The sequence below is a fragment of the Macaca fascicularis genome, chromosome 8 (assembly GCF_037993035.2).
Source record: "Macaca fascicularis isolate 582-1 chromosome 8, T2T-MFA8v1.1".
NCBI lineage: Eukaryota > Metazoa > Chordata > Mammalia > Primates > Cercopithecidae > Macaca > Macaca fascicularis.
This window is the reverse complement of record NC_088382.1, coordinates 24,758,914-24,899,692: the sequence shown is the minus strand read 5'-3', so window position 1 is coordinate 24,899,692 and position 140,779 is coordinate 24,758,914. Positions and strand designations below refer to the sequence as shown.

Genomic DNA, 140,779 nt, shown 5'->3' with positions numbered 1-140,779 from the left:
CTATAGGCACCCGCCACCATGCTCGTCTTAAGTTTTATATTTTTAGTAGAGATGGGGTTTCACTAAGTTGGCCAGACTTGTCTCAATCTCCTGACCTCAGGTGATCCGCCCACCTCGGCCTCCCAAAGTGCTGGGATTACAGGAATGAGCCACCACACCCAGCCCTTTTTTTGTTTGTTTGTTTTTGAGACAGAGCAACACCCTGTCTCGAAAGAGAGAGAGAGAGAGAGAGAAAGGAAGAAAGAAAGAAATATGAGGAGGAGGAGCGAGGGAGGGAAGATAGGAAGGAAGGGAGGAAGGAAGAAAGGAAGGAAGGAAGGAAGGAAGGAGAGAAAGAAAGGGAGATGTTTACTGCTTCTCTATATTCCCCATCCTCTTTGCAGTTAGGTGGGGGCTATGAGGCCAGGCCTGGCCAGTAGCTGGGGGTAAAAGGGACACAGGTCACCATGGGCAGTCCCTGGCTCTCTCTTTCCCTGCCACAGTTATCCATGCATTGATCCAGCAGGCAGGGTGACGTGGTGCAAGCAGCCTAGATTTCTGAGCTACTACCTAGGGGACAGCTACCCTGGAGAGCTGCCAGACCTAGAGTGGACTTGCATAAGTGAGAAATCAACCATGTTAAGCTGTGGAAACTTTTTTTTTTTTTTTTTGAGATGGGAGTCTCCCTTTGTTGCCCAGGCTGGGCTTGAACTCAAGATCCTCCCACCTCAGCCTCCTGAGTGGGTGGGACTACAGGAGTGTGCCACCATGCATTGCTGTTTTTTATTTCTTTTCTTTTTTCTTTTTTTTTTTTTTTAAATTTGAGATGGAGTCTTACTCTGTCGCTGAGGCTGGAGTGCAGTGGCACGGTCTCTGCTCACTGCAAGCTCTGCCTCCTGGGTTCATGCTGTTCTCCTGCCTCAGCCTCCCAAGTGGCTGAGACTACAGGCGCCCACCACCACGCCTGGCTGATTTTTTGTATTTTTAGTAGAGATGGGGTTTCACCATAGCCAGGATGGTCTCGATCCTCTGACCTCGTGATCCGCCCCCTTGGCCTCCCAAAGTGCTGGGATTATAGGTGTGAGCCACCGCGCCGAGCTTTTTTTTTTTTTGAGACGGAGTCCTGCTCTGTCGCCAGGCTGGAGTGCAGTGGTGTGATCTTGGCTCACTGCAACCTCTGCCTCCCAGGTTCAAGCGATTCTCCTGCCTCAGCCTCCCGAGTAGCTGGGACTACAGGTGCACGCCACCATGCCCAGCTAATTTTTGTATTTTTAGTAGAGATGGGGTTTCACCATGTTGGCCAGGATGGTCTCGCTCTCTTGACCTCGTGATCCACCTGCCTTGGCCGCCCAAAGTGCTAGGATTACAGGCGTGAGCCACTGTGCCTGGCCTTGATTTCTTTTGTTACCACGGAGTAATCTAGCCTAACGGGTGCTACCCATTCATTGACACTTACTTTTGAGCTCCAGGTGCCGGGGGAGAGGTAAGTAGAGAAACCTAGTTCCTGTCCTCATATACTTTACTCTCCCTGGTCAGAGTGGCTCCAGCCTGGCTGACCCCCTCACTCTCCTCTGTTCTCCCCTACTTCACTCCTGGTGTCTTTGGAGAAGTTAGGCAGATTTTAGGTGCTTGGTACTATTTAGGATGGAAGGCATGAATATCCAATGTTTTTCAATAGGTTTTGACTGCAACAAGCAGTAAGGAACGTTTTTTACATCACATCAGTATGCAACACATATATATGTTCATATGCATGCTGTGATCAATTTGTATCACAGACGGTATCTCCTGATATTTTGAATTCTGTTTTGTTAAAGAATGCTCATTGCAATGCACTGAATTGATGTCTATGACCTGCTAATGATACACCACCTGCAGTTCAATAAAACCCTTCCAGGAGCTGGAACATGGAGGTAAACACTGTGGCCTGGGGGTGATCTAGGAGGGCTTCCAGGAGGAAAAGATGCTTGACCAGCCTTGTGGAGGATGGGTAGGGGCTGGATTGGTAAAAGTAAGTCATTCTAGGACAGAAGATTCTAGGAGGAATGGTGGCCAGACTCTCTGTAGGGGAATAGGTATCTGGGGAGTAATGGGAAAAAGGGAAGCAGGCGGAGATGATGTTCAAAGTAGCTAGCACCTTGAACAGCGTGGGCTCTGATCAGTCAGAACATGCACCCGCGGTGAACTCCCCCCACCTCGCCCCACTCCGGCAATGGTGCTAGTGTGAGGCGAACCCTCATGCTGGAAAGGGGCTAGGCAAGGAGAGGGGTTAAAACCTGAACAGCGGTCGAGGAGGGCTGGGTACCAGAAGTTCTGTAAAATGGCAAAACAGCTCTGCAGTATGCTTTCTAAAAAAGAGCAGTCGATCCTCTTTGCGTGCTCTTCCAAACTCCTCAGGGTTGTGAACCTCTCATCCCTGGGTGAGGGTCATGTCGGGCTGAAGCCTGGCAGAGATGCAGGACTCCACCAACGGTAGGGGCGGGTCACACGTAGGACCCACTGCGAGTGCCAGGGCACAGACACGCAGATCACCTGCCAAGTTACCTGTGCTCCATGTTGCTGGACTGGATGCTGAGAGAGGCACTGGGACCTGGCTATAGGTCCAGCCCCACACACGTCCTGTAGCTTGAGTTTCAGTATCTAATAAAGGAAGTATGGCAAGATCTATTCTGTAGACCTCAGAATTACATGGTGAGCTTATGATGAGGAGCAGTGAGAAATTGCCTTGAAAGGGAAAAGTGTTTTGGAAGCAGAAGCACCGCCTCGGGGTGGTATAGGGAGTATTTTCCTTGCAACTTTGCCGAGAAGGAAAATTTTGTTTAAATAACACAAATGTAATAATAGAACTGTCCAAGGTACATGATTTCAGCAATGAAATTTGTGGAACCTAACTCATGGTTCTCTTAGGTTTATAACAGTGTAAAAATAATACGCTTTTCATCGAGATAGAAACAAAAACAACAATAAAAATCTAACATTTATTGTGTGCTGATTATATGCCAGGAACTCTACTAGGTGCTTTGCATCTCATTTAATTCTCACAAACATCCTGTGCGCTGCATACTATTATTGTCCTCATTTTGCAAAGAAAAATGATGAGAAAGTTGGTGTAACTCACCTGACAATGACGCACTAGTTATTTCGTGTTGTGGCGAGAGCTAATGTTATGGTGTTGTAGCACACATTGCTTCTCCTCCTGCCAATGTTTGAGTCCTGTGTCCACAAAGCCAAGGCGTTATAGGACGGGTCAGCCCTCTAACCTGTTCCTGAGCTGTGTAGGACTGGGTCTTCCCTACAAAGTCACTTTCTTCCCCCTTGCCCCCCCCCAACCCCACTCTTCTCTGATTTGTCTCTGCTAAAGCCTCTTGCCTTTTCAAGACCTTGGGTAGGAGTGAGGAGTATAGAATTTGGGCTCTGGGAGCACAAGAATCCCATCATTTTCTGTGAGGTCTGATCAGTCCTCCTGTTAATTTAGGAGTGGGGTTAAAGTATGTCGGGGGTGGTGAATGGGGTAGACAGATATCTGGAAACGAAATCAGGAGTTTGGGTTTCTTCTGACTCCCATCAGCCTAGCCACAAAAACCCAAGGGAGACCTGTGGGTTTTACTAGGTTCTCCTTGACCTTCTGTCAGTTTCAGTGTCCTCCCAGCTTTCATCTGCCTTTCTACATCCTCCCTGTTGAAGATCAACCTCCAGGCACTCGTACTCAGGGCTTTTTTCCTTTTTGGTATAGTGTTTGTTAACAACTGGCCCTATGTGGGCCTTACTGTCGGTGAGTTGAATGTAATCCGTGGAAGCCTGTAGCTGAGATATTCCAGCAGGTAGCTTTCCGGGCTTCTTCATTTGGGACACCCTCACACATTCCCAAACCCACTCAGACTCGCCTCTCTCTGCCCCTGATGGATATTTATGAGAAAGAATGGGATAATGGACTTGAATTCCTCGCCTGCCACTTTCTATCTGTGCGACCTTGGGCAAATCACTCCATTACCTCAATCCTGAAATGGGGATAATGATACCTCGAAAAGTTGCTGTGGAAATTAGAAATAATTTATGTAAAGCGCTTACCACAGCGGCTGGCTTCAACAAATGGCCCCGGGGTAGTGGAATAAACCTGGCATCAGGAGAATCGAGTCCTCGTTCTGACTCTGAGACTCTCTGGCTGAACTTTAGCACGTTACTTCTTTCTTTGGAGCCTCTGTTTCTTCGTTTGTGGAATTAGCAGACAGGTCTGGATGGTAGTTGAGTCTCTTCCAGTTCTCGTTATTGTCTCTGACCCAATCCCCAACCCCTAAAGGGCGTGGATGAAATGTTTTCCTGCTGGGAACCAAGCCAGTAAGACTCATCTTGAAATCCCAAGCACTGGAGTTCGAAGGTGCCTGCTTTGCCCCTGGATCTGGTTGGCTGCCTTTTGTAATGGGGAAAGGTTGGGTCCTTGGCTCTTTCAGGCCTGGTGTGGAGAGGAGCGAGGGGGCAGGAAGGAAAGAGGGAGGAGGACAGAGTGACCTTGAGGTTGGAGCCCCGTCATCAGCCCCGAAGTGACAGGTAAAGGAGGAGTTCTGGCTTGTTGCTCTTCTCAGCTTCAATTACTGTAATTCAGAGAAGACTTGCGGGGAAGCCTTAGAATTCCTCCATGGAAAACCGTGTCTTCGCAGCGTCCGCAGACAAGGACGTTAGCAAACTGGCAGTCATCGCTCCATCAACTCCCCACGCAGGGAGGGCCGTCGCTGACAGATGGAGGTGTGTTGGCAGCATGGGTCAGAGCCTGCCCGAGCCCCTCCCGCCTGCCTGGCTCCCCTTTCTCTGCGATCACATGGCAGCTTAGCCACAGTCACAATTACAGAGCTATGAAGACGTCTTTTACCTCTGGGTGGAGGGATGGGGTGGTGGAGAGAGGGGAAGGAGCAATTCTAGAGAGGTGAAAAGAAGACAGGATGGGAAGAATCATGGATGTTGGCTTTGGACGTCTTTATGCTTGGCGGCACGTCCGTGTCAGTGGAGCGTAGTCTCTGGTGGGTGCCTTCCTGTGTGTGCATGTGTGTGTGTGTGCGCACGTGCGTGTGCGTGTGTGTGATTCTCATGGTGAGTGAGGGGGAAGGAACAGCCGGCTTCCACACTTAAGGAAGTGCATCAGGCCCAGAAAGCCTGGACCTTCCCTGATTTTGGAAATGATTATTCAGTAATTTCAATGTTGACTCTTGGTAAAATTCCAAAACTGATGACCGAAACTAATGATTTGTGAGTTATTGGAAAAGAAAGGTGATTGCTGGAAGCCAGCGTGAGTTCACTTAGGACAAAGAGGGTCACTCCAGCTTTTTCCTCCTTGTGATCGCTGTTTGATTAGAAAGTCAGTGTAACAGGGCTCTTCAGCTTGGCAGGGGCGGTAGAGGGTGCCGGGTCAGAGGTTGTTCCTCTCCGCATCCATGTGCATATGGGACTTAAGTGTCACAGAGTGGCCTTGTGGGCTGTGCCTCTCTTATGTGTCTATTTTTATTCTGAACCTATACAGGGTCAGATGGGTCCCCACAGAGACTAGGGAATGGGACCCCTATCCTCACATGGCTGGAGAGCATGGTTGCAGTGAGATGAGCAGGCAGGAAAGAACAGCATGTTCCCCGAGAGCATGCTCACCACAAGAGAAAGGGAAGCAGGACCGGGGCCAGGCCGTCAGGACCATCAGCAGGGGCAGCTGGCATGGATACCTGGCTGCTGCCAGAACCCAGGGCCAGTGTAGAACTCTGGGTGGGCCTTGGGAGAAAGCTGTATCTATCTATCTATCTATCTATCTATCTATCTATCTATCTATCTATCTATCTATCTATCTATCTGTCTGTCTGTCTGTCTGTCTGTCTGTCTGTCTGTCTGTCTGTCTGTCTGTCTGTCTGTCTATCTATCCTATTATCTATCTCTATTATCTGTCTACTATCTTTCTATTATCTATCTATATCTATCTATTATTCATCTGTCTGTCATCTATCTATCTATATTTAGACAGGGTCTCACTCTGTTGCCCAGGCTGGAGTGCAGTGACACAATCATGGCTCACTGCAGCCTCTACTTCCTGGGCTCTCAAGCCACCCTCTTACCTGAACCTCCTGGGTAGCTAGGACTACAGGTGCAGGCCTGGCTAATTAACAAAATTTTTTTTTGTAGAGATGGGGTCTTGCTCTGTTGCCCAGGCTGGTCTTGAACAACTGGTCTCAAGCAATCCTCCTGCCTCGGCCTCCCAAAATGCTGGAATTACCAGCATGAGCCACCACACCCAACCTAAAGCTGCATACTTCTGATTAAAGGTGCAATACTTAGGTCCCAGACAGATGAAATGTCCTTCTTCCCCGCCTCACAGAGCCATCACGCCCACCCCCCGCTGCCCAAATCAAGCAGACATCCATGGCTAGACCAGACAGCAGAGTGAGCCTTTCTGAGTTTCTGCTTTCTTTGCAGGTAGCAGCCATATAGCCTCAAAAGGCCTGAGTTTTAGACAAGTGTATACACACCTAGGTGTTCTTGGGAACATCCGGGAATTAGACCCTTGGCTGAGCGGGTGGGGACTCATGTGGGTTGGTCCGTCTGTGAGCAGGCAGTGCAAAATCATTCCTGGCAGCCTCGTGAAAAAATGAAAAAAATAAAGTCTGGTTGGTAGCTCACTTGGGTGGATTTAGAGCTTCTGAACAATGGTTTGTAAAGGGGTTGATGGGATCCCAAATCTCAGTCTTTCTCCTCTAGAAGGGGCACCTGGTATTGTACCAGAACACTCTGTTCTAAACCCTGCTTAATTCGACCATTTCATCTATGACGTGGACGAAGATGCAGACAGCAGGATGATTAAATTTCTAGATGACAGAAGGGATAATTGAAGTTCAGAGAGATAGCTGAGGATTTGAAAGCATCCTGAGAAGCTGAAAGGATGCCTGAAACAAACAAGATGAAATTTAACAGGACCAAATATTAAGCCCTATATTTAGGTAATAAAAGTGAATTATGTAGGTACAGTATGGGAGAAGGATGACTTGGGAGAATTTCGAATTAAAATCCTGCGGCCGGGATGCTCTGAGCGCAGGCTGCCTGATGGGGGCAGCAGAGAGCAGGGTGCGGGAGGGGCCCGCAGGAGGGGAATGGAGCCAGCAGCTGAGGCCCCGGCAAGGGCAGCCATGGGTCTGGAGTTGGAATGGGACAATGCGCCATCAGGCCGGCAGAAGCTGGCAGATGAGGGCCGAGTTGTGGCACACAGGTGCCAGGTATGTGAGTTGTCTGCATCCAAGTGAGACTGGGTTCCCTTTGTCCTGGGCCACTTGTGTCCCAGGACTGCCTGCTCTGGTCAGTTGGGATCTACCCCTTCTCCAAGGTGGTTTCCAGTGGCCACACGCTTCAGTAGGGGCAGAGAATGGAAATGACAAAATGACAGAGAACACAGATGGGTGATAGCCAGGGGCTGGGGGAGTGTAGAATGACGGGATCTATGTGGAGAGGGAAGAGTTGCCCATCTCGATTTCCAGTGTTGGTGAAGTAATCAAAGGGCACAGAACTATAGACACACATTGTAACCAAGTCAGTTTCCTGGTGTAGCATAGTTATGTAAATTGTAACTGTTCAGGGGAAATGGGCAAGGGTCTGTGAGATTGCTCTGTACTATTTTTACAACTTCCTGTGAGTCCAGAAGTGTTGTTTTAAATTAAAAGAAAACAAGAGCCAAGCTTTTCTCTGCAATGAGAGGGCTGGAGGTTGGGGGGTGGGGGGTGCGGGGGCAGATCATCATTCACTTGCAGGGGAAGCTATCTGTTAGGATAGCCTGTGGGGAAGGTGGGGGAGGGCTTGTATGCAGAAGGCCACGGTCCCTGGCCTTTGAAGAGCTTGTGACAAAGGGCCCAGGACATTAGGAATGTAAAACTTAAGCCAAGGCTGTTCCTCTGACCCAAGTGCCCTAGGTGGGTGGAGGACCCAGGAGGCACCAGAGTCTTGGGTTCCTGCCTACAAGTTTGGTTACTTGTTGCCAGGGAGAAATGCTTGGGCATTTAATTCTAGGAAGGGCACTGAAAAGGCCTCTGATCCAGCCTGGGAAAACCCATCCCGAGTTCTCTAAGAGCTGGTAAAGTCACATGTTAAGATCTTCTGCTTGGGAACTTAGGAGGGGTTAGAGTCCCACGGGAGACACTGCCTCTCAATCTCAGTCCAGCACTGGCCGATGCAAGGACCCGCTGTGAGGATGCCTCACCGGGAGGCCGATTCCTGCTTCTGTTCCAGGGGAGGCCCGAGGCAGAAAGTACAGAGGGATGCTGCTGGCTGGGCCTCCACAGGGGCCCTCAAGGCCTCTGAGGAGGTGGCTGCCCATGCCGGCTATGTCCTGGCCCCTATTCTCTGCAGGCTGCTTCCCTTCTTGCCTGGGGCCCAGGAGGGGCCAGCCACAGGCCTGCTTTTGAGATCAGTGTGATTTAAAAATGGGTTTTCTGGAGAAGACAGAGTGTCAAGCAATTCTGCGAGGCTGTCAAGAGGCAGCTCCTTCCCCTGATGGGAGGCCAGGTGGCTCCTCAGGTGCTTCCTCTCCCAGAGTTGCTGGGAAATATGACTTCCTTTATACCCATAGGCTGGTGGCCTGGTTGCTGAGGGTTGCTTGGGTGCTGGGGGCTCCTCTGCAGCCCACCAAGTCTGGTTCCCAGGACAGGGGCCTCACTTATGCCTCAGTGCCCACCTCACTTCATTCCAGAGGCCCCCTTCCCAGAAGCCTGCACCAACTCCTTGTTTTCCCATAGAGTCCTAGAGAATTCAGGCTCTGTGCCTGACATCCCTACTGTTACCATTGGCTCCACTGAGTGCCTGCAGCCCCCTCCCATGATGGCTAATCCCAGCCCCTTGCTGCCATCACAGCCACTGAGAAGGGGTCTTTGAGTGACAGCTCCTTTGGTGCCTCCATTACCCCCAGTGCCAGCCAGGACCTGCCATTTCTCTGCTTCCCTGGGGCCCCGTTCTTTTGTATTCTGAGCATGCCAAGGAGCTGGCACCAAGTGGTCATAGATTTTGATCTCTATTGGCAGCAAAAGCCCAGGAAGGACTCTGTCCAGGAGGGAGGACTTGACGGGATTCTGGGGCTACGGCTCCAGGTCAGTGAGGGGGGTGGGCAGAGGGAGGAGGCTGACCTCCCGCAAGCTGGAGGGGATGCTAAGGAGGGAGTGGAGAAGGATCGCATGTTGTGGGTCACTTCCACCCCCATAGTCCACTGTTGTGGATGGTATCTGGGGGCAAGTTTGGGTTTGGTGCTCCTGTGTTCATCAGAGAAGAAAGCCGGAAGTGACGCGCTGGTGGCTCAGGTGTAGGATGGGTTGGATCCCATCTGTCATGTGCTTTTGCATTTGGCTTTTTATGGAGCCTGTGAGGCTCACAAGTTCTCCTCCTTGAGCCGAGCTGGTCAGAGACCAAGGCTTGTTTATTCTGCAGCCTATTTCAGATCATGCGTTGGGGGATGATCAAGGAGGGTAAAATATGTGTTGCAGTTCTGCCCAGGACTGTAGGAGAAGCAGCATCTGGTGGCTTAAGGTACTGGATCCCATCAGCTGCTGCAAATTTATGTTGCTGTGTGAGGGTGTGGGTGATGTTGCCTTTGCTGTTCTCCTATTTCCCTTCCTGGGCCATGTTCTATAGCTAAAGACCTCTCCCACCCCTGGTGCCATTGGGCTTCCCAAGGAAGTTACTGCAAAGCTGTTTTTCAAAGACAAAACAGAGGTTGCAAACTCAAGAGCCATTAGTGGCCAGACAGCAACACAAAAGTGGGGGCAACACAGTACGATGATGCAGGGGCCAGGTAGGGAACTGGGGGGCAGAGGCATCAACTGAAATCATTCACATACAGATTGTTCAAAAACTCTGCCAAAGGAGATACATCCACAGGGGACATGCATTCCTTCCTCTCCTGCCCTTAGAAGGACTCTCTCCTGGTCCGGTTCCTCGGGGTTCCTCCCACATCAGCCAGTGACAAACGGGAAAAAGCATGGAGTGCGGGTCTAGGCCCAGCTCATTCACTTACTCCTTGCATGATGTTGGGCTAACACTTGACCTCTCTCTGCCTTGCTTTATCTGTCTGCTAAATGGGCATACTACCCTCGTTATCCACTCTGAAACATGGCCCCAAGGAGGAAATGAGACAGTGTATTTTTAAAATTCATACCCTGCTTCATTCCACAATGCATTTGAGGCAGCTTCTAAAAATACCCGTGATAAAAAGAGATAGAAATAAATAATATGTGAAATCACTTTGCAATTGTACCGTAAACTCATTTTCCTTATTGTCACTCGTAGCAGTGTGGAAGTGATAATAGATATATTTCCAGACTCATTTTCGATTCAACCTTGGCTTCAGGGCCTTCACTGAAATGCAGCTGGGGTGTGGGAAGCTCAGACCCTGAAGTAGGCCATCCACATGGCCCTAGGGCCCAAGGGCTGGTTTTGCTGGAGGGGGTTTGGGTGGCTGGGTGGTGGTCAGTACTGAGACTTCAGATCCTCTGCATAGAGACTCCTCCAGCAGCTTTGTTATTATTAATGCCAAATCTCCCTGAGCGTTGTACCCTTTGTGCCTGGACCTGCCCTGGAGGCTCAGCTGCAGAGAAGAAAATGACGGAGTCCCGTCCTACAGGGGTTCACAAGGAGGGATAACGGAAGTGAAAGGCACGTATTAGGCTTACTCTGACTTGGGAAAATTGACTAATTCCTTTTTATTTCAATTCCTTGTCCACAAGATGGACATCATAACACCTCTTCCTCCATCATAGCAATGCTGGAAGGATAAAATGAGACTGTGCTCTGATAAGAAAAATTGCTATGCAAATGCAAGAAATCACCATCTCTATTCAGTGCTGCTCTAAAGTGATTTCAAAAATAACAGAGCCATTAGGATTTGGGAGCCGACATGACGAGAGGGTTTGCCTTAAATACTCCACCATGGAGTTTTTCCGGGGTCTGTGCAGGACTAGGAACTCAGGCCACAAAGATGAGCCCTTTCCCCAGAGAAAATGGAATGCCTACCAATTTTGGAAGATGTGTTAAATATTTAATATGTGCCCAGCCCTGAAGTTGGCACTGTGGAGTGAAAAGGTGTTATGAGCTGAACTAGTTCCCCTCAAAATTCATATTTGGAAGACTTGACACACACTACCTCATGTGAGTGTATTTGTAGGAAGGGTCTTTAAAGAAATGATTACATTAGGCCGGGCGCGGTGGCTCACACCTGTAATCCTAGCACTTTGTGGGGGCCGAGGCGGGCAGATCATGAGGTCAGGAGATCAAGACCATCCTGGCTGACACGGTGAAACCCCATCTCTACTAAACAAAATACAAAAAATTAGACGGGCGTGGTGGTGGTGCCTGTAGTCCCAGCTCCTTGGGAGGCTGAAACAGGAGAATGGTGTGAACGCGGGAGGCGGAGCTTGCAGTGAGCCGAGATCGCACTACTGCACTCCAGCCTGGGCAACAGAGCGAGAATCTGTCTCAAAAAAAAAAAAAAAAAAAGAGATGATTACATTAAAATGAGGTCATTAGGGTGGGCCCTAATCCAATCTACATGTACATAGTAATTTTTCTTATCAGAGCACAGTCTCATTTTATGTTCCTAGCATTGGCATGATGGAGAAAGAGGTGTTATGATGTTCATCTTACAGACAGGGAATTGAAGGAATTAGTCAACTTTCCCAAGTCGGTATGTGGTTTTCACTCCCAGTATCCTTTCTTGTAAGCCCCTGTAGGATGGGACTTGGTCATTTTCTTCTATGTTTTCTCTGGAGTTCTTATAAGAAGAGGAAATTTGGACACATGAAGAGACACGAGGGGTGTGCAAGTGCAGAGGAAAGGTGATGTGAGGACACAGCAAGAAGGTGGCCATCTGCAAGCCAAGGAGAAAGGCCTCAGAGAAGCCTTGATCTCAGAATTCCAACCTCCAGAACTGTGAGAATATATATAAATTTCTGTCATTTAAGTCACCCAGATTAGAGTACTTTGTCACGGCAGCTGTCTTGGTTTGTTTTCTGCTGCTATAACAGAATACCACAGACTAGGTAATTTACAAAGAATAGAAGTTTATTTGGCTTATGGTTCTGGAGGCTGCAATCCAAGAGCACGGTGCTGGCATCTGGTGAGGGCCTTCATGCTGTATCATCCCATGGAGGAAAGTGGAAGGCAAGAGAGGGTGAGAGTGAGCAAGACAGCAAGAGATGGCTGAACTCACTTCTGTAACAAACCCACTCTTGCAATCATGAGCCCACTCTCTCAGTAATGACATTAATCCATTCATGTGGGCTCTCAATGATCTCAGTGCTGAATACTACCATAATGGCAATTACATTTCATTATGAGTTTTGGAGAGGACATTCAAACCATAGTAGCAACCTGAGCAAACCAATACAGATTTGTGCAGAAAAGTATGAGTAATTTGCTCCTTTAATAAATACTTATAAGGGACTATGGGATTATGTTAGGTACAAGAGATACAAGGATGAATGAGAAAGATGTGGTTTCTGTTTTTAGGAAGCTTGAAGTGACCAATAGGAATGTTGTAGCCGCCTTTGAGATAGGAAGATAGGACCAATGCCCTGAGAAAATATGATGACGTATCATTATGTGTGGATACAAAAAGTTTACATTGAGAACAGATGCCCCTCTATTTACAGTGGAGTTATTTCCCAATAAATCCGTTGTGAATTGAAAATATCATAAGCCAAAAATACATTTAGGCCAGGAATGGTGGCTTGTACCTGTAATCCTAGTGCTTTGGGAGGCAGAGGTGGGAGCATCACTTGAACCCAAGGGTTCAAAAGCAGCCTAGGCGACACAGCAAGACCCCATCTCTACAAAAGTCAAAAAAAAAATTAGCTAGGTGTGGTGGCTTATGCCTGTAGTCCCAGCTACTCAAGAGGCTGAAGCAGGAGGATTGCTTGAGTCCAGGATCCTTGACTGCAGTGAACTGTGATTGTGCCTCTGCACTCCAGCCTGGGTGACAGAGCAAGACACTATCTCAAAAAAATGCACTTAATATACCTAACCTACCAAAAATCATAGCTTAGCCTAGCCGACCTTAAATGTGCTGAGAACACTTACATTAGCCTACAATTGGGCAAAGTTATCTAACATAAAGCCTATTGTATAAGAAAGTGTTGAATATTTAATGTAATTTATTGAGTACTCTTCTGGAAGTGAAAAACAGAATGGTTGCATGCATATTGGAAGTAGTTTCTACTGAAAATGTATCTCTTTTCCACCATTGTAAAGTTGAAAAATCGAAAGTTGAACCATCAGAAGTTGGAGACCCTCCGTAGCTCTGACGTCAAGTGATAGAAACTCAGAGAAGATAAAAAGAAAAGAAAGCAAAAAGGGGCAGTTTTGTGGAGAGGAGTCTTGAATAATTAGGGTAGATGAAGATCTGGGTTGCCTCGACCCTTTGCAGGGCAGTTATAGGACCAGCAAGAGGTGGTTTACCAGAGGCGCCCATCCCTGGGGACTCAGCTCCAGGTGACTGGCCAAGACAGGCTTCTCCCCGAGGGAACTGCCACCCTCTGGGGCCCAAAGTTTCTGCCTTGCAGCCGCTGGGGCTTGGCCAGCCCTTCTGTGGTTATTTGCTGTTGTTTCTCCAGGCAGATGGGAACTGCTGGCTGTTCATCAAGTTAGCAATTAACAAGTAATTCATTAGGTGCCTAATGAACAAATTATTAACCTGGCAAACCATGTCCAGCCACTGACTGGGGAGAGAAATGGCTATTAATAAGGTCTTGGAGTGGCAGCTGCAGTTTAGTGGTTAAGGCACTGGACAGGACCACAGGAGATGTGGGCTCTGGAAGCTTGGGCCAAATTGCTTTATGTCTCCCGGCCCTAGTTTGACTGCTCATGTAGTGGGGGTAAGCAGACCCTATTAATGGGGGCAAATGAAATGTCAGAAACTGTATGAATGCAGAGCATCAGACTGTATAAACTCCAAGGCCCCTTAGTTCTTAGTCTGCATGACTCTACCTCCCCAAGCCATTGTAACATACACTGAGGCCATCCCATAACCCCATAATTGGTAAGTACTCACTCGCTGCTTCAGCTCTTCCTGAAACTGTGCAGAGGGCTGTGCAGCATAGGGAAAATATGTGTAATATGTCCCCTGCCCTCATGGAGCTTACCATTTGGTTGGGGCTACCAGATGTTCATGCCCAGCAAACTAACTAGAGTGTAAAGAAATTTATGATAGGGCCGAGAACTATAGAATTTCACAGAAGAAACAGAATTGTAAACTAGGGTGAAGGGGAGGGGCTCACAGGAAGGTAGGAACTTAAAACATGATTTCGTTGTGCTTTTTTTTTGATGAGAAAAATATTATGTGCTCATTCCCCCAGATCTCCAAATAGAGGAAATTGGAAAGAAAAAGATAAAGATAATCTGTAATTTCATCACCCGGAGGCAACTGCTGTTGACATTGCCTTGTGCATCTGAGAAGGACTTTGACAGGCGAGGTGGTGGGAGGATATTCTAGGTAGGAGGCATGCTTTGAGTGAAGGCTCTGGGTTTGGGGAGAATGTTTGGTGGACACTTCCGGGGATGGATGTGTGGACCAAGCATGCTGGAATAGTGGTCCTGATGCAGAATGGAATCGGAGGCTGGAGCAGGGGAGAAAGGGCTGGAAAGGGCAGTAGGGGCCATTTACCAATGAGGCCAGGGTGAAAGAGGGTCGGGGGAGCTTATGAGCCCAGAAGCCCCAGCCAGCAGGCCAGACACTCTGCTCTTCAATAACACTCATGACACAATGGAACTTATTGATGTTGCTGCCCCACTTAGCAGAAATCCTGCAAAAACCTCTGCAGGAAAAAGACAAATCTGAGGCTGTGCTCGAGCTGCCAAACAGAGCATGGGGACAAAGGAAGAGGCAGGGTGGGCCCACTTCTGGTTGTTGTTAGGGGCTGTTTCAGGGGTGCCAGCAAGACTCCTCAGAGTAAGGCATCTGTCCTATTTTGTTCCCCACCCAGGAGGTGTGACCTCGCTTCATCCCTAGGGCATATCTAATGCACCAGTTTTTTTTTTTTTTTTTTAGCAGAGAAGTTTATAGTTGAAAAAACTCTTTTCTATAAGATAATTAAATAGATAATAGATATTTCTATTATTCCTGTTTTGCAGATGAGGAAATGGAAGTTCAGAGAGGTGAAGGGACTTACTTAAGGTTATGTAACTAGTGACAGAACCAGGCTGAGAATCCAGATCTTAGAACTGCAAATTGTGTGTATGCATGTGTGTGTGTGTGTGTGTGTGTGTGTGTGTGTGTATGTAAAATTAGTGACTCCATTTTACTATAGGGAGTAGTATAGGTTTGTGGTAAAGTGGAGACAGGGGACTGACTTCTGCGTTCAATTTCCTGCTCTAATACGTTATGAATTAAAAAATATGAAGAACCTTTGACTTGTTCTTTATTATCTTCATATATCAAATGGGACTATTAGTACTATTTATCTTCCTGGGTTGTGAGGCTTAAATAATATAATACAGGTGATGTGGACTTAGCACACAGTAAGTGTTTACTTAATGTTAGCTATGGGCCGTGCACAGTGGCTCACTCCTGTAATCCCAGTGCTTTGGGTCGCTGGGAGTTTGAGACTAGCCAGGGCAACATAGCAAGACCCTGTCTCTAAAAAAATAAAATAAATTAACCAGTTACGGTGGTTTGTGCCTGTAGTCCCAGCTACTTGGGAGGCTGAAGTGGGAGGATCACTTGCACTTAGGAGTTGGAGATTACAGTGAACTATGATTGTGCCACTGTACTCCAGCCTGGGTGACAGAGTGAGATCCTGTCTCTTCAAAAGAAAAAGTTAGCTATGATCATTATTGTGTTAACTCTGTGCTCATCTGAGTCATAGAAATAACTTGAGTCTTGTTCCTCAGTTCTCTGCCATTGCCAGTCACTTTGTAGTTAGGAAGAATACATTTCCAGTTCTGCAGGGATCGCTTGGCTCTGAGGGGACCAGACTTAGAGTTCCCTAAAGGACTCTGATTAGCCAAACACCCCAGTTCTGCGAAATGCAGACAGTTCTTTGTTGTCTGTGACAGAGGTCTTGATGCTCACCAGACATTCCATTTCCTCATATCTTCTAGTCCCACTGTTGTTAGACAGGAGCATGTAATTGATTCTGGCCAATGGGCTATGGGTGAAAGTGACATGTATTCTGGCCAGCTCTCTGCACTTCAGTTGTCTCTCCTCTTGCCTCAATGACTGAAGAGGCCTTGTGTTCTAGGTGTAGCACTTTCAAGATGATAATGCATAAGTCAGCCTGGATCTCTGAGTGACTGTGTGGAGCAGAGTCCCCTGCCAAACTACACTGAACATGTTGCATGAGGAATAAATAAACCCTGGTGGTGTTAACCCTCTGAGACTTTGCAGTAGTTTGTTGCTGCAGCAATAAACTTAGCTTAACCTAGCTTAACTAATACAACCCATTTTTTGTTGACTGAAGTCTGATATTTTACATGAATGCTTTGCATTGTGCAACTCCCCACAGCCTATTATAGAGTGGGTTCACACTCATCATCTTTTTTGATATCTAGAACAATTATGTATATGGAAGTACCTCCTGGGAAGAGCTTAGCAAGTATTATTTCCTTATGAAATGATTTCTCTAAAACCTCCATTTCTATGTGTATGCATTATCCAGTCAGTCCTTCTCCCCACTATACCATAATGCTACCACCATAGCTTCCAAACATTATTGCACTTACTCGTTTGTACATCTGCCTCCTGCTACTAGGCTGTATGCTTTTCGATCCTGTCTTATTGAAGACAGAAGGCGAGGCATGGGGGCTCACACCTGTAATCCCAGCACTTTGGAAAGCCAAGGCGGGAGGATCGCTTGAGCCCAGGAGTTCTAGACTACCCTGAGCAACATAAAGAGACCTCATTTCTATAAAAAAATTTAAAAATTAGCTGGACATGGTGGTGCATGTCTGTAGTCCTAGCTACTTGGGAAACTGAGGTGGGAGGAACACTTGAGCCTGGAAGGTCAAGGCTATAGTGACCCGTGATTTAGCCACTGCACTCTAGCCTGGACAACAGAGTGAGACCCTTTCTCAAAAAAAAAAAAAAATAAGAAGAAGAAGAAGAAGAAGACAGAGGCAATGTGTCTATGTCAGTGCCTGGAACATAGTAGGTGCTTTAAGGCTGGTGGAATGAGTCACCAATGATGTGAAATAGGCTGGTGGAATGAATCACCAATCATGTGAAATAGGCAGGGCAGGTGTTATTGTCCCTGTTTTACCAAGGCACAGCCAGATTTAGGGACTTTACCAAAGCCAGGCAGCTAGAAAGTGGCAGAAGCGGGATTGAGCTCCATCTCCTGACTAAAGGGCCTCAAGTAACAATCACCAGCCGTTCACTGAGCAGGTAGTTTTGAGCATCAGCTGAGACGGGATGTGTGAGGGCACTTTGTACAGGGTGAGGAGTGAGAAGGGTGAGACATTCTGGTTCCTTTTGCATTTCCAGTCTGCAGACCGCCAGTCAGGAGTCCCGCGTGGTGGTGTCAGAAACGGAAGGACCTAACTAGAGCAAGGCAGCGTGCTGAGGAGCGGACGGGATGGAAGTTCCCTGGGGTAGGAGGCCTTGCCTGCCACACCCTTATCTGCAGGACAGAAAGGATGCCTTTCTCATTCTCCAGCACCCGAGTCCCATTCATGCTTCTGGGTCCTATCCAAGGGGCGTGCTGGATGGAGCACTGGGCGTGGGAAGTTTGGCGAGGGCTGCGGGCAGCACCTTGTGAGGGGATGCCGCCTTCCTCAGGGCTGATGAGGTGTGGGGCCCTTCTGTAGCAGGGATTTGTTTTTATGGGTTGTCAGATTCCCACAGGTGCTGATGGTTTTTCTTGACAGGATAAGTCTCTAAAAACCCACTTCCTTTACCCACTCTGCCTGGAGCACAGTAGGTATCTAATGCCTTGGTTCCACTGAATCAAGGGGAAGCAGGAAAGAAGGCTCTCACTTGATCTCAAAAGGGCCAGGCCTGTGAAGGGTGGGTGTGGTGAGGAACCTGCTGGGCTCCCTTCCTGCTCTCCCTCTGGCTGCATGAATTTCCTGGGCCCATAACGGTGTCTGTCTCTGGCCCCTTGCTAACAGCAGCAGGGCTGTGTTGACTGCTGAGCAGATGACATTGCGTGTGGCTGGCTATTGGTTGCACCTGTGCAGCCCATTTCGACGCTCCCAGAAGGCTCATTAGCAAGCACAACGTTAGCCCTGCCCTCCTGCCTCCCAGTCCTGCAGCCGCTGTGTTGGGAGGCCTGAGGTGACTCTCATTGAGAAATGAGACCACGAGTCCCATTCATACTCCTGGGTCCGATCCAAGGGGTGCAATGGATGGAGTATCAGGTGTGGGCAGTTTGGCGAGGGCCGTGGGCAGCACCTTGGGATGTCCCCCTTTCTCAGGGCCGATGGGACGTGGAAGCCCTTCGGTAGCAAGGATTTGTTTTAATCAGTTGTCAGATTCCAGCAGGGGCTGAGTGTTTTTCTTGGCACAATAGGTCTCCTCCACAAATCTCCTTCTCTGTTCTCCTTAGGAAAGTGGGATGGTCTCTGTCTTCTGAAAAGTCTTGTGGATGCCCTCACTGGACTTTTTTTTTTTTGACACCAGGTCTCATTCTGTCACCCAGGTTGGAGTGCAGGAGTGCAATCATAGCTCACTGTGGCCTGGAATTTTTGGGCTGAAGCCATCCTCCTGCTTCAACTTCCCAAGTAGCTGGGACTACAGGTGTACAACACCATACCTGGCTAATTATTTTTTATTTCTGTAGAGATGGGGTCTCACTGTGTTGCTCGGGCTGGCCTCCAACTCCTGGGCTCAAGCCATCCTCCTGCCTTGGCCTCCCAAAATGTTGGGATTACAGGCGTGAGCCACCATGCCTGGCCCCCTATTGAACTCTTATGGTATGGCTGGGCATAACACAAGTCATCCATGGTGTGAAGGATAGAGGGCTTCTCAGTCACCTCATAGAAGCCCAGATTCTACAACTGGAGGGGACTCAGAATTCATGGAACTAGGACTTGCAGATGGGTTAGATAAACTTGTGTGCCACTCCAAGTGACTGGTTGTGTGCCTAGAGCATTGCATCCAGAAGCCTTACAATATCTGCCATGATTAGGAGAGGGAGTGGCATGTGAATGCTGTAGATTCACCTTCTGGGGTCTCATTCGAATCCCTTTTTCATGGTATGGGACTTCTAAAGTTAGAGATCTATTATTTTGCATTAGGGCCTTGTCTCTCTGTTAACATTTCTTTAAAATGCATATGCCTCAGAGAGGAGTAACAAGAAGGTATTGAAGAATTCAGTGATTGAGATTGATTGCAAAAAAGGGCCATTATCAGTTTTGCTGGTTCTGGAAAAAGAGTTTACTGCACCAGTATCTCTTAAAATAAATAGATGATCGCTTCCCTTAGGATCTGTTTACAAGACTGTCTTCCAAAGTGGCAGTTGGCTGAAAGGAAATGGGAGAACAGATCCGTTTGGTGGAAGGTGAGGTTGGAAGCTGAGGTTGGAAGCTGGAGGTGTCCCCTAGCCAAAGTGCTCCCTGCAATGGGAACACCAGGGGGCCAGAGGTACGGAGGCACTGACTACCTGTGGGAGGGCACAAGGCCAGCTCTACCTTTTCTTCTATTTAGAAGCCACCAGCTCTTGATCTCCCATCCAGAGAGCCTTGCTTGGTTTGTCTGCACAGGACACAGGCTTCTTGTTGGGGGAGCCCTGTGTTCCCAGGACTGTTGCTAGCTCTTTGTGGGCCATGCCTCCATTGCCCACTTCAGGGGGATTGGCTTGGGGACTGCAACCCCTTTGTTTCTTCAGACTGACAAGTGACTTGGTTCACTGGGCGGGAGGGTGGTGGGCAGGGGATCACACTGCTAATAGGTAAGAATGAGGCAGTGTATTGTGTGGATTGGAAATTCTAACGAGTCTGTCTCCCATGAATGCACTGAGTCTTTATAGAATTAGACTTTAAAGTCAAGAGCATAAGTCAATCTAGCTTGAATTAAAATAACTTAAATGGCTAAAAAATCCTCTGGTCAGGGCTGGGTGCAGTGGCTCATGCCTGTAATCCCAGTACTTTGGGAGGCCGAGGCAGGTGGATCATGAGGTCAGGAGATTGAGACCATCCTGGCTAACGTGGTGAAACCCTGTCTCTACTAAAAATACAAAAAATTTAGCTAGACGTGGTGGCGGGCGCTTGTAGTCCCAGCTACTCAGGAGGCTGAGGCAGGAGAATGGTGTGAACCCAGGAGGTGGAGCTTGCAGTGAGCCGCGATCGTGCCACTGCACTCCCGCCTGGGTGACAGCATGAGACTCTGTCTCAAAGAAAAAAAAAAAAATCCTCTGGTCAGATTTATCAATTTTCCCTAAAGAGAACGAAAGGGGAGGAAAGAGAAACATTTATTATGTGGCTCAGTTAGACCCCAGTGAGTCGCAAACAAGTAGCTAAGTGGTTTGAAACAGGCTAGTGATCCTGGGCCTCAGCCCCTGTGCTAAGGTTATATTGGGTTAGAGGCATCATTTGCCCGTTCATTCATTCTACACTCATTTGGCAGTTATCACAGGCCAGCCCCTAAGGCTATGGTGATGAAGAGGATATAGGTCGTGTTCGAACAGAGCTCCGAGTTGAATGAAGAGTACAGATAAGAATGGGAGATTTCAACAGGATGCAAGAAGAGCTAAGAGAAGCATACACAGCAGGACCTGGAGGCCTCAGTATTCTTACTTGTGAAAAGGGAAAGATCCTTTTTACAAAGAAGTCCCAAGTCACTGGAGTAGCAAAAGCTGTCCCAAGTAGTGCAGTGGCCAGGGAGTACTTATGCTGAAACAGATAGCAAAGGGTGGTCCCCAGAACTCACCATGGGATGTGGGCTGCCTGGAAAAGTCAACAGGTTCTTACATCTGCAGGGCATCGCTTACATTTCAAAGCATAGTCATATTCAGTGTCTCATTTGATCATCCTTGTCCCTTGTGACAAAGGCAGGGTAGAGGACTGTTATCCTAAAGGAACTAAAATCACATGGTCAACTGGTGGCAGAGCTGGTAGCTGAATCCAAGTGTACCTTGCTGGCTCATTCCATGAGGTGAACTGGATGGAAGATGAATTTGGGGAGTTAGGTTGGAGCAGAGATGAGGAAAGCACTGAGATTCAATGGTACACACATCCCTCCCTCCCTCTCTCCCTCCATCCCTTGCTTCCCTTTTCTTCCTTTCCACTAGGAAATCCTTCCTGAGGGCAGATCATGGGCACTGTGCTACCCCAGACTGTGCTGAACTCTTTTCTGGGCTGGCAGCAAGTCTGGGTCAAAGCTAGAACTCAAATCCTTGTCCAAGCCTCTTTCCAGAATACCAGGTGGGATGTTCTCCCAGGAGTCAGGTAGGAAGAATAGGAAAGGCCGGGCCCATCCCAGGGCAAGGGAAGATGGCAGAATCCTGGGCTTCATTGCCGGGAGGAGGGCAGAACGCCTAGCCCAGCCTGCCCCTCCCCTCCCAGGGAGGAGGGACTCACCTATTTTGTAGTGGGGAGGCAGCAGTTGCCTGTACCCCTGGGAATATCCCATCCTGGAGCCCACTGTGTGGACTGGACGTGATGGTGACTATGTGACTTATGCTGGGGAGTAGGAGGGGGAATTGTAGCTGCTCGCTATGGCAAGGAGCAGGCTGCTGTTGTTGAAAGCAAACAGGATGCACAACAGCCAGCACTTCAGGGGCAGACAAGCTGCTTTCTGCCCAAAGGCCACTGCAGTCTGAGTGACTTCCGGGATCCTCCCCATATACTGGATCCTTGCGGACATGGGAGTTATGGAAAGGCAAATTCCATATTGGCATAAGCAAAAACCACTCACCAGCCTGGGCAACATGGTGAAACTGCATCTCTACAAAAGGTACAAAAATTAGTTGGGCGCCTGTAGTCCCAGGCGTGCACCTCCATGCTCAACTAATTTTTGTATCTTTTGTAGAGACAGGAGGCTGAGGCAGGAGGATCACCTGAGCCTGGGGAGGTTGAAGCTGCAGTGAACTGTGATGGCACCACTGCAATCCAGCCTGGGTGACAAAGTGAGACCCTGTCACAAAAAAAGAAGAAGGAGAAGGAGAAGGAGAAGAGCCACTCAATTGTCCGAGTTATCTGTGACTATAGAATGCGGCCCCTGAGTCAAACAAGATCCTGTCACTGGAGATGTTTATATGAAATTGTCTTTGTTCTTAAAATTCAAAAGTATTTTATTTTATTTTACTGAAGCATTTAAGCAAAAGATAACTCACAAATAGGGAATTTGGGGTTAGGACACCTTGGTCCAGTCCTAGACCAGCAACTTCATGACTGTGTGATCCCTGTCAGTGGGACAGATCACTTGATGCCTGGACTATAAGTCTTCCCATGTGAGAGACACTGACTTCAGAGAGCTCTTGGGAGGCCCAAGGGAGGCAAACTTGCAGAAAAAAGCACCAAAGGCTGTTGAAGGCTGTGCACTTGCTGGTAGTTTATTATTGTTTTCATGGAGGGCTCCTTCCAACCTACAGCAGGTGATGACTAAAATTCTACCATTAGCAATTTGTTCTTTGAGGTTAAACATTGCTCCGCCACCTGGGGTTTCCTATTCTGGAAAGAGAGGATAGCAGGAAAGCAGGAGCACGTGGGGACAGTGCGGGGAAGGAGACAAAATTCTAGATGATGGGAAAAGAAGTTTCCAGAATGAAAGTCAAGGTGAGGGGGTAGGCATACAGCTAAATGTGCTCATCGGGCCAAACTCTGGGTTGGGCCCAGGGAAGGCATGTGTCCTCAGAGAGAGACACTTGTCTCTGTTTTCTAGCCAAAGCCCCTTGGGAGCCGCCCTCTGTGTCCTGCAGTCGGACCTGTGCCTTTTGAGTGGCAGTCCAGCTCAGACCTAGCCCTTGGCTAAATAGATACTGTCTGTGGGAGCTGTTGGGACTGAGAGCTTTCTGCAGGGGGCGTCAGGCAGCAGGAGCCGGCTCCCCAAGGCTTGGCAGGAGGAGTCATGGCCCCTCTTCCTTGATTCTGCCTTGACCTTGGGTAACCTGGCAGATGGCCAGTGTCTTAAGAGATGTGGTGGGTGTGTGTGTCCAAAAGAGAAGCTGTGAGGTTTCTCCAGGCAGTTTTCACCTGCAAACACAGCACCAACTTCAGGAGAAGGCTGGGGTGTAGCCAGTATGGTGCTAACTACAGAGGGAGTGCAGTGTCACTGGGGCAGCAGGGGCAGACCAGACACCCAGCTAGGATATTTTAGGCTTAGGATAGCTAAACAGAAGGGTAGTTTAGTAGCTCAGTTCCTGCTGCCATTGGGCAGCTGTGAAGGGGGAAGGTGAGGAATGAGGTTTCACAGTTTTCTTGGGAAGTCTGGGATTTCTGGTGAAACAGGAATTCAGAGAAACAACCCTTCCCAGGTCTGTCTTGGATGACACAAAGACGATGCCAGATGACTTGAGTGCTTTTTCCTTGCCCTCCATGATCCCCTATTACGGGACAAAGCAGCAGAGAAGCCCGGGCCTGTAGTAGGTGGGTGCCTGATTTCTGTCCTGTGAGAGAGGCCGGGTTGGAATTGGAAAGCCCACTGGACAAGTCCTTAGCACTGCCACTTGCTGGCTATGTTTTAACCTTGGCCATGTCATGAGTGGTCTTCAAGAGTGAGTTTGCTCCCCAAGGCCGGGTGCGATGGCTCACGCCTGTACTCCCAGCACTTTGGGAGGCTGAGGGGGGTGGATCACCTGAGGTTGAGAGCCTAGCCAACATGGTGAAACCCTGACTCTGCTAAAAATACAAAAATTAGCCAGGCAAGGTGGCACATGCCTGTAATTCCACCTACTCGGGATGCTGAGGCATGAGAATTGCTTGAACCTGGGAGGTGGAGGTTGCAGTGAACTCAGATGGTGCCACTGCACTCCACCCTAGGTGACAGACTGAGACTCTGTCTCAAATTAAAAAAAAAAAAAAAAAAAGACAGTGTGTTTGAGTTTGTTCCCTGAGAAGGGAAACTAATTCTCTCATGCTCCCCTCCCAGGAATGTTGTAAGGACTTCGAGATCATGGATGTGGAAGATGCTTTGTACAGCCGGGAAGTACAATAGTCACATAAGGTGGTCTTGATGGCTTCCTGTCGGAGCAACTTCCCATCTGCTTCCCCGCCACTCTTTCCAACCCCCATGGGAGCTGCAGCAGCTGCAAGTTCCTCCCTCTCTAATGGGCTACCCTGGGGCTTGCAGGACTCCCTGGGATGGGTGGGGCTGCAGAGAGGTCTGTGAGGCCCTGGGGAGAGGCTGGGTAAAGCCAGAGCTCCACCTCCTGCCGGTGCCTACCTCTAAAGAGAATGATGAAGCACAGAGAACACTGACCGAAATCAATTAGAGAAATCAATGGCCCTGAGTGCAGTATGCATTTCTTCCCTCCTAGCCCAGTCCCACCCAGCCTGCCCCAACAGCCCTGTTCATTCTTTGGGATCAGATGGTTTATTTAAATTCCTGCTGGTCTCCATTCCCAGACTCCTGTGCTCATTCCAGGCTGGGACTCTGGGATCTGGAGTGTGGAGGGAATGTTGGTTAGGGGTCAACCTGCCAGTAGGAGGGAGACAGGGGCTGGGAAAGCCCATGCATGACCCAGGCCCAGGGCACTTAGCTGGGCACCTGACAGAATCCTTTCTAGGCTCTAGACTTGAACTCCAAAGGTTACGCCACACAAAGTCCACAGTAAATATTTTATTTATTTTTTAAATAAAAAATAAAGTGCTCGGCTGGGCGTCGTGGCTCACACCTGTAATCCCAGCACTTTGGGAGACTGGGTTGGGGGGTGGATCACCTGAGGTCAAGAGTTCGAGACCAGCCTGGCCAACATGGTGAAACCTTGTCTCTACTAAAAATACAAAAATTAGCTGGGTGTGGTGGTGGGTGCCTGTAATCTCAGCTACTTGGGAGGCTGAGGCAGGAGAATCACTTGAACCTGGGAGGTGGAGCTTGTGGTAAGCCGAGATCGCGCCATTGCACTCTAGCACTCCAGCCTGGGCGACAGAGTGAGACTCCGTTTCAAAAAAAAGAAGGTCACTCTCAGGATATGCTTAATTTTTTTAGAATAAAAAATAAAACAAGGTCCACAGTAAAGGTTTTTTTTTTTTTTTTTTTTTTTTTTTTTTTTTTTTTTTTTGAGACGGAGTCTCGCTCTGTCGCCCAGGCTGGAGTGCAGTGGCACTATCTCGGCTCACTGCAAGCTCTGCCTCGTGGTTTCAGGCCATTCTCCTGCCTCAGCCTCCCAAGTAGCTGAGACTACAGGTGCCTGCTACCACGCCCGGCTAATTTTTTTGTATTTTTAGTAGAGACAGGGTTTCACTGTGTTAGCCAGGATGGTCTCGATCTCCTGTCCTCGTGATCCGCCTGCCTCGGCCTCCCAAAGTGCTGGGATTATAGGCGTGAGCCACTGTGCCTGGGTCACAGTAAAGATTTTAAAAGCAATTTCAGGCTGGGCACAGTGGCTCGGACCTGTAATCCCAGCACTTCGTCAGGGTGAGGCAGGAGGATGGCTTGAGGCTAGGAGTTCAAGACCAGCCTGGGTAACATATGGAGGCCTCATCTCTGTTAAGTAAATAAATAAGCCAGGTGCAGGCCTGTAGTCTCAGCAACTAGGGAGGCTGAGGGCCAAGGATGACTTGAGCCCAGGAAGTTAAGGCCACAGTGAGCTATGACTGCACCACTGAACTCCAACCTGGGTGACAGAGTGAGACCGTCTTGAAAAAAAAAATTGTTTTGATTCTTATGATATATTTTCACACTGTTGCTGGACAGGGAAGGGAGGAAGAGGGCATCTCAGGTATTCTGAAGGGGAATATGAACATACGTGGGCCTGGAAAGCCACCACTTTTCTTGTTGATACAAGACACAGAATTGACCAGTGAGGGTTGCTGGATCCTGACTGCCCGAGTTTGAATCCAGATTCTGCCACTTAAAATATGACCTTGGCCAGCTGAACCACTTCTCTTGCCTCTCCTCTCTCATTTGAAAATGAGGCTATTAATAGTACCTAATAATAGCCATCGAGTTGTTACAGAAATTGAAAGAGTATTAACATGTATCTAGCCATAAAGTTGGCTACTTTAATTATTATTTTTCCAAGGACAAAGGCTGAGCCGCTAGGCTGGTCACTTTGTCTTGGCCTGGCGACTTTCCCTGTGTTCCAGCATCATGCTGATTCATCCTTAACACTGCTTCTAACAACCCTCTCCCTCTGTCCACGCCCACTGCCACTCCCTGTTGGGCCCTCATTACCTCCGCCTGGGACTGTTAAAATCGCCTCCTAATTGGCCCCTGGTCTCTATCCCTCACACAGTGATCAGATCAATCTTCCTAAAACATTATTCTCATCATGACACTTGCCTGTTCAAAAACCTTCAGTGGCTCCTGGTGTGTGAGTCTGAAGACTGCAAGGCTTAGTTTTCCACTTGAGCACCCCAACTGGACCCTCTAGTTCTTCCTCAACCTGTGCCCTTGGCTCCTCCCACCCACCGGATTGTTCCTTTCCCGAGAACTTTCTCTTTTTTTGTGGCAGGGTCTCGCTCCATTGCCCAGGCTGGAGTGCAGTGGTGGGATCTCGACTCACTGCAACCTCTGCCTCCCAGGTTCAAGTGATGCTCCTGCTTCAGCCTCCCGAGTAGCTGGAACTACAGGTGTGCGCCACCATACCCAGATAAGTTTTTTGTATTTTTTGCAGAGACGGGGTTTCACCATGTTGGTCAGGCTGGTCTGGAACTCCCAACCTCAGGTGATCTGCCCGCCTCTGCCTCCCAGAGTGCTGGGATTACAGGCATGAGCCACCGTGCCCAGCCTCCTGAGACCTTTCTAACCACTGTGCTCTTGCCTCCGCTGTTTGCTTGCCTGGAGTGTCCTCCTCCGTGCTCAGCCAATTCTACCCATCCTTCCAGCTCCAGCTTGAATCCTACCCCTAGCAAGTCCTCTCTGACTGCACTCCTGAAAGTCAGTGGTACCAACTCTTCCTTTCTCTCACTGTGCCTTTGGTTTTTTCAGTATCTTCTCATAGCTACACGCCTGACTCTATAAATGCTTCCAGGGCAGGGGCAGTCTTGCTGTATTCCCCAGAGCCTTTGGCACTGTGCTGGGGCCAGAGAAGGCATTCAATAAGTCTGTGCTGATGGATTGATTGTGGGGTGCCCTGGATCACGTTGTGTCCTATAGATGAGGACACTTCCATCTTGCCAGTTCTGTGGCTCCTGACAGTCTTAGCTGGATGTGAGACACCTTCTTTTGACTGCTGGTCGATTTTTATCTCATGGGTCAGGGAACCCTCAGCCTTCTTCCGTTCACAAAGGAATGAGATTGTGGTCAGTGAGCGGTGTGGCCCAGGCCTGGGTGCGCATGTGTATGTGTATTGGGGTGGGGCTGCAAAGCCCTCCCCTCCGCTGGTCCTTCTTCCCTCTCCTGCTGTCCAGAGAACCTACTCCGTAAGCAGAGAGGACTAGACAGATAAGAGAAAGGGAAGGAATGGAAGGTTTCAGTGTTCCCTTCCCCTCCCCTGCAGATTCGGACTCTGGGATCTGTGATGGGGAGAGGCTGTGGGCAGGAGGCTTAGCTGCCAGTGACCTCAGGAGCACTGGAATGAGCCAGGAAGGCTGTAAAAGGACTCAGGCACTATGGAGTGTGTGGAAGTGTGTTGGTGAGCCTAGGGCTTGCTTCCTACCTGCTAGAGACTTCGCCTTTCCCTGTGACTACCTCTTGCGCCATCTGCTCAGCAGTCTCTGTTGCCCTTGAAGCCCCATAGCTTTTTATTTCTGCTCTCATTTGCCCCTTAGGTTTTATTGCCTTGTCACAGGTCCCTAATTCTTCTTGTAGAACCCAGAGTAAAGCAGTAAACAACTTTATATGGGCCAGGCATTGTACTAGCCACTTTGTGTAGTATCTCATCTAATTTCTACAAGGTTGGTTTATTATCTTTTTTAATCCCCGTTTTATAGATAACTGAGGTTCAGTAGTCCTCTTATCTATAAGGTGTTATAGTACGTGTCCAACTGTGTTTCCTCTGTAGATCCCCGCACAAGGGGGGGGTCCTTCCTCATGGCAGATGCTCTGGACATACGGGAAGATGCCATTTCGAAGAGCAGCTTGGGTTGAGTGTTGGGGTGGGCAGAGGGTGGGGTGTCATGGGATATGTTTGTATAGGCAGTAGGTAAGAGAGGGTCCAAGGTCAGAGCGCCCTGCAGCCACATGAGCTGAATGCTGGTGGTGACTGATTGGTGTTCTCTACTGTCTTTGGGATGGCTGGGTGCTCTTGGGTCCTAGAAGCGTCACTTACCTCCTGCTACTGGAATCCTCTTAGTCCCGAATGGGAACTCAGAGCCATCCCCAGGGCTTCATTGCTGCTTTCTCATTGTCTGGATAGGTGGGAGGGGAGAACTACGATATATGATTCAGTGAGTCTCCCTCATTATGCTCAAATGAGGTTAAAACAAAGTGAATTTTTTTTTTTTTTTTTGTGGGGAAGGGGAGAGGGATATGCTGAGCAGAAATTCTGGAGTTTGGAGCGGGGTCCTTGGAAGAGGGAAAGCCTGCGTGAGATTCCGAAACGGGTGGTGGTGGGGAATATTTGGACAACCAGGAGACCCTGGAAGTCGGGGAGCTGGGAGTGGGGAGAACATTCACTTAGGCGAGGCTCCCAGCCTCGGGCCTGCAGGCCAAGACTGCCTGGCAGTGTAATTCCTGTCAAGTTTTATCTTTTAACCTACACTTATCCAAAGCCGGTTCCTTACACTCCTCAATTTTTTGGAAAAAAAGCCAAGAGACCTGGTCAGATGCGAAGTCACTTCCTAGAAGAGGAGAGGCTTGGAGGAACGACAGGGAGAGCAGGCCTAAAGGTGGCTTTCCAGAACTCCAATCCTTAAGCCCTCTGTCCCAGACTCGCCACTACCCAGCTAGGGCCTAGGCTCTAAGCAGGCACCATTGGATGGCTGGAGGAGAAGATGGAGGGAGGAAAGTCGATGCCCCAGGACGGACCACAGGAAAGCGGCGTTCACAGGAGACCCGCTCTCTGTGCTTCCAAGGCCAGGAGCAGCCGCCTTCCCGCCCAAATCCGCAAGATGGAAGTTGCTCCCTCTAGTTTTCCCAATACCTAAGGCTGCTGGTTTTGTGAGTGACCCCTCCCTTCTCGTCCAAGTCGATTTCTAGCATTTACTGGATTCCAGAGTCTTGTTATTTAAGAATGCATCTTAACCGGTACTACTGAATTCATCTTACGTGCAGCCCAGATTCAGTTTTGGGCAGCACGAAAAGTTTCCGAGGTGCTGCGGGTACCCCGCCCCAGTACACCGCGTGTGCGAGCCGAGCTGTGTGCGAGCCGAGCTGCGTGCGAGGAACGTGGCGCGAAGGCCGGGGGATGCCTGGTAGCTCCCCGGCATCCCGGGTGCCCGGCTGCGTGGGTGTGAGCCTTCGCGCGACCACGGGCCCGCGCCTCTCCCGCTCTCGCCGGAACGTGACCGCAGCCGCACCTCTCCTCCAGCCGTTTCCCAGCCAGACGCTTCCTTTTTGGTCCTTCTGGACGTTTATTGTAAATTCTGTGACTAAAACACGCCGGTGAGCCCGGCCCACTGACAGATGGATCAATCGCCCCCTTCCCGGCTGAGCGGGGAGGAAACACCCCACCCCGGAGCCTCGGGAGCCGGCAGCTGCCTCGGAACGAGCTCCTCGGAGCCCAGCAGGCCGCGAAGCCCCGGCCCGGGTCGGTCTCCGGGCGCTCCTGCCGGGGTGGGGTGCAACCCCGTGCCCGATTCCTCTGGGGCGCCTCTGGCAGGTTCGCTGGCCTCCGAGGAGGTGGTCAGGGTGCCCCGGCGCAGCAGGCTTCTTTCCGAGCCGGGGCAGGGGAGACCGACCGGGGAAGGGGCGTCTCGAAGGGGTGGAGGCCGGAGCGGGCGGGAGGTGAGCGCGCCGCGGGCGTGAGGGCAAAGTTCCCGAGGTCCGCGCGGAGAGCACACGTGTATGTGCGCGCGGGGCTAGGCCGGGGCCGGCAGGCTGCACTGGGGCCGGAGGGGATACTTCCTTTCCCTGGCACCATCGGGGAGACGCTCTGTCGGCCTCGGCGCCCGGGCGCAGGGACGCCTCAGCCTACGGAGGGTGGAGCCCCCACTCAGACCCGGGCCACCAGGCTAGGATTTTTCTAGCGCCCTGCTCCCCGCGCCCCCGGATGGCTCGGGCGCCACGGACTCCGCGCCCTCCAGCCTCAGCTCAGCTCCCCAGGCTTCCCAGACCCGGCGGCGCAGGGGGCGGGGGCAGGGGCAGTGGGGGTTGGAGGGCGCAGCCCGTCCCCAGGGTGGGGAGCGCTGCGCGGGGAGGAGGAGGGTGCCGACGCTTGGGTGGGTTCGAGCACGAGCGGTAGCCGGGGGAGCCAGTCAGTTTCCGGCCAAGGCAGCAGGTCAGTCCCAGGAAGGGCGGGCGATTGAGCCGAGGGAGCCGGCGGCTGGGCTCTCCTCTATGCCCGCGATTCCCTGCGCCGCCGCCACCGCCACCGCCGTGTAGCCGCCGCCGCTGCAGAGCATCGCCGCGCTCCCGCGCCCTGCGCCGCCAGCCGCCTGGGAGCCCGAGCGCCGAGCCCGGGGCGGAGGAGAGGGGCGCGGGCGCGAGAGCCGCGGCGAGGGAGCCGCGAAGGGGGAAGGGGGCGGGCGGAGGGAGGAGCAGGGAGAGTGGGAGAAGGGGGAGGGAGAGAGGAGAGCTAGGGAGAGCTGGAGAGAGCGAGAGCAAAGAGCGAGCGAGGGAGAGGAGAGAGAAAGACACACGCACGCAGAGACACACGGTCACTGGAATTCCATTAGAAAAAAGTGAGCCGAGCAAGGGTTAGCGGGAGAAGATTATTTTTGAATCTTGTCTTCGTCTTGGTGCGAAAGAAGCGACTCCAGTCTCTCGTCCTCGAAGCTCCGACTGGATTGTTCCTGGGCGCTGACACCCGTCGGTGGATTTCATTCCTATTTGCATTTTATTCCGACCCCCTCCCTCGCCGCTTCCTTCCAGCCCTTTACTCGCAAATCGCCTCTCTCCCCACCTCACCAGGCCCCTCCTGGGAAGCGCAGGGGAATTGGACCCGCGGGGACTCACGCTTTCCCGGACGATTGGAAGGGAGGGCTGACCCCAGGACCGGGCTCTTGGCTTAGAAAGCCGATACACAGATACGCGTATATTTGATTGTAGCGGGCAAGGGGGGCGTCAAGAGGCAGCCCACCGCCCTCCTCTCACCCCACCCCCTCCAGCCAGAGGCAAGAATCGCAGGACTCGGGATCTTCATCGGGTGGACTAGCTGGGATCTCTGCATTGGATTTGGGGCTGATTACCACTGCTTGACTATTATTATTGTTGTTGTTATTATTTTTTTTACACAAGGGAGAAAGACAAAAAACGGTGGGATTTATTTAACATGATCTTGGCAAACGCCTTCTGCCTCTTCTTCTTTCTAGGTGAGTACCTGCGGGCGGCGAGCTCAGGGAGAGGCGAGATGCCGGAGAGGCGGGGGGCAAGCGGAGCGCCGGCTGGGGGCTGGCGGGAGGCCGGCGGGGAGAGCGCGCCACGGAGCGAGCCGGGCCCGGCGCTGGCGAACCGAGCGGGGCCGGGCAGCGGGGACGCGGACGAGGGACCAGAGCCACGGCTGGCTGGCGACGCGGGGGGATCGGGAGGGAGACTCAACATCCGAACCGGCCCCGCAGACACGCACACACACACACACCCGCGCTCGATCACATGCCAGTATAGCGCTCATCTCCCCCGAAATAATGGGTTCGAATTGTGGCAACTTAAGGAAAAAAAAAAAATCCAACTCTTGATCTGCAAGGAGGGAGGGAGGGAGAAGCTCCGAGGCTTGGAAAGAACAGTCCTGCCGGGTCCGCCTTTCCTGGTCTGCCCCCCCCCCCAGTCGGTCGTGGTGGAGGGCGCGGGTTTCTCCGGCGGCTACCGCTTGGACATCGCGGGGTGGGGGGGAGCGCTGGCAGTCACTCCCCACCTGCCAGCCGCGCCTGGCAAATGCAGCCCGCGTCCCCAAACCCTGAGCCCCTAACCGGCGGCTCCACTCCCCGGAACACTTTTCAAGTTTCTCCCTACCCAGTCCGGAGCCAGATGGGTGGGCGGGAGCGGAGGGTTGTGAGCAGCCGTTCCCGGCCTTCCCTCCTCCACCTCTGGGGGCCGTGGACACCCGTGACTGGTGGGAAGAGACCGGAGGGAGGCCAAAGTTCGCTTCCTCCGTTGAAGAGGGTGGGAGGCGAGGGAGGAAAAACGGGTAACAAAGACCACTGCTCCTTCTGTAAGCGCCCCCCTCCCGCCCCCGCCTCCAGGACGGGAGGAGGGGCTGCCTGGCGCCCCGAGCCCCACGCAGTTTCTTTTCCACACACAATTCCCAGCCGCTCACTCCCTTAGCTTAAGCTCGGTGAACTCTCAGCGGCTTGGGAAATGGGTCTAGAGAAGGCAATCTCCGGAGGGAGATGAGGAAAGGCGGGCGTTTGCAAGGCTGTGCACCACCGAGGTCCCAGGCAGGGCTGCTGCCAGGGAGTAGATGCTCCCATAGAGGGAGCTGAGTAACTACTGTGTGTGTGTCTCTGTGTGTGTGTTTGTAAGGAGCACACGTCTGCTTCAGTGAGGGTGCAGTTCTACCACCTTGGCTTGCTGTGTAGCCGGTGTTAAGCCAGGCTGACCAGCCGGGATCATGATCCTACCCTCTCCCTCCTACAGCAGGGGATCCTGCCCCGAGTGGGGAGGTAGGAGGTGGTTACAGGAGGATGTGTGTGGTCTAAGAAGTGCCCACCAGACTAGGATAAGGGACCGGAGTCATTGGGTGTCCACGCAGGCCCTGGACTCTCTACCTGTCCCCTATGCTTCCCGCCAGGTGCGAGTCTCCAAGGGGGCAAGGCCCTGCTCTGGTGTGTGGCCTTAGAGGTCCTGCCTCCATCAGCCAGAGGCAGCTTCTCTCTGGGGTGGGAGGGGCTCATCGAGGAAGCTGGAAGGTGCTCTGGGCCAGCTGTGATCCCGAAGCCCTTTCTGACAACCCTGGCAAGTAGACTCTCATTCTGAAGGGGCTACTATAAAATCTGACCTTTTCTCCCACCGCTGGTTTGAAAAGCCAGCCTTCTGGGTCCAAGCATGATCAGGGCCAAGGGGAAAAAAATTGTATTTCAGGCAAAACAGCCCGATTGTCTACTGCTGAGCTGCACACCCCAGGATGGGCAGGGCTCCCAAATGTGGGTACCATCTGGGGTCAGGGGCTGGAGAAGAGCAGTGTGGGCCCCTGGTCATTGCAGGCAGGCTTTCTTCAGCCAGGCAGGCTGAGGAGTCCACCTTTCTCCTTCTCAGAAGTGGGTGTGTATGCGTGTGCTTGGGGGATGATCAGAGAGGCCCATCCCAATGTCTGCAACCCTGGAGGCTGAGTGTTGAGAGGTGGGGATGAGAGCAGAAGAGCAGCAGGCTCAGCATCCCATTGGGTCACAGCCTTTCAGTTTCCTTTCCTCGAGAAGTCCATTTCCAAAGCTGGGCTGAGTGGAGTGACCACAGATAGTGAAAGACTCTGGGTTAGGCCAGTGGAAAGGAAGGGGAGATGGGTTGGTGTTTAGGAAACTTCAGCCCTGGGGCCCTTTTCCTGGCAGGGAACTGGTTGAAAATTCCACTGGGTGGGTGGGTGGAGGGTGGGGGGAGGTTTTCTGGGGCTTGAGACTTGGTGGTCAATTTCAGCTGGGGGCAGAGGCCTTTTGTGTGCCCTTACACTGAGATTCTGAGTGAGGTCTGGGCTGGATAACCCATGGTGGAGAGAGAGAGAGGCCTTTCTTGCCTAGTATCTTGACCTCAAGTGCTGACCCAGGGAGAGAAGGAGATGGGGAAAGTGACTCGGGCGGGGGTGTTGAGCTGGCCAGGGGGCCACTTCCGACTGGCTTTCTAGCACATGCTCTAACTCTGGTGGGATGTTGGATGCAGTAGGGCAATTGTAGCTCTGTGTCGCTTCTCCACCCCTCTCTACCCCCGTGTCTTGATGGATCAAAGTTTTCTCCTAATTTAGGATTTGGAAACATCACCAGGAAACCTCCTGCCCTTCACTCTCTTAGGATTTTTAGCTAAAGGCTGCATGCTGCATGCTGCAGGGATTCCTTTCTCTGGCTGGGCTTGATTGGTTCTGGGGGTCATGGAATGAACTAGAAGAGTCAAGGATGGTTTGGTGAATGGATGCCCTGGCCCTTCGCAGAGTGCGTCCCTTGCTTGGTCACATGAGCCAGGTGGCTGGATGGGGGAAGCCCTCTCTTTTGGCATGGGAGCCTCCCTAAGATTGTGCAAGGATCATCCTGTGGGGCTCTAGGCCTCAACTGTAGGACAAGCAAAGTAAATGTCCTTATGGCCTGAATCCCCTGGGCTAATCTGACCTTTAAGCACGCTGTGAATTCTGTGCCTACAGAAGGCTAAGGAAGCCAGGAAGTTCCATTCCCAGGCCCTCTATGACAGTGCAGTCTTCGTTTCAGTCAAGGTGGGAGGGCATTAGCCTATGGGGAGGCGGGGGGTGAAGTCCGTGGAGGGCCCAGGGCTGTGCTGTTCCAGAGGCTCCCGCAGGCTGGCTGGGGGCCGCAGGTGCAGGCGGGGCCGTGTCAACTCATCTGCTCTTGGGGGCCCAGCTGTACCTGGGTCCTGCTCAGGGAGGTAGGAATCTGCTGAAGCCGGGAAAGAAAGATGCTGCCTCAGCTTGTGTGGAGGACGCCTCTCCAGCCGTTGCCGGGCCTCAAACTCCGCGCTGATTTCTTCTCTGGTCTTGTCTCAGCCTGGCCACATCTATCAGCCTTCCTGTTCTGGGGCAGAGGTCTGGTCAGTGGGAGAAGGGCACGTTTTTTGCTCTGGGCCCCGAAGAAACCTTCTGTACCCCAGGCCCACCCCTACTGCTCTTCTCTCTTGCCTCCTGGGGGTGGGTCTCCCACCCGCCTGGTCCTACAGGGAGTAGATGGATTCCTGTTCCCTGGGGGCTCTCGGGAGTGAAGGCCCGCTGTGCAGCGCGCTGCCCCTAGGTGTCGCTGTCTCCCTGCGGTAGCGCCCCCCCTGAGCAGGGCCTCCCAGGGGAAGGCCTGAGAGCGGCTTTTCTGGGTAGGGATGGGGGATTCTGCGGTATTGAAGACGGGACTTCTGGCCTAGGATTTTATTATGTTCTGGGGCTAGATGGAGTCGAGGAAGCCTCCCAAATTACTCTTGGGGTCCAGGAAAGAGCAGTCATGGCTCTGGGCCCTGGTGCGTGCTTTTCCTGGGGGCAGGATCTGGAGTTAGGGGCTTGGCAGAGGACAGAGGGGCTGGGAAGACGATGTCTGTGTCTGGAGGAAACCATTTTAGGAGCTTGGGTTTGAAAGGATCAGGCGAGCCTGTCCTGCCGTTTCTCTCTCTTCTTCCTTGTCCCCTCCCTCCTGAGGCACTGTGGGTGTGGACACTGGGGCCAGGATGGGAAGGTGGCTTGACAGGGGATTGCACATTGGTGGAGGAGCAAGGTTCCATTTGCAAGGCTGGGGTCCGAGGAGGGGAGCTTTTCCTTTTTGAAGTTATTTGGCTTTTGGAAGGAAGAACAAAATAAAGAGACAGAGGGGAAGGCGGTTTCACAGGAGGGTGGAGAGAAAAGAAAAAAGAGGAAAAACAAGGCCATTCAAAGATAAGAGTTTTGTAAAAGGTAATGAAGAAACAGACCTTTTGGGAGACTGTTAGCAAGAGAAGCGCAAGGTACAGCCAGGCACAAGATACAGCCAGGCACAAGCCGAGCTAGAGTAGGGAGGAGAGAGCAGGGTGCGCAGGGGGCATGGATGCTCCTCAGGCTTGACAAAAGCATTTTCTATTGGAGGGGGCCGGGGTGGAACTCGTCTCGCAGACGGCGAGGGTTCAGATCTCTGTCTGGTGTGAAGTTGGACTGGAAGGTGTGGAGGGGTGAGGCGCCTCCTTCTTGGGCTTGCTGGGATGGTAGAGTTAGGCTCATCTGTTCCTGTCTTGTCTTAGAGTCATAATGAGAGTCAGAGTGAGTACACTGGGAATCTGAGGGGGCGTTTCCACCGCTATGTGTGACCTTTATTTGTCATCACCCTTCTTCGGGCCTCAGTTTCCCTAGGGTAAAATGTGGGGTTGGACTCTATGGTGTCTATAAGGTCCTAACAGGCTATGACAATGAAACGACTTGACACTGCTTCCAAGGCTTAGTGCAGCGCCATGGGTGGGCCTCTGGCTGGAGGTTTATTGGGGTTTATAGGAGGCCTGGGTGGTATGAAAGTGAGATCTTCCCCAGTCCCTGCAGTCCCCAGCAAGCCGTGCAGCCTCCAGCCAGCCGTGCAGTCCCCAGCTCTCTGCTGAGGCTGTGACATTCTCATTTGGGCTCCTGACTCTTAAACGGTGATCTTGAGCCGGGATCTTCCTGGCTTTATTGTGCCGTGCTCATAGGCCCAGGGCCGCTGCTAAGGAGGAGTGGAGTGCAAACGGAGAAAACTTACTCGTCCATCCAGGGGAGGATGACGCCTGAGTTCTCCCTCGGGTGTGAGGAGGGCTGCCCACAGAGTCGCCTTGGTGGGCTTTGGTGTGAAATGGGTGTGACGTTCCCAGCAGGGCCCAAGCCCCAGGCCTGTATCTTGGGTGGGAGATTGTGGCGGCCGTCATTCATGCTTGTCTTCCCTCCCCACCACCCAGACGAGACCCTCCGCTCTTTGGCCAGCCCTTCCTCCCTGCAGGGCCCCGAGCTCCACGGCTGGCGCCCCCCAGTGGACTGTGTCCGGGCCAATGAGCTGTGTGCCGCCGAGTCCAACTGCAGCTCCCGCTACCGCACGCTGCGGCAGTGCCTGGCAGGCCGCGACCGCAACACCATGCTGGCCAACAAGGAGTGCCAGGCGGCCCTGGAGGTCTTGCAGGAAAGCCCGCTCTACGACTGCCGCTGCAAGCGGGGCATGAAGAAGGAGCTGCAGTGCCTGCAGATCTACTGGAGCATCCACCTGGGGCTGACCGAGGGTAAGCCTGGGCGGGGTGGCCCAAGGGGAGGGGGTGTGGCACAGGCGGAGAGGACATGTGGCGGGCCAGGGGTTCAGGAGGGAGGACTAGGTGATGGGGCAAAGTGGCCAGCTCTCTGTGTCTACCTGCTAGGGGAACCTGGAACACAGAGAAGTCGCCACCCCACCAAGGAGGGTGGCATTGTCGGAAAAGGCCAGGAGAGACAAAGAGGAGGCAGAAGCGGCAGCTGGAGAGGAGAGAGGGAGGTGGTGGGAGGAGGAGAGCAGGTGCTGGAGGAAGTGGGGTGAGTGGGGTGGGGGAGGTGGGCAGGGGTTGGGGAGGATCAAGACCACATGATTCAAGCAAGGACAGTGTGAAGTGGTTCCAAGAGAAGGTGAGGTAAGAGTGACCAGGCAGAGATGGATCAGTGAGAACCAGGAGAGAGAAGGGGCAGGCTGGGTGCAGGCAGAGAAACCAGCCACTTCAGCTGCCCCGGCTGCTGCCCTGCCCCGGCTGCTGCCCTGCCCTGGCTGCTGTCCTGCCCTGGGGCTGATCCCAGAGCTGGCTGCCCCTACTCTGCTCTTCTGGCTCCTGCCTCCCTGCTTCCAGGACACCAGCCCTTCATGTGGCTTCTGCAGCCCATGGCTGGCCTGTCACCTTCTACAGGGCTTGGGGCAGTGTGCAGGCAGCAGGCCCCACATCCTTTGGCAAACGTGCCCCTGAGTCACAAAAGTAGAACCTATAATCCCTCCGCCAATAACACACTCTCGCATCCCCTTTCCCTCCAGACCTGGGTGTGGAGGATTTGCATTTGTTTAGGAGGTGGGTCACTGTAACCAGTTTATTAATTGAACGCATGTTTATTGAGAACGTATTGTCTGCTATGCTCTAGGTGTTGTAGGAACAGTTGAGGGCAAACTGGTGCAGCCTCTGGCCTCCTGGAGCTGAGTCTGGCTGGGGTGTGGGTAAATAAGGGGGCTCCTCTCATTTGATGGCTTAAGTGCTGTGAGAGGGAAGACACAGGGTGTGATGGTAGCAGCTTGGAGGGGGCGTCCACGCCCTTGCCGTGAAATCTAAAGCATCTTCCTGGAAGAGGCAGGCTTCAAGCTGAGGCTGAAGAGTGAGTCAGAGTTACGAAATGGAACATAGGTGAAGGGAGGCAGGAAGAGTGTGGGAGGTGGAGGGAACAGCATGGAAAGGCCCAGTGTGAGTACCGAACCTGTTTACAGAGCTGCAAGTGGCCTAGAATGGTAGTGGGTGGCAGGTGGTGTGTGGCGGGAGGTGGTGGAAGTGGGGAGGAGAATTAGGGGCAGAGGGAAGGATCCCTGAAGGGTTTTAAGGGCGATGATCAGATCTGTGCTTCAGCAAAATGTTTCTGTGGTGCCAGTGGAGAGAGTAGATTAGAGGACTGTCCAGAAGCTGCTGCTGTGATACAGGCCAGGAACAGTTGTGGCAGAACCAGGACAATGGCAAGGAAGGAGAAATGGGTCTAAGAGCTCTTTATTTATGCATTTGTTATTTTTATTGGGGTCTCACTATGTTGCCCAGGCTGGTCCCAGACTCCTGGGCTCAAGTCATCTGCCCGCCTCGGCCTCCCTAAGTGTTGGGATTACAGGTGTGAGCTACCACACCCAGCTAATTTTTAAATATTTTTTTTGTAGAGATGGGGTCTCGTTATGTTGCACAGGCTTATCTCAAACTCTTGGGCTCAAGCAGTACTCCCACCTTGGTTTCCCAAAGTTCCAGGCTTACAGGTATGAGTCACTGCCCCCCGGCCCTCTGAGAGTTATTTAGAAGAGAGAATCCTCAGGTCTTGGTGACCAACGGGAGAGGAGAAGGTGAGGGGAGAGAGGAGTCAAGGAGGGCACCCAGTGTCCTCTCTTAGGCAGCTGAGCAGGTGATGGAGGCCTCGGAAGAATCAGTCCAGTCTTTGAGTGCAGAGGGGAGGGCAGGGGGATGGGGAATCTATTTTGGGGCCCATGCCTTGTTGACCACACCCTGCAGACGTGCAGGTCTGGAGTTGAGGGAGGAAGTGGGTCTGAGTGAGACTGAGGAATGGACATGAGCCTGCAGGTGAAAACTAAGGCCAAGGGCGTGGGTATGACCACAGTGAGAGGAGGGTGGTAACAGACCCTGGGGACCATCTTGGGGACCATGGCGTTTAAGGATGTGGAGAAGGGAGCCTGGAGGGAGCTGAGAAGGTGCTGGGGAGAGGTGGGAGGAGCAGCAGGAAAACAAAGGGGGGCTCATCCCAGAAGAGAGGACCCTCAACATGGTCGGATGCTTAGGGTTAGCTGAGGCTGAGGCTCTTAGCTTCTTAGGCATCTACTGTGTGCCTCAGAGGGTGACACACTGGAGGGGCCATGCTCCCCATGCCAGCCATCGTATAGGGCAGGAGACCTTTTCCCTGGACCCTCCTGCTGGAGGGAGGAGCCTGGTTAGGGAGCGGAGGGGAACAGGGGGATTAGGAATGATGAATGTAGATGACTCTTTCCAGAATTTTAGTGTAAAGAGAACAAAGGATGCTTAAAAAAAAAAAAAGATGGGAGAGGATTGAGCAGTTTAAAATCTAAGGTCGGACAGTAGCGATGGCGAAGAAGACGGAAGGGTCTTCTGTGGAATGATGCCCTTGGGAAGGGGAGGGGCTGGGTCCAGGGCACAGAGTGGGCCAGGGGATGAGCCTTAGAACAGGGGAGCAGTGCTCCCTCTAGGTGCTGGGAGGGAGGGAGGAAGCGGCTGCAGGTGTGAAGCCAAATAGACAGGGATCCCTGACCAGTCAGAGATGGCTCGAATATGTTCTAAATACAGGAATAAGAAATGCGTATAATTACTACCATCATTAATAACAAAGTATTCCTCATGAATCAGGTGGTGCCTTCTCCCTAGCAACCTGGATTCCTAGAACTAGCATGAGCAAAGGGAGGAATACTGTCCTGAGGGTACTGCACTCTATTCTTCAGGAGATAAGGCGCTGTCTTCACCCAGAGCCGGACTCTGTAGCGTACGAAGAAATAAAGCGCTCGATGCCTGAGCTGAGTAGTTTTGTTTCTTGTCTTCTTTCTGGCAACCTTCAGTTTCCACCCAAGGGAGACTGGGCAGCAGGTTCGGGTGGGCTGCAGAGTGGACAGGGGAGAGGACAGGACAGAACTGTCAGCCAGAACAGCCGAGTTGAGCACTTGGGCCTTTTAGCACCAACAGCCCTTCCCATCTCACTGGCTCCCTCTGTATCGCTGCATCAGGCCACAGGAGGACTGTGCTGATGGGATCCAAGGGAAATAAGCATGATGCTGTGTGCGTTTAGCTGCACACTACTGTGTGGTGTTCAAGGCCGCTTGACTGGGAGTGCCTGACTGCAGATGGCTTTTCTGGTTCTAAATCTCGTTTTTTGAGACAGGGTCTCACTCTGTCGCCTAGGCTAGAGTGCAGTGGCGTGATCACAGCTCACTGCAGCCTCCATCTCCTGGGCTCAAATGATTCTCTCACTTCAGCCTCCCATGTAGCTGGGACCACTGGAGCCGGCTGCCATGACTGGCTATCTTTTTTTTTTAAAGCAGAGATGAGGTCTTACTATGTTGCTCAGGCTGATCTTGAACTCTGGAGCTCAAGCAATCCTTGTGTCTTGGCCTACCAAAGTGCTGGGATGATAGGCGTGGGCAACTGTGCCTGGCCTTGAGTCTTTTTATTTATTTTTTCATGAGGCAGAGTCTTGCTCTGTCACCCAGGTTGGAGTACAGTGGCAAGATCATAGCTCACTGCAGCCTCAAGTTTGTGGGCTCGAGTGACCCTCCTACCTCAGCCTCCCGAGAAGCTAGGACTACAGGCATGTGCCACCATGCTTGGCTAATTGATTTTTTATAGAGGTGGGGTCTTGCTATATTGCCGGGCTGTCCTTGAACTTCTGGCCTCAAGCAATCTTCCCATTTTTGGCCTCCAAAAGTGTTGGGATTATAGGCATAAGCCGCTGCGTCCCGCCTGGTTCTAAGTCTTGAGATGGTTTATTAATTCATTTATTCAACAACCATCGGTTAAACACCGACTGTGTGCTTCAGAAGGTAACAGCGCTGTAGGAACTGTGTTCCCTGTGCTGGCCGGCAGACAGGTCGGGAGACCTTTCCTCTGGGCCCTGCCTAGAAAATACACCCTTACGTTTTTCCTTCCATAGAAGACTGCATCTTTTCCCCATAGGGGAATTCCACCTTCTCCTGGGTCTTGGGAGCCCAGAGGTAGTTTCTGCCCAGGACTGACCAGGCGAAGCCAGGAGGCCTCCAGGTAGTGTTCTTGTGAGTGGCGGGGTCTACCTGAGAGGTAAGCATCCATGGCCTGTTGAGCAGTCTCCCTGAGGGGGACTGCGAGTCCTTCCTCCCTGTTCCTTGATAACATGTAATAACCTGGCACAGGCCTGGGACTGTGGAGAGGGCAAGAATCGCTGAGAGGAGCAGTGTGTGTAGGCTTGGATTTTCCTTCTGATTCTCAGCCTCTCCTTGGCCCCTGCTGGTGGGTGTGATTTACCATGGGGCTCTGCTCCGCCTTCTTCCGCTCCCTGGGACTTAGCTCTCAGTATGCAGTCGAGGTGCACAGCAGGTGCAAAGAGCCTGTGGCGGCAGTGGGGAGAATGGAGAGTGGGCTGGGGTAGGAAGGTGACCTCAAGACGTGGCTGCTGAGCTGCTAGAGTCTGAACTGCAGAGGATCTGGCGATCATTTGGGCTCCCTACTACCATCTGGCAGGGAAACTGAGGCATGGATGGGTGAGATGGCCTCCCAGGGCACACACAGCAAGCTCGTGGCAGGACCCAGAGTGGGTCCCAGGGCCCCAACTCCTTATCCAGGTCGCTTTTCACTGCCGGTGGGGAGATCCCATGGCTTGGGCCCCGTTTTCCTCCACTGCCACCATTTCCTCCATTACCACCACCAGTATTTACACAGGGGACTGTCACTGTTGGCTGCATGGGGACTTAGAGACCAGGTTTCTTGCCCTCTGCAAAGGTGACACTGAAATTCAGGGTCTTTTGGTCTGAAGATGAAGAGCAAGGGCTTCTTCCATTCCCAGAATCTGACATTCTGGCTCTGGTTTCAGTGGCTCATGCCTCAGGATTTCTCACTGGTGAATTCCATGGCAGAAACAGGCTACACAAGTTGACTTAAAGAGGCTGGGCCCCTCCAAACCAGTTCCGGAAGAGGCTGTTCCTACCCTGCCACCCCTACCCCATTAATCAAACTGGCCTAGCTCTACCTAGGCCCGTGGCTGCACTAGATGCAGTAGGGAAGGACAGGCCCCCCCTCTCCCCACCGCCCCGGGGGGACCATCTGGCGGACAGAAGACTGATCTTGGGAAAAGGGGAACAACAGTACTTATTCAGGAATGATTTGGTTCCAACAACACTCTGCATTTTGGGACACAGTATTCCCAGCAGTGAAGCACTTAGACTTTGGAGCCCACTGCCTGGGTGTGAACCCTGGCTCTGTCGCTTGTTAGCTGTGTGACCTTTGTCAAGCTACTTAATGTCTCTGTGCTCCTTGTTCCTCATCAGTCAAACAGGGAGAAAAATAGTGCCTATCTCATACAGTAGTTAAGAGGATGAAGTGAGCTATATCTAAAGCACTTTCAGTGCTGGCACTTGGAAAACATGGTATAACATTATTTTTATTGTAAAAGTGATTTCCTAAGTTCCTACATTGTTTGGCCTCAATAAATAGCAATGGCTGGTCACCCCACCTCAAGGAGTTTTTCAAGAGAGTCTAAAGTGCCCGTGGGTGGGGTGGAGGACACTGAGATCATCCAGGCTGGTGAGGGGTCCAAAGGCCCCAAGGAGAAGGTGGGATCACATATGGGCCATAAACAGTGTGTCTTGACTGGGCGTGGTGGCTCATGCCTGTAATCCCAGCACTTTAGGAGGCTGAGGAGCACAGATCACTTGAGGTCAGGAGTTCAAGACCAGCCTGGCCAACATGGTGAAACCCCATCTCTACTAAAAATACAAAAATTAGCTGGGCGTGGTGGCAGGCACCTGTAATCCCAGCTACTCGGAAGGCTGAGGTAGGAGGATCGCTTGAACCCAGGAGATGGAAGTTGCAGTGAGCTGAGATCGTGCCACTGCACTCCAGCCTGGGTGACAGAGTGAGACTCTGTCTAAAAAAAAAAAAAAAAAAAAAAAAAGGCTCATTTGGATTAGACTGTCAGCAGATTCCAGCTGGGCACCTGCTATGTGTCCTGGGTGTCGCAGGGCATGAGGGATGCTCTTAGGAGGTGACATGAAAGGCAGAGGCTATTCCTTATGCAGGGAATGTGCCTCTTCCTTGTCATCTGGGGCTGTCCCTTTTTCTAGGGGTCTGCCGGGAATAACAAGCAGCCTGCTTGCTCGGTGAGCCTGCAGGGGGCTAGTTGAGTCTCCACTTCCAGCCTCTGGGTGACCACATGCAGAGGGGTTGCAAAGCCCATCTTCCAGATGCATGATACCTTGCTGCAGGTAGCCTTGAAGAGGCTGCCCCACCTGTGCTCACTCCTAGGCAGAGGGTGCCTGCCTGGGCACTGGGCCCTGCCTGGATGGGAAATGAGTGTGTGAGGCTGTGGGTTATCACCAGTGCCCTGCTTCTCACTACACACACACGCACACGCACACACACACGCACACGCACACACGGGCAGGGTGAGTGATGAGCCATCAATTTCCCCTTGCTGATAACATCTCAAGAGGCTATTTTCTTTCCTGCTGAGGCCTTAGCAGAGGAGGGTGGGATTCCTGACATACTGGTAGGGTCTTAAGGGGAGCCCTGGGCCATCCATCTCCTGTCACTCACTCGCTTTTCCATTCCTGAGCCCCCGAGGCACCCAAAGCCTCGAGGAAAGGTCCGAGGACCTGCAGGTGGTGGGGAAGACAGGAGGGCCCTGTGGGAGAGGGGCCACGCAGACCGAAGCTGGGGATCAGATCACCCACTGAGCGGAACTTCAGCCCCTCCAGCAAGATTCTCCTGGCGACACGATGGGAGGCAAAGAGGAAATTCTTTCCTCCTCAGTGACCTGGGCGGAGCTGGCATGGTGTGATGGGAAAGGATGCTGGTGGGAGGGCCAGGACAGCAGAGTCTAGCTCTCGCCCTTCCAGGAGTAGCTTTGTGATCTCAGGCAGGTTTCTTCACCTCTCTGGGCCACCTCACAGCCCTCTTTTGTGAAATGGGGAATGATTGTGGAGAGCCCTTTGACTTCAAATCCTGCGATTGATACCTGGCCTTACGTGGGCCAGCATTGCCCTACTTCCCCCAGACGCACCTGGAAGTCCTTCCAAGGGGGCCGGCTGTGCAGTGTGGTCACGAGAGAGAAGTGTCAGGCAGTTCTGAGCTGCTGTCAGGGAGCTTCTCCTCTAGTTGGGAGACAGACCTGCCTGGGTGAAATGCTAAACATTTCGTTGCTAACGTGCCCTGGTCCTGCAGTGTTCACTTTGGGAAGGGCTGCTCTGTCTCTTATCCCCTGGGTGGCATGAGCTTTCCCCTGTTAGAGAGCTTTCCTGCGGCAGAGTTGCTAAGTGCCAGCAGCGCTCTGGCCCGGAGAAGCCCGTGTCTGACGCCTGTTCTGTCTTCCAGGTGAGGAGTTTTACGAAGCCTCCCCCTATGAGCCGGTGACCTCCCGCCTCTCGGACATCTTCAGGCTTGCTTCAATCTTCTCAGGTAAGTGAGCTTGCACTGGGACTTGGCCAGTTCTTCTCTTGTCCCTGTGGCGTGGCAGATGGAGCTCTGGGCTTGGACAGGCGTCCTGGCATCCGAGGATGGCCCTGCTGCCCATCAGCTCGCCCTTAACAGTTCTGAGCCTCAGTTCCTCCTCTGTAAAGAACACGATGCCCACCTCTCTGGGTGCTTGTGTGGAGCAAGGTGTTGGTGGAAATTGTCTGGTCAGCTGGCTGTCATGGAGTAGGGCTTGAATCTGGAACCTGGTGTCACCCTTCTATCTTAGCCTCGTTCCCTCTTTCCAGTTCCCTGGCTCTCCTGCTTTGGAGCTTTTCCACTTGGTCATGTTGCTTACCCTGTCTGGGCCTCAGTTTCCTCCATTGTGATGGGAGAGTACCGTCCTTACCTCAGTGGATTGCCGTGAGGTCTAAGTGGGTCAGTGGGTGGTGAAGGGCTCAGCATGCTGCATCAGTCAGCATCAGCTGTGGCTTGGTGTTACTGGTCCTATGACGATCTGTTCTGCCCTGGGTTTTCCCTCTCTCTTGAGGGCTCTGCTTCTTGAACCACAGGAAGGGAAGTGTCTGCAGGAGTCACTCTGGTCCTCAGGCCACCCCCTGTGCCGTCCACCCTGGGGAGTGATACAGTCTGCATTGGGTTCTAGCTTTGCCAGGCTCCACATGTAGGGGCCAGATGAGCTCTGGGGGTCTTTCTTCTTGGCTTTGTTCTCTGTGGCATCTGGGAGACGCTGGGCCCAGGGCAGCCCACCCTGCCTGGGCGCTGGGGAGGGGCTTCCAGTCTTGGGAGTGCTCTGTGGGGGTGGGGGGTGAGCTCCTCTAGGGATCGGTGGAGACTGATGCTTCAGGGGTGGCCAGAGTGGGGCTTGTTCTCAGGGATCTTTGAGCACAGGAAATCTGGTTTACAGGCAGTTTTGTGGCAGTCTTTGAAATCTTCTGGAGTTTCTATGGCTCTAAAGCAGGGTTTTCAACAGCAGTACTATTGACATGTTGGCCTGGATAATTCTTTCTTGTGGGAGGAGCCGTCCTGTGAGTCTGAGGATGTTCAGCAACGTCCCTGTCCCCACTGGATTCCAGCAGTGCTCTTGCAAGCTGTGACAACAAAGATGTCTCCAGACAGGGCCACATGTCCCTTCGGGGCACAGCCACTGCCAGTTGAGAAGCACCGCTGTAAACCGTGAGCTGAAAGCATTTCCAGTGGGACCCTAAGCCCTTTCAAATAAAGAACTCTCCAGGGCCATGTTTCTCAACCATTCTTTTTTTTTTCATTGTTGTTTGCTGGGGAGAAAAAATAATTCTTCCTAACTAGTGAGATTAAATACCAAGGAATAACATTTTGTCTCGAAGGTTTGAGTTTTGGAGGACCAGAAGCCATGGTAAGATCTCCTTTCTCTTTTTCTTTTTGCCCACTCAAGAACCAGCTTTTGCTCCCTTGAGGTGACGCCCTTCCCTCCTGTGGAGAAAGCACGCTCTAGGAGATTGAAACAGGGATGATACACGTGTCCCTGGTGGGAGAAATCTTGGATGCCCAGGAAGGGAGGTATTGGCCAGGGCGTAGCCATCTGGGCATGGCCTTGGGCGCTGGTGATGGTTGGGTTGGTGGTGAATGGAGTGGAGACCTCAATGTCAGCTGTGTTGAGCACCTTGCCCTGGGCTCTCGACATCATAATCCCCCCGCCCCAGTGGGGTCATAACAGAGGCTCTGAGCTCAGAGCAGCTTCCATGCTGGCCTTGCCTGTGGGCACCATGGCAACTCTATGGTAAGTCTTGGCCAAGGGCTGGACTGGATGGGGTTGACTGGGAGTCCTTCCCGCACAGGCATTCTGATTCTTACATTTCCTGATGAGTTTTGCATGGAAATCCACTTTGGACCATTCCTTCTGAGGCAGTGCTCTGGGTTTCAGAAGCAGGTTGAGGATGCCATTAGCCTGTGGATGCTATGGTGGGCACACCCTGGTGGCCCCCATATGCACCCACGTTCTACTCTGTGTGAAGGTCAGGTACTGGCAGATTACTACTGCGTGCACAGGTGACACTGGGCTTCCCTCCAGTAATAAATAGCTTTGACTTGCTCCTGGATGTTGAAGTGCAGAGATCCTCACCTTAGCCCAAGCCCCTGCTGCTCCTTGGACTCACACTTAAATATCTTCCTAGCAGAAAATCTTTACGTAATGGACTTGACACTCTGTGGGACAGGATGTTGACAAGACAAATGAGGAAATTACTAGGTCTGCAGCTCACTGAATCAGCCCGCTTTCACCTGCTGCCCAGAGATAACTGGGCCCTACGCAACTCTGGGTTTCTGTGCTCCAGGGACCACTCCCTGCCATGAGGGCTGGGCTTTGGGGACTGTGCTGGTCCCTCCTCACTGCCTCTGCTGATTCTGCTCCACCCAGAGAAGCCTTAGGGGTAGGTAAGTAGGCAGCTCTGTCTGGGGAGACTTGGGCACATAGTTGAATAGGGAGGCCCTGGCCCTGCCACGAAGAAACCAAGCTGGGGCTGGGCACAGTGGCTCACACCTGCCTCTAATTTCAGCACTTGTGGAGGCCAAGGTGGGAGGATTGCTTGAGCCCAAGAGTTTGAAGCTGCAGTGAACCGTGATGACACCACTGCATTCTAGCCTGGTCGACAGAGTGAGACCCTGTCTCAAAAAAGCCTCCCAAAACACACACACAAAAGAAACCAAGCTGGCCATGGTGAGGAGCTCAGCAGAAAGGAGGCGAGAACGGGAGCTGGGAGGTGGTTCCAGTGCAGTCCCCACCATAGATCCCCTGTAGGGTCTTGGGCAGGCTCATTTCATGTACCAGATCTTGTGTCTGAATGAGGACGTGAGCTTGGAGCAGTGCTTCCCAACCTTTGTCCCATCAAGGCACACAGAAAATGGTGGTGTGGCAGGGTGAGCAGACCAGCTTAGTGCTCAGGCCATCACGAGCCTCCTGCTTGTCAGCGTCTGGGCACACGCATCCCCCATCTGTGTGTGGTACGCTGGCTGCAAAGTCTTGTGAGTAACCAAGAACCTGCGCTAGAACTTTGGCATTAAAAGGCTGTCACCCCGCAGGATTGCATGAAATCCTGTGGGAAGCCCCTCCCCAGCCCCACTCATATTGCCTGCGTGCTGCCCCCTCCGCTTCTCTGTGTGGAAAGACTGTGGGTAGGGAGGGAGGCATGGAGTCTTGGTGACCGCTTCTGGGCTGTACTATCTCCAGGTGGGGCATCAGGGAGGATGCTCCTGTGTCTTTGGGACTCAGTCGCTACTATCTGTTTACCAGCTCCTGTCTGTGAATTCAGGGCTCTGTTATAGGGGCCTCCTGGAACGTCTATTCTTCTTCATCTCTTTCTGTTGGGGTTCTCGGAAAGTCATACCGGGATTCTGTTGCAAAGCTGCCAGGATTCCCGCAGCAACCTCCAATGTCCAGAAGCCTTGGGGAAGGGCAGCTTCTTCCGTCCTCTCTGCCCAGTGCTGCCTGACAGACCCTGGGCTCAGCGGTGGGTCAGCGAGTCCTGAGTCCAGGACCAGGTAGGGAGCAGTGTGACTGTGATCTGAGTCACAGCGACAGTGATGTTAGACGTGTCCACATGTCCTGCCCTCCCCTTCTATGTGGGAAGAGATTTCATGGAGAAGAAGTGAGTTTTGTCCTGTTTCTAGCAATTCAAACTGCCCTTGAAAGCGTGGGACAGTATGTAGGGAGGTGCCTGGAAGAGCGCGGGCCTTGAGCCAGACAGTCCTGGGTTCGAATCCTGACCAGGCCTTTTAGGGGTGTGTGATCTTGTGGCTCACTGTGGTCTTTTTGAGCTGTGGTGCCTACGTCTGTAAGATGGACATATGATGCCCTAAGAGGGTTCGGTGGGAATGGATGTCGGCAAAGTGCCCATGGCGCATCAGGGACTGAGCCAGCTTTGGCGCAGTGGGTCATCCTCTGTCTGCCTGGGGTGCTCAGTGGAGGCAGGAGGTTGTTTAGGTGGGTGCAGGGGTTGAGGAACTGAAGTGGAGCATCCTTCTCATCCCCAGGCTCCGTGACCCTGTGACTGCTGAATCCCAGCTGATTTCACCTGGGGAGGCAGGAGAGGGTGGAACCAAGGTGGAAAAGAACGAAGAGATCTTTCGGGAAGAGAGAGGTTGCAGAGGGAAGGAGGACCTGGAAGGGCGGTGTGGAGCCAGCAGGGATGTGGGCCTGTAGAACTAGAGAGAGGTGGGTGGACGTCAAAGTGGTGATGAAGAGGACCGGGTGGGTTGGGCAGAGGTGTCCTCACCAATACTGGGGCCATGCCTAAGGGATGGGGAGAAGTGGGCAGATGGCCTTGGCTGTCATCAGGTGCTGTGTCTGCATTCTCGTGAGGGGCAGGGGCTCCGGGGTCTGGCCATGCAGTGCAAGTGTGGCTAGAGGCTTGGGCATGTGGCATCCTTTCTGAAGCTGGAAGGGAACTTAGGAATCATGGAGGCCCACCCCTTCACCTGACAGAAGGGGAAACTGAGGCTCAGAGGGACGGCACACATGTCGATGGGATTCCAATCCCCGTCCCACCTCTGAAGCACTTCTCTAAGCCCCAGTCCTGTTCTCTTGCCCAACCTGGGGCCAATGGCAACACCTACCTCTGAGGATTTTTGTTAGGACTAAATGAGATAGTGCAGGTGAGTTCTTGGCCTGAGCCTGGCATGCTGCTCTAAGCTGTGTTAGCTTTTTAAAACATTAGTGTGGACTGGTTTCTCCAAGGTCCAATGGCAGGTTGTGGCTGGGCCAGCCTAGAACCCAGCATTCCAGAAACTGTGTGTGCCTTTGCTGATGCAAGGCCGCCTTTCACGCTGGGATAGTGCTTGGTCGTGACTGGAGTAGAGGTGATTAGGTGATTTCCAGAGAGCAATGGGCCCCTGAGGCTCAGAGGGAGTCTTGGGTGGGGACAGCCATCACGTGCTGTGCTGTGCTGTGACAGGGACAGATAGAGGCTGGTGAGTGGCCTGGGCTCAGTGGCCTTTGTGGACTGGAGGTGGAAGAGATGGCATTGTCTACCATGGTTGGCCAGCATGCATCTGGGGTGGGTCATCTTGCTTGGTTGGAGCCTGGAGAGGGCCAGGGATGTTCTCGTTAGATGCTCCTGTGGTCCTTGTTGGAGGGCGGGCTCAGGAGAAGAGGGAACTAGCACTCAAAACGCTACCCCTTGCCAAGAAGCCTTGCATACAGCCTCTGAGAGGTGACCGCCACCATCCCCTGGTGCCACAGCACTTTGTCCTTTATCATGGTGCTCGCTGCCACGTGTTGGGGGCATGTGTGCGATTGTATGTGTTGGTCTCTGTGTTCTGTGCAGCCATCACCCTCTGTGTCCTCTGCGTGTGTGACACTGTCCTTTGTATCTAATACACGGCCACCGAGGAATCCTGGCATCACGGCTAGAATGTGGACTTTGAGATCGGCTAGTCCTCGTTTTGAATCCTGGCCTTACCTTACTGTGAGAGCTCACTGGACCCCCTGAACCTCATGTTTCTTATCTGCAAGATGGAGCAGTCCAGCTGCCCTGCAAGCATTGGCACTCAGCGTGCCGGGGCACAGATGCACCCTAGGTGCTGACGAAGGGTATCACTGTTTGCTGACTGGAGGGAGCTGATGGCTTTGCGGGAGGTGCTAAGCAATTGTGAGGTGTCACATGTGTGTGACATCTTAGGAGTATCTGGGGCATTGAGAAGGGGCGGATCCTGGCCGGGGTGTGCAGGAATTGCTCATGGAAGGGGCAGGGCAGGGCAGGGCAGGGCAGGGGCAGGGCTGGGGCAGGGCTGGGGCAGGGCTGGGGCCAGACCTTGGAGGAACATGTTTTGTTCAGTAAATATTGAGTGCTTCGTGTGTTCCGGAGATGGTCAACCACTGCTGTAAGAGAATCAGACCCGTGTCCTCACTGTGTGGTGCGACAGGCAGATACTCACTTAGGGACTCCCTAAGTGGCTTGTTTTCAGCAGCAGTGTAGACCAAGTGCTGCCCCAAGAGTTCAGGGGAGGCAGCAACCAGCAATGACTAGGGAAATCAGGGAAGTCTTGCAAGAGGAGAAAGTGCGATGTGGGAGTGGTGTTCCTGGTGGCATCATGGCTGGGAGGTCTGGCCGAGCCTGGGGTGATGAAGGAACTCCAAGTCTTTTGAGCTTGGGGGCTCAGGGGACAATGAACAAGGATCCTTGTGGCAGACAGGACAGTGGCCTCTCTGGGGTGCTCCAGCCCAGGACTTCTCCGTGGCAGAACTCAGGATGACTCCCTGATTAGGGGGCTCGGGTCCCTAGGGAGGAGTTGGTCTGCCCTTGGTGTGGGGAGAGACTTATCCCTGGGCTCAAAAGTCAGTCCCCAGGAAGACACCCCTGTGGCCTGGTGGGGGCTGGGGGAGGATTGGACCCGGCTTTGCTTGGCCAGGTGTCTAGGGAAGCCCCTTGCCTTCCTGGGGTCGGCTCCCTCTGTGCGCCCCAGGCCTGGGGGCAGGAGACCTAGCCTTTGTGTGGGTACCCCCTCCTCTCCTTGGGCTGCTGAGCAAAAGAATACAGGGTGAGGCTTTAATGTTTCAGCAGGTCGGGCTGGTGTCTCTCAGAGACCCCGTTCCGAGGCCACCCTGTGATGAGGTGGGGGCACGGGGCTGAGGGCAGGGAAGAAGCGGAAGAACAGCAGAGCAGCAGCTCTCCCTGCCCCCTTCGCGGTGGCTCGGGCGGTAAACTGCTTATCCTCAGGTTGTCTCCCTGAGCCGAATGCAGAAGTGTGTTATTTAAATTTCAAAATCACATTCTTCTTCTAACAGCTGTCAGAGGCTCTGAGTGTCAACGAAAATTGGGCTTTAGCTGCAGCTCTGTCACCTCCGACACCTCCCCTTTCAGGGAGAATTCATCTGATGGCCAGGGAGTGGGTGTGGGGTGCAAGAGAGCGGGGGCTGTGGGGACAGGGAGAGGTGAACTGTCAGGCGGTGGAGACAGGTGACTGAGCGGCTCTCACGGTGCTTGGGGCCGCCAGGAAGAAGGCAGTTTCCCTTTCTGCAGGGGCCAAAGCTGGAGGGATCGGCATTTTCCCTCTTCTGTTTTTGTCTGCTCGCTCTCTCTGTCAACACCAGTGACCTCAGGCTCTTGTCAGTGGGTAGAAGGATTTGCCGGCACTAAGGTGTGAGCAGAGTGTTGGTGACTTCATCTTTGGTTGCCTTTGTGTCCAAGTGAGAAATTGCTATGAGAAAGACCAGGAGGGAACAAATGTAGTGTCCCCTCCCACCAAAGCCTCTTTCATGGTAGTATTTCAGGTGCTGTGGTTGAAGTGAGATTTTTTTGGATGAAGGTATTTTCTGGTACCCTCCAAATAACATCGTCCAGGGAGCCACCTGCCTGCTTCTCCTTCCATGTGTGGGGCAGGCCCCGCCAGCACCTGGGGTGCGGGGTAGCTCTTGGCCGGATGCCCCTGCTCGGTGCTGCTCCTGAGACGGCACTGGTGAGGCTCCGTGCTCCCTGAGCACGCCCTGGCTTCGCCATCAACTGCACTCGCTCCGGCTCAGAAAACAGGATGTGAGCACCTTCCCTGGGCACTCCCCTCCCACCCGTGTGTGCACGCTCCCGTAACCCCATGCTGTGCACGGCGAGCAACAGCGGGAGAGGGGTCATTGTGTGACGGGAACACGTGTGTGTGTCTGGTGTGTGGAGAGTGTAAGTATGCATGGCATATGCATGGGGTGTGTGTGTGAGAGGTGGGGTGTGTGTGTGTGTGTGTGTAGAGATGGTAGATATGTATAGGCAGTGGTTTGTGTGTGTGGTGGTGTGTGTATGTGATGTGTGTGAGGTGGTGTGTGTGTGTGGGCATGGTGATATGTGTAGGCGGTGATGTGTGTGTAGTGGTGTGTGTGTATATGTGATGCGTGTGTGTGGTGTGAGGTGGTGTGTGTGTGTCTGTAGTGGTGTGCGTGGGTTGTGTGTGAGATAGTGTATGGAGTGCCTGTGATGTGTGTGTGGTGGTACTGTGCATGGCAGTGTGTGTAATGTATGTGTTGGTGTATGTAGGTTGTGGTATGTAGTATGTGTTTGAGGTAATGTGTGTCAGTGGTGGAGTGTGTGTAGGTGTTTGTGTGTGTAGGTATGTGTTAGCGTGTGTGGATGTGGGGTAACGTATGTGTGCTGGTGTGTGTGATGTGTGTGTGGGACAGGGTGTGCATAGGTGTGATGTTCATGAGGTATGTGTGGAGTGTGTGGGTGGGCCGTTTGTGTGTGTAGGGGTGTGTGTGAAGTAATATGGGGTGGTGTGTATGTATGGTGGTGTGTGTGTAGGTGTGTGTAACGTAGTGTATGGGGTGTTGTGTGTGTAGTGTGTAGGTGTGAGGTGGTGTGTATGTAGGTGTGTATGAGGTAGTGTATGGGGTGTTGTGTGTTGTGTGTGTGTGTGGGGTGGTGTGTGTGTGGGGTGGTGTATTGTGTAGGTATCACGTAGTGTACGAGGTGTGTGCGTGGGTGTGTGTGGTGTGTGGAGTGGTACATGTGTGGGGTAATGTGTTGTGTAGGTGTTTATGAGGTAGTGTGTGGGTTGTGTGGTGTATATGTAGGTATGTGTGGAGTGGTGTATGTGTAGGATGGTGTGTGCATAGGTGTGTGTGTAGGTGTGTATGGGGTAGTGTATGGGCTGTTGTGTATGTGATGTGTATGTGTAGTGTGTGTAGGTGTGTGTGGGGTGGTGTGTGGGTGTGAGGTAGTGTATAGGGTGTTGTGTATGGTGTGTACATAGGTGTGTGTGGGGTGGTGTGTGTGTAGGTGTGTGCATGTATGTTGGTGTGTGGGGTGGTGTATGTGTGGGGTGGTGTGTGTAGGTGTGTGGTGAGTGTAAGGATGTGTGTAGATGTGTATAGAGTAATGTATGGGGTGTTATGTGTGGTCTGTGTGGTGTGTGGGGGTGATGTATGTGTGGGGTGTTGGGTGTGTGTTGTGTGTATATGTGTATAGGGTAATGTATGGGGTGTTGTGTGTGGTGGGGTGTGTGTAGGGGTGTGTGTAGGTGTGTATGCAGTAGTGTGCGAAGTGTGGTATGTATGTGTAATAGGTGTCTAGGTATGTGTGGGGTGGTGTGTGTGAGGTAGTGTATGCGGTGTTGTGTGTGTGGTATTGTCTGTGTGGTATGTAGGTGCGTGGGGTGGTTTATGTGTGGGGTCATGTGTTTATAGGTGTGCATGGTGTGTGTGTAGGTGTCTATGGGGTAGTGTATGGGGTGTTGTGTGTATGGCATGTGTAGGTGTGCATGGGGTGCAGGCGTATATGGGGTAGTGTATGGGATGTGTGTGTGGTGTATGGTGTGTATATAGGTGTGTGTAGGGTGATGTATATGTGGGGTGGTGTGTGTGTAGGTGTGTGGTGTGGTACATGTGGTGTGTGTGAGGTAGTGTATGGGGTGTTGTGTGTGGTGTGTGTAGGTGTGTGAGGTGTATGGGGTGTGTGTGGTGTGTGTATGTAGGTTTATGTGTGTAGGTATGTGTGAGGTAGCGTATGGGGTGTGATGTGTGTATAGGTGTGTGTGTATGTGTGTATGGGGTAGTATATGGTGTGTGTGTGTAGGTGTGTATGGGGTAGCATATGGGGTGTGGTTTGTGTATAGGTGTGTGTACGTGTGTATGGGGTAGTGTAGTGTGTGTGGTGTGTGTGTAGAAGTGTATGGGGTAGTGTATGGTGTGTTTTGTGTGTGGTGTGTGTGTGTACATGTGTATGGGGTAGTGTATGGTGTGTTTTGTGTGTGTGTGGTGTGTGTGTGTATGTGTGTATGGGGTAGTATATGGGGTATCGTGTGTGTGGTGTGTGTGTGCGTATGGGATAGCATATGGAGTGTGGTGTATGTGGTATGTGTATAGATGTGTGTGTGTATGGGGTAGTGTATGGTGTGTGTGTAGGTGTGTATGGGGTAGTGTATATAGTGTGTGTGTGGTGTGTGTGGCATGTGTGTAGGAGTGTATGGGGTAGTGTATGGGGTGTCATGTGTGTGGTGTGTGTGTTAGTGTGTATGGAGTAGTGTATGGGGTGTGGTGTGTGGTGTGTATGTGTGTATGGGGTAGTGTATGGTGTGTTTGTGTGTGTGGTGTGTGTACATGTGTATGGGGTAGCGTATATAGTGTGTGTGGTGTGTGTAGGTGTGTATGTGTACATGTGTATGGGGTAGTGTATATAGTGTGTGGTATGTGTGGGTGTGTTTGTAGGTGCGTATGGGGTAGTGTATGGGGTGTTGTGTGTGTGTGTGGTGTGGTGTGTGTTTGCATGTCAGTGTGTGGGAGTGGCTGTGGGTTTTTGGCAGTAGCCTTCTGTCTGAAGGGATAGGGAAGGAAGGGAAGAAGGGACAGGGAGGGGGGGCCAGAGTGGCTCAGAACAGTATCAGCTCTGACTATCAGAGCAATGACTCCCCAGCCCCCTGTTCATCCTCTTAGGGGAGCCGTGGAAAGAGGGCTCAAGGGTGAACAGGGAGGGGCATTAGAAAAAGGGAGGCCATCTTTGCCTGATCAGCAACAGAAATGAGTGGAGTGCACTTGGTTCGTGTGTTTGGGGCCTCCTGTGTCTGGAGGGTTCCGAGGTAACTCAGGGAGCTCAGGCTCAGAAGGAAGGTGTGTGAATTTATCCCCAGATATTCACTGAGCACCCTCTGTGGGCCTTGCCTTGTTCGAGGTGCTGAGGATACATCAGCGAACAACACGGGCGGGTGCTGCTCGTATGGAGGTTATGTTCTTCTATTAACTGGAGACAGAGAAGAATAGAAAACAAGCCAACAAACAAATTAACAAGACATGTGAGATAGTGAAGAATGCCAAGCTGAGAATTAAAAATAGCATGATGGGACAGAGGTGACTGGGAATGCCAAAATCTGACTCACAGGAAGGATCTAGCCATGGGAAGATCAGGGAAATGGCAGAGGGAACAGCTAGCCAAATGCCTGGGTGGGGTCCTGCCTGTGGAGGGTGGGACCCAGGGAAGCACATGTGGCTGGGTGATGAGAAACCATTGGAGGCATTGAGGCAGTTGACTAGCACAGTATGATCTATGTGTTTGAAAAGATGACTCTTGCACTCTGGAGGATGGATCATGGGGGTGGGCACAGAGCAGAGTGGAGCCAGGGAGATCAGTTAGGAGGTTGCTGCAGACGGTCGTAGGTGAGATGGAGAGGATGCATGGGCTTGGAATATATTTTGGAGGTGGAGTTGAAGGGAAGTGGGATGAATTTATGGATAACTTGATATTTTGGACTTGAACAACAGTGATGCTGCTTGTGCCATTTACTAGGATGGAGATGATGAGGGGAGGAACAGATTGGGAAGTTCAGTGGGCAGAAATTAAGAGTTCTGTGTTGGCCGTTTTAGGGTGGAGATGCCAATTAGGTCTCCCCCTGGAAGTGCTAAGGACACAGTTAGAGGTAGGCCTGGAGTTCTGGGGAGAGGTCAGGGTTGATACATGGATTGAGAGTGAGTAGCATATAGATAGTGTTTAAAGCCACGGAAGCTTGAGGTCATGGAGGGAGGGTGTATAGTCAGGAGAGAGCGAGGCTGGGTCTCACCAAGTAGAGGAGGAAGAGCTAGCAAAGGCAGCTGAGACTAGGGCCAGAGAGGGAGGGAGAAATCAGTCAGCTGTGTCAGGGAAGCCAAGACAAGTAGAGGTGTCAAAAAAGGGGAAGTGGGCCAGGTGTAGTGGCTCATACCTATAATCCCAGCACTTTGGAAGGTTGAGGCAGGCGGATTTCTTGAGTTCGAGACTAACCTGAGCAACATAGCAAAACCCCATCTCTACAAAATATACAAAAACTGGCAGGCATGGTGGCACATGCGGGTGGTCCTAGCTACCCGGGAGGCTGAGGTGGGAGGATTGCTTGAGCCCGCGAGGTCAAGGTGGCAGTGAGCTGTGATCATGCCACTGCACTCCAGCCTGGGTGACAGAGTAAGACTAGGTTTTAAAAAAAAAATGAATAAATAAATAAAAAGAAAGAAAGGGGAAGTGGTTAGCCTGGTCAGATGCAACCCAGAAGTCAAGGCAGTGAAGTTTAGAGAAGTGACTTTCTGATTCAGCGACAGAGGCATTGAGGCAAGCCTCTGTCTCAATGCCTCCAGTGGTTTCTCATCACTCTTAAAATAAAAGGTTCCAGCCACATGTGCTTCCCTGGGTACCACCCAGGGAGGACCCCACAGGCAGGACCCCACCCAGGCGTTTGGCTAGCTGTTCCCTCTGCCATTTCCCATGATCTTGGTAGAATATCGTTCTTGGAGGGTGAGGTTGAAATGTTGATGTGGGGAGGATGGAGGAGAAAATGTGAAGGGAGCAGGTAAAATCAGCAACCAGAAATCTACTCTTTCAAGCTTTGCTAGGAAGGGGAGGAGTGAAATAGGGGGCTGGGCGGTGGTCAAGGGAAGGCTTTGCTTTTGGTTTTGTTCTGTCTTGAGAAAAGCAATGATGGTGGCACATTTGTAACTTTTGGGAAAGATCCCGAGAAAGGGTGAAATTGAAGGATGTAAGCAGGAAGGGGCGATTTCAGGAGTGATGTCTTCAGTAATTGAGGAGGGATGGGTCCCTGTGGCATGCACCAGCACGCATGGCAGGGCAGCCTTTGACGAGGCTGGAGCTGGGTCCTTCCAACAGAGAGAAGGCAGAGCTGGGTGTCCAGGTGAGACAGGTTGGTCACTGGTGGGTGAGAAGGCGAGGGCATTTCTGTCCAAATCTATTTTCTCATCAAATACGAGTGAAGGTGCTATGGTCTCAATATTTGGTCCTGCTGACCAACAAATTTATAGGTTGAAATCCTAAACCCCAAAGCAAGGGTTTTAGGAAGTGGGGCCTTCGGGAGGTGATTAGGACATGAGAGTGGAGCCCTTATGAATGGAATTAGTGTCCTTCCAAAGGAGACCCCGGAGAGCTCACTTGCCCCTTCTGACAGGTGAGGAGGACACGGCCAGAAGACGGCTGTCTGTGAACAAGCAAGTGAGCCCTCACCAGACACTAAATCCACCAGCACCTCGATCTTGGACTTTTCAGTCTTGAGAACCATGAGAAATAAATTTCTGTGATTTATTTATAAGCCACTCAGTCTGATATTTGTTATACCAGCCTAAACAGACCAAGACACAAGGTAATTAGCTTAAGCAGGGGAAGGTGAGAAATGGCTGCTTTAAGGCATTTGGAGCTGGAGATTGGGACTTCAAAGTGAGACCAGTGTGTGTGTGTGTGTGTGTGTGTGTGTGTTACCTAGTGACCTTTGGCTGCTCAGGAGCCAGCATGGAGTTGGGGTGGTTGGGTTTCACTGGGGTTATTGGTTTTTGACTATGATGGAGGAAGAGAGGAGGAGGAGAGGGGCTGAGGAGCTCAGGGTGTTGCGTGCAGGCTGGGAAATGTAGGTTGGGTAAAGAGGAACTGAGGACAGGGTAGGGGGACGGGTGAGGGAGAGCAAGTGGCCGGGTCAGTGGGTCAGGGTCTGGGAGAGGTTAAGGGTTTTCTGGAGTGGGAATTCCAGAGAGGGAGCTGGAAGGTGAGGAGAGGGTGGCCTGAGGTTGGAAAGTGTGATGTCAGCCTTTCAACAGGGATTTGGATGTTGATGAAGGTCAAGGTCAAGGATATGACTATGGCAATGGGGAGCTAAGGGTAGGAGGAGATCACTGGAGGCGGATAGAGTGTTGTGCAGACAAACTGTCCCTGTTGCATGGAGGCCTCTAGGAATGGTGCCCGGGAAGGGATGAACCGGAGATGGTGAGCCAGGTGTGAGGTCATTCCTGAGAGAGCGGAATGGCAGGGTTGGTGAGTGACAGCCTCCAGAGGAGTGGGGGCAGCTGATGACATGAACTTCCCAGGAGGACAGATGGGGCAGAAATGATGAGGAGAAAAGAGACCCCCAGCCATCCATGAGCTGCCCAGTGGCCACTTCTTTCAAAATTAGGATGCTAAATAACAAAGTCACTGATTTTACAAAATGCATTGATTTACCCAAACTAAGTCTTTGAATTGTTTTTCATAGTTTTAGAAATTGACATTTAATGGTTTTCATGGCTTTTGAAGATTTTTGCAAATGGTCTTCATAGCTGTATTTTAAGATATATTCAGCTTTTGGGGAGCTAAGGGTCATGAGTTCATGTGGACTTCTTATGGTGAGAAAAGTGTATTTCATAATCAGTAAACAAAAGTTTAGCTTATGATGGGTGCTTCAAATCCTATGTCCATTCTCTACACCATCAAATAAAAAATGCTGAGGAAAGATTTAGGTTATCGCATCAATATGAAATGCCTCAAATTTGGTTTTTAATGGTTACAAATACAAAATTAAACCCAACTCATCATTGTGGGAATTGGTGTGAGAACGGTAAAAACCTCAAATATTTTAAAAAACCCCAAATACCAAAACTATATTCAAAAGAAATAGGGCACTCAAAAGTGGTTGAAAAAATTCCTTTGAATGTGAGAGAATAGAACTTAAATTTTTAGTTGTCAGAACCACAAAATTAAGACTAACCTGAAATTTGAGACCTTGGAGAAAGCATTTTAAGTGTGGTTAAAATTTGACAAACTATAAAATGCAATTTGAAAGGTTCCAAATTGATTTTATTTCAAATTGATGTTCAGTGTATTTGCCATTCGTCAAATTGATTTTTGGCGGGTTAACCTGCTTCCAAAAATGCAGGTTCACCTGGAGAGCGCTGGGTGGTCCCAGTGTCATGGTGGGGCTGGGAATGAGGGGAAAGTTCAGAAAGAAAGTTGAGATTATAAGGAAGCTTGGACTAAGACTTCCCAGGACTGATTTGAGGAGGGTGAGCACCCTGACCTACAGAGCAGTAGGGGACAAGGGTTCAGGTCCCACTGGATCCTTGGGCTTTGATTGACAACTGAGAGGACTGGGAGGCAGGGCTCTGGGGTTGGTCTTGTCAGCTCCTGCGGATGGGGACACTGATGTATTGCTTCCAGCTAGATGTTACGGTGCTCTTGGCCCCCACTCCCGGTGGTGAAGGGGCCCAGAAGGGAGGAAGATGCCCCGAGATCTTGCTTGGGATGGAGCAGAGGAAGCCCTGAAGATCTTTTGCTTATGGAAGGGAAGACTGGGGACCGTTTTATCTTCTGCAGCATAGTGTGTAGAGGCAGGAGCACAAGGGACTGTCTTCTTTTCCTAGCAGGGCAGTGTAATGTGAAGGTAGCCTGACAGGTGAGATGGGAGGGAGGACCTTTCCAGTCACAGGACGCTTTATTTTTATTTTTATTTTTTTGTTTTGACAGAATCTCGCGCTGTCACACAGGCTGGGATACAGTGGTGAGAGCCCTCAGCTCACTGCAACTTCCACCTCCCTGGTTCAAGCAGTTCTTGTGCCTCAGCCTCCTGAGTAGCTAGGATTACAGATGCGCACCATCACACCCAGCTAATTTCCATATCTTTAGTAGAGATGGGGTTTCACCATGTTGGCCAGGCTGGTCTCGAACTCCTGGCCTCAAGCGATCTGCCTACCTCGGCCTCCCAAAGTGCTGGAATTACAAGTGTGAGCCACTGCGCCTGGCCAGGTGACACCTTTTAAAACAAGCATCATTGCCTGTGCACTAAGGGTTGGAAACTGTAAGGGGTATTTTCATCCACATTGTTCCTTTTTCTCTTAGCGTAGTCCTCTGTGTAGGCAGGTAGGTATTCTATCTCAGTTTTGCAGGTAAGGAAAGTGAGGCTCAAAGAGGTTACACAACCTGTGCACACTTGCTCTGATAGTGGCCCAGCCAGGTCCTCCATCTTCCCCACAAGCCACTGCTGGACCAGGGTCTCTGCTTTTTCTGGGACCCCACACTCAAAAGGGAAAGTTTCCATTTGTTTACTTGTGATCTCTCACCTGAGCTAGAATGTGAGCACCAGGAGGGCAGGAGACTTGGTGGTTTTATTTGTCAGTCCAGCCTTACTTTCCACACAGTGGGTTGTAAGTGTTTGTTGCAAAAAATAAATGGATCTTGAGGGCAGACTGGGGTTGGATGCCCCATGAGGAGATCCAACATGAAGTGTGGAGGTGATGCTCATCCAGCATGAGGTGTGGAGATGACAGTCATCCAGCATGAGGTGTGGAGGTGATGGTCATGGTGGCTTTAACCCTACAGGGAGGGCTGGGATTAGGGGCAACTCCCTGGAGTCTCTGCTCCTGGACCCTCCCTTTCTCTAGCTGCCCTTTCTGTCTTCCTTCCAACTCTGCTGTGTTTATTTATTCTGCATCTCATTGTGAGTTGCCCCTCCACTCACCCTTATGCCCCTAATTACTTGGGAGTGTCAGTTGACCATCCTCCTTTTCGAAACTCTTGCCTTCCATGAAATCAGCATCTCTTGGTTTTCCACCAGCTTAAGGTCCACTCCTTTCCAGCTTCCATTGAACATAATGGAGCTCTGTCCTGAATTACTTCCTCTTCTTTGTTCTCATCCCCAACCTAGGGAGCCTCACTGAGTTATGTGACTTTCTACAGCCTCCAGTGTCAACCATGCCAAGTTTTGCGTCTTTAGCCCAGACCTCTTTCCTGAACTCCTGGCTTGTGGACCCTTCTGCCTATTCAACATCTCCGCTTTGACATGTGATAGACATCTCAAACTTAAGTCAAAAACAAAATGGTCCATTTCATTCTGCCTCTCTTCTTTCTAAGTCTTTCCTTTTTAGTGAGATGATATCTCCATCTACTTGGTGTTCAGGCCAAAAACCCAAGAGGTTTTCTTGATTTCTCTCTCTCCTCCCACTCAAAATATAAGCAATCCTGTTGGCTTTATCTCTAAATTATATGCAGAATGGGCTCACCTTTTGCCCTCTCTTCAGTCACCACCCCACCCCAGCCTCCACTAGCTTCCTGCTACTGCAGTAGCCTGTGACTGGTCTCCTTTTCTGCCTGCCACCCTCCGATATACCCTCAGTTCCATGTGTCAGTGAATGAGATCATGCGCCTTCCTCCTTAATGCTCTCCAGCGCTTTGCATTTTAGAATAAAATCTGAAATTCTTACCTGCTCCCCAAGGTCTCTCCTGACTGTCCCTCTGACTTCTTCTTTTTTTTTTTTTTTTTGAGACGGAGTCTCGCTCTGTAGCCCAGGCTGGAGTGCAGTGGCCCGATCTCAGCTCACTGCAAGCTCCGCCTCCCGGGTTCACGCCATTCTCCGGCCTCAGCCTCCCGAGTAGCTGGGACTACAGGCACCCGCCACCTCGCCCGGCTAGTTTTTTGTATTTCTTAGTAGAGACGGGGTTTCACCGTGTTATCCAGGATGGTCTCGATCTCCTGACCTCGTGATCCACCCGTCTCGGCCTCCCAAAGTGCTGGGATTACAGGCTTGAGCCACCGCGCCCGGCCTGTCCCTCTGACTTCTACTTCCTCTAACTTCTGCCTCCTCCGGGAAGCTCCGGCAACCTTACCCTTCGTTTTGACTAGGAATGTGCCAAGCTCATAGCTGTCTCAGGACCTTTGTGCTTGCTCCTCCTTTTGCTTAGAATTCCCTTTCCATGTTTTTGTGTGTGTGGTCCATTACTGCCCGTCATTTTAGTCATTCTACCTCAACTTGATGTCATCTATTCGGAAAGGCCCTCCCTCATTCCCTGGTCATTCTTTTTCTTTTTTTTTTTTTGAGACACAGTCTTGCTTTGTCTCCCAGGCTGGAGTGCAGTGGCGCGATCTTGGCTCACGGCAACCTCTGCCTCCCAGGTTCAAGCGATTCTCCTGCTTCAGCCTCCGGAGTAGCTGGGATTACAGGCACCTGCCAGCACACTCGGCTAATGTTTGTATTTTTAGTAGAGATGGGGTTTTACTCTCTTGGCCAGGCTGGTCTTGAATTCCTGGCTTCCACTGATCCACGTACCTCAGCCTCCCAAAGTACTGGGGTTATAGGCCTGAACCACTGTGCCCAGCTGGTCATTCTCTTTTAAATTCCCTTATTTTGCTTTCTTTAAATTTCCTTCCTCCCTCCCTCCCTCCCTCCCTGCCTGCCTGTCGTCCCTCCCTTCCTTTCCTCCTCCTCCTTCTCCTCCTCCTCCTTCTTCTTCTCTGTCTTTCTCTTTTTCTCTGTTTTTCTCTCTCTTTCTTTCTTTTCTTGAGCCTGAGCCTCACTCTGTCGCCCAGGTTGGAGTTGCAATGGTGCGATTTTGCCTCTCTGCAACCTCTGCCTCTTGGGTTCAAGCCATTCTCCTGCCTCAGCCTCCCGAGTAGCAGGGATTACAGGTGCACGCCACCACTCCCAACTCATTTTTGTGGTTTTAGTAGAGACGGGGTTTTGCCATGTTGGCCAGGCTGTAACTCCTGGCCTCAGTGATCCGCCCACCTCGGCCTCCCAAAGCGTTGGGTTTACAGGTGTGAGGCACTGCGGCCGATCTTATTTATGTATTTATGTGTTTACTATCAGTCTTTCCCTCACTAGAGTGAAAGCTGCAGGAGAGGGAACATTCTTTCTTTCCTGCACATAGCTGGATTTTAGGGCCTGGCATGTAGTTGGTGTATGAAAATATTTGTTGACCGGCTACTAATGCAGGGACTCAGGTTCTACTCCGGGAGAGGTGGGTATTGTTGGGTGTCTGTGTGTGTGTGTTCTTTGGTGTGCACACATGCTGTTGAGTTTGCACAGTACCACAGTAGGCTCCTTTTAGCCTGCCACAGTGGACCTGTGGCTCCGGCTCGAAGAAACGAGGTGAGACAGCAAGGCTTTCCCTGGCCCTCCATCCCTCAGAGTCTCGCACTGGTGCATTGGGTGGGCAAGTGGGAGAGGCACAAAATGTAAGGGATTATGCAGTTCAAAACCCGTCATTATTCAGGTAAAGAAATGAGACCGAGGCCGGGCGCGGTGGCTCACGCCTGTAATCCCAGCACTTTGGGGGCCGAGGCGAGCGGATCATGTGGTCAGGAGATCGAGAACCATCCTGGCTAACGCGGTGAAACCCCATCTGTACTAAAAATACAAAAAAATAGCTGGGCATGGTGGCAGGCACCTGTAGTCCCAGCTACTTGGGAGGCTGAGGCAGGAGAATGGCGTGAACCCAGGAGGCGGAGATTGCAATGAGCCGTGATGGTGCCACTGCACTCCAGCCTGGGCAACAGAGCAAGACTCCGTCTCAAAAAAAAAAAAAAAAAAAAAAAAAAAAAAAGGAATGAGACCGAGAGAGGCACAAAGATTTACCTAGGGTCTTCTTCAGCTTGGAGAAGCAGAGACAGAATTAGGAACCACATTCTTTAACCCCTATTTAAGTAGTAGAGCTCTACATCTTGGCCCAGGGGCCAAGGGTGGGCTCAGGGACAGACACTGCAGCTACAGATGGGATGAGGGGCAGTTTCCTGGGAGGCAGGAAGGGTGGTTAAAACACCTGGGTCCTCATTGTCTGGGAAGCTTTACAGGATGGGGAGCCTCTCCTTTCTGCCCACAGGCTCATTTGTTATTGGAAAGTCTACCTTAAAGATCCTCTCTGTCGGGAGGTGGCAGAGGGGGATGAAACCGTTGGGGGGTGTGCTTAGGTGACAATAGCTGGCCACAGACCATCTTCTGTGAAGGGTGGGTTTGCTAAATTGTGTGTTGGGTGAGGTGTGTGTGTTGGGTGAGGTGTGTGTGTGTGTGTTTGGGGAGTGGGCCAAGGGCAGCCCTGTGCCTCCCCTAAGCATTGGTTCTCAGTCTTTGGAAGGTGGCCTCAGAATCACAGGGAACTTGTGAAATCCAGATGCCCAGGTGCTAGCCCCAGAGCTCCTGACTCAGTGGGGCCTGTGAGTCACAAATGCACTAGAGGTCAAGCATCTTTTCTCTAAACCAGTGACTTCCTCCTCTGAGTGCATTGCGCACCACTGCTAGAATGGGAGATGGGGCCGACAAATACGTATTTTTATCTTTATTGCATTCTAATGTGTTAGAAAATTTCAGAACCAATGTAGGTGTTATCATTTAGGATAAACCTAGATAGGTATTGAAAAATGTAAAAGGTGAGTCAATAAGGATTTAAACAGATTCATTATTTAAGAATTAAGGGATTTAGGCCCAGCGTGGTGGCTCATGCCTGTAATCCCAGCGTTTGGGGAGGCCAAAGCGGGCGGATCACCTGAGGCCGAGAGTTCGAGACCATCCTGGCCAACATGGCAAAACCCCGTCTCTACTAAAAAATACAAAAAATAATTAGCCGGGTGTGGTGGCAGGTGCCTGTAATCCCAGCTACTCTGAGGAGGCTGAGGCGGGAGAATCGCTTGAACCTGGGAGGCAGAAGCTGCAGTGAGCTGAGATCATGCCACTGCACTCTAGTGGGTGACAGAGTGAAACTCCGTCTTAAAAAAAAAAAGCATTAAGGAATTTAAAGAAAAAATTAATTAAATGTCAGTAGTAGAGGTGGTACTGTTAATATGACCAAAACGAGATAGGAAACTGAAGTTTGGTAAACCTGTCTCAATATAAAAGTTAAATACATATTTAAAGAATGTGAGTTTAAAGAGCACTCATATGCTTGCCTGCTGGGGATAGGGAGTTCCACTGTCTGGAACCACAGCTCAGTGGTGCAGATGGACTCTTGGCTCAGGGCAGCACCCCAGGAATTAACAGGAGAGGCTGGGCTGGGTGTGGCTGGGGCAGGGCTATTGGGGAGGCTGAGCTGCAGCCTCTGGTTGTGCATCCCCCAGCTGGCCTGCCCCTCTGCTGCTGGCTGTGCTCCCTGGCTGGCTGCGCTCCCCCGGCCTGGCCCTTACCCAGGGAGGAGGAGGGGAGGAGATGAAGAAGCTAGAGTGTCCCCCAGGGCCAGGAGCCGGGGGCTGGGAGGATGACTTAACAGGTTTTGGAGAAGGCCAAGTGTTGTTAAATCCCTCCTCCCTCTCCCTTGGGCAGCTGTTTACCATTTACTCCTTGGCCATCAAGGCTGTTCTCAGCCGGCCTGGGAGACCCACCAGGACACGCTGGAGCACGTGTTGAGTTCAGGCTCTCCAGGGCCAGCTCAGGCCTGGGATCAATTTCTAGCTCCCGAATCTTTCTCAGGTCTTGTGTGGTCTCAGCTCTCAGTGCAGGGGTTAGGTGCAGGGAGACAGAAGGGGCTGGGTTTCCTGAATCCCCATTCCCCACCCTTTGCACATTTTAGTTCAGGGGCTGTAGCCTCCGTGTCAGGCAAGGATTGTGAGGGGTCTTGGTAGGTGAGGTTTGTGTTTAGAATCCCCTACCTCCTTCTTCCCAGTGGGGACTCACCTTCCCGACAGGAGGGACAGGAGCCTTAGGGTGGATGGCAGGGCAGTGACTGTGTCGGAAGGGGTGTGCGTCCAGTTAGCCTGCTGCAGGTGGCAGTGGCTGTCCCTGTGACGAGCTCTGACCCCACCATCTCCCTCATGATGAAAACGCAGTGCAGGCTGCCTCCTTGGCGAGGTGCTTGGCAGAGCCTCAGAGCCCAGGCCCGCTCCTGGGGGCCTTTCTCCCATCATCCGGCCCACTTGAACCCAGTTCCTGCCAGGAGGATTAGAGGGGGCATCTTCCTGGTAACCAGGTAGGAGCTGCGTTTCTCGTTTTTTTTTTGTTTCCTAGGAAATTTACCAAGTTTTGGCCCAGGAGTTTACATGTTCTGCCCCCTAGCAAAAGCTTTCACTGTTCAAGCTCCAAATGGAAGCCACGGAGGCTATAATTACACCAGCACTAGCTCAGAAACCTGCTGAGAGGAGTGGGAACGGAGCACCTGGGGAACCTGGGGGCAGCCGCAGTCCTAAATTAGCTGCCATTACGCTTGCAGTTACCTTCTCTCTGGGGTCCCTCCTGTTGTCTCTCCTCCACCTTGGCCCCAGGCCGCTCCACTCCTCCAGCCAGCAGCCAGCCAGCCTCTGACAGGTGCATCCCACGGCTGGCTTGGCAGAACCTGACCCTTAGAGGCAGTGTCCCCACAATAGCCCTAGTGTTGACAGGGATCCTGGGGTCCTTCTGGCCTGGGCAGAATGGTTTGGTAGCAGCTCAAGGAATTGTCTGAGAGGCCACATGCCCCAACGTGGCTGAAGGCCCTTGTCTTGGCAGTCCTTGCCTTGGTTTCCATGTTCAGTCATATTGAATTGCTTGCAGCTCCTCCCAGCGGTTGCCCCTGCTCCCCTCTGTGCCTGGGATCCTTTTTCTTCTGTCTTCACTTACTCTGAGTCCTCCTGTAGGTTTCAGCAGAGATACCACTGCTTCCAGGACCCGCCCCCGCCCCCCACCCTAGGTCTGGACGGGATGCTTTTCTCTCTGCACCTGACTTCCCTGACACAGAACTCACATTGGCATGGGCTGGTCCTCTGTCCCTAGTTGTGTCTCTGGCAGGGTTGCAGGCTTAGCGTCTGAGGAAGTGCCTGGCACATAGTAGGTCCTCATTGACTATATATTAATGGATTGATTGGGAAAACAATCAATTCCTTTGATTCTCTTTCTGCCTTAATTTCCCCTAGCCCCCCCCCCCCTTTTTTTTTTAAGTAAAAGGCTTATTTCTTTAAGAGTGATTTTAGGTTCATAGCAAAATTGAGAGGAAGGTACAGAGTTTCCATCTACCTGCTACTCCTCCCCAGGCACAGCCTCCCCAGCTATCAGTATCCCTCTATAGAGGGAGGCATTTGTTACAATTCTTGAACCTACATTGACACATCATTATGAGGCAATGCCTAGAGTTTACATTAGAGTTCCTCTTGGTGTCATACATTCTTTGGGTTTGGACAAATGTCTAATGGCATGCATCCTCCATTACAGTATCATACAGAGTGGTTTCATTGCCCTAAAAATGCTCCATGCTCTGCCTCTTCCTCCCCCACTCCCCACTGACTCCTGGGAGCCACTGATCTCCCTGTTTTCCCTTTTTCAGAGTGTCATACCGTTAGAATCATAGGGTGTGATATGTCTCCTTTCATGTAAGTTTCCTCCATGTCCTTTCATGATTTGATAGCTCATTTCCTTTTATCACAGAATAAGATTCTTTTGTCTGGATGTACCCTCCCCTCTTTTATTTTTACAACAAGAAGAGAGGGCACTTTTCTCTTTCTGCCTTTAAAGGGCTATTGTTGGCCAGGCGCAGTGGCTCATGCCTGTAATCCCAGCACTTTGGGAGGCCGAGGTGGGTGGATCACCTGAGGTCATGAGTTCAAGACCAGTCTGGCCAACATGGTGAAACCCCATCTCTTCTAAAAATAGAAAAATTAGCCGGGCATGATGGCAGGTCCCTGTAATCCAAGCTACTCAGGAGGCAGAGGCAGAGGCAGGAGAATCACTTGAACCCGGGAGGCAGAGGTTGCAGTGAGCCAAGATTGTGGCATTGCACTCCAGCCTGGGCGACAAGAGCAAAACTCTGACTCAAAAAAAAAAAAAAAAAAAAAAAAAAAAGAGACTCGTTGGCCAGACAAAGTGTTGGGGTGAATGGCTTAGTTTTCGTTGATCATCCCCCAAGTTTCAGGTCTGGGCTGGGCCCCACATGGTCCTGCATTGATCATTGTTGTCTACTCTGTACCATTTTGCTTGCTTAATAATATTAGTCAACGTTTTTTGAGCACTTGTTGTAAAATAGACACTGGCCTAAATACACTTATTCCATCACCCCTTAAATACCTATTGCATAGCACCTGCGTGTCAAACACTGGGTACTAGGGACACAGCACTGAGCACAACCCTGCCTTCCTGGAGCTTGTATTTGATGCAAACAAACAAATTAGTAAGTGAGTACATACCATGGCAGATAGTGATGAGTGCTGTTGGAAAAACACGTCAGAGTAGTGGGTACATGGAATGTGCATGGGGTGTTGTTACTATGTGTGGGGTGGTCAGGAAGGACTCACATATTAGATAACATTTGAACAGAGTCTTGAAGTAGATGAGGATAGTGGTTGGAAGGGAGAGACTTCCAGGCCAAGGGGAGAGTAAGTGCAAAGGCCCTGTGGCCAGGCCATGATGGGAGTGTTCCAGGAATATCCAGGAGGCTGGGTTGACTGGAATGGAGTGAAATGAGCTGGGAGAAAGGAATAGAAGGTGAGGCCATATACAGCCTTGCTGGCTGATGGACATATGATATGCATCACATATATAATTCTACATTTGCTTGTAATCACAAAAAAGAAACAGATGAAGTTATTTTTTATTACTACATTTGTTTAACATCATAGATCAAAAATACCCCTTCGATGTGTAATCAAAGTAAAAAATTATGAGATACTTTACATTATTTTTTTCTTTCTTTTCTTTTCTTTCTTTTCTTTCTTTCTTTTTTTTTTTTGAGACAGCATCTCCCTTTGTTGCCCACGCTGGAATGCAGTGGTGTGCTCTTGGCTCACTGCAACCTCTGCCTCCTGGGTTCAAGCGATTCAAGTGATTCTCCTGCCTCAGTCTCCCATGTAGCTGGGTGTAGTCTACCACGTGCCACCATGCCCAGCTAATTTTTGTATTTTTAGTAGAGACGGGGTTTTGCCATGTTGGCCAGGCTGGCCTCGAACTCCTGACCTCAGATGATCTGCCTGCCTTGGCCTCCCAAAGTGCTGGGATTATAGGCATGAGCTACCGTGCCCAGTCTACATTGTTTTTTCGTTATTACATTTTCAAAATCTGGTGTGTGTTTCAAGGCCTTGTGTGAACATGTGAAATGCCCTAGCCATATTTCAGGTTCAGCAGCCGTGTGTGGTGAGTGGACAGCATTTCAGAAAGCACAAATTGTTCTGCCACAGCAAATCAGACAGCGCACATATAGAGGTGTGTAGGCCATGCTGAAGTCCCCGAATGAGCTGGGGAATCCATGGGGGGTTTTGGAGCCTAGGAGCGATGGCTCTCTGACATAGGTTCTGGAAGGTTCTCTCCGGCTGCTGTGATGAGAGAAGATTGTCATGGGGTGGGGTATGGGGGCACAGGGCAGAGCAGGAGGCTGGGAGAAGAAGGCTGTTAACAGGCACAGTGTCAGTGGCTCGGATCCAGGTGGCAGCAGTGGCGGTGGTGAGAAGTGGCTGGATTCTGGTTGTAGTTTGAAGGTGTAGCTGCCAGGGTTTGGCAGTGTGTGAATGAGAGAGGAGTCAAGGAGGCGCCGGGAGTTTTGGCGCTGGCAATTGGAAGGATGCAGTTGTTTCCAGCAGGATGAGGAAGGCTGTCAGAGGTGGAGGGAAGCTCTAGGTTTTGGGGGGAAATATGAGGTTGGGTTTGGATGTGTTAAGGGTGAGATTTGGGTATTAGGCTTGCAGATGGAAGTGTTGAGTTGGCAGATAGACAGATGAGTCTGGGGCTCAGGGCAGAGCTCTTATCCAGTGGTATAAATCTGGGGGTTGGAAGCACAGTGATGGTGTTTCAGGCCATGAGATGAGCTGAGAGTCCGAGGGAGAAGATACATGTAGAGAAAAGGAGGCTGAGTCCTGGGTATGGAAGATGGGACCAGCAAAGCCCGCTGAGCAGGAGACTGTGGGGAGGTGGCAGGGAGCCCGGCAGAGAGTGGAAGGAGGCAGGAGGGAGGAATCGGCTGTGTCCAGTGCTGCCGATGGGCTGAGGGAGATGAGGCCCGTGGATTCCCGAGCATCCATCAGACAGGCGGGGCCAAATGCCCGGCTGAAGCGGGTCCAAGAGAGAATGGGAAGAGAGCAGGGGACAGCTGGTGTAGACAACTCGATTGAGGGGTTTTGCTTTAAAGGGGAGCAGAAAAATGGAGTGGTAGCTTAAGAGGGCTACGGTCACGAGGAGATCTTTTTTTAATTGAAGATGGGTGATGTGATAGCTGATGGGAATGGTCTAGAAGACAGCAAAATCATGATGTAGGGGAGAGAGAAAAAAATGAGCCGTCTCATTCTTGCTCACAAAGGCCCTGTGTGGTAGATACCAATTTGCGGACAAGGAAACTGAGGCAAAGGTTCAGCCATTTGTCCCAGGTCACATAGCCAATAAGTATCAGGGCCAGGAGCTGAATGCCGATGGCTGACCTCTAGAACACCGCCAGCCTTGGCCATTGTGCTGTTCTGCCTCTTGGTTTGCTGGCTGGAGTTGTGAGCTTTTCCAGAGTGGGCCCTCCTCTTGCACTTTTATATCTAACATGGCACCCGGCAGAGGGCTGTGCAGAGGTAGGACCTGATCAATCTTTAATGGGCAAGTGATTAGAACACCAGGAACTGTGTGCTGGAAGTGCTCAGTCGCCTGGCCCATGTGAGAGGGATGCATGGCCTGAGCCTGCCTTACTCTGAGTGAGGCACCTTGCGTGGAGAGAGTGGTGCTCAGGAAATACTGGAAAGCATTTGTAGGGTGGATGAAGAGTGGATGAGGAGCTTACATCGAAGGTTCTCGCTGGCATAACTGCACTTCTGGGTGTGACTCGGGTTCCTGTGCTGGGCAACCTTGGGCAGGCCCCTTGCCCACACAGTGCTTCAGTTTCCTTATCTGTAAAATGACAAGGTTGGGTGAGGTGATCTCCCATCTGGCTCTCACCAGAATGCCTCAGGAGGGCATGTGTGTGCTGTCTGCACCCAGGCTGCTGACGATCCCATCATGAGCATTGTCTGACCCCAAATGCCAGTGTCCTGCTGGTGGGTGCATAGGGCCCCCCTCCATTGTATGACGCTGAGCCGGTCACTTTATTTCCCATATTTGTAAACAGGGCCATACACACCTAGTTGCTTGCCTTTTAGGCTTGTGAGGAGTTTTAAGTCTACTATTGTCCTAGATTGCCATGGTATAGCTCACCCTGCACCAGGCGCTTCCTAAGCACTCCCTCAACCTGTATATTAACTCCTTTACTCCTCACCACAGCTTTAGGAGGTAGGTCCTGTGAAATGATCCCCATTTCACAAAGGGGGAAACTGAGGCACAGAGCGGGCACATGGAAGCCTATTGAATACTGGGAGACATCTCCCAGCAAGGGGGCAGCTGCGTCCTCCTCATGCTTGTGCGGCCTCTGACCTGCACTCTTGTTCCTCCTCCAGGGACAGGGGCAGACCCGGTGGTCAGCGCCAAGAGCAACCATTGCCTGGATGCTGCCAAGGCCTGCAACCTGAACGACAACTGCAAGAAGCTGCGCTCCTCCTACATCTCCATCTGCAACCGCGAGATCTCGCCCACCGAGCGCTGCAACCGCCGCAAGTGCCACAAGGCCCTGCGCCAGTTCTTTGACCGGGTGCCCAGCGAGTACACCTACCGCATGCTCTTCTGCTCCTGCCAAGATCAGGCGTGTGCTGAGCGCCGCCGGCAAACCATCCTGCCCAGCTGCTCCTACGAGGACAAGGAGAAGCCCAACTGCCTGGACCTGCGCGGTGTGTGCCGGACTGACCACCTGTGCCGGTGAGTGCCGCGGCAGCCCCGGGGGTGCTGGCAGGAGGGGGCTTGCATTGCTGGGCTGTGTTTTCCTTTTTCTGCATTCCTTGGGGTGCATCGAATTATGACTCTGAGTCCAGCAGAAAGGGTGTCAAAAAGGGTAAAACTGACTTGGACATGTGCAAAGTGAATTTTCCATTTCATTCATCCATGCATCCATCCATCTACTTTATTCATTCGTTCATTCATTCACTCAGAACAGGTTTATCTTTTGCTTACTCTTGGCTCAGCTGGGGAAACCAAAACGAACAACCCAAGGAGCTTGTAATTGAAAACCATAGACTCCTTGAGCCTTGGAATAAGAGACCTTTGGGTGCAGTGGCTCATGCCTGTAATCCCAGCAACTCAGAAGGCTGAGGCTGGAGGATCACTTGAGGCCAGGAGTTTGAGACCATCCTGGGCAACATAGCAAGACTCAGTCTCTACATATATATGTGTTTGTGTGTGTGTGTGTATATATAGACACATACATGTATACACACACACATATATATACTTATATATATATATTATATAGAGCTAAATTTCAGCTCAGTATAACCATGCATCCCTCCAAAACTACCTTCCTAATAATGAGCCTACACTTGTTAAGCACTTACTGTATTCTAGGCTCTGCGCTAAGCTTTGGACATACGTTATGTCATCTCATGTTCACAATAACCCTGTGACTTGGGTATTTTTACTCCTGTTTTATAGGTGAAGGGACAGAAGGTCAGGAAAATTTTGTAAACTTGCTCAAGGTTACACAGCTAATGAATGGTAAAGTCAGGATTCAAAGCCAGGACTGTCCAACTCCAGGACCCATTCCTCACCCTGACACTAGACTGGATCAGACCTGAATACAGAGTGAACTGGCTCTCTCTCTCTCTCTCATATATATATATATATATATGTACACACACACACACAGATACATATATACATATATGGCCTTTAGACAATTTAGTCCCACTTCTAAAGAAAGTTTCTGCCTAATATCCCAACATATGTCACGTGGCTATCAGGAAGGGTGCTCTCATAAAACAAAGAGGCAGCTCACTCTGTATTGAGATATAATCCAGTCTCAATGGATCATATGAGTGAGGAATGGGTCGGGGTGAGGAATGGGGCCTGGAGTCGGACAGTCCTAGCTTTGAATCCTGACTTTACCGCTCATTAGCTGTGTAATCTTGAGCAAGTTTATAAAATTTTCCTGACCTTCTGTCCCTTCACCTATGAAACAGGGATGAAAATACTCACATCACAGGGTTATTGTGAACATTAGATGACATAACGTATGTCCAAAGCTCAGCACAGAGCCTGGAATACAGTTAGTGCTTAACAAGTGTAGCCTCATTGTTAGGAAGGTAGTTTTTTTTTGGAGGGAGGTGCATGGTTATACTTAGTTGAAATTTGGCTTTATGTAATTCTCATGTTTGTCCTTTTTGTTTGCTAAGTATTTATTGAGATGCTGTTGTGTGCAGTTCTTGATCCTAAGGCGTGAGGATACAGGGGAAACAGACAAAGGGAGAGGTGATCCCAATTCAGTGGGATGAGGCTGTGGGCTCCCAGAGGAGAGAGCACAGGAGAGGGGCATCTGCCACATCCTGCGTGTCCCGGGGAGGGGAGGGGGCCTTGAGCTGAGCCTTGGGAAACAAGAAGGAGAAAGCCAGGGAAGAAGCCTGTTGGAAAAGCATGGCACGGGGTGGAAGTGGGAGAGGACCTGGGCTCTGGGGAGCTGCAGGTGTTGGGCACAGGTAGAGTGGGCCATGATGGGAGTGAGGGGGAGGCTGCTGGAGAAATGGGGATAGAAGTGGGTGCAGGTGTTTATAGATTGCCTGTTGTGTTCTAGACACTGTTCTAGAGGCGTTATGTCTCATTTAATCCTTGCAACAAAACTGAGGTAGGTACTATTATCTTTATCTGTCAATGAGGATACATCTGGCAAGTTACAGTAACTTGACGAAAGTAACTTGCTGAAGGTCACACAGCCATACATTTCAGAGTAAGATTCCAGCTAAACTGCTTCTTTCCAGTATTATTGAGTGCTCCAGACTAAGATAGTGAGTGTGGGTATGGAGAAAACTGGATTATTTCAGAGGAAATTGGGAAGTGGCCTTGATGGGACTAGGTGACTGGCTGAAAGTCACCTGGAGATAGAACCCTGGTGGCAAGAACTATTTCTGTTTTGTTTACTCCATACCCCGTCCTGCATGTAGATCCTGGCATGTGGTGAGCATTCCATAAGGTTACTTGAATGGATAAATGGATGGTGTCTACCATGTTTCCTAGTTGAGTAACTCTGGGGAGATGGAGCCATTCAGTGGGGGTGGTATTGGACATGCAGCATTTGAGGGACCTGGGGGACTATTGCCACCTTCATGGCAACACCTAGGGGGCACTTGGACTTGTGGGTTTTGACCTCAGTAATGAGGCTGGAAAGAAGAGATGGGTTTGGGAGTTATTGGGTACTTTGCTGGTGGTCAAAGCCACAGCAGTAAATGAGATGGCCTAGGAGGGGTTGCTAGAGCTCAGGAGGGAGTCTGGGCTGGAGATGCCTGAAGATTTGGGCATCCTCAGTGTTTAAGTGATAAGGCTTGGAGTGAACAGTGGAAGCAGAAATCTACTGGAAACACCAGTGCTTAAGGGAGGGGCAAAGGAAGTGGGATGTGAGACTGGAAGGGAAGGGGATTTCAGAGGGAGGAGGTGAACGAGCTGTGGTGTCTCACAGAGTGTGTATACCTGTGTATGCCTGTGTGTATGTGCATGTTTACGTGTGTTTGTGTGGTGGAAGATGGACTGCAGGGGGCCCAGGCCTGGCAGGGAGGCAGAAGTAGAGGCATTGGGCACCAGCTAGCTTCTTCAGAAGGAACCAGGGCCAGGGGCTGCAAAGAGACGGGAGATGGGGAGGGAGAGCCGGGGCCCTGTGCACGCTGAAGGGGAAGTGCTACTTTGTGTGGTTTGCAGAACAAGCTCTCCTGGGGTTTGGAGGAGGGCCTGATCCCAGAGCTAGCTGCAGGGCTCAGGGAAAGCTCTGTGAAGAAGGTGGGTTTTTATCTTTTGCTTACTTAAAAAAAATATATCTTACTGCCTACACAAACCAATTGAGGTGATTGAAGACGAAACTATGCATACCACAATGAGGAGGGCCAGCCTTAGAGAGGAGGAGGGAGCAGATGTGGCCACGCTGCCATTTGCCATAGTGACTGAACTTGAGCTCCGAGCTTCTTTGTTGCTGGGATAAAGGGGAGGCTTGATGGGTCACATAACCTCCAACCAGGATAGATCGGGGCATGATCTGAGACACATTCGCTGCTTCTTCTGAATGCTAAAGTGACCTTTGGGGGCTGCGCCCTACACAGCTGCATGGAATGATGGAACAGACGGGAACTGGACCTTGAAGGAACTGGAAAAGACCAGCATGAATCCAAGCCCAGGACCCAAGCATAGGAATGGGCCAGGAGCACTCAAAAGCTGGAGGACTGCAGGGGGCCTGGCGACGGGGCCTGGAATCAAGCCGCTCAGGTGTCCGAACTAGGCATCTTGGGCAGAGGAGTGACTGGGACACTGCACCCATTTTATTAGTATTGCTTTAAGGAAGGATGGATAATACGACAATGTAGTGGACAGCTCCTATGGGGTCTGCAGCCCTGAGATGGGAGAATTTGGAGCAGGGTGATTTGTGGCTTGGAGAATGTCTGTGTCTGTTTAAAGAACGTCTGTGTCTGTTTAAAGAACTAGAAGCATTTTTTCTTTTCTTTTTTTTTTTTTTTCTTTTTTTTCTTTTCTGGAGGTGGGGGAAGCTAGGAAACAGGAGAATCAAGTGATACACTTCACACGGTGGAACCCGAAAGGGCATTTAAATAGGACTAAGTATTGGGAGGGTCAGGACTGAGGAATCCTGGGAGCTGAGGGCTGACAGTTTCTGAAGTGTGCTGAGCCAAGCAGATGAGCTTCTTGCACTGGGAAATAAATTTAAACAATGGCGACTCCAGGGCCCACAGACAGTGCTGTGTCTGGATTATTGAATTAGGTACATGGCTCACTTTAGGAGGCCTGGGATCCTGAGTAGGAAATTCTGATTGCTCCAGGATGTGGCTGGGTGAGCTCCTGGTCTTGAAGCAGGGCATTCTTCCAATCCATCTCTCCCTATCTCCCACCAACACACCCATCTGCATGCAAATTTCAATATGGTCCTGAAGAGGTAAGGAAGGAATGAGGGCGGAACCTGCATTAGGAGGAGTCTGGCAGGAGCATGGAGAAGTGTCCTTTAGGGAAGCTTGCGCATGATGGAGAGTTGAGGTTTGGGGCAGGGTGCATTGAGACACGCATCCGGAGCCACAGAGACTGAGACGCACAGACACTGCAGGTGGTGGATGGAGGTGGCTGTGGTGGTGCCCCAGAGTCAGGGGACCTACCTTTACTCTTCACCGGCCTGGAGCCTCCTGCATGGTCCTCGGTGGGCCGTTTAACTCCTCATGCCCTGGGGGGTCTTCATCTATCAAATGAGGATCCTGAACCAGGTCATCTGTAGGCACCCCGAGGTCTTATAAGTCTATGGTTCTGATTCTGTTGAAGCAGTTTTCCTGTCTGCCTTCTCCCTCTGCTCCTGCCCTCTCCACGGGAGGTTACTTTACTGGAGAGATGAGCTGTTGGTATAAGGGGAAGTGGCCCAGCCAACCTCATCAGGGTGTATGGTGTGGAAGAAGGTATTTGAAGGGCCTGGAAGGAGAGGAGTGGCTTCTTTCCACACTCTTGCAGGCCTGACTTGCTGACCCAAGCGCTGCTTTCCCCAGAATCCACAAAAGTGCTCAGGTGTCCTATGGATGCCTGTTATCAGCATCAGAGGTGACACAGGTGGCTCAAGAGGGGCCCCTGGAGAGCAGGAAGCTGGGTCGTGGCTCTCGACTGTGCCTGGGAAGGGGTGCACTTCTTCCTTTCCCTGGTTTGACTTCCTCCAGGTTTCTGCCCTCCAGGATGGGGACCGCAGGTGGAAATCTTCATTCTGAAAATGGAGAGCCCAATGCCAGGGTGTTTTCGGCAGGAATTGCAGAACCCCCAGCCTGCCTTTGCTGGTACTTGAATGAATGAAGCCAGCCTTGATGGGTGTCCTGGGAAAGCCCCTCTGGGCTTGCGATTCTGGAAGTGAGGCTCCAGCTCTTGGGCATCTCCTAGGAACATGCCCATGCTGCAGTGCTATGGCACCTAGCCCTGATGCAGCCAGGCCTGCTTGTCCCCTGTGGTCCCTCCTCCTACCGAGAGAGTTGGCCTAGAGATGCCCAGGCTTCCTGCGGGGTGAATCTTGGCCCAGGATTCTTGGGGGAGGCTCTTCCAGAGCCAACCTCATCTGGCACTACATGAAAGAAAGTGCATCGATTCGCTGTGTGGCATACCGTGTGGCAGGCCTCGTCCATCACCCGTGTGAGATTTAGCAGGCTCTGCATGCTGTCTTATTAAATGTCACCAGCGATAAAATGTTGGAGGTTTCCTTTGATCTAGGGTTTAAAGATGCATTGGTTAAACAAGGATATCTGCTTGCTGGGCCTCGGGGTTTTGGGAAGCACTTCTGAATCCTCCCATCGTCCTTTGAACTCAGAGCAGTTTGGGGTCAGTGGCTGAGGATGGAGCCTCTGGGAGTGGAAAGCTTTGGGCTCTACCGACCGTTCCACCTGGCTTTGAAGTTGCATCTCAGGAACCTTGGCTCTGTCTTTGGCCTTTGTCTGGTTCATATCCCACAAACCTTAGGGCTGTGGGCTTAAGCTAAGTGAGCATCAAGGGATAGACCAGGAGAGACGTTTCCTTTAAGAAACTTCTGATAAGGAGCCTGGAAAGCCTGGAGAACTTCTTGGAATGCCTCCATGGCATTTGGCTGGATTGACTCTAGCCCCCACAGTGGGTCAAGATCTACATTTTAAAAACACAGTCTTTCAGTTTTTACCCTCTCAGCTTACAGCCATTGCAACGATGGTCTCAGATTGTGTGTGTGTGTGTGTGTGTGTGTGTGTGTGTGTGTGTGTGTGTGGTGGTTGGGGGGTCGTGGGAGGATGATGCTGTTGTTTTCTAAACTGTGTCCCTACCAGGCCTCATTTGGAAGCGGTCCTCTGAAATGCCCTGTTCCTCTTAGTCTGCCAAGAGAACATAAATAACTCCTTACTGGCACAGTGCCATCTCCTGGGCTGTAATTTCACCTCTGGGTGCTGAGGATGTGTATAAATAGATTCCAGCCTGGAGCTACCCTGGCAACCTGGGCCCTTTCCTGAAATGGACACTGCCCTTGTCAGAGAGGCTTGTTGGGAAGCAGAGGAAGTTGGGCTCACCTCCCTCAAGGCTGTCCTCAGCGGGTGGGAAGGAGTCCCTTCCACACACTCTTCTTCTTGCCCAGCGTAGGGGGTGTTCAGTATCTTCAGGCAGTGTGGACGAACAGGTCTGGCTTTGATTCTTGGCTCCTTGGGGCTGTCCCTCAGCTTAATGGCTTCCCATAGGATCTGTTGGCTGATGCTTTTAGCAGATCGTGTCTAAATGGCAGCAAATGATTACTTGCGCAGGGGTAGGTGGACTGTGATGCTTCCAAGCCTTCCCTCCCTTTAAAGGAGAGGTCCTTGAATATCTTGAAATTATACAGAAGGTTTTGTGTGTATTTTCTAGAAAGAAGTTTGTTGCATTCATTAGATTCTCTAAGGGTTCCTTGATCTCCCAAAGCATAGGAACCTCTTCCTTCTCTAGATGACCAACGTGGATTGGCTCCCTAAAGAAGGATTTTGAGTCTGGCTCCTGGCTCAGTAGCAAAGTGGGCTGTGATTGATTAGTGATGCCTGCCACAGGCATAGGAGGGGCAGCATGGATGCTCCACAGAACCCAGCCAGTCCTCCCTGGGGCCAGCAGATTACCTACAGCAGGAAGAGTGGGGGGTCCTGTGACCATTTCTTTATTATTTTCACTACTCTTTATTGGTCATCCACTTTGGGCCAGGCATTATGTTTGATTGGGAGAGTTAATGAAGTAGGTAGAGGTCCTTGTCTTTGTGGCACTTAGAGCCTAAGGAGGGGACTCTGTGTCGATTGTGTCTGCTGTGGGAGAGGAGCCCCACTACCATTGCAGCTACAATTGTGTAGATGATAGCTTTTTACTCAGGTTCTCTTGAAATCCCAATTATACTAGGTCTTCCCTGGGTCACCCTGCTGGCATTGCAGAGCAGCCCTTTCTTAGGGGAGATGAGTCACAGAGAAGTAAAATCTCACCCGGGGTCCCACTTGGCCTTGAGCAGTGTCCAGAGTCCAACAGCCACATCCAACCCCAGAGCAAAGCTGTGCAGAGGAGTGTGGGGGAAAAGGCCACCCCCTTCCTGAAGAATCTAACCCTCGGCAAGGAGCCGAGACCCTGAGATCCAGCTTCCCTTTGGGGATCCCATGTGGCTGCTATTGCTGGTCTCAGTAGGGGCTCTGCTCACTCTTTAATTCTAGGCCAAGGGTCCCCGAGTGACCCTTCCTGGAATTTCCTGCAACATGTTGAGACAAGGCTGGAATGCTGGATATTACTTTACTAAAGCCTCTGGGGAAATAAAGACAGAGAGAAGCTCCAAACAAGAGCTCTGGTTTACAAGAGAGGGTTCATGCATCGCCCTGCTGTGGCTGCTACCACTTGGCAGGGCTGCACAGAGCCTTGACCTTAACTTTACAGGGTTCTCTCAAGGCATCTGGGCTCCAGAGGCTCACACCCCAGGTGGATGAGATGCGGATCCTGTTTGGCTAAGGCTCCCACTTGAGTTTTGCTTGAGGACCCAGGCATCTCTGAGTGGCTGGGGAGGAGTGACCCATTCATGTCGTGTCACTTATGCAGGGAGTATCCGAATGCAAGCCAGCATTGTTTGTTCATACCAGAGGCCTCACCTACAACTGGGCGTGTGTTTGTTCACACAGGGGCAGACACACTCAGCCACCCTGGTCTTGCATTGTTCACACTGGCTCCCTGAGTATTTCTGCTTTCACTCACTGGCATGGACTGTCTTCTTGCCTGGTATCTTAGTCAGTACAGGCTGCTGTAATGGAATACCATAGACTGGGTGGCTTCAACAGCAAACCTTTACTTCTCACATTTCTGGAGGCTGGAGATCTGAGATCCTGGCTGGGTTTTGATGGCACCTTCATCTATAAAGGGCCCGTGGTGAGGGCCTTTTTTTCCTGGTTATGTCCTCTTACGGTCTTTATTGATGTGTGCACGCAGAAGCAGAGGAGAGAAAGAGAGAGAGATCAATCTGGTGTCTGTTCCTCTTCTTATAAGGCCACTAATCCCATCATGAGGGCCCCACCCCAATGACCTCATCTAACCCTAATCACCTCCCAAAGGCCCCATCTCCAAATACCATCACACTGTAGATTAGGGGTTTAACATATGAATTTTGGGGAGACACAAACACTACGTTCATAATATCTGGACTTCCCCTCCATCAAGCCTGTTTGGCTCCCATCCTGTATCTCCCCTGGCCCCTGCTTTTCCAGACACTCTCTAGAACTTGTCTGTATCCTTCCTATGACATCATGTGACTTTCCTTTAATATTTTTCTTCCCAATCAGGCCTCTGTTTTTTAATATTCTCATTTTATATTACTACCTCATTGGCTTCTTTCTTTCTTTTTTTTTTTTTTTTTTTTTGAGGCGGAGTCTCGCTCTGTCGCCCAGGCTGGAGTGCAGTGGCGCGATCTCGGCTCACTGCAAGCTCCGCCTCCCGGGTTCCCGCCATTCTCCTGCCTCAGCCTCCCGAGTAGCTGGGACTACAGGCGCCGCCACCACGCCCGGCTAATTTTTTTGTATTTTTAGTGGAGACGGGGTTTCATTGTGTTAGCCAGGATGGTCTCGATCTCCTGACCTTGTGATCCGCCCGTCTCGGCCTCCCAAAGTGCTGGGATTACAGGCTTGAGCCACCGCGCCCGGCCTCTTTCTTTTTTTGCTTTTTTTTTGAGATGGAGTCTTGTACTGTCACCCGGGCTGGAGTGCAGTGGCGTGATCTTGGCTCACTGCAACCTTCGCCTCCCAGGTTCAAGCGATTCTCCTGCCTCAGCCTTCCGAGTAGCTGGGACTACAGGTGTGCACCACCACACCCGGCTAATTTTTGTATTTGTAGTAGAGACAGGCTTTCACCATATTGGCCAGGCTGGTCTCGAACTCCTGACCTCGTGATCCACCTGCCTCAGCCTCCCAAAGTGCTGGGATTACAGGCGTGAGCCATTGCGCTTGGCCAGCTTATTTCTTTAACAACTATTTGTTGTGTGCTTACTCTGTGCCAGGCACCATGCTAGACATTGCCCCCTGGAGAACACAGTGTTGGTGGTCTCTGCCCACTTGGAGCTGACAGTCTGATGGAGGAGGCAGATGGTGAGCAAGCAGACAGACAAGCATCTAGATAATGCTGCTGACATGAGCAGGATGCAGAAAGAGAGAGTAACAGGGGCAGAGAGGGGGAATCTGCTTGGCCAGAAAAAGTTTATCTGCAAGACGACATTTAAACTGAGACCTGAGGAATGGGATGCCTGGTGTCAGATCAAGGGGAGAAAGAGCATCACGTGCAGAGGGCATAGCATGTACAGAAGTTTGCAGGAGGGAAAGGGGGGAAGGTGTGGCTGGGCAGTGGGGCTCGGAGACAGAGGCACAGGTTGAGGTTGGGAGGCAGGCAGGGGCCAGATCACTCAGGGCCCCACAGGCCACAACAAGGAGTTTGGACTTCTGAGTACAGTTGGAAAGGAGCTTCTGAAGCCAAGCAGTGCATTGTGAAAATTGTGATAAGAAAGATGACTCTGGCTGCTGGGTGGAGAATTAAGGGAGGAGGCAAGGACGACTGCAGAGAGGCGAGGGAGGAGGTTATTTTAGCATCACTGGATCAGAGATGATGGCTACTCAGCCCAGGGTGGTGGCCAGGTGGAGAGAGATAAGTGGATAAATTGGAGATATTTCAGAGTTAGAAATGATACACCTGGCCTGAGGGTGATGGAGGAGCTCGAGAATGACTCACGGGCTTCTGGCTTGAGCAGCTCGGTGGTGATGGTGCCACTTTCTGAAATGGTGAAGGCCTAGGGGGAGATAAATCAGGAGTTCCATTTTGGGCATGTTAATTTCGAGATGCCTTTGAGACATTCATATCTGGCGCTTGACTGGGATTGTAAATTCTGGGGTCATTAGCATATTTATGGCAATTAAAGCTAGGGGAATGGGTAGGATTCTCCTAGGGAGAGTCCGGCTGGAGAGGAGGCGCTGGGAACCTGCCTGGCACCCTGTCAGTGCCCAGTAGTGCTGGGTGCTGTTATTACGGTGTCCTAGGAGTCAAAAGAACATGTTCTGAAAAAGAGGGAATGGGTGGCTGTGCCGTGTGCTGTAGAGAGGTCTGGAAGGATGAGGACACCTGGGTCACCAGTGGATTTGGGGACGTGGAGGGCCTTGGTGACTCTTACACAGAAGTTTTGATGGATTGGTGATTACAAAAACCTGATCGGGGCTGGAGAAATGTTGGTCAGTTGGTTGGTTAGAACTTCCTGGGGAAGACGTTAGTGGAAAGGGAAGGTGTCTGCCCCTTGGGTGGAGACATGGCTGAGGAGAGCTCAATAGCGGTTTGGCTTTGATGGCTGAGCAGAGCTCAATAGTGGTTTGGCTTTGGGAAGTGCGGGGTGAGGTGGAGGAAGGTGGGAGAGTGAGGGTGACCCTGCCATTGCAGAGGAGCCAATCCCAGCCGCTCTGCCATTGCACTGGGCAAGTCTCAGCCTTGGGACATCCTCTAGTGTGGGGAGTACACCGCTGTTGGTCTTTGATGCTGACTCTGTCCACTGCACTGTGCTTAGGACCCTAGGATATCCCACCCACCATGTCCTCCCTGGGCTCAGAGGGGCCATGGTATGGCTGCCACCAACTCAGCTTCTCCTGCTATGGCTAAAAGAGTCCTTTAGGTGTGGGAAGAGATTCTTCTCCACACCAGAGTACTTTTGTGAGCAACCTGGATGGCCCAGCCCCTTAGAGAAGCCAGCTCTCGGGCTGTCCAGAGGAGCCTTGCTTTTCAGCTTTCGGTCGTCGTCCTCGAGGAGGCATTGGAACAGAGCAGGGACTGTTTGAGAGGTGCCCTTGGCTCCTGCAGTGGAAGTCCTGCCCAGGGTGTTTTGAGGATGTGGCCTTTCCTGTGGCAGCCTTGGGATGTGCTCTATCTTCCACGTGGGCATCCCCAGAGGGAGGTAGCCCTGCTCCCTTTCTTGTGAAGTGGCTTGTGGCACCTGGGTGTCCTGGAACCAGCTCTCAGCTTCAGGGCCCTTTCGGGGTCTCTCTTGGAAGACTCAGAGGCCTCATGCAGGTAGCCCTGTTATCTTAGGGTTCTCTAAATGTGTTACTTCATAGGAGGACAAAGTCAAGTCAGGGGGAAGGGGTCCTGGATTAGGAGTTACACACTACCCCTGGCCCAACGTCCTCACACTACCCCTGCCGATAACTAACTCTCTGATCTTGATGGAAATTAGGGTGTTTCTTTGTTAGGTAGTGAGTCCCCCATCCTCAGAGGTGCAGAGGCTGGTCCTCTTGCCAGCATTAGAGGAGTGTCAGGGAAGGGGTCTTGGAGGTGAGTGGGCACATCAGATCACTACTGGCACTCTCCTGTTCAGAGCAGAATGAGGACATTGACTTATGAGCAAAGAAGCAGTGAGCTATTTGCTCCTCATAGAGAGGGAGAGGGAAGTTTGGAGATCACTGTCCCCAGTCTCCCTGGCCCAAGACACATTCTCTCAGTTCAGAAGGAGTTCTCTGGAGCACATGACCCCTCTGTCCACGCGGGTGCGCTCTGATCTCTAGGACCAGGAGAAGAGTCCTGATGAGCTGGGGTCAGACAGATGCTCACTTAGCAGCTGCAGGAGCTGGTCATGTTCTTCAAAGCGTGGAACTCCCATTTTCCTTGTCAGAAATAAGGTCAGTGGCACCTCAGTGGAAGCTCTGGAGTCCATTCAGGAAGCCTTTTGTGGAGCTCTGTGTCTGGGAGCCTTGCACCTGGGATGCTTGAGTGAACCGCAGACTTTCCCTAAGGCACCCACAGGCTCGCCCTGGCTGTGACATGTGGGGCCGGTCCCTACAGGCTTGGTGGGGCTGTTGCGAAGGCCTCTTGGAGGTGGCATCTAAGCTGCGTTTGAAGGGGGAGTAGGCCTGAACTAGGAGGAGGCCCTTCTCTCTGCTCCTTGCAGAGGGCACATGTGTGTAAAACTAGAGGTACCCCAGAGGAAAGAGAGACCCAGCTCACAAAGCCCTGGACGTTGGGCCAGGAAGTCTGATTTTCCCCAAAAGACAGTGGGGAGCCATGAAGTATTTTAAGCAAGAGATAAACATGATTCAGTTGGTGTTTTAGAAAGATCCCTTTGACTGCTGTGTGCAGGTGAGTTAGAGGAGAGCAAGGCTGGAGACAGAGTCCCTTTAGGAAGCTGAAATGTGATGGAGTCTGAGATAGGACCAAGGCAGAGGGCAGGTGGTCAGAGACCTTCAGAGGTCAGCTCCCAGGGCCTCACTGGATGCAGACAGCGAAGGGGGGAGTTTGGGATGGTGCTAAGGTCTGTGGCCTGGTGGCCAACTGGCTGGTGAGGTTGTCACCTGAGAAAAGGGGATGGGGAGGAGGAGGAACAGGGGGAGGGGGCTAAGAAGGGGGAGGGGGAGGAGGGGGAGCTGGTGGTCCTTGTCTGGCACGGAGAGACAATGTTTGGGTTTCAGACTTATTTGAAAGCCTTCGGAACATGCAAGAGGACATGTCAAATCCAAAAAGTGTTTGTGTATCTGGGAGTTTGGGAGAGAGGCAGGGGCTTGGGATGGAGATTATGGGATTAAGGGAAATAATGCATGAAAAGCAGCGAGCATCGTGCCTGGCACACAGGCACATGGTAAACATCATTCCTTCAAAGAGTGTTTAAGCTCATTTGGGGAGACAGGGCTCACCCGTGTGAACCGCTGTTAACTACGAAGAGGAGGCCCTGTTTAATTAGGTGTTGTAAGGATTAAACTGCTCACTGCAGGCATTCTGAGAAGGGAAGCCATGGGGCTGGGAGAGCCAGGGAGAGCGGTGTGGAGACAGGGTCCTGTGGCAGGCACCAGAGGGAGGGAGGCTGTCCTGGGCGGAGGCTTCTGGGAGAAGAGGATGGGAGTGGGAGGCAGGACTGAGCCTCCGGGACGGCGGGACTGTCCTGCTCAGGGCAGAAGGTGCTGGCTGAGGGAGGAGAGTCTGTGCGTGTAAGGTTGGAGATTTGGGACATCCTGGGAGACACTGAACAGGCAGGGGCTCCCCTGTTCCTCCCAGGCCCCGCACCTACCAGTCCTCAATTCCAGCCGGCTCAGGGTTCTCTAAAGGTGCTGTTTGATAACAGCATGAAGTAGAGTCAGGTGGAAAGGGTCCTAGATTAGGAGTTACACTTAATCCTCACACCACTCCACTCCTGCCAATAACTAACTGTTTTTTGTTTGTTTGTTTGTTTGTGTTTTGTTTTTTTGTTTTTTTTTTTGAGACAGAGTCTCACTCTGTCATCCAGGCTGGAGTGCAATGGCGCAATCTTGGCTGACTGCAACCTCCACCTCCCAGGTTCAAGCGATTCTCCGGCCTCAGCCTCCCAAGTAGCTGGGACTATAGGCACGTGCTACCATGCCCCATTAATTTTTGTATTTTTAGTAGAGATGGGGTTTCGCCATGTTGGCCAAGCTGGTCTTGAACTAACTCTATGATCGTGTTGGAAATTAGGGTGAGTTGCTTTGTTAGGTAATGAGTTCTCCACCTCAGAGGGGCAGAGGCTGCAGGCCCCCTTGCCAGCATCAGAGGAGTGTTGGGGAAGGGGACTCTTTTAGGTCCCTTCTGAGCATGTGTAACTCGGACCAGCTGTCTCTTGGGACAGGTTAAAGGAATAGATGATGTGCTCTTGGAGGTCTCCCCTCCGCTCCCCTCCCCTTCGCTCCCTTCCCCTCCGCTCCCTTCCTCTCCCCTCCTCTCCCCTCATCTTTTCCTTTCCCTCTTTTCTCTTACTTTTTCCCCCTAATTCTCAAAATGAAATTCACTTTACTGCTTTTGTTGACATAAAAGCCCTATGTGCTCATTATAAAAATAATTTCAGGACAGAGCACAGTGGCTCATGCCCGTAATGCCAGCACTTTGGCAAGAGGATTGCTTGAGGCCAGGAGATTGAGACCAGCCAGGGCAACATAGTGAAACACTGTCTCTATTAAAAATACGAAGGAAAAAATTAGCCAGATATGGTGGTGCCTGCCTCTAGTCCCAGCTACTCTAGGGGTCGACATGGAAGGATTGCTTGGGCCCAGGAGTTCGAGGCTGCTGTGAGCTATGATCTTGCCACTGCATTCTAGCATGGCACCAGAGTGAGACCCTGTGTCTAAAAAATTAAAAAAAAAATCAGACAAGACAGAAAGGTATAACTAAAGAAACTAGAAATTATCTTCATTCCTAACACCCCAAAATAAGTCATGGCTAGCATTTTGGAGAATATACACTTTCAGCTATTTTTTTAGGTGCATATACATGTTTGAACAAAAATGATGTCACACAGTGTGTGTTGTTTTGTAGGCTATTTTTTTCTCTCTAAATACATTGTTAACATTTTCCCACTGGCTTTTTATGAGAGTCTGGTTTTTCCTGATGGGCGTGGGTCCCTGTGGATGCTTGAACAGCTTGGCTTTGCACACTTGTCCATCTACTCTCATTTAAGAAATGCATGTCTGGACCGGAGCCTGCCAGATGGTAGGAAACAGCCATGTGCTAGGCTTCCCAGGGGAAGGGGATGCGCAGGCAGTAAGACCCTCAGAGAGCTCTTGGATCCTCGACGTGGGACTTCCCAAGGTGAAGGGAGGAGAGGGAGCCCGAGTGAACCAGTGGTCTTCCCAGCACGTGGGGAGTGTTTCTGGGCAGTTTTAGTTTCTTGAAAGCAACAAGACTGTGGCTAGGTGCTTTAGCTTACACACCTGGAGTCCAAGCACTTTGAAGACTGAGGCAGGAGTTCAAGAGCAGCCCTGGGTAACATAGTTAGAATCTTTTTTTTTTTTTTTTAATTAGCTGGGTGTGGTGGCATGGGCCTGTAGTCCTGGCTACTCGGGAGGCTGAGATGGGAGGACTGCTTGAGCCCTGGAGGTCAGGCAAGGCTGCAGTGAGCTGTGATCATGCCATGACACTCCAGCCTGGGTGACAGAGTACAGACTCAGTCTCAAGAAAAACGAAAACAACACAGTAATGAACACCCAGCCATATTCTTGTTGCTTTCATTTGGGCTTATGAAACCTCGCTTTTAAGGAGGTTGGGCCAGTAGGGGATCCTCAGAGAGACCAGACTCAGCACCAGCAGTGGGTGGGGAAGGGTGGGTCTCCACACAGCGGCTCTCTGTGCCCTGGACCGCCTTGCCTACTGGCCCGAGCACTCTGCGTCATCCCCTGTGTGTGCTTTTGAAGGAGAACTGATATAGAGGTGGTTGCTGGTATTATGGTGCATACCAAGGGGCCTGGCAGGGGTGGATGGGGGGCCTTGGTTTCCACATCTTTCTACACATTCACGATGGGATAGATGTGTGCTGTCTAGAAAGGCAGCGACTGTGGGGCCTTGGAAGACATCGTTGTGCCTGAAAACATGGTTGATGGACTCCACAGGATTTGAGACTTCACCTTTGTGAACCCTGAAAATTTGAGACAGGTCTCAGTCAATTTAGAAAGTTTATTTTGCCAAGGCTGAGGACTTGAGCCCATGACACAGCCTTAGGAGGTCCTGACTACATGTCCCCAAGGTGGTCAGAGCACAGCTTGGTTTTATACATTTTAGGGAGACGTGAGACATCAATCAGTATATGTAAGATGAACACTGGTTTGGTCCGGAAAGGCGGTGGAAGCGGGGAGGGGGCTTCCAAAAGGTGAGAGACAAAAGGTTGCATTCTTTGGAGCTTCTGTTCTCAGTGAGCAGAGGGATGACTCTGAATAGAATGGGAGGCAGGTTTGCCCTGAGCAATTCCCAGCTTGAATTTTCCCTTGAGCTTCGTGATTTTGGGGGCCAAGATATTTTCCTTTCACACCTTGCAACAGAGGAGATATAAAAGATCATCAGCAGAATTTCATCTGATAGACGAAAGAAGCTGAAGTCCAGAGAGGTAAAGTTATTTGCCCAATGTCACCCAGCTAAGGAGTGACAGGACCCAGACAAAAGGTCAGGTCTGGCCTCCCTGGGCAGGTGCCCTGTTCTTTGAGGCAGCTTCCAATGCATAGGGCGAACTAGAGAGTGAGTCAGAAACCTGGGCCCCAGTCTTGGGAGATATCCCACCTTTAACCCTTAGTTTCCTTATTGAAAAGAATGGACAGAATCAAATCTGTTCAGAACACCTCACTAGGCTGTTGCAGAAAAAAGGAGAACCGCTGTGAAGGTAGTTGGAATGCTGCAAAGTTAAAAAATGTGATGTTTCCCAGTGCCTCTGCTGGCCTGCAGACCTGGTCTGGTTCCAGCGGGAGAAAGGTCTGGCTGTTGGGTAGACCCTAGGAAGGCAGCAGGGGCAGAGTGGCAAGGAAGGCTGGGTGCTTGGATATGTGCGGAGCCCTGGCAGTGGCTTCTGGCTTCTAGCTGCGGGTAGAAGGTCGTAACACCAGCTGGATTTCAGGCTAACCCAATCTTGGCAAAAGGGAAACTGCCTCTGCTTTCTTCCCTTTTCTTCCAGCTGTTTCCCAGGGAGCCCAAGAGACTGCCCCGAGCCCCTCCACTCCTTCCAGAAGCCAGGCCGGTCCACTGCATGCTGCTGGCTTTGCAGGAAGGGGTTGGGGTGTTGGGGAGCCCATCGGTGGCGGCCCCCAGTTCAGAAAGCACAGTCCCCTTTCCCCTTTCTCCATGAGGACTCAGGCCTGCGTCACTCTGGTTGCCCGCCCTCCCTCCTCTGCGGATCCACCTCCCAGAGGTCAATGGCAGAAAGGAGGGGGGAGAAACAGAAATGATGATGACTTTGATTTTTTTCTTTTGTCGGAGCCTGGGGAGGGTGGTTGTTTTGCTTCCTGGACCTCAGCGGAGGATTCTCTGCCAGACAATCATGTCGGCGCTTTCATTGCTTTCTGATGCTCCTCTAACTGTGCGGGGTCGGCTATTAAATGGTCATCAAACCTCAGCCTCTATCCCATCAATAGTCATAAAGTTGGGGAGATAAAAGCCATCAGTTTTCCATTATAGCTGAAAGCAATACTGTAGATAGCTATTTTCTGAATGCTGCAGAGAGATGTATTTTAACTGGAGCAGGGTATCCAGTGGCCCCCGGCTCAGCCGTGGGTCCTGTTGGGCCTGGGATAACCTGCCAGGTGTTTAAAATGGGGGAGGGGCTGGGGCTTTCTCTCCCTTCACCCTCTCTCTCCTCGAAGAATTGAATGGGCAGATCATCAGGCTTGGGGTGCAGGACGAGGCCTCCGTGGTGGGACTATGGGCTTCTACCTTTCATTCTAAGCAGATGCTGGGGAAGAATGCAGTGAGTTGTTATCTGCTCATTCTCATGAGAAACGACCCTCCTTTCCCTGATCTTGGGCTTCCGGCAGGCCAGGGCCTGGGTGTGGGGTAGGTGTCTGCTCATCAAATGATCTTCGGGGAGCTTGGGAAAGGCAGGGAAGGTCGGTGCCTGCAGGGTGGGTCTGCGTGGACCAGGAGCGGCTGCAGCCGGAGGAAGCTGGGTGCCTGGGATGCGGAACGTTTCAGGGGGTGGCGTCTCCTGATATACAGTCCCCTGTAGCTTCTCACAAATGAGCAGGCCATTTGGAAATGGATTTTGCAATCAAACAGCCCAGCAGCCGGCAGCCAGCAGATAAGTCCTCAGAATGAACTTTTCATTGCACTCATACCCCAAGGCTCTCCTCACTCTGTCTCAGAAGAACCTAGGTGCCAGGACCTCCTGCCTCGGTTTCCACATCTGCAGTGGCCTTTCCTGGCACCCCTGGCCTCCCTGAATGGGTGACTTGCCTCTGGCTTTCCTGCCTCTGGGTCTTCCAGGAACAGGTTCCCCTGCCTTGGAAGTGCCCATTCCTTAGCTCTTTGAAGCCTGTCCATCTTTTCCCTTTCAGAGGTATTCTTATGTGTGGAAGTGGTTACGTGTGTGGATTTAGCTCCACAATACTCTCGGGGGTGTTTTCATTTCCTAATTTTTTGAATTCCTTCAAGTTCCTCCTGCCTAGCCTGGCTAGCAGGAAATGTAGCTGCAGTGAACCGAGCCGCTCTGTGGCCTGCAGGACCCTTAGACTGGGCTCACAGGACTCATAAACGAGGCTAATCTGTGCTCTTGCACCTCCTCCTGCTGGTGTCATGGGGGCTCCCTGGTGGATCCTTCAGCATCTGCTGGGGCCTCTACCCTGGGTAGACCCATTTGCCCCCAGTGGCTGTAAGCTCCAATGACCCTGGATTTGCACAGAGGGATACCCCCTTCCCCTGTCTTCAGACTCATCCCTCATGGCCATGGGGCTCCCTGTTCTGCAGCCGCCAGTGCCTTGCTTCTGGGCCATAGGACAGTGGCCTTTCCCACCTGCCGGCTGCTCTACTCGGCAGGCTCTGGGCATCTCCAGCTCTTGACCATCCTTCTTAAGGCCTCTGAAAATGAGGCCTCTTCTTAGTGACAGAGACAACGAGACTTCCCGACCTCAAAGTCCTGCTTGTCCCCTGGAAGGGACACATGGAGGCGAAGGGAAAACACATCTCATTTATTTTCTATCTCCCCTGCTGTGTCTGTAGGAAGGTAAGAGCCAGCTTCCTTCTCTACCGTGTTCTATGCAGTGACACCAGGAACTCCCGGCCCGCAGGCGTGTTCACTCACCCCTGCATTGGGCCCAGGGCCTGGCCCGATGACTCAGGGCCCACAAATACTTGTGAAGTTCTTAAATGCTCTTTGTCTCCTTAAACAGAGATAGTGGAAGATGCCTTCACCTTTTCTTGGTGACACAGTGTTATTCTTGACTCTGGGTGAACCCGCACAGGTGGTGTATGCCATGCCTTCAGGTGCTACTGACTTACATGGAACTGTTGGCCCCCACGGTAATGAACCCCAGATACTGTGACTTTTGAGTCATTGTTGTTTGCTTTTGTAGTATTTCTGTCTCCTTCGCTGTTTGCTGTCACTTCTTGATGCAGGTTCTATCTGCCCCTCGGAGCTTTCTTCCATCACTCTTTCTCCTTTGTGAGTTTTCTGTGGCACAGAAAACCAGATAACTGAACGCATTGGAATTATGTATGCATGAGGAGCTGTTAGACTTTAACAGGGGGCATAAGGGATTTTCTTAGGAGTAAACGATCTGTTTTGGTGAACAAACTTGTCTGTTTAGGGGACTTCCTCATTCCTGGCAGGCTGCCAGATGAGTGACTTACAAATGTGCTGTTTTGGCAGAGCCCTTTTAGATTAAAAAATATATTTTAAATGACTTTGGAAAAGGGAGAAGAGGGCATATGAAGGCCTTTTGGAGTCACAGTTGGCCATTGAGATGGATATGGATGATGGACCTCCTAAGATTGTTCTCTGTTTCTTTGCTAAATGACATGGCCACATCCTCATTGTTCTCAGCTCTCCTTGGTGACCTAACATATTTTGACCCTGTGTTTTTGTCACAGACTGTGGGTCCCGGGGTTTGATGAGGATGGTTTGGTCTCAGTGGGTGGGGTTATGGCACCAGCATAGAACATTGACTCAGAAGACGAGGCTCTCATGCTAAAGCTGTCACTGCCTCACCACGTGACGCTGGGCGAGTTGGTGGTGGTAACTGTAACACTTGTTCTAGACGGCGGTGCTGGGAGGATCAGGCAGAAAGAGGGCATCACATGGCAGGGCCCCTTTCAAACGAGGGGACATGCACGCTGAGTTAGTGTCTGTAGCACGAGGAAGGGAAGGATCGCGGGGCCAGAATTCCCGGGTCCCAGCCCAAAATCTACCCCGTCTCACTGTGGAAACCGTGAGGAATGCATGGAACCTCTCTGGGCCTGCTCCTTTATCTTGATAATTCGTATTTATCTCAAATTCTGTGCTTCCTACGCTATGATTTACCTTATTTCTGAAATGTGGGGAAAGGAAAGAGGGAAGGTACGATTTGGGGAGAACCATGGGCTCAGGGCATTAATAAAGCGCGTGCTGCCCTGGGAGGTAGGACCGTGAGGGCTGTGCATTCTGTGGCCATTCTGTCAGGCTTGTGCTTCTGCAAGTTTGAGTGAACTTGGGTGGACTGTGTGTGTTTCGGAGTGTAGTATCTGTGCGTTCGTATATGTGAGAGAGACAGATGGCGATGGTGCTGGAGAGGCTCCTGGAGAATTAGGAGCCACTGGGAGAATTAGGAGAGGGTCTCTCGTTCTGCATTGCCGTGGAAGGCTCAAACCCTCGCTCCCTGTGTGGTGCAGATAGGGGCTGAGGAGGGACCTTGGGTAACCCACGTCCCCCTCTGGCTACAGCTTCTTCATTTCTGTTGCGAGAGGATGGGTAACCTGGGTTTTCTTTTCTTTTTTTTTTTTTTGAGATGGAGTTTTGCTCTTGTTGCCCAGGCTGGAGTGCAATGGCATTATTTCGGCTCACTGCATCCTCCACCTCCCGGGTTCAAATAATTTCCTGCTTCAGCCTCCTGAGTAGCTGGACTACAGGCATGCGCCACCATGTGTGGCTTATTTTGTATTTTTAGTAGAAATGGGATTTTACCATGTTGCCCATGCTGGCCTCGAACTCCTGATCTCAGATGATCCACCCACCTCAGCCTCCCAAAGTGCTGGGATTATAAGTGCGAGCCACCGCACCTGGCTGGGTGACCTGGTTTCTAAGCCCTTCTCATGCCATAACACTGAAAACCCAGGAAACACCTTTACAAGGACACCCCTCCCACCAAGAGAGGCTCTTGGGGTCCACCCTGCGGCTCCTCCTCCTCCCTGGATTCCCCAGAGTGTGGTGGGATCTCTGCCTCCCTAATTCCAGGCTTGCTGGGTCTGGGAGCAGGCCTGTTGAGCAGAAGTTGTTCTGTTTAGTATTTGGGCTTCTTAGGCCCGGAAACAGGAGCTCCAGGCAGGCCAGGGTGGGATGTGGTCTCTGGAAGAGTGGAGAGGAGAGTCGTTCTCTGAGAAGTCCATTGGGAGTGGCGGTGGGAGGGAGGGAGACTCAGTGTGCAGATTCTTTGGGCTGTGAATGTGGGTTTGTACCAGCGTGTGTGAGCGAACAAGTGTGTGTGGGCTTGAGAAAGGGATTCCCCTGCGAGCTTGTCTGTGTGTGTCTATGGATTTTGACAACATTGTAGGTGCTCCTTCTGTAAGGAAACTGCCGTCTTCTTTAATGACGGTGAAGCCCAGTTTCTCTGCACATGTGAAGAGGGGAAATCTGTAAGTTCGAGGAAGGGCAGGCAGGTCTCCCAGGCCCAGCTCTCACACTCTGAGACCTTCTTTCCCTTGGGGATCTTTTGGAGGGGACCTCAGCCACTCCCTGTTGGCCTGGAGGGGAGGGGCAGCCCTGCTCCCCTTTAATACTCAGGTCCCAGGGGGAATGCCTATCCACTGTTAAAGCAAGTAGATAGAGACAGGGTCTCACTCTGTTGCCCAGGCTGGAGTGCAGTGGTGTGATCACGGCTCACTGCAGCCTCAAGCTCCTGGGCTCAAGTGATCCTCCCACCTCAGCCTCCCGAGTAGCTGGGATTACAGCGTGACCCAACACACCTGGCTCCTGTCAACTTTCTTTTTTTTTTTTTTTTTGAGATGGAGTCTCGCTCTGTCGCCCAGGCTGGAGTGCAGTGGCCAGATCTCAGCTCACTGCAAGCTCCGCCTCCTGGGTTCCCGCCATTCTCCTGCCTCAGCCTCCCGAGTAGCTGGGACCACAGGCGCCGCCACCTCGCCCGGCTAATTTTTTGTGTTTTTAGTAGAGACGGGGTTTCACCGTGTTAGCCAGGATGGTCTCGATCTCCTGACCTTGTGATCCGCCCGTCTCGGCCTCCCAAAGTGCTGGGATTACAGGCTTGAGCCACCGCGCCCGGCCTCCTGTCAACTTTCTAATGCCCCACAGCTCAGCCAGAGCCAGGCCGAGAGGTTTATGACTGCTAAGTAAAAGCCCAGGGAGACAGAGATGAGCAGAGAGTCACCTGGGCTGCCTTGTTTTCCAGGCCTGGGTTGGCCCCGTCCTGCTCTGGTCTCGAACTGCCCCATGTGGTGGGCACCACTGTGGAATCTGCCACTTGGGCACAGGCCTAAATGCCCAATTCTGCTGTCCAGACCCCAGACAGCAAGGCTGCAGAGGAGAACTGCCGCCTCCATCCAGCAGTACTAAGGCGACCCTGAGTGAGCTCTTGTGTGTTAGCCACTGTGTTACCATTTTAGGAATTTCCATGTCAAACCGTGCATACGTACTCTATAACCTTTTGAGGTCGCCGCTCTTAGAATTTCTTTGTGTTCAGATAAGGACACAGGATTAGGGATTTTAAGGGACTTGCCCAGGGTCACATGGCTTATGATAAGGTCGAGCAGAAACCTGAAGCAGGGCCTATTCTTAGGGTTGTATTTTCCATGCATCCTGTACTTTCTTTCCAAATGTGGTCCGTGGATGCCATATCTCCATCCATCATGGTGCTTATGAAAATGTTAGTTCCTGGCCAGGTGCCATGGCTCATGCATATAATCGCAGCACTTTGGGAGGCCAAGGAGGGTGGATTACCTGAGGTCAGGAGTTGGAGACCAGCCTGGCCAATGTGGTGAAACCACGTCTCTACTAAAAATACAAAAAGTAGCGGGCTTGGTGGTGCGCACCTGTAATCCCAGCTTCTTGGGAGGCTAAGGCAGGAGAATTGCTTGAACCCCGGAGGCAGAGGTTGCAGTGAGCTAAGATCGCACCACTGCACTCCAGCCTGGGCAGGGCGACAGAGCAAGACTCCATCTCAAAAAAAAAAAAACAAAAAAAAAAAACCAGCTTGTTCCTGGGTCTCTCCTAAAACCTGTGGAAACAGAATCCTTGGATGTAGGGCCTGGGAAGCCAGTGTGTCCTGGGTTCCTTGGGGGATTTTGTTCATGGTGAGGGTTGAGAACCACAGTGGGCAGGCACATCCTGGCCCGTATCTGGAATCAGTGCTGTGTGGCGGCCTGTGGACGGGGAGTCCCACAAACTAAATTACTTTTGACTGTCTATTACCATGTGCCTAATGTGTGTGATGAGGAGTTTGTTTTCTGATGTTACCCCTGCCCGTGCATTTTCTAGAACTCTTCCTATGGTAGAAGGAGTGTGCCTGGGCTGAAGAGCAGCCCAGACTCATCTGCACGGTACATCTGCACACTTTTGTTTTAATATCTAGCTGGCATTTTTACTATGGAAATAACCCCCGTTTGTTTATCCTCTGGAAAATAATCAAAGTATTTTCCATGAATCCAGACAGTCCCTGGACATGGGCTGTCGTTGCAGAGAGACTGCAGTGGTAAGGAGAGGACAGATGATTGACCTGGGCCTCAAAGACTGAGGGAGGCCCAGAGAGGAGGCTGCTGTCTGCGGGTAGATGAGGAGCAGCAGCGTCCACCCCGCTGTTCTGGCTGACGTGGCCTGTCTAACCCTGGTCTGGAGCACGCCTGGCCTTGGGGAAAGGGCACTGGGAATTTAGGAACCCAAACCATGCCTTTGGTCATCCAGCCTGCCTTCTGCAGGGGGCCGTGATGGGGAAGTGGTGTCCAGGCATGGTGCGCTGAGGCTCAAGCCCCACAGACTTCTGCCCTGGCAGAGCACATGAGGGAGAGGAGCACACTGGGACCTGTGCCCCAGTGGGTCATGCAAAGTCCAGGGCCTGGGGACTGCACCTGGAGAGACCCCCATCCTCTGTTCTTACATAGAGGAGCCCCTAGCAGAGGCAAGGGAGGCCCTGTTCCCCCGCTCCCATGGGAGGTAGGGTCCAGCCCCAAGTGGCAACAGAGCCTGTGACCCTGGAGAGCGAAAGCCTCTCCTTGGAGGAGTGACCACTCAGTCTGGACACACAGAGGGTTCGGCCTGCGTCTGAATCAAATTGGGGTGAGGGAAGTGAGACCAAACACCTCGTAGAAACAGAAGGGGATTGATGAGTGTAGTGGGTTGAATAATGTCTGCCAACATTCATGTCCACCCGGAACTTCAGAATGTGGCCTTTGTTTGAAAATTGGGTCTTTAGGGCCGGGCACGGTGCCTCACGCCTGTAATCCCAGCACTTTGGGAAGCTGAGGCGGGTGGATCACGAGGTCAGGAAATCGAGACCATCCTGGCCAACATGGTGAAACCCAGTCCCTACTAAAAATACAAAATTAGCCAGGTGTAGTGGCGTGCACCTGTAGTCCCAGCTACTCGGGAGGCTGAGGCGGGAGAATTGCTTGAACTGGGGAGGCGAAGGTTACAGTGAGCCGAGATCAGGCCACTGCACTCCAGCCTGGGAGACAGAGTGAGACTCTGTCTTAAAAAAAAAAAAAAAAAAAAAATTAGAAAATAGTGTCTTTGCAGATGTAGTTAAGACAAGATCATGCCACATTAGGGTGTGCCCTAAATCCAGTGGCCGGTGTCCTTATAAGACGGGAGGACACACAGAGACAGGGAAGAAGGCGGTGAGACGATGAACACAGACGTTGAAGTGGTGCAGCCACAAGCTACGGGATGCTGGGTGCTACCAGAAGCCGGAAGAGGCAAGGAAAGACCCCTCCATGGAGCCTTCAGAGGAGGCAAGGTCCTGCCAATACCTTGATCTTGGACTTCTGGCCTCCAGAACTGTGAGAGAACAAACTTGTGTTATTTTAAGCCACCGAGTTTGTAGTAATTTTTTACAGCCGCCCTAGGAAGCCAGTAAGGCGGGGTCTCTCAGGCTTCTTCAGGGGCTGTCCCCAGCCAGAGAAGGACTGTCTTGTTCATGTTGCTGTGATCCCTAAGGTGGGTGGTACCCGGCTGCCTTCATGACAGTTAATATCCCCCGAGAGCTGGGCAGCAGGGGCTCGGATGCGCAGGTACAGCTTAAGGAAGACCTGGAAACGGGAAGGGGGATTTCTGAGCAAAGGGAGAGGAAGTGGGTGGGTGCCAGAGCTCTGGTTGGAGAGGGTGGGGTGGAGTCCACCCGGGGTGAGGGATGACTGCGGTGTTCTTGGCAGAGGGAGGTGCTGGAAATAGACCACTGTTTTGAGGGCAGAGGCCAAGAATAGGGGGGCTGCCCCTTTGGAAGGGCCTGGCTTTCCTCTTGGCAGCAAAACCCAGTGCCTAGCTCAGGGGAACTCTCTCAGGAGAGAGAGCCACAGCGTTCGAGATCAGGCAGCTCTGGCTCTGCCCTTGTGACTGTCACTCCCATCCTGGGGTCTCTCTTGGATTCTGCTGCCGTTATCACACCCAACCGCAGAGGGTGATGCCGGATGCATGTTGGAACAGCAGCCCCAACCTGTGCATGCCTCTGAGAGGACTGGTGGGCCTTGGGCTTGCACCGCAGAGAGACCCGGGCTCAAGTCCAGGCCCCACACTTCCTGGGTGTGCCACAAGTCATTTAGTTGCTCTAAACCTCAGCTTCCTTCTCTGTAAAGTGGGGAATTTTGCACTACCTGTGTGTCTCAGGGTGTTCATGAGGGTTAAATGCACTAATGCTTTTAGAGTGCTTAGCAAACACCTAGTAAACACTCAAAATTGTTAGATATTATTATTTATTTTGAGTTTGGCTGGTCTCTTAGTAAATATAAAGGCAGGACTAAAAGGAAATAATTATAGAAAACATAAACAGCATAAAAATACGGGTTTCTAAAGTACAGGTTTCAGCCTGAGTGTCTTAGCTGGCTCAGCATACTGGTGGCTGTCCCCCCGCCCCAGGCTGGGCATTCACTGGGCTTCCGTGAAGGGCTTCTGCCCTGGCCTCTTGCCCTCTTGAAGCCACTGAGGCCCTTCAGCATCCTGTTGCTGACCACAGCTGCCGATTGCTTTGTGGTAGGATCTGGTCTGCAAGTCTCACTCTTCGTCAGGAGTTCGATCAGAACAACCCAGCCCTGAAGTCTCTGTTTCGGAAGGAAGTCAGAAATCTTCTTGAGATGAACTGCTATTAGTTTTGGCTCCTCAGCCTCTCCGGACTGGCTGGCTCTCCTTTGAAGATGGAAGCTTGGGTGACATCCTACACTCATGTCTGTTGCTGTCCCCTGCAAATCCCTTTCAAATCAGAGTCAGTCAAGCAGGATGGGTTTAGGAAGGTTTGCAGTGTGAGGGTGAGTAGGAGGAAGGCCTAGCCGGGAAGGCCAGTGTCCAAGGATTGTGCTGGTGTCCAGGGACTGTGCCAGTGTCCAGGAACTAGAGGACAGGCCCCCAGTGCTGCTGGCCATTGCAGCTGAAGCAAAACATCGTATGTGTCCCACAGAGACCTCCGCCATCAGGGACTCTGTATGATGCCATTCCATGTGCTACCTGTATTTGAGCCTAGGGGTGGGCCTTTAGTGGGGAGGTGTCAAGGGGGCTAATACTTCCCCTGCCAACTCCTGAATGCTCCTGGGATGGGATTGTTCTTGGTTTCCTTTATGTTGTTTCCGTGCACACAGCCTTGCCATTGTCTCAGGGCCCTGAGTACCTTCATTAAAATGTCAGACTTCACCCCCTGCAGACCCTTTGCTTGCAGATCACCAGCCATCTGGTCTCGAATTGCCATTCCCAGTTTGCCTCCTGGTTTACAGGGCTTTGTCTAAGGCCTTGCAGCAGTGTTTTTATCAGTCCATTACTTGCAGAGGAGTCTATCAAATGGCCATTCAAGGAATAGTCCTCCTACTGGCTGTGCCCCTGGTCGACTTTCCTCACTGCCACAGATTTGCATATATCAGAACTCACGGTGCTTCGTTCCAGAGTGGCGATACGGGGAATCTGCTTGCTTTTCTCAACTCCCCCACACCGACCCCCCAGCAATATCTGGATGAAAGTCTGCCTGTAAGGACATCTGGTATATCTCCCGTGGTCAAGGGGCAGCGAGATGGAACACCAAGAAACACCAGGCCCCCCACGCAAGACCATCTGCAGGGAGATACTGTCAGGCTCTGCTGCTGGGACAGTTACCTATCTGTGCAGGAAGTGGAGGATTGTTCCCTAGGGTCTGGGGTCGGAGGTAGTCATCCTGGTTCACTTTTCTCCCTGCAGATTCTGTAGCTCTGAGGGTATTGTCCCCTCTGTGGGCAGATGGCCTCTCTTGTTTCCTGGTGAGCCTGGGCCATGGTCTCTGGCTTTCCATACACTCTACCCTGCCAGCCTCCATTCCTTCTGCCCTGTTTGACTTCGTTCCCTGGGGCTTGTCTGTTGAGTCAGCCCCTGTCTTCTGCCACTTGCTGTGGGGACTCCCCTTGGCTGACACACCAAGATTGCCTTTGACCTAGCACCCCAGATACCTGCTGCACAAGCAGGATGAAGGAACTGGAGTTTGTTCCGCAGGAAGTGCTGCATGGCCAATGGTCTTATAGCCAGCCCACTTTCTAGCCTGTTGAAAAGAGGACTGAGCGAGTGGTTTTGGCGCCCTTGCTCCTGCTGCAAAATTTCCCAGGGGGACCACAAGTCTTCCCAGTGGACCTGGAGGGGCGGGTGGGGGGCCGTTCCTTCCACCCACTGGAGAGAATCAGAGGTTGGTGGTGGAACCCGCAGAGGCCTCCTTCTGCCCTGTGCTGGGGTCCTGGTGCCTGGCAAGGCTTCTGTTCATGCATCCAGGCCCTCCGGGGAATGTAGAGATTCCAGCTCCAGAAAGCTTTCCCGTGGCTAGATCTATTTCCTGCTCTCTGCAGTCCCATTGACCTTGCTGGCCTTCCTTCTCTTCTTGGGTCTGCCCTTCCTTGTGTCTGGATTTAGACTCAGATGTTTCTTTCTTTGGTACTTTGTACTTCTATATCCTGTCTCCTGGCAGAGCCCTGCAGAGTGGTAAGAGGGACCTCAGTAGAAGAAATGAAGAACCTTGCCAGATGCCAGAACCTGCCTGTTCTAAGATAAATGCATTCAAACTCTTGATGAGCTAAGAGTCTCCTCGTTCCTTCTTGCTTGGTGTTCGAACTTTACATAGGAGTCCCATCCACTTTCTGCCCTGTGGGAAGAGTCTACCTGGATGCTTTATCTTCTCCTTGGATGAAGCCAGAGGCTTCAGTTCAAATTCTCAGAAGCACCTGGGTCCTGATGCTCAATATCTTTACAGCAGAGGTTTTGAGAGGGTTGGTAACGAATCCAGAGGGACGCAATGACCGCCTGCTCTCCCTGGCCTGAGTGGTCTGCTGTGTCCCCTCTGATTTTTATCCAGCCCACTCCACGTGGGGAGGCACTGGTGGGAGATGATTCATGGCAAGACTGTAGCTGTATGTAACCAGTGCTGGGGCGTGCACTGCCTACATGGGGAGACCTTGGCTTCCAGGCCATGGGCATGGCTCCCAGTCCTCCGATGTCAAAAGGACATCTAATGTTGTCACCTGTTGTGGAGTCAGAGGGTAGAAATAGAGAGGACCCAGGATTCAGGGCTTAGGGAGAGGGCCTCTGACTGGGGGGGAAAAGGGGACTCTTTCACTGAGGGTGTGTGGCCGTGCATGCATCGGTTGGAGCGGCAGGGCCTTCGTGTGGGTCTGTGTGTGGGGACACGTGGGAGAGCTCACTGCATGTGGGCGAGACCAAGGGCCCATGTTCTCTCCTCCCTGGATGCCGTATTCTGTGCACCTGAACTTAAGCTGACAGGTTAGAAACCCCCCAGTTCATGGATTTTATTTTTTGTAAAACACTAACCTCAGCTAAGAGAAAAGAGGGAAGAAAAAGAAAAAGAGCTGAGTTCAGCAGCTGCAGTTTGTGTATTTTTCATCTTGCATCAGCAAGTTGGGACCACAAATAATCTGGTCTTATATGCTCCAGTGATGCTGCTGTTAAGGCTTCACCCTCCTCCTTAGGCGCTGTATTCTTGGGAGCCCGCGTGGCTCCCTTCCCTGGCTCCTGGCTCAGGTGGCCAGGAGGTGGGTGGACAGGGCAGGGAGTCCAAGTAGGAGGAAGGGCACAAAGAGGGAAAAGCGCTGGCTAGCAAGGGGGTGTGTAATTAATTTCTGAATGGTTTCTGGGATTAGCTAAACATTTCCTTTTAACCGGTTCCCCCCCAGCCTCACATCCTTTGTTAGTTCAAGAAAAATGTCATTTATAATGGATGTTGCCTTGATAAACTGCTCTAGAGAAGCACAGCGTTCTCATTAGTCTATATAATGAGAAAGACTCCTAGTGGTGGCATAGCTGCCCAGATATTTGCCTGCTAGGAAAAATATTTGTCTATTCAGTTTTCTCTAGAAGGCTTGGAATGGAGGGGCCGATGCCCCCTGAAGCCTGTGGCTCTGAGAATATATTTGCCCTGTGCTTTTTTAGAGCAGACCCCAGTCATGCCTTGTCCTCCCTGCTTCCTGGTGGGTCCGGGATGTGGTGGGCAGGCTCCAGCCCACGGTACTCACATCAGTGTCTTTCTCCCTGCTTTGCCTCCTGTGCTGAAAGCTGAAGAGAATTTGGGTGCAATTGGACTGCCTTTTTCTTATTCCCAAGACGAAAGATCATAAACAGGTATACAGTGAATTCTGTTTTTCAGAGCTAGTTTTGCAGAGGGTGGTTTGGTTTAATCTCCCAAACACTCTTTTGTGTGGGTATCACAGCCACTTAGACATGGAGAGGTGCAGCAGGCATTTTGTCCCAAATCCTCTGCCTCGTCTCTGACTTCCTCTGCCCTTCTGCGTGTTTGAGAGTGGACACTCCACCCAGCCTTCCTCCACAGGGACCCATTGGATTCTCCTCTGTAGGTCCCAAGGCACTTCCTCGTGTTAAGTGTGGTGCTTAAGGATGTGTTAATTCTCGCAGGCCACTGGGGCCTCCTTTAGTGAATGGCTGTTATCAGAGAAAGCAGAGACACTTTTCCAAGTTTCTAACCACCCCCAGGGAGGATAAGAGGAAGCGGGGGGAAAGGCAGACACACTGGAGGGCATTTTTGGGAGCTGAGCTATCTTGGTGCTCAAGTTAATGAAACATTGACACATTTTGCTGTGTGCTAGCTGAAGATCTGCCTATAGTTTTACTTTTCAAGGGGAGGTGTTAGGAGAGTTCTTAGATCTCCTGCTGCTTAGAGGAAGTCCTCTGTGCCTCCAGACACAGTCCTAATCAACCAATCCCTTCACTTCCCTTCCCTCCCTCCCCTCCCTCCTCCTCCCTTCCCCTCCCTTCCCCTCCCTTCCCCTCCATTTTTTTTTTTTCTTAATCATTCTCTTCCTCCCTCCATCCAGTGGCAACTGAGTCCCTTTTGGGTGTCAGGCACTTCTTTGGGCACTGAAGGTTTAAACATGAATAAGATGGTTTCTATTCTGAAGGAACTCGTAGCTTAATAGGAGAAACATATTTAAAATGTAAGTTATGATACAGTGATGCAAGTGCAATAATCGGAGTTTGTGAAACATGATTAGAGTTGGGGGAAGGCATTCAGGGAAGATTTTCTGGAAGAACTGGTACCTGAACTGGGTTTGGAAGGGTGAACTGGATAAAGTTGAAGGAGCACGTGGCTGGGGAAGGCTTTCTCGGCAAGGGAAGCAACATAGGACCAAGGCGTATGAAACATCATGGTTGGAGAACGTGTGTGTTTGAAGTTGCTATAGGGTTTGGGATGGGAGAGAGGAGAGATGAGATGGCAGAAATCAGTACATCCTGATCATGGATGGGGATCAGGCTGGCAAAGATGGGTTGTGGAAGCCCAGGGACTTCTTCAGGGACTTAGACTAGAAATACACAGGGCTCCTCATAACAGCCAAGGCTGGCATGCCAGGCATGGTCCCTTGTACTTCTTGGGAATCTCAGTTACTCTTCCCAGAAACTCCTTGCCCCCTTTTATGGATAAAGAGCTCAGTCACAGAAAGGTGAGTTGCCCCAGACTATTCCCTTTGTGACTGGCAGAGCTGGGGCTTGAACCCAGGGGATTTGGTGCCTGGGGTTTTGCTCTCAGCCACTGTGCTTTCTGACTCTCCAGAGTTCATGCTAAGCCTAAAATGCCACTCACTTGAGGCTGAACATTCATCTCTGACCTTTTCTCCGTATGTTACATTTCAGGAAATGGGATTTGATGCAAGAACCTATCTGAATCTTTGTAAGAAGATGCCGTGGAATAATAGGGTTTGCATGGATTGTGAGGCCGAGAAACACATTCTGTGGAAGTTGAAAGGAGAGGCAATGTTGGGAGGAACAGAGCTGGGGAGGGGTCTGGGTCTTTGAGTAGGAGGTCTTCAGAATCGGGAATGGGAAGAATGAAGGCTGGAGCTGCTAGAACTAAGAGCAGAAGAACTTGGCTAATGAGACTTCAGGTGTCAGGGTCTTAGGACAAATTACTGGTCTAGGAAGAGCATTTGAGAGAGTGACCCCTGCAGGGGCACCTGCCACCCGCTCCTCAAGGGAGTAAACCTGGTTCTTTCTACTCATGAGCAGGAGTGGGGAGGGGAAGGGTGGGGAGGGAGAAAGGGAAGAAACCCATCCTCTTACCACCAGCAAGAACCATATCAGCATTCAGAGAAAGTTGAAAGAAATCTTTCAGCTGGCTGGCTACCTAGCTCAAGGCTAACCACACTCTTAACACAATAATAAGTCAGTCCTCACTGAATAATTAAATAGAGAGCCTTCATAAGTATTGACTTAATGTGACAGCAAGTCTATAGTGACTCGGGGTTTGCTTATGTAAACACAATCTCTTGTTCAGCTTACTTAGCAGTTCAATGAAATAGAACAGTCCTTCAATTAAAATCAAATGATGCATATGTTTAATTCTTTCTCCTCTTCCCTGGTAATAAGAGGTTTGGAACATAGGTGAAGGGATTGGGGAGAGAAGTGGAGAGAAGGGGATCTGCCCATCTGCTTGTGTTTTTGGAGTATGCGAAGGAGTGTATCCAATGGCGGTCTCGTGGAGGAGGATGTGGCCTTGGCTCTCATCTCTGGGCCCTGTGGGAAGATCCAGGTGGACTTGGGTTGGCCTCTGTCCCATCTAGGCCCTCCTGACTCTCTTCCAGAGCAGACTTGCTGTGGTTGGCATATTGGTCTCTTGGTGGTGGCTGGGGTCTGATTGATTGCTTTTGGTCAGCCAGGGTTCAGTACTCAAGCCACAGCCCTCTTAGGTCATTTCCCATGGTCACCTTCGTGGCTCCCCCAGAGGAGAGAGGGGACACTGGGTGAGCTCCATGCTGGATGGGAAAGGGGAGCCAAGGAGGCAGGTGGCACCACAGTGACTCCCTTGGATGGCTGCAGGAGAGAAAGAAACCTTTATTTTGTGGCTTCAGAACACTGAAGAGGGGTATGGGAGAGGAGTATGGGAGAGGGGTATGGGAGAGGGGTATGGGAGAGGGGTATGGGAGAGGGGTATGGGTAGGGGGGTGGGCAGAGTTGGGGACTGGGGACAGCACAGCAGAAGGGGAAACCCAGAAAACCCACTGGCTTTGGGGCTAGGATTTGAACCTAAGTCCTCTGGCCTTGCTGCTGTGTTATTTGTGAGTTAATTAACCTCTCTAGGGCTCTATTTCCTTAGCAAAATGGAGCAACGATACCAATGTCAGAGAACTGTTCGATTACCACGCAGTGATGGTAACAAACCCTCGTTGTGTGGCCCTGTGCTAACAGAGGAGGTGCTTGTTAATAGATCAGCGAGAACATGGCCCTTTGGCTTGAAGGGACATAGCTCCTGCCTTCTACATGGTGTCTCATGCTAAGGATTGGGTGGTGGAGCCTCCTAATGTTAATCACCACATCAGTGAGCATTGAGGGAGTGCCCACTGTGTTGCAGGCCCTGTTCACACACATACACACATTTGTTCACTGGATATTTCATTTAATCCTTGCAAGGAATGTATTAGCTGTTTTCACACTGCTGATAAGGACATACCCAAGACTGGGCAATTTACAAAAGAAAGAGGTTTAACTGGACTTACTGTTCCGTGTGGCTAGGGAAGCCTCACAATTATGGCAGAAGGCAAGGAGGAGCAAGTCATGTCTTACATGAATAGCAGCAGGCAAAGAGAGACAGTTTGTGGAGAAAAACTGCTCCTTATAATAACCATCAGATCTTGTGAGACTTATTCACTGTCACGAGAACAGCATGGGAAAGACCTGTCCGCATGATTCAGTTACCTCCCACCGGGTCCCTCCCACAGCACATGGGAATTCAAGATGAGATTTGGGTGGGGACACAGCCAAACCATATCAGAAAATATGCAGTTAAGTAGCATTATTGCCTCCATTTTGCGGATGAGGAAACTGAGGCCTCCTTTAATTACCTACTCAAGATCACACAGTCAAGTGGAGCTGAGCCAAGGTTCAAACACAGTCCGCGGGACTTCAGAAATTGGATCTCATGGCTGGGCGTGGTTCTGTGCGGGGTCTAGGTGGAGGGGTTCTTGAAGAAGTCAGGACCTCTTGTGGGAGGAGATCAAAGATGTCTATTTCCAGCAGCCCCCTGAGGTCTTGGTTGTGTCCTGAAGGGTTTGGTGGCCATTTCCCAGGATAGCCCTAGGCTCTCTCTCCAACCTGCAAGCTCCTACTACCTGCAGCGGCCCAGGAAAGAGTAGTCAGGTCTTTTCTGAGATGGTGGCTTTTCTGTCTCAGCCACTTTGTCTTAGGACAGAGAGTCAGTTGAATTTGCTGAGGCTTCCAGAACCCATAACATTTTCTCTAACAGAAGGCTTAGAGAAATCACTGTTTATAATAACTCTGGATTCATGAGGCCTACTTCAATTAAAGTTAAAGAAATAATTACAATCATATGGCAAGTTTATTAAAAGTGAACATAATGAACAGTGTCTTCTATTAGCATCTTTTGAAATATACTTCTGAATCTTGTTGGTTCATGACTTAACATTTTCTCCATTTGTAACCGGGGGGCATAAACTCTGTTGTCTCCTGCTTTTTAACCGCATAACATGATTTCATGTTTAAATTTTCATACATTCACACCATCTACGTCCTTGCCATTTTGATAACAGTGTAGCTTTTCCTGGTGTTAATATCTATCTGAGCTGTTCCTTTCAAGTTAAGCTGGAGAAAGAATCCAAGGCCAGCTCTGTCTTCTTTCATTAATTTGATCATCATCTGTCTTCAAAGTTGGTCTCCTTGAAGTGCTCCTGTTACTGGGAAGTACGGGAATTCTTGATTCTCGTCTAACTTGGGAGAAAGAATTCAGCCAAGTGATGCACAGTGAGGGTTAAGCAGCAGAGTTTCTTGAAGGAAGATGAATTAAGCTCCAAGAGGGGAGCCGGCTGACCTGGCTGGAAAAATAGCAGTAGCAGTGTTTATTTAAAGAGATAGTGCACTCTGAAGGGCAAGACCCAGCAGGCTGCTCAGAAGAATGAGCCAGCAGCAGCTAGTGCTGGGGGACTCTCTTAATGGGAATCTTACCTGATTATTCATGAAGGGGAGTGAGGGGTTGTTTCGGGAGGTTCCTTTGGGCATGCCTGCTCTAGGGCTGTGCATGCTAGTCTATATATTACATGTCTCATTGGCATTGAAAATCTCCATGCAGGGCTGTGTTTTTTACTATTATAATGAGCAAAACTCTCCTCTTGGGTGAGTTATTGGAGGCGTATGCATGCCTGTCAGTGAGGCCCACCACGTTTATCTCTGGCTATGGCATGATAAGTCCCCTTTAGGGCTGGAGGAGCCCAATCACAAAGCCAGAAGTAGCCAGTGTAGCCGTTGTCTTTTCTGCTGAGTGTCAGTGGGCAGCGTCTCTGGGACTTCATTTCCCAGGGGCCCCCTTGCCTGCCTACTTCTGGTCATCTGCCTACTCCAACACTCCGGCAATCCTGGCTCTTTTGCATGGGCTGGACAGACCTTTTGTAGGTTTTGTTTTTGGCCTGTGTGGCCTTTCTGGTGTGTGCTGCTTCTGATCACTTAGGACCTGGACAAAGAAGGTCATGCAGAATTAGAGAGCGAAGCTAAATAGTAGTCAAGAATGTTTCTTTCTTTCCTTTCTTTCCTTTCTTTCTTTCCTTCTTTCCTTCTTTTCTTCTTCTCTCTCTCTCTCTTTCTTTCTTTCTTTCTTTCTTTCTTTCTTTCTTTCTTTCTTTCTTTCTTTCTTTCTTTCTCTTTCTTTCTTTCTTTCTTTCTTTCCTTTCTTTCTTTCCCTCCCTCCCTCCCTCCCTCCCTTCCTCCCTTCCTTCCTTCCTTCCTTTCTTCTCTTTCTTCTCTTTCCTTTCTTTTCTTTTTTTTTTTTTTTGAGACGGAGTCACTCTGTTGCCCAGGCTGGAGCACAGTGGCATGATCTTGGTTCACTGCAACCTCTGCCTCCCAGATTGAAGTGGTTCTCCTGCTTCAGCCTCCTAGGGAGCTGGGATTACAGGTGTGTGCTACCATGCCTGGCTAATTTTTATGTTTTCAGTGTAGACAGAGTTTTGCCATGTTGGCCAGGCTGGTCTCGAACTCTTGACCTCAAGTAATCCGTCTGCCTCTGCTTCCCAAAGTGTTAAGATTACAGGCGTGAGCCACTGCGCCTGGTTGAGTGTTTCTGTTCTAAGTGACAGAGACCCAGCTACCTTAAGAAAAATAAAAACAGGATCAATTGGCTTGCATAATAAAATATAGAAAAGGCAGGGGAGAATCCCAAGGACTCGAGTACAGGTAGGTCTCAGTCTCTCTCTCTCATTCTCTCTCTCTCTCTCTCTCTTGCTCTTCTTGTACCTTGTTTCTGCTTCTCCCTCCAGTTAGCTGCATGTGTATTCTTACTAGGATTATGAGGCTAGAATTGTGGTTCACATCTGTGGTATCTTAGAACCAAAAAGAAAAGCATGTTTTTCCTTGCCTGTCCCATTAGGAAAACTTCAGATAAGGACCCTATTGGGCCCAGCTGATGTTATTTCCTTATCTCTAGGCCAGTGTGGCTAGGAGAAAGGGGTGCTGTGGCTTCCCAGCCCGAGTCATGTTTCCCCCTGTGCCCAGGAGGTGGCATACGGCCTTTAATAGAACCACCTGGCCCTTGGGAGGCTGAGGCAGGCAGATCATGAGGTCACGAGTTAGAGACCAGCCTGGCCAATATGGTAAAACCCCGTCTCTACCAAAAATACAAAAATTAGCCAGGTGTGCTGGTGCGTGCCTGTAGCCCCGACTGCTCGAGAGGCTGAGGCAGAAGAATTGCTTGAACCTGGGAAGCAGAGGTTGCAGTGAGCCCAGATCATGCCATTGCACTTCAGCCTGGGTGACAGAGCGAGACTTCATCTCGAAAACAAAAAACACACACAAAAAAACAAAACTACCTGGCCCAAGGAGGAAGTCCTCTTCCCCAGCCCACCCCAGGAGAGCTGCTGTTCTGGGCAGAAAGAAGAATAAGTATCCACTGTACAGTTGAAGAATAAACAGGAAGGAAGGAAGCCAAGTTGGTCCTTGACTTCATGAAACCAGAGGTGGTGGGAGGACACAGGAGAGGATGGAAGATCAGGTTGTCCACAGTGAGCCCTGGAGGTCAGAAAGCAGCCATGTGGGTGACATTCATTTTCCCTTTTCTCACTGTCACATCACATTGAACCCACTAACGAAGAAGGCCTGCACTGCCAGAGGGGACGTTAGAAAGCCATTCCAGGGGCACTTGGGTCTAGTAAGGCCATTTTCTCAGCATTTCCATAAATTGTCTATGAAACCTATCATGAGTAATTTGCACTTCTTGGAAACCCTTTTCTCCGTCCATGAAATAAATATTCAAGTGCCCCATTCTTTTGCGTCAGGCAGTGCTGGTGTCTGCCCCTGTTCCTGTCGGCTGCCGTACCTGGCCGTGGTGTGCTGGCTGCAGGGTGTGTGACTGTGCGATCCAGCCTTTCTGAGCTTCTGTGTCCTTATTGTGAAATATGCTACTTCGTGGGATTTTTCAGAAAATTAAATGAGATTAGAGTGCCTGACACATAGTAAACATCAACTTCCTTTCTTCCCCCTCCTCTTCCACTTCTGCAGCGAGGACAAACCTGGTTTCCATGGCAGTAACATAGCAGGTATCACCTGATAAATGAGAACTTCATTCAGGCCTGAAATTATAGAACTTTTGGGGGCTGAGATGGGTGGATTACTTGAAGCCAGGAGTTTGAGACCAGCCTAGGCAACATGGCGAAACCCCATCTTTACTAAAAATACAAAATAAATTAGCCAGGCATGGTGGCGCGTACCTGTAATTCCAGCTGCTCTGGTGGCTGAGGCACAGGAATTGTTTGAACCTGGGGGGTAGAGGTTGCAGTGAGCCAAGATTGTGCCACTGCCCAGCCTTGGCGACAGAGTGAGACCCAGTCTCAAAAAGAAAAAAAAAAAAAAAGAACTTCAGGCTTCTTCAGACAGACTTCAGAACTTCAGTATGTATTGATCAGCATTGGAAAGTTTTGGGGTTCCCCAGTATTATTCTACATCAGACAAATTTGGGAAAGTATGCTTTTGGGAAGGTGTTTACAGCCTAGACCGGGGGAGGTTTCATTGATAACAATTTCCTGTATACTTCCTCTTGGTGAAGACCGAAGCATAGTGCTGGGAAGTATGTATCCAAGTGTAACTGTATTTCTGTGGCCATAGGAGTGTGTGTTTGTGTGTTTGTATACAAACATGTGCACTCTTTTCCACGTAACTGTGAGCCTTCTCCAGTTGTGGTTCAAAGCACTGCGTTTTTTTTTTTTTTTATGGCTAGGCCATACAGTGTGGATATTTAAAGCTGAGACTAGGAGGTGAGGTCTGAAAGGTACCCACAAGCCCAGCTCTGAAACCTGTGCTGGTGGCCACATTCTCAAACTTCAGCCTGCCTCAGAATTACTGGAAGGGCTTGTTAAGGTGAAGATTGCTGGACTCTGCTCCTACAATTTCAGATATTGCTTGTCTGGGGCCAGGCAGGGAGACGGGGGTGGAGCTAGAGAATCTATATTTCTAAGAAGTTCCCAGCTGATACGATGTTGTTGGTCTGTGGACCACATTTTGAGAACCAGTGACCTGTAGAAAGTCCACCTGTACCCCCGTGAATCTGGATGACTTCTGCTTGTGTAGTTCGATCTTTGCACACTCAGCCCTGCTGTCTTCCCCTTTGCTGGGGGCTTATGTACTCATCAAGTAGTGTTGTCAGGTGGGTGTGGTGGCTCACACCTGTAATCCCAGCACTTTGGGAGGCCAGGGTGGGTGGATCACTTGAGGTCAGGAGTTTGAGACTAGCTTGGCCAAGAAGGTGAAACTCCATCTCTACTAAAAATATAAAAATGAGCCGGGCATGGTGGCGTACACCTGTAATCCCAGCTATTGTGGGTGGGGTGGGGGTGCTGAGAATCACTTGAACCCGGGAGGTGGAGGCTGCAGTGAGCCCAGATCGAGCCGCTGCACTCCAGCGTGGGCAACAAAACAAAACAAAACAGAAAAAAACAGTGTTGCCAGATCCAACAAATAAAAATATTGGATGCCCAGTTAAATAAATACTCTGGGTAAAAAAGAAAAACTGTTTAGTATAAGTATTTCCCAGATACTATGTGGGACATACTTATGCTAAAAAAAAAATTCATTGTCTGAAATTCAAATGAATCTACACGTTCTTCGTTTAATACGGCAACCTTTTCATCCAACTGGGTGTCTCTCTGTCTCTCTCTGTCTCTCTCCCTGTCTCCTGCTGCTGCTTTCCTGCAACTGAACAGGCTACAGCTGCCAAGGAAACATGTCCAGAGAGGGTTTATGTTTTCCGGACAGATCCACCTGCTGCCCTGAGCTCACTTGGCAGACTTGGCTTGGTCTCAGCCGAGATGGACTTGGCTCCTCTTCATTTTGGTTCTCTTGCTGGCTCTCTGTTGTTTTTCTATCTGTTCCTCCTTCTCTTTCTCTCTCTCTCATGCCTTCTTTTATGCCATCTCTCATATGAGGGATTTAAAAGGCAGGAATCTGCAAAGTGATGGGGCTGATCCAGAAAAGTCTGTTCTCAGCAGCAAGACCGGAGTCCAGGAGTGACCTCCCGGTGTTGGAGGAGAGTGACGTTTGGCCTAGAGAGGGCACAGAGATCACCAGCAGCATGCCTTGTATTATGAAAAGGGTCACATTTGCCTTGGAGAAGTTTGCCTAGCAGTGCGGAGGCGAGGGGTCATGGCTGGAGTGGGACAGTGTCCAGGGCTTGAAGGAAATTGACACTATGTGGTCTCTAATGCTGGCAGAGGGAGCCCACTACTGTGGACTTGATCACACATGGAGGGGCAGAGAGAAATTTGAGCAATCAGAGGCCTCCTGGAGCCTTGGTCTTGGACTCTGTGTCCTCCTAAATAGCTCCATTTGTCACTTTCTCTTGCCAAGGCTGCTGGACGCTGAGGATGGAGCAATGGAGGAACAGAAGGCTTAGCGGCTTCTCTTCACTTTGCTGTCCCTTTGCTGTCCCCTTTGCTGTCTGCCGGCCTCAGGCCTGGGTTCTCCCCCTCGCTTTGGTATGAATAGCTCTCCAAGGCCCTGGCATCAGCAATCAGGCCTACTTTCAAAGAGGTGGGTCATAACCTCAGAGGAGTGAGGAGGTGCTCTTGTCAGTGGTCACCTGGGGCCTAGCCAAGGGGCCCTGTGTGCATTGCCCTGCTTTAAGGGCTGTGTTCCTCTTCCTGTGTCCCCAGCATGACGTGGAGAAGGACAGCGGGGTCAGGAGGCCCTGGTTTCCAGCAGGCTGGGGCACGGTAGGATGGGAGAGCAAGAGGGAGCCCCGTCTCCTTGATGCGGTCAATTGCCCTGTGTGGGACCCAGATCCACCTTGCAGGATAAGTGGGTCTGTTTTTCCTTCTGTATCAGACACCAGGGAAAGCTGATCTTGCTGTACACTTGCAGCGGCAGGCACAGCGCTAGGCAGAGAAGGAAGATGAGGACGATGCCTCCTGTCTCCATCGGGTGCCTGCCATTCCGAGCGCCCTCACGCACTGTCTCCTTAGCTCTCTTTTGCAGCCCAAGTGGGGAGGTTGGCAGGCGTGATTCTCCCTGTTTGTTCACTGGGGACACTTAGCCCCAGAGACATGACAGGCCAGCCCAAGGTCACACAGCCAGCGAGCGAGGGATGGAGCATGGCCATGTGACAGATACCCGCTCCTCTCCCAGTGGCTGGGTCTGCCCCTCTCCTCTTCCCTGAGGAGTCCCTCTGGCCAGCCCCACCTTGGTCTGGATGCTTTCACCTTCTGTTTCCTGGCTGGCTTCCTCTACTCCCGCCTCTCTCCCTATGGCCTTGCTCTCCTTGTGGCCCATCAGGGAAATATTTGGGATTCCCCAAAGGGCAAAGCACCAATAGCCATGTACTCCCCATTCATGCTTCTGTTCCTTCTCCAGCGTGAGAAGCTGCATGGATGAGGAGGCCAGTTGAGGTCCTGAGGGTTCCTAATGTCAGGGATGGGAGAACTGGCCTTGCAGGAGGGAAACAAGGCTCCCTGTGTGCTGGGTGGGAGCTGCGTTGCCTGGGAGGCTCCCAATACCTGCAGAGAGTGTGTGGGCCCTCCGGTCTGCTGTGGTGGGCAGTGTGCTCCCCCAGGGAGATAAGCAAGCCGTGACCTCCCACTGCCCCAGTCCCTGGCCCGCAGGCACTCTACCCCGGCCCCCTTATCTGGGGTTTCCTTTCTGATGTTGTATCCACGCTTGCCATTCCCATCTTTTATCTGTTAGCCACACGGCAGGGCTCGATGTGTATTTGGAGAAAGGGTGCATGGCTCTCTACACCTCGTCCCTGCCCAGAGGTGCAGCTGTGGAGGATATGGATGAGGAGATCAACGGAGTCTGCCACTCTGCGAATGTGCGTTCTAGTTGGAGTAAACCCAGCAGGGCAAAATCAGGAACTCCTCGTGCAATGAAGCTTTCAGTTGCCTGGTCCAGGCTATGTATGTGTAGCTAGAATATGGAAATGGAAGAAATCCACACAGCTAGGTGGGAAGGGCTTCATGGGGAGGAACTGGTGGTGGGGCAGGAGAGAGGTGAGCCTGATGTGCGATGGCCTGGCATTAGAATGGACTCCTGCATTAGAGCTAAGACCTGGTGCTTGGATGCCCTTTGGTGGGGAGAGGATGGGAACCAGCAGCTTTGCTCATTATCGAGTGGCCTGCTTGTCCCACACCCTGTAGGATGTGGAGCTAGGTCCTGCCTTTATCTTCTTGCCCCCCTGCAGCCCACTCCGGTGCTGGGACCTGATTGTATGCCCTTAGCTTCTTCTGGAGGGAGACATTTGGCCAAAGCAAACAGTGAAGTCTTTGAAAGGGCTGCATTTGTTTCCTGGGGCTGCTGTAGCAAAGTACCACAAGCTGGGTGGCTTACAACAGAAGTTTATTCTTTCGCATTTCTGGAGACCAGAAGTCTGAAACCAAGGTGTTAGCAGGGCCGTGCTCTCTCTGAAGGCTGAAAGGGAGTCTGTTGCATGCCTTTCTCTTTCTCTTAGCTTCAGGCACTGCTGCAGCGCTGGGCATTCCTTGGCTTCTGGCTTCATCACTCCTGTCTCTGCCTCTGCTGTCTCATGGCATTCTTCCCGTGTGTCTATCTCTTCCCTTCTGATGAGGACACCAGTCGTTGGATTTAGGGCCCACCCTAATCCACTGTGACCTCATCTTAACTGGATTACATCTGCAAAGATCTTATTTCCAAATAAGGTCATGTTTATAGAGCCTGGGGATTAAAACTGCAACTTTTTTTGGGGCGTGGGGCAAATTCAACTCAACAGATTTTGTCTCTAAATCCCATCTACCTGTTAGCGTCTCGGTCTACTCCCAAGCCACCTCTTGGGACTCTGGAGGTCTGGGACATGGAGACCCCCCTTCCCCTCTCACAGCACTCTTATTTGCTGGCTGCGGAGGGGGGTGGGTGTGGGTTTTGACATTTGAGATGGAGTCGCCGCCTGCAGGGGTGAAGGATTGCTTGGAAATGCTGCTGCTGCTTGTTTTGAGGAAGTGGAGGGTGCATTTCTGGGCAGAAGAGAAGGCAGAGACAACTGCAGATTTCCTCCTCTTTTCCTGTGGAAGACATTGTTTCCTGAGGTGCAGAATGATGGCTCTGGAAGGGCCTTCAAGGACTCCAGACCCTCCTCCCACACAGGAGCACTGGGACCTGCCAGAAATGGCGCCCACCTTGTTGGAGCTCTAGACTTGAGTCTTGGCTCCACTACTCAGTGACTCTGATCTTGGGGGCAAAGTTGCTTAGCTTCTCTGAGGCTCAGCTGCTTCATCTCTAAAATGGGATAATAATAACTGCTTGTCAGATCTCACGGAGCATTTGTGAGGGTTAAATAATAAAAGATGGATATGAAAGTACCTTTTAAACCATCACTGTGGTAAAATACACATAACAGAAAATGTACCATGTAGGTGTACAAGTCAGTGGTGTTAAGTGTATTCACATGGTTCTGGAACCTTCACTGCCATCCATCTCCAGAACTTTTGAATCATCCCAAACTGTTAAAGTGCTGTTTAAAGTGCTAATTAGAGTACTTTTTATTCATCTGATACATAAGAAACTGGAGTCCCTGAGAAGCAGGGAACTCGGGCACAGCCACCCAGTGAATTAGGGCAGAGCTGAGCCGACTCTTGCTTTGGTGCCCATGGCCTTCTCTCAGCCTGCAGGGGCCTGGGACACATCTCAGGAGGGTTTCCTTCTTCTCTCAGACGCATCCCTCAGGATCACGGGGGCCTCTAGAGAAATGAATTTGTCCAGTGGTGGGACACACTCAGCCCGTGCCTGCATGATGGGGGCCCCCTCAGCAGGCACCAGCACCTTCTCGTGGAAAGCCTGCATTCTCTCTCCTGGCTCAGGCTGGCTCAGTCCCTCTCAGCCTCCTGTCTCTCTCTGCCTCTACCTGTTCCTTTCTCAAATGGGAGAGGGTTCCAGTGGAGAACCAGGGGAGCTGAACCTGGGGTGAACTTGGAGATGGCTTCATGAGGTTCCATATGTGCAAAGGGTGTGGGCAAGGGATTTGGGTGACCCGGGTTCTGGTCCATCCTGCAGCTAGCTTGTCGAGTCGCCATAGAATTCTCATGGAGTGCACGGTGGCTGAAGTCCTCCTGTGTGCCCATCATTGGGAAATATCCGTGAACAGACCTTATTACTAGCTACTTGGAGCTGCTGTGAGACATAGTTGATGTGATACATAAGGGCTGTGTGTGTGTGTGGCAAAGGACACTCACCTGTAGAAGGTGATGATTGTCACTTGACATGGCAGAGAGGGGAGCATCCTCTCCCAGCCCAGGCTGATGGTAACATTCCTGGCCAGGGCCCAGGGCAGGAGGGAAGAGAAAGGAATGGAGCTCGCCATGCATACTAGACTTCGATGCCCTGTGCTCCGTGGAACCTTCCATGTCTAGGTCTGGAGCTGAGGTATGGGGACAGACCCAGCTCAGATACTGTCTGACTTCAAGTGGCTCATGGCCCAATGGGGAGCATAGAGCTGTGCACAAGGAGTTTTGATGCAGTGTCATCGATGCTGACAGAGGGGAATGGGTGATGGCGTGTTATGGTCACCAGGGGAAGGGAAGGCCACTTCTGCCTGGTGGGAGTGGGATAGGGAACTGGGGTAGGGGTGGAGGGGTGGCAGAGGAGCCTTTGCTCTGGCTTACCGCAGAACAGACCAGTGGAGGATGCCCGTGGCATGTCTCACCCAGGGAGACTCTTTTGTCTCCCTGGCCAGTGGCTTCCTTGACCCTCAGACGGGTCCTGTGAAGCATCTAGGGAAGGGACTATTCACCCATTTTGCAGGTGGGATTTTGCAGTGCTGGGTTGAAGCTCTTGGGCAGGCTCATCCAGGACTGCAGCCCCACAGAAGGTGGACCCAGCTTTCCTGCCTGGGGTCCAGGCATTCTCCGCAAACCCACCCGGCTCCTCCCTGTGTTCCTTTGCCTAAAAGAGCCATTTAGAGCAGGCTGTTTCTGTGCCTTGTGGGGTCCTTTCCATCAGCCAATCATTCAGTTTTTTTTAAGCCGCACTATGTGCCTGTCTCTCCGGAAATCTCTGTCCTCAAGGAGCTTGAGGACAAATCTCTGTCCTCACAGCTTGAGCCCCCACAAAGACTTGGTTCCCCCGACTTTCCTCCCCTCCCTCTTCCTGGCTTGTTCCACCCTGGGAAGCTGCAGGGAGGAGATGCCACTGGCAGGACAGAGGAGACAGAAGGCAGCCAGACTGAACCGCTTTTCTGCATTGCATCTTCTCCCCGCCACCAGGTCCCGGCTGGCCGACTTCCATGCCAATTGTCGAGCCTCCTACCAGACGGTCACCAGCTGCCCTGCGGACAATTACCAGGCGTGTCTGGGCTCCTATGCTGGCATGATTGGTAAGCTGTTCCTGCACACCTGGGTTCTGTGGGTCCTTGCTGTCCCCATCTCAGCAGGGCAGGGGCCGCAGCCCGGCTCTGGGCCAGCCAGGGGAGACAGCCTGAGCCTGGCCTTCTCTGCAGCAGATTCAGAGAGAGCTGTGAGGGGAAACCAGCAGAAAGGCAGTTCTGTAGCAAGGAGGAGGACCCAGCTCTTTATCATGTGGGGAGGAGGGCCCCAGGAGCCTTCTAAGCTTTTGAAATAAGAAGCAAAGGTGGCCGGGCGCGGTGGCTCACGCCTGTAATCCCAGCAGTTTGGGAGGCCAAGACGGGCGGATCACGAGGTCAGGAGATCGAGACCATCCTGATGAACATGGTAAAACTCCGTCTCTACTAAAAATACAAAAAAATTAGCCGGGCGTGGTGGCGGGTGTCTGTAGTCCCAGCTACTCGGGAGGCTGAGGCAGGAGAATGGCGTCGACCCAGGAGGCGGAGCTTGCAGTGAGCAGAGATCGCGCCACTGCGCGGCAACAGAGCAAGACTCCGTCTCAAAAAAAAAAAAAAAAAAAAAAAAAAAAAAAAGAAAGCAAAGGTAACATTTGTGGCACGGTTCTGACATTCCAGGCTCTGCACCGAGCAGTTTACATGGCCTGTCTTACTGAATTCTCCCAATAGCTCTTGCTAGGGGGTTGGTGATATCTCCATTTTACAGATGAGGAAACTGAGGCTGTAGAGAAGTTGAGTGACTTGCACAGGCTCACCTCACCGATAAATGTCGGCACTGGGGTCCGATCCCAGGACGTGAGCCTCATTCACCCTGATTCTAGAACACTGGCTGCTTGTTGGTGAAGGAGAAAGCACGGGCCCACACTCTGGGAGGGGCTCCAGGGCATTTTCTCTGCCTTCCTGGTGGCGAGGAGCCCAGTGTCCTCTATGCTGCTGGCCCCTCTGCCGCTGCTGACCCCATGGTCCCTGGGATAGTCATGCTCAGAGTCAGGAGTGTGATTGGGACGGATGTGTGTTTGGGGGCCAGGTGAGAGGATGGGTACCAGGCCTCTGCCCTGCTGTGCCTGGGGTCGGTCTGTGGGCCCAAGGGGAAGGCCCTACTGTACCTCTGTCTTTTCCCCCACCTTTCTCCCTGCCCAGGGTTTGACATGACGCCCAACTATGTGGATTCCAGCCCCACTGGCATCGTGGTGTCCCCCTGGTGCAGCTGTCGTGGCAGCGGGAACATGGAGGAGGAGTGTGAGAAGTTCCTCCGGGACTTCACCGAGAACCCGTGCCTCCGTAAGTTGTGGATGTTGTCCCCAACCGCAGCAGCCCCTCCCTCCCCTCCTAGAGTCTGTCCTGGCCATTCCCATCTCCTTCCGTGGGGATGGCTGGGGATGTATATGAGGCTTCTCTGCCATGGGTGTTGCCCATGGGGACCTTGGGTTTTGAGCTCTTGGAGATTCACGCCAGAACTGTCAGTAGACCAGCCTCAGTTTACCACCAGAGGCCTTGAGCCTATGTCAAGCCTGTTATTTGCTCTGGTCTGTTACTGGGACAGCTTCAGCCAGGTTCCTTTGGAGACTGAGCACTTTTATGAGGCTCGCTGGCGTCTGTCATATCTCCCTTTAATGAGTTTGTTTGTCCCTGGAATCGACTTCCTTTCACATCGTCAAACTCCTAACCCAAAAGCTAGAGAGGCTTTAGCCCCAGTCTAGCTCAGTCTGCCTTTGATCTTTCTAGCTCAACATCCATTGCCACCCATGCCCACCTGAAGGTTTCTTCCCTATTTCCTTCCCTCCTTTATTTATTCTGTCCATCTCTCCATCCTTCTGTTCCTCCCTCTCTGTGTGGCACTGGAGATTCAAGGATCCAAGTCATTGAGGAGGTATAGCCTGATGGAGGTGGACTGAGAGGGGTCACTCGTGATCACAGTGCAAGTGAGCTGCTCTAGAGGAGGGGTCTGCACAGGGTTCTTGAGGAGCCCAGGGTGGGGATGCCCAAGTCAGCCAGGAAGAGGGAGGCCCTGAAGGCTTCTTGGAAAATGTATCTGTGGATGCTTAGCTGGGCATCGGTTAGTTGAAGAGTCTACCCTGGGCAGAGGTCCTGGGCTCCACAGAAGACCATGGCGGGTGGAGGGAACTGCCAATCATATAGCCTTGCTACATAGCACTGAAGATGGTCAGAGTGGCAAGAGTGATCTGGACAGGTAGACAGCATCCTTGTCATGCAGGGCCTTGTAGGCCTGAGGCATTTAGATCTTCTTGTCGTGCAGGGGTGACAGTGGTGTTGCGGGTGTTTGAAGGAATGTCAGCTAGGGTGTGAGATCAGATCAGCATTCCAGAAAGCGAATCTGCCTGTGTTGTGAGGCAGTGGGGGTCAGACTGAATCAATTCCGACAGGTGACGTGACACAGAGAGGCCCATCAGAAGGCCATAGTAGCTGCTTACAGGGGCACAAATGGTGGCTGTGAACCAGAGCAGTGGGAGGGGAACAACGATGGGAAGTGGGGTGGAGGGGTCTTTAGGAGGTGGGCTCAGCGGGCTGCCAGCAGATGTGCAGGGAGGCACCATGGGTGACCCTCAGGATTCTGACATGGGGGACCTGGGTAGATAAGAGATGATACCTTCAAGGCTGCAGTATGAGGGGTCAGAGGGAAAAGAGCGTTGACAAGGGTAGGAGGAGACACCTAGCCCAGGCTTAGACATAACGAGTTTGAGATGCATGTGGCACGTGGAGGCGGAGGTTTTCTGGGCACCTCTCTGGATGGTGTGGGAGGAGCAGAGACCACCCAGGGAGAGCCTGTGGTGTGGAGCAGGCAGAGGGCTGAATGTGGGGCCCCTGCATGCCAAGGTGGGGACCTGGGAACGTCCGAGGAGGCACAGGACCCGGAAGAGCCTGTGACTAGGGAGCTGGGGATGAGGAGCTTCGGGAGGTGTGGCCGGTGGCACCATGCAGAGGAGGTGGCCCCCTCCTCCCCTAGGCTCCCCTGTATCCCTCCCCCTTCTTTTTCTCCTTTTTTCTTCTGTGTTCCCCATCATGTACACTTCTTGCTATTCTGGCTTCTTTGTGTTTTAACCTCTCTCTTGCTATATTCCGTAGCTGTGAGACCTTTGTAGGTATCTGAAAAAGAGGTTCAGCAGAGGGAATCTGCCTGTACCATGCCCTGTCCCGACTTCTGGACTATTCCAGGGAAGGGGATGGTCAGGGTGAGGAGCAGGGACAGGAGTGATGGACGTGGGTCCTGACTTCTCTGCATCTACCCTCACCCCCATCCCAGGGAACGCCATCCAGGCCTTTGGCAACGGCACGGATGTGAACGTGTCCCCTAAAGGCCCCTCATTCCAGGCCACCCAGGCTCCTCGGGTGGAGAAGACGCCTTCTTTGCCAGATGACCTCAGTGACAGCACCAGCCTGGGGACCAGTGTCATCACCACCTGCACGTCTGTCCAGGTGAGGGGGGTGTGGCTGAGGCGTTGGGGGGAGCATCATGGTGCTGGAAGTGGTGTGGGAAATGACTCAGCTGAGGCTGGGGAGGGAGGGTCCTCCCTTTCGATCAGGGACCCGAGAGGCAGGGAGGAGCTGCCGGGGGTCATTCTTCACTCGTTCCTTCATTTGGGCATTCATCTTGGAAGCGTTAAACCTGTTACATCACAGTGCTATACCTGCCTTGCAGGCTGTGGGGTCTGAAGAGCAGGCAGTGGGGCACAGCCTCGGCGCAGGTGCAGGGGGAACAAGTCCTGGCTGTGTGTGGGGCAGCGAGGCACCCGTCTTGAGTGGGGCAGCAGGCTCATAGGGTCAACAGTGCACATCCACAGTGCCGGGATGCAGGCTTGAGCAGGGACCCAGCTTGGCGGGGATTCAAATCCTTCCTGGGCACCCATTGGAGAAGTGCATGTGCCTCTTCTGGTTAGGGAAGCCCTCCCCTTCTCTTTCCGACTCCTTCTACTTCCCTTGTGTGCCCCCCTGCTCAGGAGCAGCTGACCTCCAAGTGCCCTCCTGGCGGCTGGGTGGGGAGCTCTTCCATTTCCTGCTCCTTCCACTTCGCTCCCCTCCTGATTGGAGCTGAGGTGCTGTTGTCACCCTTGGGCAGCTCCTAATGACACTGGATATGCTTGAGTGGCTGCGAGCAGGGGGCTCGGGGTCCTACTCTGCAGACAATTGCTCAATTTCATGCTAGAGCAGCGGGCAGCTCGGCCAGTCAGGGCTGTGCCACCTGTCAGGTCATCCAGACCTCACCAGCCTCCTGCATGCACCCTTCATCCTGAGCCCCTTGGGCTGGCCCATCTGGAGAGAGGCTGACTCAAGAGGATGCTGGCAACCTTCCCAGGACTCCCACTGTGCTTCCTTGTGGTTGTAAAGTCCAAAGCCGTGGCTTTGGGACCCCCACCCAGCCCCCTTCACCGTCAGCCCTGATGATTCTGAGGCCCATTTAATTATTTTTCTCCTGCAGTTTGCCAAGCCATCGGTTACTTGGTTTCTTTTAGCCCCTGCCTGGTTTTCTGTGGTCTCACCATTGGGGGGCTTGCTCAAATCTTGGTTTGATCTCAGTGGAGATGCGGGTGATCTGTATGTGAGAAGATATATGCGAAAGTGCTTGGTCAGTGGAGGAATGCTGCACAAATGTTAGGTGTTACAAATCCGGGGTCTGGGGAGGCTGCCTGGCAGGTGGCTGGAGGCCTGTGGACTAAGTCAGTCTGGGCAGGACAGCTGAAAGAGCCTCCCAGGAGGAAAGGAGGAAAAATAGACCCTCAAAAGGGGTCCAATGACCACCACTCTCCAGGTTTCTTAGAGAAATGGAAGACAAAGGGCCTCTGATTCAGTTTTAATTATAATGTTTTTAATGAGCACCTACTGTCCCATGCTGGGAGCTGGAAATGTCAAGTGAATAAGCCCTCGCCCCTGCCCTTGGCTTGTCTGGGACTGGCGGGGGTGCCTTCCCTCCTCCCCAGCCCACGTCTGTCCCCTGTCTCTCAGCTCTCCTAGCTTGGACCATCTCTGGTTGAGTGACTCTGTGGTGGTCTTTGTGGGGCCCTTGGGTGTTAGGGGCACCCATAGCTATAGGAAGGAGTCCCTGAGTGATCGCAGAGACCGAGAGCTGAGCCTGGATGGGAGGAAGGGTTGGGGGAGCCTGTATACCCTAGATACACCCTAGAGACAGAGGCAAGATTATTTTGCTGCTCTCTGTCCTTCCTTCTTCCTTAGGGGAAGGCTTAGGGAACCCCAGAGATGGTAGCCAGTTGGGTCCCTACATGGGTATCCGTATGTCAGGACTTGAAGGACCCTCCAAGATCTTCCCAAACACAAGTGACCAGAGGCCTGGTGACGACAGCAGCATGTCCGCAGCCCCACAGCCAGTTGGCAGTCGAGAAGGGCCAGGAACCCTGTCCCCCGGCCACCTTCTGCTTCCTCCTCCTCCAAATCTGCTCCCCGCAAAGGACTTTCCACGGTGGGAGTGGGGCTGTTGAGGAGGGCTGTGGGTGTCTTGGACGCCACCACACTAGAGCCAGGAGCCCCCTCCGAGTTGGCCCTGGTGTCTTAGGTCCTCCTCTCAGAAGTGTCTCCTTCAGGGTGTGGCCCCCTCTCTGGGCAACCCTGCCTGCCTGGGGCTCTGTGGACCTTGGAGAGGCCTGATAGGGTCTGCAGAATGGTCTTTCCTGGAGCCTTCTGGCCCGGCCCATGTTCATTAAATATATACCTCGTCTGAATTCCCTCACCCTTCTCTCCACCCCACTGGGCTCTGGAGCAGGGAACCTGAGTGTCAGGTCAGTCTTGGACACGTGCAGGGGGGGTGAGTCAGCTGCTGACCTGCACTTGGCCGTTCCTCTGAGCAAGACGTCTCTCCTTTCCCTCTCCGTCTCCTCTCCACCTGGTGCGTCCTACCCCGGTGTCACCTCCTGGGAATGCCTTCTCCGATTCCACACCAGGTTGCCTTCTGCCTGCTTTGGGCTCCCGCTCTGCGTGTTCATGGCCCCATCATGATGTGTTCTCCTCTCCCCTGCTAGGCCAGGGTCCCCAGAGGCCAGAGTAGCATCTCACCCTCCTGTGTCACCCTGCGTAGCTGGGTTGCATAGTGCCTGGCGTGGAGTGGGTGCTCCATTCAGGTGGAAAGAGAGACCCCGGAGTCCCCAGTTCATTTGATTTATTGGAACTCCCTGCTGTCCTGGAGGATGGGGTCTGTGTGTTTCAGTGCCTGCAGCTCTCCTCCTCCTCCTCCTGGGTGCCCTCTGTAAGCACAGGACTGGGCAGCTGCGGAGGTGAAGATGCTTTTCTGTTGAAGTTGTAGGAAGGTTTGTTAGAGACTCTTGGTCTTATGATGGGGCCTGGACCAGGGCACTGCAGTGGGGGGCTGGGGGGAGATGGGCGATGGTTGGTGCTTCCCTGGCCATGGCCTGCTGTTCTCCCCAACACTCCCCTGGGGCTGCTCTGGGCCCAGAATGCCAATTTGAAGGGCCCCATAAGATCAGCTGGAGTCCTACCTTTCCCAGCACCGGGGAGCCCTACAACACACCATCTCCTTTGCCACCCCCGTCTCCACCTGCCCACCTGTGATTCAGATTGCCAATCATATCTTGGGCAAATTAAAAATGAGTTTTGAGAGATTGCCCCAAGGCCCCCTCACTGCATGCCTGCTGCCGACTCTGCAGCCAGTGGCCACCTCTCTCTCCTTCCTCCTCCTGCCTGCTTCTGGATGGGTCTTATACCCAGCACACAGGCCTGTGGACCTCAGAGCATGGTACTGAGAGATCTGTCAGTGCATTCATTCATTGACTCAACAGAAATTCTTATTGCACATCACTACATCGCAGGCACCAAGGCCAACAAGCATCATGGGCCAGGACTGTGGTCCCAGTGCTGGAGGATGGACAGGATGAAGCTCAGATGTCTATGAGGGAGAAGGTGATTTGTGCACCTGCCGCGGGTGGGACTGATAGAGGATGATGGGGTCCAGAGGACGGAGAGAGTGCATTGACTGGGAGTGGAGGTCAAGGACCCATGGGCATAGCAATGCCTGCTGCTAGGCCTGAAAAGAATTGGGAGAATGGGTGTGGGGTTGCAGTGGGCGGACTGCCCCAGGTGAACCAGCAGTGGCGCCAAGGCACAGTCAGAACAGCACAGAGTGCTGAGTGGGGTCTACTGTGCAGAGAGGGGGTCTGCTGTGCCTGGTTTTACAAATGAAGTGTTACTGAAACACAACCACACCCTGTGTGCATTGTCTCCTGTCACAGGCAGCGTTGAGTTGTTGTGATGGAGACGATGTGAGAGGTGTGAGTTACTGGGGATGGCCCAGGTTAGGGAGGAAGGCCAGGGGCACTGAGATTTAGAGGCGGGGCCAGGGACAGAAGCAGGGAGCGCTGGAGAACCGCAGCTCCAGCCAGCAGGAAAACACTAGACCAGCGAGGCTCTGGGACTGCAGGCCCAGGCTTTTGGGGTAGGTAGGAGGTAGGCAAGGAAGAGGAGGAAGACAATAATTTCCTTCTCATTTCCTGGGCAACGGAGCATCCCTGGGAGAAAGCTCTGGAAGGATGAAGCATGCCTTTCCCACTGTCCTTCCTCTGTGTGTGCGTCCTTCGCCCAGTGCCATCTGCAAGAGCCAGTTCTTTAATGCTCCTGGTGGCACCCACAGCGCAGCCCTTGGGGGTCGGCTCTTCCCAGAGTCCCCTTGCTGCTTCCATGGTGGAGGATTTACTGTTAGCAGCCCTGTGTCCTGCCATCCTTGCAGCCCAGGCCTGTGCACTTTGGGACTGGAGCCACAGACACCTCCAGGGGATGAGAGGCTCTGAGTAGGGACGGAGTAAGCCCCAGTCTGTTTCCCTAGACTCTCAGGCATCCTTCTCTCCCCTCTGTGTATTCATCTGCTGTGAAGGCGGTTGTATTAGTCTGTTCTCACGCTGCTAATAAAGACATAACCTGAGACCGGGTAATTCATAAAGGAAAGAGGTTCAGCGGATGCACAGTTCCACATGGCCGGGGAGGCCTCACAATCATGGTGGAAGATGAAGAGCACAGGGACGTCTTACATGGTGACTGGCAAAGAGAGAGCGTGTGCAGGGGAACTCCCATGTATAAAACCATCAGATCTCATGAGACTTACTCACTACCACGAGAACAGCACAGAAGATACCCACCCCCATGATTCAGTAATCTCCCACCGGTTCCCTCCCATGACACACAGGAGTTATAGAAGCTACAATTCAAGGTGAGATTTGGGTGGGGACACAGCCAGACCATATCAGTGGTTACGTGCGAGTTTATTTCTCAGAGTATGAGCCCCTGGAGGGTAGGGAGGCACTGAATTTGAGACATTGGTGGTTTTGGCATCAGAGGTGGTCACTCTCTCTGCCCCTCCCCCCACTGGGTGCCGCTTTCAGAAAAGGTCAGCTGCTGGGCAGCACTCCCACCCAAGGGCTCTGTCGCCCCTGGCAGAGACTGCGCCTCGGGGCAGACGTCCCTTGGGGCTGGCCCAGGGAGGTGTTTCACTGTCCCCTGATAATCAGCATCAGATGAAAGGGTACAGTGGTTGTCCTCAGCCCCCTCGCCTCCCACTTCGTTCTCTCCCAGGCCCTCTATTGCCTCCTTCCTCTGTGTCTTCCCTCTGTCTTTTGTTCCTCTGTCCCCTCCCCTCCTGCTTTCTCCCTCAGCTTCCTCCCCTTACCATGCCCTCCCCTCCCCTTTCCCCCTGTCCCCTCTCCGCTTCCTCTGTCCCTTCCCTTTTCCCCGTCCCATCCTCTTTCCTGTGCCCCCTCAACTCTCCTCTGTCCCTTCCCTACCCTCTGTCCCCTCCCCTCTCCTCTGTCCCCTCCCCTCTCCTCTGTTCCCTCCCCTCTCCCTCTGTCCCCTCCCTCTTCTCTCCCCTCCCCCTGTCCCTTCCCCTTTCCTCTGTCCCCTCCCTGCCTCTGTCTTATCCCCTCTCCTCTGTCCCCTCCCCTCTACTGTGTCCCCTCCCCTCTTACTCTGTCCCCTTCCCCTCTCCCTCTTTCCTGTTTCTCTTTGTCTGCTTCTCTCTTCACCTGGTTTCCTCTCTTCCTTCCACCCCTTTCTTCACTCTCCTCTTCCGTGTCATTTTTCCTGTGTAATACTTGCCAGCGTCCCCTCCCCTCTATCCTGTTTCAGAGGAACTTGTTAAGTTCTGCTCACTCCGAGGAGCAAAATCCAGTTGCAGGCCCCCCTTGTGAGCCTTTAGATCCCCTCTCTTCACACCTGGCCAAGCCCCCAGGTCAGGGAAAATGCTGCACTTGGCAGGTGCTGGGTGCTTTGTCAGCTGCTCTGCGTGGGCTGACCTTGGGTGTAACCCTGGAGAGTGTCTAGGTCCGGGGATCCCCTGAGAGCAGCACTCACAGCCACAGCATGTTGTGCAGGTCCCACCCTGGGGGCCCTTCTTGTCGGTTGTTGTCTCAAGCCTTATTTTGTTAAGCAGTAGACTATTGTCCAAACAATTTTATGCGTACCTCTGATATACAAATAAGCTAAGACTCCAATACACAAAACAGCTAAGACTCAAATATACAAAACAAATAAAAATGGAGCTGCTTTGGTGGACAGGCGGTGAGGACCTTGAGTGCAGGGGGCTTCTGCCTCTGTGATTCCCTGTGGGTTCCTTTGGTTTAGTGAAGAAAGGGGAGGGGACAGAGGAGAGGAGAGGAGAGGACAGAGGGAGAGGGGAGGGGAGAGAGGGGGAGGGAGGGGACACAGGAGATGGGGAGGGGACAGAGGAGAGGAGAGGACAGAGGGAGAGGGGAGGGGGGAGAGGGGGAGGGCACAGGAAAGGAGGAGGGGACAGAGGAGGGGGGAGAGAGGGGGAGGGGACAGGAGCTGGGGAGGGGACAGGAAAGGAGGGGACAGAGGAGAGGGGAGGGAAGAGGGGGAGGGGACACAGGAGATGGGGAGGGGGAGAGAGGGGGAGGGGACAGGAGCTGGGGAGGGGACAGGAAAGGAGGGGTCAGAGGAGAGGGGAGGGAAGAGAGGGGGAGGGGACACAGGAGATGGGGAGGGGACAGAGGAAAGGGGAGGGGGGAGAGGAGAGGGTGGGGGGACACAGGAGATGGGGAGGGGTCAAAGGAGAGGGCTTCCAGTGGTTTAGTGAGCTCTGTTGGTAGGGACACAGGGGTAAGACAGGGACTCCCAGAAAGGGCAGGTACTGGCCTGAGAGAGTAGGAAGTGATGCTGGGCGTCCGTAGGTGTTAGTCCACAGGCACAGACTACAACAAGCCATAGGATGTCACAGGTGGGGACTGAGGTGACTGAGCAAGGATTGGCCAAGGGACTCGGGAGGGCAGATGCGAGGCCATGATGACAGCACAGCCTCCGAGGGGGTGGGCGTGTTCTGTTTCCCCCGACACCCCGCCCTGTGGCCTCACACAGTCTTAGCTGGAGCAGCACCAAGTCCTGGGGAGTGGAGTCCAGGCCTTGGGTCTGGAAGGGTTGTAGAGCACAGGCCCTTCTGCAGAGGGCAGTAGCTGGGGAGTTGGCTGGGCATCACCTTGGCACCTGGGGACACTCCTGGTTCCATTCTCGCTGTGCTCATCATCACCGTGGTCCTATCTCCACCATTGGCAGTGACTCTACTCTTGGCCAGGGTCTCCATGTGACAGCTGGGGTCTTGTTTAGCTGACCAGATGCCCTGGGTGGCAGATTGCCTGTGATGTCCAAGGGGTTATTGATACTTCTGGCCAAGAGCTGTGATTGTGGCATAATTTCTTGGGCTTCCCAGTTGCTTCTGGTGGCCAGAGCCTCCCTGGAAGTGTCCTGGGAACAAGCCGTTTGAATCCTGGATGGAAGCGCTGCGTCCCCAGCTGGTTCCCATGGATCTCCATTACAGTGATGATAACAGAGGGCTGTTCATCATGCACACCCCCTGGCCCTGCATCCTGGTGGCCATGCCAGGGTAGAGAATCCTGGAATCATCACCAAGCCAGCCTTCTTCATCCCTCACCTTGTCCACAGTGCTCCCAGGTGGGGCACATTCGTGTAGGACAGAAATGGGCTGGTGAAATTGCCAGATATCCACCTAATGGGTACCAGTGGCAGACATCACTAATCAATCACGCCTCTCTTCCCCTCAAGCCCAGATGAATGCTTATGATCTTTTTCTATAGAGTCCTCCATTAGCCATGGCAAATTAACAGGAGTTGGCTGGCCCTTGGAGGCTGTTTCTGATCTGTGGCATTCATTCATTCATTCATGGATGCAGGCATCTAGTGAATCTGTTGAGTTGTTGTTATGAACCAGACACTGCTCAGTGTAAGGAAAAGAAGACACGGTCCCTGCCCAAGACTTGCTGTGAGTATGTGGACAGACATGCAAATGACTGATGACTATATAATGCTGCTAGTTGGGAGCAGAGTTAGAACTCTGTTCTCTAGGAGCCAGAGGAGTCAGGTCCTAATTGCTGAGGGTGTCAGAGAAGGACAGAAGCATTTTGTGCTGTGTGGAATTGAGCCACCCCTCTTCACTGTGTGTGCTGGCTGTGCTTAGCGAAGCCAATAGTACCTGGCCTCATCTAAGTCTCTGGACAAAGCCCGGTCAGGAACAGCCTGGTGACTTGTCCTGACTGGTGCCTTCTCTCTCGCAGGAGCAGGGACTGAAGGCCAACAACTCCAAAGAGTTAAGCATGTGCTTCACAGAGGTGAGTTGGGGGCAGAGTGGGGATGGGTGCAGAAGGCTGGGCCGGGAGGGGCGGCATTTCCCTGGCGAGCCTCAGATCCAGTGCCCTCAAATCTCATCGCATGGGCTGGGCCAGCTGAGCCTGTGGACCAGGGTGGGCACTTAGTCTGCTGGGGCAGGGTGAGGGAGCGCAGAGGCTGCATCCAGGGCCCCTGGCTCTCTCCTTGGGGAGAGACAAATGGCTGCTCTGAGCAGAAGCCCTCCCATACCTTCCTCACTCTTTAAGACAATTGTGTTGACCACCTACTCGGCACTGTTTCTGTGATATTTAGGAGGCATAGAAGTGGAAACAGACACAGTTCTTTCCTTGAAGAAACCCCCAGCACAGGAATGTATCTGTATCTATATCTATATCTATATCTATATCTATATCTATATCTATATCTATGACTTATAGACCCAAGATAGTAACTTAGATGAGAAAAAAAGGCAGTGTGAGACCTCATAGAAGAGAGAGAAACTCAGACAAAGATGTTCAGGGAGGGCTTCATGGAGGAGGAGGGATTTGAAGAAATTGAGGAACAGGGAGAATGTGGGCTCCCTCCCCTCCCCTCCCCTGCCCTCCCCTCTCCTCCCCTGCCCTCCCCTCTCCTCCCCTCCACACCCCTCCCTCCCCTCCCCTCCACACCCCTCCCTCCCCTCCCCTCCCACTTCCCACCCCTCCCCTCCCACTTCCCACCCCTCCCCTCCCACCTCCCACCCCTTGCCTCCCATACCCCTCCCGCCCCTCCCCTTCCCACCCCTCCCCTCCCCTCCACCCCCCTCCCTGTCCCTCCCCACCCTTCTCCACCCCTCCCCTCCCCTTCCTACCCCTCCCCTCTCCTTCCCCTCTCCTTCTCCTCCTGTTTCCTTCCCCTCTCCTTCTTCTCTCCTCCTTCTCCTTCAGCTCTTTCTACCGTCTGCCTCCTCACTGGGACACAGGTCCTCAGCCCCGATGCAGGGAGGAGTAGCCTGTTTTCCTGGTGACCACTGCCCTCCTCTCCAAACCCCAGGGCTTGTGACCAGAAGGGACAGAGCACTCCCTTTTGCTCCTGCCTGGGCCAGCTCCAGGAGAGTCAGCACTCCCTTCAGAGTGCAAAGGAGGGTCCCCGTGGATGGAAGAAAGGGGCTTGAGGTGTCCAGTTCTTCCCGAGTCCATTTCTCTGCCTGGTCCCAGGCCTCCTGATTGTTTTCTTTGTTTTCATTCTCTTTGTTCCTGATTCTCCTCCTGCTCTGGACTCAGCTCACGACAAATATCATCCCAGGGAGTAACAAGGTGATCAAACCTAACTCAGGCCCCAGCAGAGCCAGACCGTCGGCTGCCTTGACCGTGCTGTCTGTCCTGATGCTGAAACTGGCCTTGTAGACTGTGGGAACCGAGTAAGAAGATTTTCGAAAGCTACGCAGACAAGAACAGCCGCCTGACGAAATGGAAACACACAGACACACGTGCACCTTGCAAAAAAAAAATTGTTTTTCCCACCTGTCGCTGAACCTGTCTCCTCCCAGGTTTCTTCTCTGGAGAAGTTTTTGTAAACCAAACAGACAAGCAGGCGGGCAGCCTGAGAGCTGGCCCAGGGGTCCCCTGGCAGGGGAAACTGGTACCGAGGAGGGCACGAGGCTCTAGAAATGCCCTTCTCTTTCTCCTGGTGTTTCTCTCTCTGGACCCTTCTGAAGCAGAGACCAGACAAGAGCCTGCAGTGGAAGGGACTCTGGGCTGTGCCTGAGGCTGGCTGGGGGCAGGATGACACAGCTGCTTCCCCACGCTGCCCACTCTGGTCACTTGCTGGGGGCTGGCAGAGGGCATCGGTTAGCGGGACAGTGGGGCTGGCCACGGGGGTCCACCTTCAGCCCTTTGGCTTCGAGGATGGAGGTGGTTTTGCCCTCCCTCTCTGCCCTCGGGTGGGGCTGGTGGGTCTGCAGCTGGTGTGGGGACTTCCCCACGGATGGTGGTGGAGGGGGTTAGCACTGCGCTGGGCTCCCCCTGACTAGCACAGAGTGGTGGGGCTGGGGCCAGCTCCAGGACGGCTTGGGAGCTCAGCCTGCCTGGGAGAGCCCTTTGTGGCAAGGCAGCAAAACTCGGGCATCACCTTCTTTCTTGGTGGCAGAAATTTTGAAGTCAGAGAGAAATGGTCCTTTGTTGGCTTTTTTTTGGTTTCCCGTGGGTCCTTTGGCAGGTCTCCCTTTGGGGAGAGGAAGGGGAGAGACCACAGCCGCGTGTGTATCTGCAGCACCCTGTTCCCTCGAGCTCTCCTGCTCTCTTCTCCCTCCTCTTCCTTTCCACTTTCTCTTTCCTAATTTCCTAGACATACGTCAACTGTATGTACACACTGGGGCTCCTCTCCCAACGTATATGTATATATACATCCATATACATATATTGTGTGGTTTTCCCCTTTCTTTCCTTTTTTTAAGCAACAGAACTATGGAAACAATACCCCAACAGATGAGCGAAAATGTATTATTGTAAAGTTTATTTTTTTTAATACTGTTGTCTATAATGGGGAAAAAGGACATTGCCCCCCAGTGCCCTGCTCCAGTCGGCCTGGCTGGGCTCTGGTGGGGGCTTCTGATCCGCATCCACGCTTAACCAAGGCTCCAATAAACGTGCTAGGAAGCAAGCCGCCTCTGCCTCGGTCCCGTGGGGTTTTGCCCCCGTTTTGTTCTTGGTCCGGTGTTAACCTGTGTAAGGGGCACTCCCGGTGGGCTGGGGAAATGTGTGTCCGTGTGTGTGCCTGTGTGCATGTGTGTATACCCATAGGTCTGTCCCGTGTGTCCGCACTGTGGGTAGATGGAGTTCCGTTAAGAGTTGGTTTGACACTGGGGGCGGGATCTGCGGGTCTCTGCTGTGCTGAGCCTGGTGGGCTGTTCTATTCCCTCCTTGCTCACCTCTCCAGTCGGCACAAACGCCTGTGGCTCCCAGACTGGAAGAGAATGTAGTGGACGTGGGCATGGTGGGGAGCGACAGCTTGGCATCGTACGTTGGGAATGTTCTATTGTCAGGCTGTCTGGGTGGCCCTGTTAGTCTTACATAGAGCAAAGTGGTATGTCCCTCTAGGGCTCCTGGCTTATTTGAGATGTGTAATTGTGAGTGCAGTCACCTGGCCTTTTGGGTCCCACCAGAGGAGATGATTGTGAAATGTTCTGGGGTCATGGTCTGAAAGCATAAGTATTTTTTGGATCTCCCTCTATTCCTTCCTTTCCTGTTTCTCCACTTGCTACCAGGCCCCACTTGGATGCTAGGCCTGCCATAGTCTCCAAGAGAGATTCTCCCCAGAGAGGACCAGGAGGATGCCTGCTGGCTAAGTGTGTGAGTGTGCGCATGTATGTGAGCATGTGTACATGTGCGTGCGGGTGTGTGCGGGCTTGCACATGTTCATACGCACGTGTGAGTATATACCCATGGCAGGAGGGCGAATGGAAGACTGGCAGGCAAGAGGATGTTTCTACTGTCGGCCTGGCCTTCAGGGCTACATGTGAGCCCATCCCATTTCAACTGGACAACAGGATGCAGTTTTCCTGTCTCCCAATCGCAGGTCTTCTCAGTGGCTTTTGCTTCTGGTTGTACATATGTGAGCAGCATCCGTTCACGACGTTTATCACTGTGGTGTATTGCCTTCCAACCTCTGCATGGAAGGCGTACAGTGAGCCAGCCAGGTCTCTGTCCAGCCATCGCTGGCCTTACTGAGGGTAGACGTGGTCATGGCATCCACTTAGGAATCCATGTTCTTTGCAAACAGCAAAGACCATTTAACTTAAAAAGTACTTTCCTGGAAGGCTGTGGGAGAAGGTGGCTCACAGAATTCGTGGAAGGTGGAGGGATCACGGGAGGCGAGGGCAGCGACCAGAGGGCATCTGAGGGACTGGAAGGCAGGATCTGCAGGGTCATCATTCTGCTGCCAACCATTGCCCATGTGACTGAACTGGGCCTTATGCCTGCCTTCTGCCATAGTTGGGTGTGAGAGGGAGGATATATATGTCATGTCTGGTATCTCTAATAGGAGGTAAGCCCTTAGGCTACATCATGGGGGAGAGAAAATTTCCTGGGAGGAAAGTGAGGTGCGATTATGAAGGAGGAATGGATACTAGCTAGCTTTACTCCGCCCTAAAATGTCTCCCTATCCAAGTATCACATGGCTGAAATTTTACGATTACGATTATTCGTTCCTTTGGTTGAGATGATTCTTATTTGTGATTCTCTCAAAATATGCAAATAGAACTGGAAGAGTAAAATGTTGCCATCTTAATGTTAGTTAATTTAATGGTGTGAATGAATTCTAGTAACATTAAGACATTTGAGACTAGACATTGAAATTGGTGTTGAGGGACCAAAAACAGGAAGTTAATCATGGAAAGATTGGTAGAGACCACCAGAGATAGTTGTTTTTTTTTTCTTTTTTTTTTGAGACAGTCACACTCTTACCCAGGTTGGAGTGCAGTGGCGCAATCTTGGCTCACTGCGGTCTCTGGCTGCTGGGTTCAAGCAATTCTCGTGCCTCAGCCTTCCAAGTAACTGGGATTACAGGTGTGTGCCACTATGCTTGGCTAATTTTTTTTTTTTTTTTTTTGGTATTTTTCGTAGAGATGAGGTTTTGCTATGTTGGCCCAGCTGGTCTCGAACTCCCGACCTCAAGTAATCTGCCCGCTTCGGCCTCCCAACATGTTGGGATTACAGACATGAGCCACCACGCTCGGCCACCAGAGACCAATTTTTAGATTATCTTAGAATGGCTGTGGGAGACTGCAGCCACATGCAATCCAGGGCCCTGTGCCTTAGCTCTCGAGTCAGCAAAGGGTATAAAATTAGCTTTTGTTGCCACCAGCGCCCTGAGGATTCCTGATCGGGGCATGCCTCTGTCTGTAAGTCTGGCTCATTGCTTTTTCTAGGCTCTGATACCTTGTCAAGTGTGAAGCCATATAAGGTGGCCAATTCAGAAGCTCAGGATTGGGTGAGCAGTGTCTCAGGTCCCATGTTGACCCACGGTGGTCCTCACAGCAGGGCGCCTCCCTGGTATCAAGACCAAACACAGTGTTGTCATCTTAGTTCCTGGCACTCCAGGCCCTGCCTTTGCAATCGGCTTGGCACACAGGTTTCCCAGAACTGGGCTCAGCACTGCTCTTGCTGGTCCTGCCCTGATGGGGATGCTCAGGCCCTGGAGGTGCCCTCCTGTCTCCCACAGACCTTTCTGATGGTGGTCCCAGGCCTGCCAGGATGGACACCTTTGGCCAATCCAGACTTTTCGCCCTGCTCACTGAGGAGCCCACCGGGTCTCTGGTTTAGCCTCCCAGTGTCAGCTGCCTGCTGATTCCTGCCTCTGAGGGTCTGATAGCCCACCTGCTATGGCTTCACTTCATGCCAAAGAGGCTTGTGTGTGTGTGCATGTGTGTGTGTGTGCGTGCATGCCCTCATGGCTTCACTTCTGCCAAAAGGGGCTTTGTGTGTGTGTGTGTGTGTGTGTGTGTGCATTCACCAATGGCCTCACTTCATGCTGAAAGGGGCTTGTGTGTGTGTGTGTGTATGTACATCCACACATATGCACCTGTCTCTAGTTCCCAGCCACAGACCGTCAAATGCCTAAGATGTAGACCTTCCTTTACTCACGAAGATCAAAGCCCCGGTGTTCACTGCCAGCTGGAGAAATTGTTTACCAGCATTTTCTAATCTGTGCAGTCAGTTTAAATTGGGCTGCCCCTCCCAAATACGCTGAGACTGGTCACATGCTGCATAGTTTTAAAAACTTACGTGTTTATTTAAATATTTTTATGATTTTTTGAGACAGGGTCTCACTCTGTTGCCCAGGCTGGAGTGTGGTGGTATGGTCACAGCTCACTGCAACCTCAAGCTCCTGGGTCCAAGCGATCCTCCCACCCTGGACGCCCAAGTAGTTGGAACTACGGGTGTGTGCACTACACCCTATTCATTGTATTATTTGGTAGAGATGGAATCTCATTATGTTGCCCAGGCTGATCCCAATTGTCTGGCCTCAAGGGATCCTCCTGCTTCAGTCTCCCAAAGTCTGAGATTACAGGCATGACCCACCCATGCTCCTGGCCCATACTCTGTTAATACGAGTAAACAGATTCATCACCTGTTTGTTGCTCATTTTTTAAGAGTCTCAGTGGGGGTAGGTAATTTTTTTTTTTTTTGGCTGGAGTGCAGTGGCACAATCTCACCTCACTGCAACCTCTGCCTCCCAGGTTTAAGTGATTCTCTTGCCTCAGCCTCCTGAGTAGCTGGGATTACAGGCACCTGCCGCCACACCCAGGTAATTTTTGTAATCTTTTTTTTTTTTTTTTTTTTTTAGTAGAGATGGGGTTTCACCATGTTGGTCAGGCTGGTCTTGGACTCCTGACCTCAAGTGATCTATCTACCTCAGCTCTCAAAGTGCTGGGATTACAGGCATGAGCCACTGCACCTGGCCCATTCATCTTTTAAAAATTGATTCAATTTTTTAGGAAAATACAAAGTCATTTAGAAGCCGTACCGGTAAGTAAGGTTGATGACATTCTCTGTAGTGAGTTTACACGGTGGAGTGACTGCCTTCTAGTCATTTACGGGTGACTTTCAGGCACTCTTGTTCAATCTTTGTTGCCTCACCTACAAAATTGTATTAGATGGTTCGGGTCCTTCTCACCTCTAAACAAGCTCTGGAAGAGAGGAGAGAGACCGAGACAGAGACGGACAGAGGCTGCTGAGGCTGACTAAGCCGTCAGCTGGGCTTTACCGGCCCAGCGCATCGCCTCCCCTGCAAGGCGTACCTCCGGCATCATGAGCGATGGGGGTGATCACAGCCTGCCGAGGTGACCACATTGAATCTTTAAGGTCTGATGTGTTTTCTAAAAACCCAGCCGTATGGCTTCATCACTTTACCTCCTACGTTCAACCAAGTGAGTAAATAGAAAGGGCTCTGAAAACCTCGCAAACATGTTGTTTACACAATCAAGGCCATGCAGAGCGTCAATTAACCAGATGTATTTGCCACATTCCTCTTTTAGTGTGAAGTGGAGTTTTTGTGCTGTACCTTCCAGAGTGGAAAAATCGTATCAGACATTTTAGGAGGATTTTAATAGCACTACTGCAAACCAAACCAAAACCAAATGTAGATATTTAAAAGTACATATATTTAAGAATTAACTCATGCTTACATAGCCCTCGCCATGTGCCAGACATCATTCTAAAACTGACTAATATCTCGTTTCATCCCCATTAGGATGCAGTGAGGCTGGTGGTGCAGCCCATTCTACAGACAAGCACACTGAGGTGTGGCGAGGTTACTATCTTCCCTGAGATGTTATGGCGTATGGCAGTGCTCAGACGCAAACTTAATGGGCTGGCTTGGGGCCCTGTGCTGTAGCTGTCATGCCAGGCTGCCACCCTGAAATGAGTCACACATGCCACCTGTGTGCTCTGCCTGTGCTGACCATCGGTTGCTCCACTTAATTGGGCTTCATCATTGCTCCCTCTCCTCCCTCTCCAGCAGCCATGCGCTTGTGCAGGTCAGCACTAACAGACCATCCGCAGATGCAGGACTGAGTAGACCTTTGTGGCCTTCACAAGGGAGCCCACAGGGCAATGAGGAGGGAGTTCTATAAGCAACTTCATTAAATCAAGTATGGTGTGGACTTGAAATGAGGGAGGAAGGAGAGGGGAGGAAGACGCTGCCCAAGGACACAAGCCCCTGCCCACAGCCTTTCCAGTGGGGTAGGGAGATGGGGGTGGCATTCTACTTCAGGGCTTGCCATCTGATTTTGCTGGGATCGCTAATGACCTTGCTGGGAATGGCTTTGATGGAAGGTGGCTTTTCCAGGAAAGAGACTGACCAGCTAGGATCTTACTCGCTTGGACCTGCCTGGACAGTTCTTACCTTGGGGGCGCCATGGTTAAAGAAGATAGTGTGTAAGTTTGGGAATCAGGCAGACCTGAGTCTGAGTTCCAGATTGGCCACTGACCAAGAGAGTGACCACGTCCAGTGTGAGTTTCAGTTTGCTCATCTGTGAAATGGAAATAGTGGTCCCTGCCTCCAAGGCGTGGTGTCAGGATTCAATGCAGTACTCTGCCACATGCCCTGGCACATGGGTGCTCAGCCACTCCCTCGGCCCAGTGGCCACCCTGCCCCAGCCCCCAGGACTCCTCAGCACCTGCTGGCCACCAGGCTCCTTTTGGCAGTGAGAGAAGCTGCACTGGGACCCATGCTTGGATCTTCTTCCTTCCTCCTCCTCTCTGTGGCCTAAGAAGCTTTCATGGATTCCCCGTGGCAGACAAGAGAACATGACTGATCAGGCCCCGGGGCTGTGTTCTTGCAAGCATTGCCAAGTGGAATTGAGAGGGCAGGAAGAGAGAAGAGAGAGAGGAAAGAAAGAAACTTCCTTGTGTTGGTAAATCAGTTGAAGTGATCTGTGAGCCACTGGGGACGGTGGCTACAGAAGATGCAAATGTCACGCTCTTTGGAGTCCCTTTGACTGGCTTCCCCCTCTCCAGGCATGCAGGCAGAGGACGTGCTGCCAGAGCAAGTGCACCAGCTCAAAATAGTGAATAAATATTGATCAGATGGGGAGCTGAGCTGAGGGGAATGTCAACACCGATGGGAGGTGGGCTGGTGTGGGGTCAGCCTGTCAGGCCTGATGCAAAAGCGGAACGGGCTTTGCTACCTCAGGCTCCTAGGAGATTCCTGCAGGGAGAGCCCCAGGAGGGTATGAGTTCTGAGCCACCTTGATGTTTATTAACTAGAGCCACTTCTCCTTTGTGTGCTTTTGTGTATAGAAAGAAGGCTGGCGGGGGCTGGGCATGGTGGCTCACACCTGTAATCCCAGCACTTTGGGAGGCCTCAGTGGGTAGATCACCTGAGGTCAGGAGTTCAAGACCAGCCTGGCCAACATGGCGAAACCCCGTCTCTACTAAAAATACAAAATATTAGCCGGGCGGGTGCCTGTGATCCCAGCTACTCAGGAGGCTGAGGCAGAAGAATCGCTTGTACCCAGGAGGCAAAGGTTACAGTGAGCTGAGATCATGCCACTGTACTCCAGCCTGGGCAAAAGCGTGAGACTCCATCTCAAAACAACAACAAAAAGGTTGGCAATGGGGTGAGAGTCTGAGGACATAGTATAGTCTTTTCTTTCCTCAAAGAGTCTGGAATATACCAGAAGGAGTGTCAGGGGATCCAGGTTCGAATGCTGGCTTTGCCATCCAGCAGCTGGTGACATCAGCTAGGTCACTGAACTTCTCTGAGCCTTGGAAAGTTTGCTTTAGGTCAGGGATGGGCACGCTTTCTCTGTAAAGGGCCAGATGGTGAAAATGACAGGCCTTGTGTGCTATGCCATTTCCATTGCAACTAGCAACTGTTCTGCTATAGTTCCAAGGCAGTCATAGGCAATGTCAATGACTAGGCGTGGCTGTGTTCCAACAAAACTTTATTTACAGTAACAGGCACAGGCCAGATTTGGCTCATGGGCTGTAGTTTGCCAGCCCCTGCTCTAGATGACCTCTGAGACGAAGCTGTCTATCCCAGGCAGTTAGAACTCTGAGGGTTTGCATCGGGCAGTGACTGATGGGTGACAGGGCTGAAATCCTCAAGTTGGAGGAAGAGAGAGGGCACGCTAGCCCATTGTGGAAAGGGAGGTGAACTCACAGGGGAGTTGGTGGAGGAGAAAGCTGGGAGGAAAGTACGGGGTCCAAGGGGTGCAAGGAGAGAAGCCAGGTAGCCTGTGGACCAGGCATACATAGGTGTGGGCTGGAATGTGGGGGCTTTGCATGCCACGGTGAGATTGTACTCTGCTCAGGGGCATCTGGTAAGCAGGGTGAATGGGGCTGAAATCCACCCACTGTCAACTCACCCATCTGTGCACCTAACCTGGGTCTCAGCTATAAGGAGGGGGCATCATTCTGTAATTTGCTCCAAGGTTTCTCTGTACCTGCAGAGAACCTGTGGCCAAGAGCAAATGGAGCTGCCACCCCAGTGACTGGGGAGGGGACAAGGGTCCCGAGTGCACAGAGAACTCCCTGAGAGCCCTGCATGGCTGTGGGCAAGTCGCTTACCCTCCCTGGACTCTCCTGCCCTCATCTTCAAAGGGAGAGGTCAGAGGGACTGCTCCCCAGGCTTCCTTCCGCAGTGGGATTCTGTGATTCTGTGTCTGGCAGCCCTTCCTGAACTCACTGGCCTGGGGCAAAATGACTTGAAAGGAGGCAGAATTCATCTCCCTTTCAGCAAACACGGCCACCTGCTTGGTTGCTTCAGTTTTTCTCTGAGTCTGTAGTCCAGAGCTGTGGACTGCCACCTTAGAGCTTGCTCTGTGCATGGCACCTTTCACGCTGGCTTGTTCCCGCTCCTTCAAGATAGCATTTTTTGGGAAGCCAACCTCTGGGGCCATGTGAAGCAGTGACCCAGCCCCCGCCTGGCCTCCCTCCCTGGAGGAGGGCACACTTGAGTCACCACCTTGACCTGGACACTGCCCAGCATCAGAGGTCTTGAAGTCTCCTACGCATGGACCACCCTGGCAGAAAGTGACTAATCTCATCAAACATCTCTGTGGGAGGTTTGCACAACCACCGTGGTGTGCCTGACTCTGTGTGTGGAAGCTCTCACAGCCAGAAGAGAGGCTTCCAGGAAAAACTCTCTGATTTTTTTCAGCCCGGCACAGTGGACTGACCCCTCCCCTCTCCTTCCCTGCCCACCAACACACAGGAGGCTCACAATGTAAGATGAGGTTGCTGCTCTCACCCTACTCCATTTAAAAGTCAGGGTCCAGCCTGGTTGGCCAAACAAATCCTTGTGGAATGACCCCGCCTGGCCCAGTCCATCCTTCACTTTTATCCTCAGTGGAAGATAAAAGGCCTTTTTCAGGGGCCCCAGCAACCTGAAATTACTCTTAATTCTCATTTTGCTAGAAAGCTGGCTGAGTGGGAGGCTGCAGTGACATGAGGGATCTGTACTAAAATATCTTCTTCTGGGAAATGTATTTCTGGTATTTCTACCTGGAGTGCGTGGTGGTGATGGGGGCTGCTGGAATAACCTTCTCTTCCAAATGGAGCAAACTTGATCTTCACAACTGGAAATGGTCCAGGGGAGCTGTGGTCCCAGGTGATGACAGCGATGACCTAGCCCAACCCCTCAAACTCACCTTCCTGCATCTTGATACAGAGTCCCAGGGCAGCCTCGGAGAGGACAGGTCTAGAAAGAGCACTGGGCAGTCTAAGAAGTGTTTGTGGAGGCAGCCACACTGCTGGGTCCCTGCTGCGGGCGGGAAGTTGGGCTGAGCTGCCCCTGTGAGCATCCTTCCTGCGGGCAGGAAGTTGGGCTGAGCTGGCCCTGTGAGCATCCTTCCTGCGGGCGGGAAGTTGGGCTGAGCTGGCCCTGTGAGCATCCTTCCTGTGGGCGGGAAGATGGGCTGAGCTGGCCCTGTGAGCATCCTTCCTGCGGGCGGGAAGTTGGGCTGAGCTGGCCCTGTGAGCATCCTTCCTCTTTGGGCATTGGTTGGCAGGTCTAGGAAGTCCACACCACCCAGGATCTGCCTCGCTGAGTCTGCACCTTGCAAAGGATCCCATCAGAGAGCAAGTCCTCCTGGGAAGGGCTCTGTTTAGGGCAGGCCTTGGGAGCATCCACAGAATGAATTGGACAGTGGCAGGACAGTGGGGGGACTCGAGGGTACTACTCGTTCACGACCAACATGACTAATGGAGTGATTGATTTCTGGCAGCAAGATGAGTGCTCCCAGGGATCCACCTGAACAGGAGTCTCTCTTGGGGGATCCCTAAGGATTATCTTTGTCCTCTGCAAGCCCCCAGAATTCCACCCTTGGAGCCAGCTGCCCCCGCGACTCCTCCCCTTTCTCCTCTGCTCGCCCCAGCCGCTGTGGTCAGGCCGGGACTACCACATACTTGAGCGTGCAAGTGTAGGATTTAGACGACAGTGTGGGACTCTGGGTATGACACATGCATACTGATTAGGTCACCCCTAGTTGCTGTGTCCTGTTAGAAATTCAGCGTGGCAGACTTGGAATCCAATCGTTCTCTTCTAGGAATTCCCTCTTTCATCCTTCCTTGTTAGAGCCTCTTCCGCCTGGCTGGCTTTCTGTCTTTCACCTTCTGCTGCCGGAGTTGTGTGCAGCGTTTGAAGGCCCTGGAGAAGGAAACAGCTTTATCCCCCTAGTCCTGTGCTTTGGGTCAGGATTGCTCTTCCTCTCTGCTGTCTGGACCTAACTGAGCATCATCTTGGGGGATCCATCCACTCAGAGCCCCTGAATGAACCTGCTCTCTGGGTCCATCGTGGTCATTCCATCTTGTGTTTTCCACTGTCTAGGCCAGGCCCTTCCTTACAGGGTCCTCTCGCCTCCTGGGGAGTAGAGTCGAGAGAAGGAACCCGCTAGAGACACACTAGCATGTTAGGTGGCCTCACTTTACCCACGTAGTTTGCCTGAGTATTGTTACCAATTTTTTCCAGTTATTAGCCTCTTGGAATTCTGCTGTGTATTTCCTGGCTTCTTTCCATCAATCTGGGGCAAAACTCCCCTCGTTTGAATTAATTGGGAGGCTTTCAGGGAGACTCATTTAAATGAATTAAAAAATCTGAATTATATAATTTTGCTTAAACAAAGAAATGTACTATAATCTGTTTCAAGTGGAACCCAGCCCTTACAAGGCCTCCCTATAAGGCCCTCCATGGTCTGGCTCACTGCCTTTCTGACTCCTCTCCAACTGCCCTCTCTACCCACTCTGCTCCAGCCACAGGGTCTTCCTGGCTGTTTTTGTACGCCCCCAGCCGATTCTCACCTCCAGGTCTTTGCAGTGGCTGTTCCATCTACCTAGGACACTCTTCCTAGTCAATATCGTAGCTAACTCCCTCACTTGCTTCAGGTCCCTGCTCCAACATCAGCTAATTAAAGAAACCTTCGCTCTCCAGGGAACCCCTTCCCCCCCGCTAGTTTAGGACTTCCTATTCTCTATCACTTTACTTTTCCAAAGCACTTAACCACCTTCCAACAGACTACATATGCATGCATGTTCACATATGTGCATATGTATGTGTGTCTGTGTGTATAATTGTTCATGATCTACTTCTACTAGAATGTAAGCTCCAAGCAGGCAAGATCTTCCTCTGTTTTTTTTCTTCACACCTCTATCCTTAACCTCTAGAACAGTGCCTGGCAGAGAGTGGGACTTCAGTAAATGTTTGTTAACTGACTGAAAGAAAGTAGGCATGGAGTTTCGGTGGGTCCTGGGAGAGTGTTCAGGTAGAACGTGAGGAAAGATGGGATGGG

At 51.8% G+C, this 140,779-nt stretch overlaps 1 protein-coding gene across 6 annotated transcripts; it reads left to right on the top strand.

The window, feature by feature from the left end:
- Positions 1-29,570: 29,570 nt before the first annotated feature.
- Positions 29,571-130,149, top strand: GFRA2 (GDNF family receptor alpha 2). Of its 6 annotated transcripts, none has more exons than XM_045397986.2 (9): positions 29,571-29,771; positions 36,629-36,943; positions 44,495-44,578; positions 71,375-71,729; positions 115,809-115,918; positions 117,044-117,184; positions 119,166-119,338; positions 127,458-127,511; positions 128,772-130,149. In XM_045397986.2, exons 1-9 carry the CDS (start codon positions 29,576-29,578, stop codon positions 128,892-128,894), a joined length of 1,551 nt encoding a protein of 516 aa, XP_045253921.2. In that variant the 5' UTR covers positions 29,571-29,575; the 3' UTR covers positions 128,895-130,149. The 6 variants fall into 6 exon arrangements, with proteins under 6 accessions (XP_045253921.2, XP_073856512.1, XP_065375047.1 ...); XM_074000411.1 differs by having other exon boundaries at positions 29,571-29,896; XM_065518975.2 differs by lacking the exon at positions 29,571-29,771 and adding an exon at positions 30,681-31,422.
- The last annotated feature ends 10,630 nt before the right edge of the window (positions 130,150-140,779 follow it).

Coding starts and splice junctions, on each gene's coding strand:
- GFRA2 (XM_045397986.2), top strand. CDS start 29,576: ATGGATCAATCGCCCCCTTCCCGGCTGAGCGGGGAGGAAACACCCCAC. Junction 119,339..127,457: donor CCACCTGCACGTCTGTCCAG/GTGAGGGGGGTG, acceptor TCTCTCTCGCAG/GAGCAGGGACTGAAGGCCAA. Junction 127,512..128,771: donor TAAGCATGTGCTTCACAGAG/GTGAGTTGGGGG, acceptor CTCTGGACTCAG/CTCACGACAAATATCATCCC.